Source organism: Periophthalmus magnuspinnatus, chromosome 6 (assembly GCF_009829125.3).
Source record: "Periophthalmus magnuspinnatus isolate fPerMag1 chromosome 6, fPerMag1.2.pri, whole genome shotgun sequence".
Taxonomy (NCBI): Eukaryota; Metazoa; Chordata; class Actinopteri; order Gobiiformes; family Gobiidae; genus Periophthalmus; species Periophthalmus magnuspinnatus.
Genome location: NC_047131.1, coordinates 272,699 through 404,368, shown reverse-complemented (window position 1 = coordinate 404,368; position 131,670 = coordinate 272,699). Strand labels below are relative to the sequence as shown.

At 42.7% G+C, this 131,670-nt stretch overlaps 2 protein-coding genes across 2 annotated transcripts; one reads left to right on the top strand and one right to left on the bottom strand.

The window, feature by feature from the left end:
- The first annotated feature begins 54,155 nt into the window (after positions 1 to 54,155).
- Positions 54,156 to 103,788, top strand: stra6 (signaling receptor and transporter of retinol STRA6). Its single transcript, XM_033968782.2, has 19 exons — positions 54,156 to 54,229; positions 55,292 to 55,346; positions 65,112 to 65,339; positions 67,000 to 67,066; positions 67,969 to 68,051; positions 69,261 to 69,394; positions 72,864 to 73,030; positions 74,481 to 74,606; positions 88,366 to 88,436; positions 88,597 to 88,673; positions 88,749 to 88,810; positions 89,181 to 89,343; positions 89,404 to 89,479; positions 97,536 to 97,669; positions 99,223 to 99,340; positions 101,774 to 101,875; positions 101,946 to 102,109; positions 102,553 to 102,687; positions 103,191 to 103,788. Exons 3-19 carry the CDS (start codon positions 65,269 to 65,271, stop codon positions 103,430 to 103,432), a joined length of 1,992 nt encoding a protein of 663 aa, XP_033824673.1. The 5' UTR covers positions 54,156 to 54,229; positions 55,292 to 55,346; positions 65,112 to 65,268; the 3' UTR covers positions 103,433 to 103,788.
- Positions 103,789 to 104,009: 221 nt separating this feature from the next.
- islr2 (immunoglobulin superfamily containing leucine-rich repeat 2) lies at positions 104,010 to 107,395 on the bottom strand. Its single transcript, XM_033968440.2, has 2 exons — positions 107,271 to 107,395; positions 104,010 to 107,035 (listed from the first exon to the last, which is right to left on the bottom strand). Exon 2 carries the CDS (start codon positions 107,033 to 107,035, stop codon positions 104,903 to 104,905), a length of 2,133 nt encoding a protein of 710 aa, XP_033824331.1. The 5' UTR covers positions 107,271 to 107,395; the 3' UTR covers positions 104,010 to 104,902.
- Positions 107,396 to 131,670: the final 24,275 nt, after the last annotated feature.

Here is a 131,670-nt window from a genome sequence, read left to right as displayed (position 1 = left end):
CAATGAAAAAAAAATCCAAACGTTGAAGCTGTTGTTGATTATTTCACCTAAACATTAATTACATCAAACATACATTACATTGCATCTGAAGGAGGGCTTTATGGAAGTCTTGCAATGATAATGATGCATCTAAGAATTCAGCCATATCGGAGGGTAATTGTGGTAGGTTTATGTTTTGGAAAAAATATTTTATTTCTGTTGGATTGGATTCTGTTTCTGATGAATATAAGTTCTTGTAGAACATACGGAATGTGTTATTAATTTCTTGTGGATCATGAGTGATTCGATTTTCAAAGGTCTGTATTGATGGAATTATTGATTTGTCTTTTTTCTTTGAAGTAAGTTTGCAAGATATTTACCAGATATATTATGTTTTTCAATAAGTTTTGAAAATATACAGTGAAAAAATGAGGGGTCGTCGGTGTTAGGTCCGTATATATTAACTATTGTAAATTTATTTTTGGACATGGTGCCATTGATGATGACGTACCGTCCCTCAGGGTCAGTTATTGTCGAGAGATGGTTAAACATAAGTAACAAACTTATGTTTATGTGTATTAAGATTGATACTCCTCATTGTCTGCTGTTGTATGTAGATGAATATATACTCTTAAATTCTTTAGATTGTAATTGATCAAGATCTGAATTTGATAAGTGAGTTTCTTGTAGAAAACATATGTCTGGTTTTAGTTTATGAAGTTCGTTGAATTTTTTTTTTTCTTTTTCGCCTGTGTGCGAATACCACGCACATTCCAAGTGACAAATGTTAATGTGTTTGGTGTCTGTATGCACATGTGTTTGTGTTAGGTGTGCAAAACCAAGACCGCAGACCGTAAATGCATCATTTGAATAAACTGATAACAGGAAAAAAAATGTTGAAACTTGAAAATAAGAGGTAGATATAAAATAAACAAAACTGGATAAGGGGTTGAGGAAAAGAAAGAAGAGGCATGGCAGTATATGTATGTCTGCAAGTGAGTGCAAATGTAGGAGAGAGAAAGAGAATGAATAAAGATAAAAGGGAGAGTCATAGTCCAGAGCCATTGGATAGAGTTATTAATTGGGGGTGGGGAGACTAGTGCAGTTCTGTAGGTCTGAAGTAGTTAGTTGAGACCTGGGTTATGTGAATCAGCTTTGTATATGAGAGAGAGAGAGTGAGAGAGCGAGCAAGAGAGAGGGAGAGTGCGCGTGTGCATGCGTGCCTGTGTATATGTGGGGGAAATATATGTGTGCAATATATTTCTGATGTCTCTGGACTGCATCACTTAAACTCTGCACGTGCGCGTCACAATGAGGGGAAAAAACCCCAAAAACTAACAACTTGAATTTACATTTTAAAAATATGATTAAAATAATGTTTGATTTTATATACAGTATTTACATTTTTAAAATATGCTTAAAATAATGTTTGATTTTATGTTTCTTTAGAACCAAAGAATGAAATAGTGTTTGTTTAAGCCACGCTTTGCAGCAAAGAAAGAAGAACAGAAAAAAAAGATAGATAGAAAATAGATATATTATAGATGTGAGAGAGAATCAATAGAGAATAAAGAGTCATCATGAATGTGAGTGATTATTGATCAGCCTCAGTCACATGACAAATCACTGACCAGAACACACATTACACATATAGTACACACACATTACACACATAGTACACACAGTATACACACAGCACACCCAGAGTACACACAATGTACACACAGTACACATAGTGCACACAGTACGCACACAGTACACACACAGTACACACAGTACACACGCAGTACATGCAATAGACGCAGTACATGTAGTGCACTCAGTACACACACACAGTACACACGGTACACACACGGTACACACAGTACACACACAGTACACACACAGTACACACAGGACTTCTGTCACTGCAGTACTCTGTAGTAATAATTATACAAACTACATTCATCTGTTTCATGTTCATGACCCACAGGAACAACAGAACAGTGGGTGAATGCTGGAATATGGGTCAAATGCAGATTAAAGAGGGGTTATTTGACTTCAGTGGGGTGTTAAAGAGGTAGTATTTGACTTCTATGGGGTTTTAAAGAGGGGGTATTTTACTTTTGTGGAGTATTAAAGAGGAGATGTTTACTTCTATGGGGTATTAAAGAGGGAGTATCTACTTCTATTGGGTATTGAAAAGGGGGAATTTCAATTCTATGGGGTATTAAAGAGGGGGTATTTACTTCTATTGGGTATTAAAGAGGGAGTATTTACTTCTGTGGGCTATTAAAGAGGGGGTATTTGAGTTCTATGGAGTATTAAAGATCGGGTATTTACTTCTGTGGGGTATTAAAGAGGAGCTATTTACTTCTGTGGGGTATTAAAGAGGGGGTATTTACTTCTGTGGGGTATTAAAGAGGGGGTATTTGAGTTCTATGGGGTATTAAAGATCGGGTATTTACTTCTGTGGGGTATTAAAGAGGGGATATTTACTTGTATAGTGTATGAAAGAGGAAGTATTTGACTTCTATGGGGTATGAAAGAGGGGGTATTCTATTGGGTATTAAAGAGGGGATATTTGACTTCTATGGGATATTAAAGAGGAGTATTTACTTCTATGGGGCATTAAAGACAGGGTATTTGACTTGGGTATTAAAGAAGGGGTATTTGACTTCTATGGGGTATTAAAGATGGCGTATTTACTTCTATGGGGTATTAAAGAGGGGGTATATGACTTCTATGGGATATTAAAGATGGGGTATTTACTTCTATGGGGTATTAAAGAGAGGGTATATGACTTCTATGGGGTATTAAAGAGGGGGTATTTGACTTCTAAGGGGGAATTAAAGATGGGGTATTTACTTCTATTGGGTATTCAAGAGGGGGTATTTACTTCTATTGGGTATTCAAGAGGGGGCATTTGACTTCTATGGTATTAAAGAGGGGGTGTTCACTTCTATAGGGTATTAAAGAGGGCTATTTACTTCTATGGGGTATTAAAGATGGAGTATTTACTTCTATGGGGTATTAAAGAGGGGTATTTACTACTATGGGGTATTAAAGAGGGGTATTTACTACTATGGGGTATTAAATGGGGTATTTGACTTCTATTGGGTATTAAATGGGGTATTTGACTTCTATGGCATTAAAGAAGGGGTGTTCACTTCTATAGGGTAATTGCAATGAGCAATTACCAACAACCAGTGTCGGTAATTGACCCTTCAAGCTACTGCCTACCTCATACAATGATGAGTGCAAATGAAACTTACGAGATGCCGGCTCAGACGTCGCCCAGCCAAACAAGGTCTGCGTCAGGTGCTGGGGAACCAGAGCACCAGAGCAAGGGGGAGCCAGGATGCCATGTCAGAGGGGAGTTAACATTAACTCCCCAGCCGGAGACTGGATACGAAGCCCCAATAAGTATTATGCTGACTGAGGCAGCGACTGACCTGAAAGATAAGATCATGGCCCGGATGAACACAAGGCAACCCCGACACCACCTGCAGAGACTAAGTGAAGTACCACCTGAAAGTCTCCTAGAAGATGTGAATAGAGCATTGAGAGTGACCCCTACCTCAACTATCAATGAGCTGATATACACTTCAGCAGCAGTGATCCTAGAGATGCTTCGCTATAGGAGCAACCATGGGAGCCCGGAGAAACAATACCCACCATGGAAACGGTTAGAGGCCAAAATCAAGGCATTGTGGAAAGAATTGAGCCAACTGTTAGAGGCCCAGAGAGGTGCAATGAAAAAACAAGTACCCAAGAGGGACAGCCAGATGCCCATAACTGAAGCACTGGAAACTGCCAAACAAAGGCTCCAAGCCTTGGCTAGCAGCCTAAAGAGGTACACAAGAGATAATGAAGCCAGACGAATAAACCGTCTGTTTGCAACACAACTGGCAAAAGTGTACGCTCAATGGCAGGGTTATAACACCAGAGCAGACCCACAAAGGCTGGAAACCGAACAGTACTGGAAAGGTATATGGGAGAAGGAGGCATCACATAACAGTGATGCACTTTGGCTGGTGGCTCTGAGGGAAGACCACAGCAACTTTCCCAAACAGAATCCAGTCACCATAAGTGGCAGACATCCAGGAAAGAGCCTACCGGCTAAAGAAGCTCACTGCTCTCCCTAAGCGCCTAGGAGCACAAATGAGCTGCTAATGGATGGGACTCACCCTGAATGGCTAACCGAAGGGTGTAAGATACTGATCCAGAAGGATCCCTCAAAGGGTACTGTCCCATCCAACTAATGGCCAATAACCTGTCTCTCCAGAACATGGAAGCTCATGTCAGGCATCATTGCGGCTAAGATAAGTGGGCACATGGATCAATACATGAGCACAGTGCAGAAGGGGATTGTCAAAGATACCAGGGGAACCAAACACCAGTTCCTGGTAGACCGGACAGTTGCCCGAGACTGCAGAACCCCTTTGACTCAATGCCACGCATATGGATCACTGAATGTCTGGAGCTGTACAACATCAACAGGACTCTAAGAGCCTTCATTGCAAACTCGATGAGGTTGTGGAAAACCACCCTTGAAGCCAAAGGCAAGCCACTTGCACAATTGACCATCAAATGCTGCATATACCAAGGAGACACACTTTCCCCACTGCTGTTCTGCATTGGTCTGAATCCCCTCAGCCAAATCATCACCAACACTGGCTATGGATATCGACTCAGGAATGGGGCTACCATCAGTCACCTCCTCTACATGGATGACATCAAGCTGTACGCTAAGAATGAGAGAGACATCGACTCACTGATCTACACCACCAGGATCTACAGCACAGACATTGGAATGTCATTCGGGCTTGAGAAGTGTAGCTGGATGGTGATAAAGAGAGGGAAGTTGGTCCACACAGAAGGGGTGGACTTCTGTGTGGACTACCCCTCCCAGAAGGGACAATAGCAGACATAGAGGACAGTTACAAGTACCTTGGTATCCCACAAGCAAATGGCAACCTTGAAGAGGAAACAAGGAAAGCAGCCAAATGGCCAAATACCTCAGACGAGTAAGGCAAATCCTAAGGAGTCAATGGCAAGAACAAGACCCAGGCAATAAACAGCTATGCCCTGCCAGTAAACAGATACCCAGCAGGAATCATAAGCTGGCCAAACGAGGAGATACAGATCACAGATTTTAAGACCCGAAAGCTCCTGACCATGCATGGCGGGTTCCATCCCAAATCCAGCACTCTGCGACTGTACGTGAGCCGTAAGGAAGGAGGCCAAGGACTAATGAGTGTGAGAGCCACAGTCCAGGATGAAACATCCAAGATCCATAAGTACATCAAGGACAAGGCCCCAACAGATGATGTGATCAACGAATGTCTCAGACAGTGGAACGCAGAGGAAGAGGTGCTGAAGGAACCATCATGGGAGGACAAGCCCCTGCACGGGATGTACCACTGGAACATAACTGAAGTCGCTGACATCAAGAAATCCTACCAATGGCTTGAGAGAGCTGGTCTGAAGGACAGCACAGAGGCACTCATCCTGGCTGCACAGGAGTAGGCCTTGAGCACCAGAGCAATAGAGGCCCAGACCTACCACATCAGAAAAGACCCAAGGTGTAGGGCAGGGGTCGGCAACTTCGCTTGGCTTCGGGCCAATTTTTTTCAGCGCCCACAGGTGGCGGGCCAGATGGTAAAGGTATTGGCTTACATATATTTATAAATACATAAATATGAATTACATGCATTTTAACTCACCTAAAACAGCCAATTAAAAAATCCTCGGGCAAAAGCTTTTGCTCCTTTTATTATGGTTTTGGTAAGAATTATGCCTTTGTTGAACATGGTAATATGGATACTAAAGGCGCACAGTATCAGGTAGAGCTATGAAAAACTTTTCACTTTAAGTTTTTACCTCATTTATTCAGGTCTTTGTCTCATCATATTAATTGAAACTAATACTTTTGTGGTTAAAATGTGCGGATTTAAACAAGGATAAAATCTTTCTAAGACGGTTACTTGAACCAGGAAGCTGCGTAATTATTGCTTATCGTCAAATCTCTCCATCAAAATTCTTTTCTCACGCTGTCTTCTTGTGACCATCACTGCGATTTAGCTCTGCCTCGAAGGTTAAACTACGACAGGCTTTTAGTCGTGCGTAATACCGCACTAACGGCTTCCTTACTCCGCATTTGGTGCCGTAATGACCTGCACCTTTACGCACGACTGTGGGAGAGCTGTAGGACTTGGATGATGCCAAGTGCAGCAAGGATCGTGATAAAATCACAACGTAAATGAAAAATGTTTAAAATTGACATGGCTAAGTGGATTTATGTTGTGTCAAACATGAGCAAAGGTCGGGAACAATAAAACCTGACATGCGGACAAAAAGCAAGTCCCCACCCCGGTTAAAAGAAATCTTCAAACTGAGTATTTTGACAGTTTTGTGATTAAGTGATTTATTTTAATAAAATAGGGAATTTTGAATAACTAACCACAGAAGTGCAAGAAGGCTATAGCGTAACGGGTACACATTCCTTGAGCTGCGCGCAGTCTGCACGCTTGCCTCATCCGATGTCCAAAAACAGTTAGCCACGATTTTGACTGGTGAAGGTGTATGTACACACCAGTTCATTGTTTGCTTTTAATGTTGTGTTACATGCACATCATGGGCAGTGGAATGCCCGTAGCAGTGCCCACATAACTTGGTATTTGTCGTAACGGTGGGTGTAGCGGACCAAAGGATGCAGACTCGGGGAATATTTACAGTATTTATTAAAGAAATGACAAATGGTGCAGTTCGAGGGTTGATCCGGCGGTGAGCAGGAGGTGAGGCACGGGCCAGGATCCAGGAGCGGAACGTGGAGCGCAGTGGAGATGACGATGCGGGCAGCACCAGGGCAGGACGCAGAGTGCTAACCAGGGTCCGGGGTCGCGGAATGCAGAGATAAAACAGACAGTACCAGGGCTGGGAAGCAGGGTGGAAGCAGGGTCGGAGCTGAGCCGGGAGCGCTGGAGCTGAGACGGTCCAGCAAGCTGGGTGGAGACGCACATACGATCCGGCACCGAACAGGATGAGGCTGAAACGAAGATGAACCGGCACTGAACAGGGTGTAGAAACGCAGATGATCTCGCCCTGAGTGTCTGGTCCTGCCTCCTCTTATACACAGCAGGTGGTGGTGATCGCGCTGATGAGCTGCAGGTGCGCGCAGGAGGAGCCAGGAGCTCAGCCCAGCTCGGCAGGTGAGGGAGGGAAGGAGCAGGACAGGAGGAAAAACGTGGAGCAGACGGAGCGGATCATGACAGTATTAAAGAATCAATGCCGGAAGAAAGTCCAAAATTCTCTGGCGGGCCAAAATAAATTGGCAAAGGGCCAACATTTTCCCGCGGGCCGGACGTTGCCGACCACTGGTGTAGGGTGTGCAAAGAGGCCCCTGAGATAATCCAGCACATAACTGGAGGGTGTAAGATGCTGGCAGGGAAAGCATACATGGAGCGGCATAACCAAGTGGTAGGCATAGTGTACAGAAACATCTGTGCAGAGTACGGACTGGAAACCCCAAGATCACGGTGGGAAACACCTCCAAAGGTAGTGGAGAATGATCGAGCCAAGATCCTGTGGGACTTCCAGATACAGACTGACAGAATGGTGATGGCGAACCAACCGGACATTGTGGTGGTGGATAAACAACAGAGCAAAGCCGTTGTGGTGGACATCTCAGTACCAAGTGATGGGAACATCGGGAAAAAGGAACATGAGAAACTAGAGAAATACCAGGGGCTCAAAGAAGAGCTGGAGAAGGCCCGGAAGGTGAATGTATCAGTGGTGCCCGTGGTCATCGGAACACTCGGGGCAGTGACCTCCAAACTGGAGGAGTGGCTACAACAGATCAGATCAGTGCAGAAAAGTGCAGTACTAGGAACACTAAAAATACTCTGCAGAACCCTCAAGCTCCCAGGTCTCTGGTAGAGGTCCTGAATGTGGCAAAGTGGGGGGTGAGACCACCCGCAGAGGGTGAGAAGATTTTTTTTATTATGTTCAAACTGACAACTTTATTCAGCTGTTGAAAAATAACATTCATGGAGTGTTTAATAATAAAATAAATAAAAAATTTTGTAGGTATATTTAGATAATAGAGAAAGAAATGTGGAATTGCTGGTTCTTGTTCTTTATTTATTTTTCCAAGTGTATTTTTTAAAATAATTTATTTAGGGGCAGAGAGGATGTTAACAGAGACGTTGATGTTATACACATTATGTTGTTGGTGCAATGTTATGAGGAAGCTGCTAATAAAGTTGCATACAAGTACACAGTGGATTCACATTTATTGGTATTGTCTGAGTCTGAATGAGTCTTTGTATCTTTGAGTCACTGAGCCTGAGTCTCTGAGTCCCTGTGCCTGAGTCCCTGAGTCTTTGAGTCTGAGTCTTGTAGTTTTTGAGTCTGACTCTCTGTATCTGAGTCTTTCAGGCTTTGAGTCTCTGAGTCTGAGTCTCGTAGTCTTTGAGTCTGACTCTTTGTATCTGAGTCTTTCAGGCTTTGAGTCCCTGAGTCTAAGCCTCTGAGTCCCTGAATATGAGTCTTTGAGTTTCTTAGTCTCTGAGTCCCTGGGTCTGAGTTTCTGAGTCTCTCGGTCCCTGAATTTGAGTCTCTGAGTCTCTTGGTCCCTGAATCTGAGTCTCTAAGTCTCTGAGTCTGAGTCTGAGTCTGAGTCCCCGAGTCCCCGAGTCCCCGAGTCCCCGAGTCTCTGATTCTCTGATTCTCTGAGTCTGAGTCTCGTAGTCTCTGATTCTCTGAGTCTGAGTCTCTTAGTCTCTGATTCTCTGAGTCTGAGTCTCTAAGTCTTGGAGTCTTAGTCTCTAAGTCTTGGAGTCTTAGTCTCTAAGTCTTGGAGTCTTAGTCTCTAAGTCTTGGAGTCTTAGTCTCTAAGTCTTTGAGTCTTAGTCTCTAAGTCTTTGAGTCTTAGTCTCTGAGTGTCGAAGTCTGAGTCCTTGAGTCTTAGTCTATGAGTCACTGAGTCTGAGTCTCTGACTCTTTGAGTCTCTGAGTCTGAGCCTCTGAGTCTCTGAGTCCCTGAGTGTGAGTCCCCAAGTCTGAGTCTCTGACTCGCTGAGTTTCTGAGTCTTAGCCTCTGACTCTCTGAGTCTCTGATTCTTTGAATCTCTAAGTCCCTGGCCCTGAATCTCTGAGTCTGATTCTCATAGTCTCTGATTCTCTGAGTCTTAGTCTCTGAGTCTCTGAGTGTCGAAGTCTGAGTCTCTGAGTCCCTGAATATGAGTCTTTGAGTTTCTGAGTCTTTCGGTCCCTGAATCTGAGTCTCTGAGTCTCTCAGTCCCTGAATCTGTATCGTCTCTGAGTTTCTCAGTCTCGAATCTGAGTCTCTGTGTCTCTGAGTCTCTGAGTCTTAGTCTCTGAATCTGAGTCTCTGAGTGTCTGAGTATGACTCTCTGAGTCTCTGAAACTTTGAGTCTTTGAGTCTGAGTCTTGTAGTTTTTGAGTGAGTCTCTGAGTCTTACTCTGAGTCCCTGAATATGAGTCTTTGAGTTTCTGCGTCTCTGAGTCTGAATCTCTGAGTCTTTGAATCTCTGAGTCCCTGAGTCTGAGTCTCTTATTCTCTGAATCTGGGTCTTTAAGCCTCTGAGATTTAGGCTCTGAGCCTGAGTCTCTGAGTCTTTGAGTCTGAGTCTCGTAGTTTTTGAGTGAGTCGCTGAGTCTTAGTCTCTGAGTCCCTGAATCCCTGAGTCTGAGTTTCTGAGTCTCTCGGTCCCTGAATCTGAGTCTCTGAGTCTCTCGGTCCTTGAATTTGAGTCTCTGAGTTTCTGAGTGTCTGAGTCTGAGTCTCTAAGTCTATGAGTCTGAGTCTCTGAGTTTCTGAGTGTCTGAGTCTCTGAGTCCCTGAGTCCCTGAGTCCCTGAGTCTGAGTTTCTGAGTCTCTTGGTCCCTGAATCTGAGTCTCTGAGTCTCTCGGTCCCTGAATCTGAGTCTCTGAGTTTCTGAGTGTCTGAGTCTGAGTCTCTAAGTCTCTGAGTCTGAGTCTCTGAGTCTGAGTCTCTAAGTGTCTGAGTCTGACTCTCTGAGTCTCTGAATCTTTGAGTCTTTGAGTCTGAGTCTCATAGTTTTTGAGTGAGTCCCTGAGTCTAAGTTTCTGAGTCTCTTGGTCCCTGAATCTGAGTCTCTGAGTCTCTTGGTCCCTGAATCTGAATCTCTGAGTCTCTCGGTCCCTGAATTTGAGTCTCTGAGTTTCTGAGTTTCTGAGTGTCTGAGTCTGAGTCTCTGAGTCCCTGAGTCCCTGAGTCTCTCAGTCCCTGAATCTGAGTCTCTGAGTTTCTCAGTGTCTGAGTGTGAGTCCCTGAGTCCCTGGGTCCCTGAGTCCCTGGGTCCCTGGGTCCCTGAGTCTGAGTCTCTGAGTCTGAGTCTCTGAGTCTGAGTCTCTGAGTCTGAGTCTCTGAGTCTTAGTCTCTGAGTCCCTGAATATGAGTCTTTGAGTTTCTGAGTCTGAGTTCCTGAGTCTGAGTTTCTGAGTCTCTTGGTCCCTGAATCTGAGTCTCTGAGTCTCTCGGTCCCTGAATTTGAGTCTCTGAGTTTCTGAGTTTCTGAGTGTCTGAGTCTCTGAGTCCTTGAGTCCCTGAGTCTGAGTCTCTGAGTTTCTGAGTTTCTGAGTGTCTGAGTGTGAGTCCCTGAGTCCCTGAGTCCCTGAGTCCCTGGGTCCCTGAGTCCCTGAGTCCCTGAGTCCCTGAGTCCCTGAGTCCCTGGGTCCCTGGGTCCCTGGGTCCCTGGGTCCCTGAGTCTGAGTCTCTGAGTCTGAGAGTCTGAGTCTCTGAGTCTGAGTGTCTGAGTCTGACTCTCTGAGTCTGACTCTCTGAGTCTGAGTCTCTGAGTCTGTGTCTCTGAGTCTGAGTCTCTGAGTCTGAGTCTGAGTCTCTGAGTCTGAGTCTCTGAGTCTGACTTTCTGAGTCTGACTCTCTGAGTCTGACTCTCTGAGTCTGAGTGTCTAAGTGTCTGAGTCTGAGTGTCTAAGTGTCTGAGTCTGACTCTCTGAGGCTATTCTCTGAGTCTCTGAGTCTGAGTCTCTGAGTCCCTGAGTCTGAGTCTCTGAGTCCCTGAATCTCTGAGTCCCTGAGTCTCTCGGTCCCTGAATCTGAGTCTCTGAGTCTCTCGGTCCCTGAATCTGAGTCTCTGAGTCTCTCGGTCCCTGAATCTGAATCTCTGAGTCTCTCGGTCCCTGAATTTGAGTCTCTGAGTTTCTGAGTTTCTGACTCTCTGAGTCTGACTCTCTGAATCTGACTCTGAGTCTGAGTTTCTGAGTCTGACTCTCTGATTCTCTGAGTCTGAGTTTCTGATTCTCTGAGTCTGAGTTTCTGATTCTCTGAGTCTGAGTTTCTGATTCTCTGAGTCTGAGTTTCTGAGTCTCTGTGTCTCTGAGTCCCTGAGTCCCTGAGTCTCTGAGTCTCTGAGTCTCTGAGTCTCTCTTTTCCTGAATATGAGTCTTTGAGTTTCTGAGTCTCTGAGTCTGAGTCTCTGAGTCTCTTGGTCCCTGAATCTGAGGCTCTGAGTCTCTTGGTCCCTGAATCTAAATCTCTGAGTCTCTCGGTCCCTGAATTTGAGTCTCTGAGTTTCTGAGTTTCAGAGTTTCTGAGTGTCTGAGTCTGAGTCTCTGAGTCCCTGAGTCCCTGAGTCTCTGAGTCTCTTGGTCCCTGAATCTGAGTCTCTGAGTCTCTCAGTCCCTAAATCTGAGTCTCTGAGTTTCTGAGTGTCTGAGTGTGAGTTCCTGAGTCCCTGAGTCCCTGAGTCCCTGAGTCTCTCTTTTCCTGAATCTGAGTCTTTGGTTTTTGAGTCTCTGAGTCCCTGAGTCTTTGAATCTCTGAGTCTGATTCTTTGAGTCTGAGTCTCTGATTCCTTGAGTCCTTGAGTCCTTGAGTCCTTGAGTCTCTGATTCTGTTTTATGGTGAGGATGAAACAACTTCAGCTCTAACAGTTTTACAGCTTTATATTAAAATTTCAAAGTGATGTAAATGTTGTAGTGTTGCCATGGTGATTAATAATTCTAAATATCATATTCAATACCAGTTAATACCTGAACCCAACTATTTACTAAACTTGAATATTAAACTTCCTCCTCAACATGACACCTAGGATAGGAAACTGAAAACAACAATAATGGCCTTACACTAACAACATGTGTACATCTGAAGAAAACAGATCAGAGTGAAAAGAACACTTTAATCGAATCCTTTTGTCTTACTACTCATAGTCAGGGACACTCTAATATGTGACTGTCTCTTTACTGTCCAGGAAGTGATGTCATGGTGTCACATTATGTTATAATCTAAAAAAAGAAAAAAATTCAATAACTGAGTTCAAACTGAAGGTGGCGCTGCACAAGAACAAAAACACCACATACATTAGTTTAAAAATAAGCAGACTATCTTGTGTGTGTGTCTGTGTGTGCTATGCTCATCCTTTGCACCTCTTCTTCTCCACTCTTCTCTTCTGCTCCTCCTCTTCTCCTCTTCTCCCCCTCTGCTCCTCCTCTGCACCTCTTCTTTTCCCCTTTTCTCCTCCTCTGCTCCTCCTCTTCTCTTCCTCTTCTCCTCCTCTGCTCCTTCTCTGCACCTCTTCTTCTCCCCTCTTCTCTTCCTCTTCTCCTCCTCTGCTCCTTCTCTGCTCCCACAGATGCCTTAATCACTCTCTTCTGGGTTTGAGCAGAGACCATAGACTGCCCTGTCTGTGGAGAAGGGAGGGACATAAAGAGCCGGATCTATAAAGAGCCAGATCTATGCACAGTCACATTCTTGTGTGTGCTTCATCTGGCCGTGTTTGTCCAGATGGAACAGAACACCTGAGCTCCACATGTGAAGGGCACAGGCTCTGGGTAGTTCCTTTGTTTAGTTTATTTGAGAACTGGACATGATGATATATATTATATTATATATTTTTCTATATTAATATCACACTCCTCAGCCTTCCCAGTAAGGTCTGTTCCAGGGTACTAGAGAGGAGAATCTGGCCGATAGTCGAACCCTGGATTCACGAGGAGCAGTGCGGTGTTTGTCCTGGTCATGGAACACTGGACCAGCTCTACACTCTCCATCGGGCTCGAGGGCTCATGGGAGATTGCTCAACCAGTCCACATGTGTTTTGTGGATCTGGAGCACTGGGGCAGTTTGCAACCGAGTATGAAGTGGCTGGGATGGGAATCAGCTGTGGGTGGGGAGTCTCTGCCTCAAGTGGAGGAGTTCAAGTATCTTAGGGTCACGAGTGAGGGACAGATGGAGCGTGAGATTGACAGGCGGATCAGTGCAGCGTCCACAGTGATGTGGTTGCTGTATCGGACCATTGTGGTAAAGAAGAAGCTGAGTTGAAAGGTGAAGCTCTCGATTTACCAGTCAATCTGTGTGATCTCTGGGTAATGACGGAAAAGACAAGTGGCCGAAATGAGTTGCCTCCACAGGGTGGTTGGGCGCTACCTTAGAGATAGGGTAAGGAGCTCAGTCACGGCAGGAACTTGGAGTAGAGCCGCTGCTCCTACAGTTGAGAGGAGCAGCTGAGGTGGCTTGGGCATCTGCTCAGGATGCCTCCTGGACGGCTCCCTAGGGAGGTGTTCCAGGCATGTCCCACCAGGAGGAGGCCCTGAGGAAGACCCAGGACATGCTGGAGGGACTATGCCTCTCGGCTGGCCTGGGAACGCCTTGGGGTCCCACCGGAGGAGCTGGAGGATGTGTCTGGTGTGATGGACGTTTGGAAGTCCCTGCTTATACTGCTGCCCCGTGACCCGGTTTTGGATAAGTGGAAGAAAGTGGATGGGTTTTAAAAATCCAGTGCAACAATGTCGCACTGATGAGGGGCGATAATATTCAAAAGACTCAAATATTAAACTATTGCTCAGTCTAAATCCCCATCTCTGTTAAACACAACAGAGATGGTGACGGTTCCTCTGTTAAACAGTGCAGAAACGTTGATGGTTCCTTTGTTAAACAGCAGACAGAGATGGTGACGGTTCCTCTGTTAAACACAGCAGAGACAGTGATGGGCCCTCTGTTACGCACTGCAGATGGTGATGGTTCCATTATATAAAGACAACATTCACTGACAGATTTCAACTGTTTCTCCATTACTTCAGAAGCATTATCCATATCTAAGTTTTCAGATCTGAAGTAAAGGTGTCAAAATATACTAATAACTAATACTAATACTAATAACAATTTTAATATCAATTTTCTCAGAAAAAAAATAAAAAAAAGAAATAAATTTAAAAAGTCCAGTCAGAAGGCTGAAAGAGCTCCTCTCTTTGGATTGCCAGATTCTGCAACTAAAACCAGTTACAATCAATCTGAAATGACTCTATGATGTGTCCTCAGCACATGACAGCTAATGGCATTCCATCAACGTTCTGTTGTGAATGTATTACCGTTTTAAATCAGTGGAGGTGCAATGTTACAGCTTTTACCTTTAAGTAAATGTAAATATACAAAATTATGTATACACAAGCAGAATATGACTGTTGTATTTGAAACAGGCTATTGCCGTTAGCTGCTCCTCTCGGTCTCTGCAGCAGTGGAGAGGCCTGTGGAGCTGTCCCTGGTGCTGAAGAGAACAAAAGCATCAAAGCTCCTGTCCCTCCTCCTCTCCCTCCTCCTCCTCTGAATCAGGGGGGGTTATGGGCCGGGTAGTGTTGAGGAGGGGCCCGGAGCACTTGATTCAATTAGAGGCCTGTCAGCGCTCCCCTGGGACAGTCTGAGGAGGAGTGGGGCCAGAATAACAGAGATGTTCAGGACAAAGGCTCAGCCCTGCTCATTAGAGCAGATACTGAATATTCACATCGAAATCACACTGAAATCACACTGAAATCACACTGAAATCACACTGTTGAATACTCACATTGAAATCACACTGTTGCATACTTCCAATACAAGTTTATTTGTAAAGCACATTGTACAGATAGTATTATAAACATTTATCTCTACATTTTAATGAAACATATAAAACAAATCAATAAACAAATAATCAATAAAATAAAAGACAATTTTAACAATGTATGAAAATTCTATATGTGTATCTAATATTTACAAAGCAATCATGATTATTTATTTATTTCTCTTTTGATTAAATTAGGAAGAAAACATAATTGTGTAAGTTGTGTGTAAATAATAAAACCTACACTGTTTTGACAGTTCTACTACTGAGCCACAGGGGTTTGAATGGTACAACGACCTCAGCTTGTTGGTTAATTTCCATCTCCAATCATTGTGTATTGTAGTTGTGTCCTTGTGCAAGACACTTAACCCACCTTTTCTATGTGTGAACATGGTGTTTGTCAAACCCAAAGCAGTGATCACAGCCTTTAGCACATTTGGAGAGTGAGTGACTCTGTAGAGTGACTCACTGAAACTGATGTGTTTTTTAATGAATGAATAATAAATCACACTGTTCTCTGATCTGTTCTAATGGTGTTTCCTCATCACAAACAGACCTCAAGTTGAGTTTTGTTGTCCACTTCCTCATTAAAGTTGAAAATAGTATTTCTTTGTTCATTATGAGTGTCTGATAATGAGCAAAGACATGCTGACAGACTCACCACAGTCAGTCTGGTGCCCCCTGCTGAGCCCAAAGACCGACCGTTGCAGCACTGGTCCTCTGAAGGAGCAGATCATCATCACATTCCAGTCCACAAGTCCTGAAGCCCACAGGTTCACAAGTCCACAGGTCCACAAGTCCACAGGTCCACAGGTCCACAAGTCCACAGATTCACTGGTTCACAGGTCCACAGGTCCACAAGTCCACAAGTCCACAAGTCCACAAGTGCACAAGTCCACAAGTCCACAAGTCCACAAGTCCACAAATCCACAAGTCCACAAGTCCACAGGTCCACAGATTCACTGGTTCACAAGTCCACAAGTCCACAGATTCACTGGTTCACAGGTCCACAGGTCCACAAGTCCACAAGTCCACAGGTCCACAAGTCCACAAGTCCACAGATTCACTGGTTCACAGGTTCACAGGTTCACAAGTCCACAGGTCTACAGGTCCACAGGTCCACAAGTCCACAAGTCCTCATGTCCACAGGTCCACAGGTCCACAGGTCCACAGGTCCACAAGTCCACAGATTCACAGGTTCACAAGTACATAGGCCCACAGATCCACAAGTCCACAGATTCACTGGTTCACAAGCCAACAGGTCCACAGGTCCACGGGGTCCACAGATCCACAGGTCCAGTTTCCACCATTATTCAGACTCTTTGCATCATTACAGTGACGAACTGTCACATTATAAACCCTGTCTGCTTCTGTTTGTGTGACTAAGTCCTTCACATTCACCTCCCTCCAATGGTGGATGCTCATTTCCAAATATGGAACACAGCTCCAAATTCACTGCTATAACTGCTAGCCTTAATGAATTTTGTTTGTAATAAAAATATGTCCTCATGTTTTATATTTTACATCAAACTGGTCCAGACCTGAAATCAGAGTAAAACAGTTTCTCTTGTTATGCCATTTCTTCTGTGTAAATACAGCCCTTGTCTAAAACGTGTGGGCGTTTCAGCCTGTTCTGAGTGAACAGTGAAATAAGAGCCAAAGTCAGCGGAGAGCCAAAGCCAGAGCCAGAGAGAAGAGCCAGAGCAGAACCAGAGCCTGAGCCGTAGCCAGAGCCGGAGCCAGAGCCGGAGCCAGAGCCGGAGCCACAGCCGGAGCCACAGCCGGAGCCACAGCCGGAGCCACAGCCGGAGCCACAGCCGGAGCCACAGCCGGAGCCACAGCTGGAGCCGGAGCTGGAGCCAGAGGAGAGCCAGAGGAGAGCCATAGAGCAGAGTCTGAGCCAGATGAGAGCCTGAGTACAGAGCCTGAGCATCACCTCTTCATCACCACATCACCTCTTCTCCTTTTCTCTTCTCCTCGTCTCCTCTTCCCCACACCTCCTCTTCTTCTCTTCTCCTCCTCACCTCCTCTTCCCCACACATCCTCCTCTCTTGTTCTCCTCTTCTCCTCACCTTCTCTTCCCCATACATCCTCCTCTCCTCCTCTCCTCTTCTCTTCTTCTCATCTTCTTACCTCCTCTCCTCCTCTACACAGACCTCTTTCACATTCACATTCAAGGTCACTGTGTCTTTGTTCACTGTGTCTTTGTTCACTTCACACCATTTTCCCTGCAACTGCCCCTCTTCCTCCTCCTCTTTTTCCTCCCCTAACACATCTGAAGCCTGTCACCCTCCTCGTCACCCATGGGAGGGGCTCTCATGTGTTCCATTATATTTATGCTAATCACAGCAAATCTACAAGGAAGTCAAGAGGCATTTCCCCGCTGTTCAGGAAAATGAACATGGAGATACTGTTATTGTTGCATTATGGTGAAGTCGTACACCGTTCTGATCAAGTGACCTAAGGGATGGTGTTTATAAATGTACTAACACACACATACTGTATAATAATTATTTTTTACTTATTCAAATGCATATAATTAATTTCATGTTTTCAATGTGATCTCAGCGTTTATATCAGTGATTTAATGAGAGAATGAGAAACCTATTTATCAGTGAAATTCATAGACTATATATAAATGGACATAGCTAAACTGTGTCCCTTCTCTCTGTACCTACTGCTGTCAGATTCGTCATTTTGGTCTTAAATGTTTGTATTAACCCGCTCTACATGATCCTGTTTTTTTTTTATTTCACTGTGGTCTGTAAATCCATCCATCCATTTTCTTCCGCTTATCCGGAGCCGGGTCGCGGGGGCAGCAGTCTAAGCAGGGACTCCCAAACTTCCCTCTGTAAATCCAGATATGAATATTAAATACAGACAAATCAGGCGCCTTCTTTCCCCGAGGTCGCTCCCACTAGCGTTAGCAACAGGTTTAATTGACAGCATTGCAAAGCAAAGCCTCACTCCTGATTGACTCTTTTGTTTACTATGATATTCGTGGTAGAAATTCCAAATATAGAACTGGGCTCTAAATTGGCCCTTATAACTGCAGCCTTGATGAGCTTCATTTGACTGGAGCCGAACGCTGTGGATGATTTAGAGCCTCAGCCTAGAGACTTATACAGACTGACAGGCTGACACATTTATATGAGTGGCGTTGGAGGGGATAGGTTGAGAGGCAAAGGTAAAGCAAACAATGACTGGCTAAAAGGTTTAGTTTAAAATTCATATTTCCTTATGGGTTTGTGAAACAGAAAACATTTAAATCCTCCAGTCTAAAACAATTCTCATTTAGTCTTATTCAAAATGTGAATCAAAGTTTTGAGACGTGTTCACCCTCAGGAAAATTTAGCAACTCCAGTTTTCCATATTTCAAACTAGATTCATTCTTCAAGTGCTGAAAGTAAACTTACCATTCATTTTTCCCACAGAAACAAATTTTAAGTTTGAACGATAAGCTCTGTGGAATTAATGACATAAGATCTGTAATTTTATTTCAAATCTGTTTCTGAAACTTTATAATCCGCAAAGTCAAATTCAAATATTTTGCAGAATCTTGTGTTTTAAATTAGCTTTTTGGACTTAAAACAGCCACGTTATGGATAATAGTTAGCAAGTAGCTGGTTAGCATGTAGCTAGTTAGCCTCCACAATGCCTTTGACCTCTTGGTATTTTTCTTTGGGGAAATGCACTTCTGGTGTTGGAAACACTGGCTCTCTGGAGACGCAGCTCTCGGCTCTTGTAACAATAATCTCCACAGAGGCACGAGTGCGATCCTTCAGAGCACGCTCATAAAACAAGATTATCCCGGGACCTCCTGACGCTCTCATAAAAACACATTACCCCGAGCCCACCTATCAAACCCAATTAGCTGTAGCAGCAGAAACAATCACAGACGCTAATGTACAAATGGTTTTAACAGTATGGCTCTGTTTTATGAGCCTGTAGCTCCATCGCTAATGACAATAACCGTTTGGTGATATGGATCTGACCATGTTTCCGCAGTTTACAAAGAACGTTTTATTGGATTTGAGCAATTCTTTTTATTGTTTCTAAAGAGTTTTTAATCCATCTCCTGTTGTTTTTTTATGTTGCAATTAAGAATGTAAAGTATGATATCTGAACGGGCGACAGTGGCTCTTGAAGGTGGAAAGCGCTACATAAAAATGTGACCATTTACTATTTAACCAAATTCCTCAAAATGGCATCCTAAAAAATGTAATCCCCATAATAACCTGAAACAGAACTGAAGTGTATTGCAGCTAGTTCTGGGTTCTTGATAATTTTTGGTGAATATCTCTGTACAGGGCCTGTTCACATCAAACTAAATAATACAAATTAGCTGAAATAAGGTGAATTTATATTTTTGCACTCATTTAAAAACTCAAAACGACAACCCCCCCCCCCCCCCCTATATATATATATATATATATATATATATATATATATATATATATATATATATATATATATATATAAGCAGGCCACTGCCTCCATTTGAAATCACATCATTAAATCCTCTGAATCTAAATATAGAGTAATTGACTGGGATGTAGGTGTGTCCACAGTGCACAGAGTGCTGGTCCTGGTGGGGATGATGCAATGGGAGCAGGTCTGTGTGGAGGAAAGGCAGATGGCGGGTGCATTGGAGTGTATAGTGTGTGTGTGCGTGTGTGTGTTTTAAAAATAAGCTCTAGTTGTGATATTTCTTGGCTGAGGACTCCACAGTTCAGGAGCAGAAATGATAATGTGAGCCAATCGCAGGACACGGCTGTGGAGCTGGAGTCAGGGTTGCTGCGGGCGACAGATGTTTCTCTGGGAGCTGCTTGCCATCAATCCCTGAATTATTAATAACTGCATCTTCCTGTAAACTGTCCAGAACTCCACAGTCTCCATGAGTGAGCTATTTGAATGCTTTTCAGTTTCAGTTTGTGGGATGTTTAAGCTCTGGCTGTGTACAGGCTTCTTCTAGTAGAACAGGTTTATGCAGAATCAAAGAGTGAAGCAGTAAACTGTGTTCATCTGAGGACAGGGAAATGTGACTCTGAATGATGAGTGATCAATGAGCTCCTTCGTTTAACATGTCACTGAAAACAAACAAATATGATTGGATGGTTATGTTTGGTTCTGGCTTGAGACTTAATGGAGGGAGAGGTGACCAGACTAATATCCCTCTATAGTATCTGATATCTGGACACCTGGCTGGAAAACATGTCCCCTGTCCTGGATGAGCCCCTCTTCCCCTGAGGCTAGAGTGGACTCTGGCCCTACAGTCCTAGACACATCAGTCTTGATTTAGTCCTGATTTAGTCCTGGTTCGTCCTGGTTCAGTCCTGGTCTAGTCCTGGTTGAGTTTTGGTTTAGTCTTAGTTCAGCCTCTGGTTCAGTCCTTGTTCAGTTCTGGTTCAGTTCTGGTTTAGTCCCGGTTTAGTCCATGAGAGTGGATCCCCCCTGAAGGAGGAAGTTCTAAGGACAGATGCTGCTCTGGGACAGTTCTCCATTTGCTTGATTTCTATGAATGTTGGTTAATCTGTCTGTATTTGACACAGACTGTATAAAGAAGTGGACGAAGTAAGTGTGATGTCACCTACAGCGGTCAGCTCCAAATTAAGCTTTTTGAGGCGAGCAGTTATAGAATCAGAATCAGAATCAGAATCAGAATCACTTTTATTGATCCCCGAAGGAAAATTCTCTTAGTTAACAGATGCCACAACCACAGGATAGAATTTAAGAATAAAAATAAAAAGTCATTTAAATAAGAATAAAATTTGTGCAATAAGAATAAAGTGTCATACAATAAGAATAAAGTGTCAGTGTTAAACAAAATAAATAAATAGATCGATTATAGGGGGCAATTTGGAGCAGAGTTCCATATTTCGAATTCTGACCATAAGTATCATAGTATCATTGGTATCTGAGCCAATCTAGAGCAAGGCTGTTGAAGGTAACAATCCTCCCTGCCTGCACTGCTGGTTTAGCAAGGAGCTGGTGCTTAGCAACACTGTCAGTCAAACCTGTTGCTAACGCTAGCAGGAGTGACCTAAGGGAAAGGCGCCTGATTTGTCTGTTATTAATGTTTATATCTTGATTTACAGACACCATAGTGAGATAAAAAAACGGGATCTTGTAAAAAAAAAACAACGGGTTCTTGTAAAAAAAAGCAGATTAATAGAAACATTTAAGGCCCAAATGACGAGTCTAACACCAGTAGTTACAGAGAGAAGGGGCACAGTTTTTACACAGAAAGTGAATTGGAGCCAGAGTTGATGGAGCTGGAAGTCCATGATCACTTCCTGTTTTGAACGCGGTTGCTAGCAGCTATGTCCATTTATATATACAGCCTATGGTTATTGACGAGTGTCTGTTTCACTGTTGGGTCTTGTTCAAACCTGAGGTGAGGGCTTCTTGGATTTTGGGCTTCACTAAAATACACTTAATTGAACTGAATAGCTCTGTGCATAAAAAATACCGAGATGTGTTTCTGATTTTGTCCGAACACTGAAATACTTGAAACACTTGACATTCACAGCACAAAGAGTCTGGTGTGTTCTGTATTTAAACGTGTCGATGTTTTGCCCAAAGTGGTGCTGGCGGAGTTCCGTTGGGGCGTGTGGTTCTGAAGTGTGATTGGTTGAGGCTCTTTAGCACACAGGTCACACTGACACTGGCTCCTGGGCTTTTATTGATTCCCAATCTGCTCCCATCAATCATCATAATCAGCCACAACTGAAACTCTAATGACCAAACGGGGATGTGTCCGGAATGTGTACCTGGACCTGGGGGGGGTAGGGTTAGGGTTATGGCTGAATAACATCACACTGCATTGAAATACAGACCTAATATTAATATTTCAAGCCTTATTTAAAGTTTGGGCATGTATGGTACATAGTGTATAATAGTGTGTAATAGTGTGTACATGAGCAGACTAAATAGTGTGTAACAGTGGGCACATGAGTAGAGTGCTGGTATGAAGAGGCCCGTCTCCCCCTGAGCACAGATGGCATAGAGAGGACATAGCACCGCCCTGTTCTACCCGACAAGAGAACTCAGAGCCACTTAAATGAGGCTCAAACGCGGCTAAAATCAGGCTCAAACGAGGGTCAAATGTGGCCCAAATGTGGCTCAAACGTGGCTCAAACGAGGTTCAAATGTGGCTTAAACATGGCTCAAACGTGGCTCAAACGAGGTTCAAATGAAACTCAAACACGGCTCCAAAATCAGCTCAAATGAGGCTCAAACATGGCTCAGATGTGGCTCTCAAATGCCTTTTAACATTGTTGGCTTGGCTTATAGTAAGAGCTGCTGCAGTAAACCAGTCGTGCAGCTAAATGTCAGTTTTTATAGTTTTGGATGCTAGATTGTGGCAGCCTTCTGTTTCTAGGTGGGTGAAATGAAATTGGTTACTGTTTAGCTGATGAGCCACACACACACAACTGTGCCACTGCAACCCCACTGCAAGAATCAAGTTAGTTCTATTATGTAAATTATGGTTGAATCCAAACAGCTCTCAACATGTTTGTTTTTTAATAATTCTTTTATTGTACGGGTCCACTGCGACGTACGCACCCACTGTGACGGACGCACTTCCTTTTCCAGTTTAATTTTCTCAATCGGTGATACTCGTAGGATTTGGCAGTGTTGCATCGTCATGTTGGTACAAATGAAAAACAAAAAGTTCTGCTCTAGTGTGATGTGCAGCTTTCCATAGAGGGCGCGGACAGCGTGTGGCGCTTTGTTGTGATGATGTTTACGGTGACGTCAGCTCCCACTGGACACCGTTTTCTAACACGGACGTTTTAGATGAATATTGTGATTTGAAATGTGTAAATTAAATATACATATTCCAAATATGGAACTCTGCTCCAAATTGACCCCTATAACTGCTAGCCTCGATGAGCTTTTTTTGACTGAAAGCTGTGGGTGATGTCACACTCACTTAGTCCACTTCTTTTCACAGTCTATGGTTCAAACCTGTTAGTCAGACTCTGTGAGACTCACAAGCCGAGTGGGGCCATTAGTGCTCTGAAGGATCGATATCTGTAGCAGGGGGTGGAACGAACACGAGTGTCTGAAGCCACAGGAAATAGCAGAGGGAGGCACAATCTGCAGGCTGCCTCCGCGTTTAGACTGCAGAAACGAGCCCAGAATACGAGTAAGAGCTCAGGATATGAAAAGAGAGAGGGGGAGAGAGGACACTGCAGAAACAATCCCAGAGCAGAGTAAGAGCTCAGGATATGAAGAGCGAGAGAGAGGGAGAGAGAGGGGGAGGGAGAGAGGGATGACTCATTATAAATATTTTAGACACTCGTATTGATCAGGGTTCAGGAGCAGACAGATATTGAGGCTTGAGCGATGGCACAGGAGACAATGGTGCAAAGACAGGAAGACATATAAGAAAATCAATGTAATAAATGCAGGAAGGAGCTGTGGTCAGAATGATCAAACGCTGACCAGTACCTCGCTCATCCATTATGTGTTAGAGCCATACGGAGGGGAAAGGTGCAGTAAGACATTTGATATAGACATTTTACTACAACGTTTTTCGTTAAACAGTGATGTGAAGTGGGGGTGAAGAATAGGGATAATAAATAAGACGAGCTGGAAATCAATCTCACAATCTCAGAAATCAACCCCACAACCTTTGAAATCCAATACAAAAACATGCAGAATTGGAATGCAACTGTTATTTCTGTCTTTGCTCTTTCTTTGTCAGGGGCTGTGTATAAAATTCCCCATCTCTGTCCCCGTGCCTCTCCTTCTCTCCCTGTCCCTCTCTCTGTCCCTGGTCACAGGGCGTACTTGAAAACATGATCTGATGTTGTTCTGTCACTCACAGATGGCTCCTGTTCAGTAGAAACCCATTTTTCCATCTGAATAGAAGAGCAGAGAGCAATCATGGTAATGGCTTTACATCTGTTACTGGAAGTCTCCTTCCTGATGGTGACGCACAGGAGGCGACAGTCAGGAGGAGATGCAGAGGTGATGGGAGAAGGTGACTTTTAATGAAAAAAGCCAAGCCAATGTCATGTAAAGAACATTAAAGGTCTGTTATACATTCACAATAAGAAATTATAAATATATGTGCACATTTGCAACAGGAAATAGTACACCATAAAAGAGTAAAAATGGAATATGCAAAGTCAGCCAGTTTAAAAAGTCTAACTCTCCACAGACAGAACTGTCTGTCTGTCTGTCTGTCTGTCTGCTGATCCTGCTTATCCCACATTATAATACACAATTGATACTTTGCAGTGACATCATGCTGGGGGCTGTTCTACAGGTATCTATGGTGGAATGTTCAGCAGCTACTATGGTGACACAGTGTACACATTTGCAAACAAACTTTTTTGTTTGTCTGAAAACTCAAGAAAACAAACAAAAGTCATTTACAGAGCACGAGTGCACATTTTCTGGAGCCTGTGATTCATGGTCCTGTTTAGCAGTTTGATTTTACACAAAAAGGTGAGAGTGACTCACTGAAAAACTGTTGGCTAATGCTAGTGCTAGCTAGCTTGTAACTGTAATGTTATTTGGGACAGACTTGTTTAACAGCACAAATCAGCTCACCTGTTGTAGCTCCAACTAAACAAACTCTTTGCCAGATTAAAATTTGATTTGAGTAACAGAGCTTCAGACAGAGCAGTGCCTCAGTTAGCTGTATGTTGCCAACATCAGTATAATAGCTGTGCATATATCCACACACCAGTTTCTTGGCTCAGTCGTCCATTTTGGCTCTAATGGCCAGTGTCCTGGTGTATCAGGAATAGATGCCCTCATCCTCCTTCTTTCTCACCCCCCTCGCCCCCCCTTGTCATCCTCCTTCCCCTCCTCCTCCGCTTCCCCCTCCTCCTCATCATTGATCTTACCCCACATGAGGAAGAACCATAAATGTAACAGACATAACTCTTGCCTGGTAAAAACACAATTCCTGTGCAGCAGTCTCGAAATATTATATGTGTAGTATGGGTAAATAAAGATGGCTGCCCGCGTCTCATGGGGGGTGTTTGAACACATCCCCCATAGGACCTCCGCTCTGCAGATCAGATTCATCCTTCATTATCTTACAGGGTTTTTCATCTGGCTGCTGTGGAAGTATTGGACTTTGTACGATTTTCTCTGAAATCAATAAATGAAATAAATGAATCATAAATGTTTAATTGTGTGATTATAATAGGGTCAGTCTTTGTTTGAAAAACTTCATGAACATGAACGGTTCATGAACATCCAAAGACTATTTCATGTTTGTCATTTTTGTATGATCCACGGGTGTCAAAAATTAAAGGTAAAGGTACATAACAGACACAATCACAATATGTCTGCTTTAAATAAATCAAATAAAGAAACGGCTGAAAGAGAGTTAATTTTAATCATGGACTGAAACGTTTTATCAAAAAGACACAGTAGAATTCTGATTATTTACTCAGAAATCAGAATCAGAAGAGGGTACAGATTGCGACTGACCCCCGAGTGACCTGTACTGGCCCTTAGGTGTTTGTCACTGCAGTAGGAGCCTCCTGCAATAACAGTAATTACACAGACTGCCCTCCTTTGGGCGCTCCATTAACAACACTCACAAATCAATGTTTATGACCGCCATAAAAACTGACTCGTGACTCCGGTGTGACACGAGGACAGATCCCGCTTTGTGAATGTCACTTAAACCAGCGAGCACTGTTAGCATCATATAAGGTGGCGTACCAAATCGCTAAATTACTTGTTTTAATTTGATATTTATTACATTTTAATGTATTATTTTGATATTTATTAAATTTTAATCTATTAATTTGATGTTTATTTTATTTTATTTTTTTATTTGATATTTAATTAAATTTTTACTATATTTTATTTTTTCAGTATCAAATGGTTCAATCAGTTGTTTCAACAATATGTATTTAATAATAATCGCGGACGTCATTTTGATCTTAAATGTTGGTATTAACCCGTGCTACATGATTCTGGGTTTTTATTTCACTATTGTGTCTGTAAATCAAGATATGAACATTAATAACCAACAAATCAGGCACCCTCGTTCCCCGAGGTTGCTCTCATTAGCGTTAGCAACAAGTTTGATTCAATTCAGTTCAATTCAACTTATTTTTGTAAAGCCCAAAACCACAACAGCAGTTGCTGTTAGGGCTGTACATGAGAACTGATTTAACCAACAGAAGGTTAGAAAATTAACAATGAAACAGAAACACACAAACAAATTAATTGACAGAAAACAAGCAACTGTCCCAGAACATCCTCTGTCCATAGGCCCTCCTTCTTGAAAGTGTTAAGTGCACACTGGGGCACACTCCGCCCCAGAGTCAATGAGAGCCACAATATATAAAGTAACAATTTTAAAACACAAAGTAGTTGTGGTGCTTATCTGGGACAGATTGCTGGCCCACGAGTACTCCCAGTCCCATGGCTGAACTGGGCAAGTTGCAAGAAAATGTCCTTGCCTCCCACAGTACAGGCATTCACCCGCCTGGCGGCATCGCTGATGTTCCTCTACAGCAGGGATCTTTTTAGCCGAGAGAGCCAAAAAAGTCACATATTTTAAAATGTATTTCCGTGAGAGCCATACAATATTTTTTTAACTCTGAATACAATTAAATGTGTGAATTTTTAAACAAGACCAACAATTTTAGAGTAGAAGAAGTCTCTGAATATATTGTTAATATTTTTTTAATAACATCTGTGGGAGCCAAGTTTTGGTTTACATTTGGTAATACATGGAAATTCAGAGTGTTAATATTTTAATGTTAATAAATTATGTTTTATGTTAATAATTGATTTATATGTATAAGCTACGCTTGTTTTATTGCATTAATGTTGATTTTGTAAAATATCTTAGGATTGTCATTATTGAAGTTTTACGTAAATATGTTACCGTCACTTTAAGAGCGATAGCGCGCACGAGGGAAAACAGCACGCGCTGTGAGAACGTGTTAGTTGAGGCAGCACATAAAGACGGAGCCAAATGGTTTTCTTACCGTAGTATTGTTTATTTTTGAGAATTACTTGATTTGATTACTTCTGTATTTATGTATAATTTATTCATTACTTATTGTGTTAACAAATGTCAGCTAAGATTTATCTGAGAGCCAGATGCAGTCATCAAAAGAGCCATGTCTGGCTCGCAAGCCATAGGTTCCTGAATCCTGCTCTACATTACGGTGTCCTTGGCCCAACTGCATCGGCTCCACAGGCTGGATAGAAGGCATGGATGAGACTGGAGAACAGGAGATGGGAGGAACCCTTTGTTTGAAGTTCCTTGCTCGGGGCTGATGGAGGCGGAGTCGCTCCCTTTTGGCCAGCCTTTTATCAATCTTGGAGGCCAGAGCAATCAAAGCCTCCAGTTCATAGGGTAAATCAAGGGGAGTTAGATGATCTTTAATAATCTCAGAAAGTCCAATGACGAAAGTGTCCACCAGGGCCAATTGATTCCACCCACTGTCAACTGACAAGGTGTGGAACTCCAGGGCATAATCTAGAACATTACGTCGCCCTTGGCATAGTGTGACCAAAGCAGCCTCACGACCAGGTGAAACAGTTTGGAAAAGCTGGTTGAAAGTCTTCAGGAACAGAGGGAGAGAACTGCAAACAGCAGAGCGCCGATCCCACTCCGCCGTTGCCCAGACTCTAGCACAACCAGTCAAACGGGAGATTATATATGTTATTTTAGCACAATCAGAAGGAAATGAATTCAAATGGAAATGGAATGGAATTCAAAAAGTAACTCACACTAAGTAACTCACAATGATGATGTTTTTTTTTTAGCAGAAATCTGAAAAAAACCTCCTGGTGGTTCTTATTTGCTCCTCAGCTCCTCTCTTAGGCAAAACACTTGCTCCTCTTGTTGATGAATTCTTTGTTTGTGTTGCCCAATCATGATTCCTTGGTGCGAAAATTCCCAGCGTAGCATTTGGTCTGGCCCTGAGCCTGATCGATCCATGTTGGCCAAATCGGGGTAAAAAGAAAGTGGGGTCGTAGGTTGACATCTTCGATCCGGTCATAGGTACCCCCTACCTATGACCGGAGGGTGCTGTGTTCATACCAGTCCAGGAGAGCTGGGTCGGAGGCTGAGGTGCAGGGTAGTTCCAAAGAGCGAGATCTGATGAAAAACAAGAGAAATTAGCTGAGTACTGAGATCATATGCACGAAAACTACACTGAGCCAAGCAAAACTGTACCATGGGGGATACATGTGTGTTGGATCCTCGATCCCTTCGTGCTCCACAGGTCCAGGCTTGATTGGTGTGTGTAGGTGTAGTGGGTGGTACCGGAGTCTCCACCCAGCTCTCGGGACAGATACAGAAGGGAGGGGAAAAGACAGCACAGAAACACAGGGACAGACTGGGATCTTAATAGAAACTCTTGAAAAACTGTAAAAGTGATTTAAAGAGCACATTCTCAGGAGTCTGTAATCAGTCTGTGTTAAAAAAAAAAACACAAACAAACAATGGCTAGCTAACTAGTTAGCTGTAGTTAACTGTAATGTTATTTGAGAGGGACTTGATTAACAACACAATAACAAAAATAACAAAATAAAACTCAGATTAAAGTCTAAATCTAGTCTAGATTAAAGTCTAGTCTAGTTACTAATTTGAGTAACAGAGCTTCAGACAGAGCAGTGCCTACAGTTAGCATTGCACCCCCAGGGAATGTTGATGACATTAGCTGTATGTGTGTTACTCATCTGGTCTAAAAAATCATCCTCCGCCCCATAGTCAATAAGAGCCAGAATAGGTAATGCAGAATACGGAATGCTGATGACATTATCTGCGAAGGATCAACAGGTGAATTTCCTGAGTTAATGCAGGACGGTAGGACTGAAATGTGCGTGAAAAGGTTTATTGTGACTGAAACAGAAAAAGCTTCATGTTATTTCAGAGTGTTGGTTTTACAGAAAGAACATGGATAATTCATGACTGTTTTCCTCAGACTTGGTTGGATCCAGCCAGAAGCACATCACTGTAGGAGAGAGGGGGGGATACAGAGGAGGAGGGTGGAGGGGATGCAGGGGCAAGAAGAGAGGAGGCAGGAGGGGCAGAGAGAGCAGGTGAGAGAGAGTGAGACAGTGGGACAGACAGAGCAGGAGAAGGGGTGGTAGGACGTAAAGGAGGAGGAGGGGCAGCGAAAGCAGGGGAGACAGAGATAGCAGGAGAAAAAATGAGAGGAGTGACTGAGGCAGGAGCAGAGATGGGAGCAGCAGCAGGAGGAGGAGGAGAGGCTGGAGAAAAGATGGGAGGGGTAGAGGCTGAGATGGGAGGATGGGGAGAGGTGGAGATGGGAGGAGAGGCGGAGATGGGAGCAGAGATGGGAGGAGGGGAAGGAGGAGGAGTTTGTGGGTAACTGAGTGCATTAGGCGGCATGAAACTGATACATGGGAATGACCTTAAGCCTGCAGTTGCGAGATGACATTAGCTAAAGTGAGCTAACGTCAACTAAAATGAGCTAGTGTAGCTAACATGAGCTAAGATGACTCTGCAGACTGTGACCTGAGGATGAACTGAAGGATACACACATCTCACAGTGTGTCTTTCAGTAACAGCGGCAGGGGCCTCAACCAGGGCCTCAGTCAAGGGTCTCAGCTCCTCGATCAGCAGAAAGACAGGAACAGAATGTAGAAACACCTTAGCAACAGTTCCAATCCTTCACAGTCCAATCACCTCGCTCGCACCGCCACAGATGGGAGGGGCCGTGCAGGCGAAAAGAGCTGATATGAAGAAATGCCCTGGCTTCAAACATGTGAAAATCAGTATTCCGCACACGCACACATCGGTCACTGCTCCAAACTGCTGTAATTATTCCGTCATGTGTCTGAGTCCAGAGGCGTGTCCTAATCCCACTCGGCCAGTGCTGCAACACAAAGCTTGTTCATTCAGAAACACGTTCAGAGAGTCTGACAAGGACAACGCGCCTCAAATATCACCCAGCCTGGTCTTAAACAGGCTCTTTACACATGTCAATCAATGCTCGGAATGGAATCATGTTCTGCTATGTTATAGGGACATATGTAATCAAAATATGAATTAAATATTAACTTGATAGTGATATAATAATGATAATATGTAAATAAAAAATATCTGTGTGATCCCTCAGTCGTCCAGGTCTGATCACAGTAAAAGAAAAATTCATATCATTCATATATTTTTTTTTACCTGGAATGTTTTGCAGTTTGGCTTTAAATCCTCCTTGTTCTGTTCAGATCTTTAACCATGTTCTAGTCTTTCTTCTCATTGAGCCTCTGAAGTTGTATTTGAAATTATTCATGTTTGAGTAATCTTTAATCTCTTATTTTCAAGACACCATTTTGCTGATCAACCCCTATTTAGCCTACCCACTCTGACACACCCACTGTGACCTACACGCCCACTGTGACCTACACGCCTGTTGTGATGTCAACGCCCACTGCGATGTACACTCCAACTGTGATGTACACACCCGCTGTGACGTACTCGCCCACTGTGACGTACACACTTCCTTCTCCATTTTTATTTTCTTAATCGGTGGTAATTGTAGGATTCGGCAGTGTTGTTTGATACAAATGAAAAAACATTTGCTGCTCACTAGTGTGATGCACAGCTATCCATAGGGGGTGCTCACGGCATACAGTACTTTGTTGTAATGATGTTTACAACTACGTCAGCTCCCACTGGGCACCTCAGTTTTCTAACACGGAAGTCAGCAGACTTGTTTCTTTTATGAAGTCATTTTAGATGAATATTGTGTGTAAAGTATAACATAATGAGCCATAGGGGTCAGAAATGAGAACCATAGAGACAGAGACACAGGCACATTGGACTAGTTTAAAACATGGCTGATATTCATATGAAACATATGTAGTCCTTATCTGAAGCAGCGCCCACACTACATTACCCAGGGCGCCGCGCGTGTTCACTGAAGGCGGATGTCGTCCCCTTGTGGGCTGGAGGTCAGCGGAGAGCAGCTCTTCTGGGAGCTGCAATGTGTGAGGCAGCCCCTGCTCCTCCAGTGTCAGACAAACTGTTAGCAGTGTGTTTGTTTCAGATCACAATATTACAGCCCTGTGTACATGAGAGGGACACTCAAATGTATCTGTCATCTTTAAGGTGTGTGTCTTAGTTCACTCATAAATGTTTAGTTTCAGAACTGCTTTTGAATAACATCAGAACAAGAATATTACATATTGAGTTACATATGAGCTTTTATAATGAAGAGGTAATTTTTCCAGATAAAAACCTGTGACTGATGCAACATAAACAGACCATGTCTCTATGTTGGTCTTTGAGTTTTATGTTTAAAACAGCAGGAATGTTACTGAGCCGTGTGTCCATAAGACCTGATCATGTGACCAACTCTGATCAGCCTGACCCATAATCCATCAGTGTGTGGGATCAGTAAAGGCGCTCTTATTATAGGTGAACAAAGACACACACAGGGCAATGCTGCAGTGATCATGATGTGTATGTGTATGTGTGTGAGTGTGCGTGTGTGTCTGCTGGCCTATATAATGCTACTATGTTCTAATGTTGTTTTCTCATGACAAACAGACCTGGAGTTGTCTTTTGCTTCATTGACCCATGTTTAACACACAAACCCTGCAGATTTAAACAGTTAGACAGTCTCAAACTGAAAACGCTCTGTTCCACCTTGTGATGTCATGTGGTAATACAGGAAGTGCTCCACTGTGTTTTTAAACTCCATACACCTTCGCTAGAATCATTTGGATCATTTCAGTCCTGGAATTGCCAATCTACTAAACTAAAGGTAAAATGAGCTGTTAACTACCACTTAATGACATCACAAGGTGGAACAGAGCATTTTGAGGTTTGGAGATGTAGACAGACTAATAATAAAGGGTTACTCAAACATGTGTGAATGAAACAAAACACAACTCCAGGTATGTTTTTGAGAAGGGAACAGCATTAGAACATGGCTTAAAGCTACAAGAGCCAGTTTGTGTGATATATTGAAAATGGAAAAAAAAGAAAACTGTATAATGAGCTGTAGTGCACTTGGCTCTACTTTCTCAGTGAACTGGTTTGGGTTGAACTCAGTCCAGCCAATACTCAAGCATCAGAACATGTGTCATTAAAATTTCAAAGCCCACTGTCTGTACGTGTAGTAGTGGATGGTTGTGTTAGTGCATGTGTGAGGAGTACAGCAGGTGGTGTGATGGGCAGACAGACAGAGGTGTGCCACAGACAGGGTTGGATTCATTTAGCCAGAATCACATGTTGTTTTTTTTCTTGTTTGTTTTTTTCCAGTGTATGACCTCGCAACAGCAGACGCCGCCATCTTGGATCGCGGTCTGCATTCAGCATTAAAACCAAACTAAAATTAGAGTTGGCACAGAAACCGCAAGCTAAAAATATGATGTTATAATGCCCAAGAGTACAACAGCAGAGGGAGGAGAGGGTCTGTCAGCAGAAAGGCACCACCTGAGCTTTAGGTTGCTATGGCAAATGTGAATCACAATGGCACATCAGGGCCACAGTGTTTGTTCACTGATCTGAATGAACGTTTGATTCTTGCTGTTGACATAAACATCACTGGTTGAACGGTCTGATGCACTGACCCACAGGTTGGTGGTGCAATTCCAGCTCCCACAGATGAATGCTGTCATGGTGTCCTTGGGCAAGACACTTAACCCCTCACTCCCCAGTGTCTGTGTACACTGGTGTATGAGTGTGTGTGTGTTTGAATACGTGAGTGGTTCCTTAATGTAAAGAGAAGTTTAAACTGATTTGAGCTTCATGATGGCTTAGTGGTTATGCCTCTGCCCCACAGAAATGAGATCTGAGATTTGATTCCTGCAGAGAGAGGGGAGGAGGAAAGGAACTGAACCCTCCATCCAAACTGGTTGATAATCTTTAGTCTGTAGTCCCAAACTCTCTAGGCCTGAGGGGACCGGTGCTGCTGAGAGATGCTTTTGTATATTTTAGGTCTGTGTCCCGTATTATTCTTCTGATCTTTGTTTGTCCATAGATCTTGTTTGTTTGTTGCTGTTCTCGGCCACTCCCCCCGTATTCTACTGTGCCTCAAAGCACAGTGCAGATCAAACATTGATGAGAGCATGCTTCCATCACGACTGCCACTGCCATTTCACATCAAGAGCTGCCCCTGCACTCCACCGCACTCTCCGCCCAGCAGGGGGCAGCGTGAGCGGCACAGGAGATGAGGGCGGGGTAAAGAGAAACAATTCACCACTAAAGATCTGTTCAATCTGAAAAACAGTTTAGGACTCTTCCCCCTGGCATTTAACACTAGACCCGTCTCTTCTCCCTGGCATTTAACACTAGACCCACCTCTTCTCCCTGGCATTTAACACTAGACCCATCTTTTCTCCCTGGCATTTAACATTAGACCCATCTCTTCTCCCTGACATTTTACACTAGACCTGTCTTTTCTCCCTGGCATTTAACACTAGACCCGCTTCTTCTCCCTGGCATTTAACACTAGACCTGCCTCTTCTCCCTGGCATTTAACACTAGTCCTGTCTTTTCTCCCTGGCATTTAACACTAGACCTGCCTCTTCTCCCTGGCATTTAACACTAGACCTGGTTATTCTCCCTGGTATTGAACACTAGACTCACCTCGTTTCCCTGGCATTTAACACTAAACCCGCCTCTTCTCCCTGGCATTTAACACAAGACCCGCCTCGTCTCCCTGGCATTTAACATTAGACCCACCTTTTCTCCCTGGCATTTAACACTAGACCTGCCTCTTCTCCCTGGCATTTAACACTAGACCCACCTCTCCTGCCTGGCATTTAACACTAGACTCCTTCTTCTCCCTAAAAATTAACTCTAGACCTGCCTCTTCTGGCTTTTAACACTAGACCCATCTCTCCTCCCTGACATTTAACACTACACCCATCTCTCCTCCCTGGCATTTAACAGTAGACCCACCTCTTTTCTCTGGCTTTTAACATTAGATCCGGCTCTTCTCCCTGGCATTTAACACTAGACTCACCTCTCCTGCCTGGCATTTAACTAGACCTGGCTCTTCTCCCTGGAATTTAAAACTAGACCCGCCTCTTCTGGCTTTTAAAACTAGACCCGCCTCTTCTGGCTTTTAACACTAGACCCGCCTCTTCTCCCTGGCATTTAACACTAGACCCACTTCTTCTCAATGCATTTAACACTAGACCCGCCTCTTCTCCTTGTTATTTAACACTAGACTCGCCTCTTCTCCCTGGCATTTAACATCACACAGGACATACAGGTGTTTTATTGTTCTGTTCCTATGTTTGGTGTTATCTGTATATTTGTTTTTGTTGACTTTTATGTGACTCACTTTGGTTCAGCTCAAGTTGTTTTAAAATATTTCCAGGCTCACCAGATGACCCTGGGTTCCTATAGCGTCACATTTAAGCCTGACAATAAAATGTGGATGTAAAACAAAGAGAACATGAAGGTCAAACAGAGAAACATGCCCATGTCCACATCAGCTCAGTATTCAGTCATTTAATTTGTGCTGGATCCATTTTGCTTCGGCCTTGGCGGCTCTCTTGTGTAAGGGGGCGGAGTCTGTGGTTCCTAAGCAACAGGTCATTTCACACATATGTTTTTTCATGTTTTCTGTGATTCTCTCTTTTCTCTCTGAATAATGACTTTAGTAGAAAGCACAGACCCCTGTGTAGCCCACCCCCACATTCTCCAGCAGCTGCTGCTGTCTCCAGCCCACCAGCATCAAACAGTATTAAACCAGCCTCAAATCAGCACCAGACCAGCACCAAACCAGCATCAACCATGCGTCAAACCAGCATCAAACAGTATTAAACCATCGTCAAACAAGCGTCAAACCGGCACCAAATCAACATCAAACAGCATCCAGATTTCACTTTTGGCTAGTATGTCAGACCAGCAAAAAATGTTTTTGGCTTTTTGGCTTGGTTTCTGTCAAACTGTATATTCATGAAAGATAGACAATTTGTGTACGCTCAGGTCCTTTATATATATATATAGTACATAATGAATGTATAATGCAATTTTTGCTGATGTCTTTTGATGGAGAAAATTTGCATTTACTGTATGGAAGGAATTCAAACCTGGATGAGATTATTTTCATTTTTATGTATTTATTATTATTATTATTATTATTATTATTATTATTATTATTATTATTATTATTATTATTATTATTACATTGTATTATTTCTATGTGTTTATTTTGTATTTATTTTGTTACTATTATTATTATTATTATTATTATTATTATTATTATTACATTGTATTATTTCTATGTGTTTATTTTGTATTTATTTTGTTACTATTATTATTATTATTATTATTATTATTATTATTATTATTATTATTATTATTATTAATTTTATTTATTAATTGGTCTTTTGTTTTTTGTCTATATACCCATCGGGGTGAAGGGTGGGGGTGAAAAAGGGGGGAAAATGTAATCAGATTGTAACCTGTATATTTGCACTTGAGATTGATACTTGAATAAAAATCATCAAACAGTATTAAACCAGCATCAAACAAGCATTAAACAAGCTCCAAACTAGCACCAAACCAGCGTCGAACAAGCATCAAACCAGCACCAAACCAGTACCAAACCAGCATCAAACAGTATTAAACCAGCATCAAAATAGCACCAAAACAGCATCAAACAGTATTAAACCAGCACTAGACCAGCATCAAACCAGCACCAAACAGTATTAAACCAGTGTCAAACCAGCTCAAACCAGCACCAAATAAGCAACAAACCAGCATGACACACTATCAAACCAGCACCAAACACCAAACCAGCACTAAACTAGCACCAAACCGGCATCAAGCAGTATTAAACCAGCATCAAACCAGCATCAAACCAGCATCAAACGGTATTAATCCAGCATCAAACAAGCATCAAAGAGTATTAAACCAGCATCAAACAGTATTAAACCAGCATCAAACAAGCATCAAACCAGTACCAAACCTGCATCAAACAGTATTCAACCAGCATAAAAATAGCACCAAACCAGCACCAAAGAAGCGTGAAGCCAGCACCAAAACCAGCACCAAACCATCATCGAACAGGATTATACCAGCACCAAACCAACATCAAAGCAGCATCAAACCAGCATCAAACAATGTTAAATCAGCATTAATCCAGCATCAAACAAGTGTAAAACCATAACCAAACCAGCATCAAAAAGTATTAAACCAGCATCAAAATATCATCAAACTAGCACCAAACAGTATTAAGCCAGCATTAAACAAGCGTCAAAACAGCACCAAACCAGCACCAAACAGCACCAAAGAAGCGTGAAGCCAGCACCAAACCAGTAACAAACCAGCATCAGAGCAGCATCAAACCAGCATCAAACAATATTAAATCAGCATCAATCCAGCATTAAAAAGCTCAAACCAGCAACAAAGCAGCATCAAACAGTATCAAACCAGAGCCCAACCAGAACTAAACCATCACCAAAGTAGCATCAAACATTATTGAACCAGCACCAGACCAGCATCAAACCAGCACCAAACAGTATTAAACCAGCGTCAAACAAGCTCAAACCAGCACCAAATAAGCAACAAACCAGCATGACACACTATCAAACCAGCACCAAACAAAAACCAAACCAGCACTAAACTAGCACCAAACCAGCATCAAGCAGTATTAAACCAACATCAAACCAGCACCAAACCAGCATCAAACAGTATTAATCCAGCATCAAACAAGCATCAAACCAGCATCAAACAGTATTAAACCAGCGTCAAACAAGCGTCAAACCAGTACCAAACCTGCATCAAACAGTATTCAACCAGCATAAAAATAGCACCAAACCAGCACCAAAGAAGCGTGAAGCCAGCACCAAAACCAGCACCAAACCAGCATCAAACAATATTAAATCAGCATCAATCCAGCATCAAACAAGTGTAAAACCAGAACCAAACCAGTATCAAAAAGTATTAAACCAGCATCAAAATAGAATCAAACCAGCACCAAACAGTATTAAGCCAGCGTCAAACAAGAGTCAAAACAGCACCAAAGCAGCATCAAAGAAGCGTGAAGCCAGCACCAAACCAGTAACAAACCAGCATCAGAGCAGCATCAAACAATATTAAATCAGCATCAATCCAGCATTAAACAAGCGTAAAACCAGCACCAAACCAGCATCAAACAGTATTAAACCAGCATCAAACCAGCACCAAACCAGCAACAAAACCAGCACCAAACTGGCATCAAACAGTATTAAACCAGTGTCAAACAAGTGTTAAACCAGTACCACACCAGTACCAAACCAGCATCAAACAGTAATAAACTAGCATCTAACAAGCATCAAGCGAGCACCAGACCAGCATCAAGCAGCAGTTAAGCAGCATCAAACCAGCACCAAACAAACACCAAACCAGCACTAAACTAGCACCAAACCAGCATCAAGCAGTATTAAACCAGCATCAAACCAGCACCAAAGAGTATTAAACCAGCATCAAAAAAGCACCAAACCAGCACCAAAGAAGCGTGAAGCCAGCACCAAAACCAGCACCAAACCAGCATCAAAGAAGCGTGAAGCCAGCACCAAACCAGCATTAAATACTACTCAACTTTTTATATATTAAATACAGAACAAAACAAACAAACCAAACACCTATGCAGGTTCATTTAAAACATTAAAAAAGGAGCAGTTGTGATTACAAATGTTTATGTCCACATTATTACAGTATAATGTCAAAAGACATTGGAAGTACTCATGCACAAAATGCAGAAACATGGGTTTTTCCAGGCATCGCCATGGCAACACCATGCAAAATCATGCAAAATATTAACTTGGCCCCCTAGACTTTTTTGACAGGGACGACCTGAAGAATAACTGTGCCAAATTTTATGATCGTCATTGAAGGTAATAAGTTGTTATAAGACTTTGAAATGTACAAAAATGTGGACATTTTCCCATTAGGATAACATGGGCTGTTTTGTGCATCGCCATGGCAACTCAGTAAAAAAAATATGACATGGTTCCAATTGACTTTTTTGATCAGGATGTCATTGTGCCAATTTTCACAATATTCCACTGCCATTTTTTATGCCCAATTATGAAACATAAATTTTTTTTTTTCGTCAGACCTGAATTTTGGCCAAAATTTGGTGAGTTTTTGAATATGTTCAGGGGGTCAAATTCCTGCTCAAAGAGCAGAACAAAGAAGAAAAAAAAAAAATTAAAGCCACAAGCGGCATTGAACGGCCTTTGCGGGCCATGCTTCGCACTCGGCTGACCCAGCACCCGGCTGACATGCTGCTTATGTCTGTTTTATTGGGGCTTTGGGCTGCACTTGTCAAACAAAGTCAAAAGACATTGGAAGCGCTGCTGCACATAATGCAAAAACATGGGTTAAATAAAATACAAACTTGGCCGCAGAACTTTTGCCAACTGTGCCAAATTTCACATTCTTCACTGAAGGTAATAAATCCTTATAAGACTTTGAAATGTACAAAAAATTACTAAATCTTCCCATTAGGATAACATGGGCTATTTTGTGCATTGCCATGGCAACCCAGTGAAAATATGACATGGTTCCAATTGACTTTTTTGATCAGGATGACATGAAGAGTCATTGTGCCAATTTTCACATTATTCCGTGAAACTAATATTTTTCACATGAATGGGAGAATTTGGGAGCATTCCCTTTACCATGTTGGCACCATGTTGCCATGGCTCATCACCATGACAACTCGGTGCCAAAAACCACATGGGTCTGATTGACTTTATTGATTGGGATGCCCTAATGGAATTTTGTGTCAAATCTTGTAACATTTGGGAAAACTAAATTTTCGGCCCTCCATACAAATATATTAAATATTCTGTAGGGGGCCCTATTGCACCAATTTAGTTTCTTTCACAATGAGTAGGTTTAGGCTCAAAAGTTCTGTGACAGATTCAAATTTGATCTCAATTGGACTTTGTATGTGGAAACGGGAGCAAATTTTTACTTTTGAAAATTGCCAAAATTCCGATTTTGCCCATTGGCATGTTGACGCTGACATGCTAGAAAGAACAAATATGCATATCCCATGCCTATGGCATGGGTTGCTAGGATACATGAGTATCCCATGAGTATCCTAGCAACTTCGTGAAGACAGACTGCAACAATGAGTGGTTTTGCCAATAGGCCCTATGCCCTGTATGGGCTCGGGCCTAATTAAGTACATTTAACAAATACATTAATAAATAAGATAAGATAAGATGAGATATGCCTTTATTAGTCCCGAAGGAAAATGGTACATGCAATAAAACAAGATAATAGATAAATAGTTTAAAATAATTAAAAATATATACTTAAAAATAAACTAAAAATAGACTCTAATATAACATCTTCGTAAAGTGACTTAAGTATTGCACATACGTATGGATGAATGACACATGTTCAGTGTTAACAGTGTTCATTGTACAGTCTGACAGCAGCAGAAAGGAAAGACCTGAAACCTCTCCTTCACACAGCGAGGGTGAATCAGTCTGTCACTGAAGCTGCTCTCCAGGACAGACAGAGCGTCCTGCAGGGGGTGAGACTCATGGCCCAGCACAGAAATGACCTTAGCCAGGACCCTCCTGTCCCCCACCTCCTGCACTGAGTCCAGAGGACAGCCCAGGACAGAGCTGGACTTCTTGTCCAGCTTCTTCCTCTCCCTCTCTGTGATGCTGCTGTTCCAACAGACCACACCGTACAGGATGGCTGATGCCACCACAGAGTCATAGAAGGTCTTCAGGAGTGGCCCTCTCACTCCAAAAGAGATAGAACCTGCTCTGGCCCTTCCTGTACAGTGCATAAATACATTTATAAATACATTTATACAGTGATGGGTTTAATCACACGAAGCTCTAGGCTGATAAAATAAATAAGTAAATTATTCATGTAAATATTTATGTAGAATGACATTATTATAGTTTCTATTTTCAGATTTTGTCAATTAATATATTTTTTATTTTTTTTATTTGATGATTTGACCCGTCATTAGCAAACAGCTACAGATGGAAATGATTGGCTATAAAACTATTTTAAAACTGACATATTCATCTTTTAAATCAGTGAATAAATCAGGTGAAAACAAATGCATGATTTGATATGAGGGAAATGTTTAGCAACAAAACTGTTGTGCTGGCTCAAATCCTCTGTATATAAAACAAAAAGTGCCTGTTTCTCCTGAGACTGAGCTGTCGATAATTCAGAAGTATAATATTATGAGAGAGAAGTCAGAGTGTGCGTGTTTGTGTGTGTGTCATGTCCGATCACTGAGTGCTGTGTGTTGTGTCTGCTGACATCACCACATTGTACAGGCCAATTACGTCTAACATAGATCAGGGAGATAAAATGCATTTTAAAAGTTCATGTCCCACCAAGAGGAGGCCCACTACACAACTTCCTTCGGGTTGGGGAACCAACACTCTCACCACTGAGCCACTGTCACCCTGTTATGCCTAGTTTGAGTCTATTAAGCTTACCTATCTAACAAGCTAACATATCTGACAAACCAACACATCTTACAAGCTAACATATTTTGTAAGATAAATTATCGAACAAGCTAGCATATCTGACAAGCTAACATATGTAATAAGCTAACAAATCTAAAAAGCTAACATATCTAACAAGCTAACATACTGACAAGCTAACATATCTGAAAAGCCTACATATCTGACAAGCTAACCTATTTGGCAAACTACCATATCTAACAAGCTAATATATATGACATGCTGTCAAATATAATAAGCTAACAAAACTAACAAGCTAACATAGCTGACAGGCTAATATATGTGGCAAGCCAACATATCTAACAAGCTAACATATCTGGCAAGTTAACATACCTAACAAGCTAACATACCAAACAAGCTAACATATCTGACAAGCTAACATACCTAACAAGCTAACATATTTGACAAGCAAACATATCTAACAAGCTAACATATCTAATAAGCTAAAGTCGCTGACAAGCTAACATATGTGACATGCTAATATAACTAACAAGGCAGCATATCTAACAAGATAATGTATCTGACAAGCTAACATATCTAGCACGCAAACATATCTAACAACCTAACATATCTCATAAGCTATCATATCTGACAAGCTAACATACCTGACAAGCTAACATACCTAACAAGCAAACATATCTAACAAGCTAACATATCTGACAAGCAAACATATCTGACAAGAAAACATATCTAAAGAACTAAAATAATGGACAAGCTAAGATATCTGACAAGCTAACATATTTGGCAAGCTACCACAAGTAACAAACTAATTGGTCTAAAAAGCTAAAATATCTGACAAGCTAACATATCAGACAAGGCTACATATCTGACAAGGTAAAATATCTGACAAGCTAACACACCTAACAAGTGTTAGGTGTGTTCTATCAAAATGATGACTGGATTCGGTCTGTTCAAATCTCAAAAGTTTATTACCCTGACAGTTACAATCTAATACAGCACCCAGGGTCAAATAATCTATCCCTCGAATGTGCAGCAGGCGGTCTGTCTGCCTTTACCTAGCCCCGAAACAGAAAAATGCAACATGCAACATGAATATGCAAATATTATGTTGAGCAGGTTGACACCTTGGTTCCTCCCTCCGGCCTTGTTCACCTCTCTCGAACATGCCCGACTGCACCGGTCTGTTTTTCGGCCTTGAGTCTCCTCCAGCGGTCCTATCGCTGTAAGGGAGTATCCTGCAGAGCTCCTCCTTTTTATTTCCCATAATTCAGAACACACAATGTTGCCTTTAAAGGAGGACTGTTATAATGAGTGAATAGTTTCAGTGTTAGAATATAGTGCTCGTTAGACTATCTTCAAAAGGATACCCATTCAAAGGATATGAATTCAGGGTAAAAATGATAAATATGTATATATAATGTACCTAAAAAGCTTTTTTTCAAACTATTATGCATTCAGTATTTTGATATATGTATATGTGATGTAACTAAGAGGCTTTATTGCTTAGCATACCCTTCACAAGCTAACATATCTGCTGAGCTAATATACCTAAAAAGCTAACATATCTAACAAGCTAACATATCTGACAAGCAAACATATATATTAAGCTAACATATCTAACAAACTAACACATCTGACAAGCTAACATATCTGGCAAGGTAACATATTTGGCAAGGTAACATATCTAATCAGCTAACATATCCAATAAGCTAACAAGTCTAAAAAGCTGACATATTTAACAAGCTAACATATCTGACAAGTTAACCTATCTAACAAACTGACATGTCTAATAAGCTAACAAGTCTAAAAAGCTAACATATCAAACAAGCTAACATATCTAACAAGTTAACAATTCCAACAAGCTAACATATCTAAAAAGGTAACAAGTCCACAAGCTAACATAGGTGACAAGCTAACATATCTGACAAGTTAACCTATCTAACAGGCTAACATATTGACAAGCTAAAATATCTAATAAGCTAACAAGTTTAAAAAGCTAACATATCTAACAAACTAACATATCTGACAAGCCTACATATCTGACAAGCTAACATATTTGGCAAGCTAACATATCTAACAAGGTAATATAGCTAAGAAGCTAACGTAGCTGATAGGCTAATTTATCTAACAAGCTAACATACCTAACAAGTTAACAAGTTAACATAGCTGATAAACTAACATATCTGACAAGCTAACACATCTGACAAGCTAACATATTTGGCAAGATAACATATCTAATCGGCTAACATATCCAATAAGCTAACAAGTCTAAAAAGCTAACATATTTAACAAGCTAACATATCTAACAAGCTAATATATCTGACAAACTGACATGTCTAATAAGCTAACAAGTCTAAAAAGCTAACATATCAAACAAGCTAACATTTCTACTAAGTTAACAAGTCTAACAAGCTAACATATCTGACAAACTAACACAACTGACAAACTAACATATCTATCAAGCTAGCATATCTAACAAGGTAACACATCTAAAGATTTCCTCTCGGCTCATGGCTCAGAGTGATTTTCCAGTGCGACCGCTGTTTAATCAAAGAGCGATGATGTGTTTGGGGAGTTCAGTTTATCAAAGTGAAAAATGACTCAAATTATTACAGAGCAAACACATCGGCCCGCGTTAGCACACATGAGCAGACATTAGTGCATGGGGCTAAAATAAATGAAAGAACACAGTTACAATAATCTGCTCATTAATCATTCAGCTGTCTTCTCCCTGTGGCCCACTTGTTTCCACATCATATCCATTACAAGCAAAAGTAACACATAAAGGACATTAAAGGGCCTATATTACACAAAAGTGACTCTTGTGAGCTTTAAGTCATGTTGTTTTTACCTTCTAAAAAACGTACCCGGAGTTTATGTTTTGTTTCATTCACACATGTCAGAGTAACCCTTTATTATTAGTCAGTCTAATCTAGTCTACATCTCCAAACCTCAAAATGCTCTGTTCTACCTTGTGATGTCTTGAAGTGGTAGTTTTCAAGTTAATAGCTCCTACTTTTAGTTCAGATTGGCAATTCCAAGACTGAAATGATCTAAATGATTCTAGTGAAGGTGTATGGAGTTTAAAAACACAGTGGAGCACTTACTGTATTACCCATGTGGTGGAACAGAGTGTTTTCTGTTTGAGAGAAGAACATAGCCTTAATTGTGGGTTAAACGTGTGAATGAAACAAAACTTAGGCCTGTTAAATATTAGCAATAGTCACTCAGGTCTAGGTCTGAATTAAAATGTACCTTACACTCTGAGATCTAAAAGTCTCAGAATTATTAATATATAAATATGGCAACAAATTAATTTTATAAAACAGTTCACAAAAAGTAAACATTGTTGCTGAAATTTGCTTTTTGCCTTGGGTTTCCAGATATATGACTGAAATCATCTTTAATCGGCCATTTTGCCAATTTCACCTCCATCCCCCACTGTGACGTACACGCCCACTTTGACATACATGCTGTGAACATATACAAATATATTACAGTGCTTACAAAAAGTTCTGTTTCCCACAAAACAGTGTCATTTCTTGTCATCACAGAAAACTCAGACATAACATTACATTTTGCCCAAGGTCACACTTCGCACTTCTTTCATACAGGGTGCGTAACACCCGCTGTGGGATGAGTTAAAACACTGGTGTAATCTCAAATTGTTGGACTCTGCATTTAATTCTGCTTTGAATTTTGCTGTACGCTGCCTTTAACCCAACTGTAAAATAAAAATCTACAGAACGATTCCCGAGCCTCTGCGCCTGTTCTTCAACAACAGAACAGAAACCGACAATGCCCACTGTTACGTACACGCCCAGTGTGATGTATACACGCCCACTGTGACGTACGCACTTCCTTCTCCAGTTTTATTTTCTTAATTGGTAAAACTCATAGGATTCGGCAGCATTGTGTAGTCATTTTGGTACAAATGAAAAAAAATGTACTGGATCCATAGGGGGTGCCGGAAGTAAGGGATGCTGTCAGGCTGAAGAAGGAGTCCCATCAAACCGTGATAGTTCATGGGACTCCTGAGACATCTGATGAGTACAGGCGGGCCAAGGGTGCCTTATGCTGTCGCGGTAGCAAAAACTCAGGGTTGGGAGGAGTTCGGGGAGGCCAAGGAGAAAGACAATCGGACGACCTCAAAGAAATTCTGGCAAAACGTTCGATGCCTCAGGAGGGGGAAGCTGTGCTTCACCAACACTGTTTACAGTGCAGGCTGAGAGCTGCTGACGTTGACTGGGGATGTTGTCGAACGGTGGAGGAAATACTTTGAGGATCTCCTCAATCCCATCGTCACTTCTTCCGAGGAGGAAGCAGAGACTGGGGACCCGGAGGCGGTCTCGCCCATCCCCCTAGCTGAAGTCACTGAGGTGATTGGCAAGCTCCTTGGTGACAAGGCTCTGGGGTGGACGAGATCTATCCGGAGTTCCTTAAGTCTTTGGATGTTGTGAGGCTGTCTTGGCTGACACGCCTCTACAACATCGAGTGGCGGTCAGGGACAGTACCTCTGGACTGGCAGACTGGGGTGGTGGTCCCTCTGTATAAGAAGGGGGACAGGAGGGTGTGTTCCAATTACAGGGAAATCAAACTCCTCAACCTTACGATATTTGAACCTCGGATTCAGGAGGACCAGTGCGGTTTTCATCCTGGTCACGGAACACTGGACAAGCTCTACCCTCTCCATCTAGTGCTCGAAGGTTTGTGGGAGTTTGCCCAACCAGTCCACATATGCTTTGTGGATCTGGAGAAGGCATTCAACCGTGTCCCTCATGGTGTCCTTTGGGGGGGTGCTCCGGGAGTATGGGATCCGGGGCTCTTTGCTTAGGGCTGTCCGGTCCCTGTATGACCGGAGCAGGAGCTCTATTCGCATTGCTGGCAGTAAGTCAAACCTGTTCCCGGTGCATGTTGGACTCCCCCAGGGCTGCCCTTTGTCAACGGTTCAGTTCATTTTATTTATAAACAGAATTTCTAGGTGTAGTCAGGGGCCAGAGGTGGTCCGGGTCAGGAACCACAGGATCTCATCTCTGCTGTTTGCACAATATGTTGTCCTGATGACTTCTTCAAGACAGGATCTGCAGCAGGCACTGGGGCAGTTTGCAGCCGAGTGTGAAGTGGCTGGGATGACAATCAGCTCCTCCAAACCCGAGGCCATGGTTCTCGACGATGGCCTCGGATTTAAGGGCTGACAGGTCAAAAGTAAAGTTCTACACTAGCAAAAGAATGGGGCTTATCGGAGTTAAAAGCTTCAATAAAAACCTTTGTACAATGGATGTACAACTTTATATTTCCAGCCTTTTAATCATTAACAATTATTGAATCATTTTCCCCAGGAGTGACCCCCATGACCCTCAGAGTGTTCTACTTTTGCATGGTGGACACCTGTGTTGTCACTTTGCTTTGTGAACAGCTGTCTGATTCCTTTGCTTTGTGGATACCTGTATTGTCCCATTGCTTTGTGGACAGCTGTGTCATCCTTTTGCTTTGTGGACAGCTGTGTCACCCTTTCTGGAAAGCTGTGTCACCCCTTTCCTTTGTGGACAGCTGCGTCGTCCCTTTTCTTTGTGTACACCTGTGTCATCCCTTTGCTTTGTGGACACCTGAGTTATCCTTTGCTTTGTGGACACCTGTGTCGCCCCTTTGCTTTGTGGAGAGCAGTGTTGTCCCTTTTGGACAGCTGGGTCATCCCTTTGCTTTGTGTACAGCTTTGTCATCCCTTTGTGGACAGCTCTGTCGTCCCTTTGCTTTGTTGACAGGGGCGTCGTCCCTTTGCTTTGTGGACAGCTGTGTTGACCCTTTCCTTTGTGGACAGCTGTGTCATCCCTTTGCTTTGTGGACAGCTCTGTCATCCCTTTGTGGACGGCTGCGTCGTCCCTTTGCTTTGTTGACAGGGATGTCGTCTCTTTGCTTTGTGGACAGCTGTGTTGACTCTTTGCTTTGTGGACAGATATGTCATCCCTTTGCTTTGTGGACAGCTCTTTTGTGCCTTTTTGGACAGCTGTGTCATCCCTTTGCTTTGTGGACATTTGCGTCTTCCCTTTGTGGACAGCTGTGTTATACCGTTGCATTGTAGACACCTCTGTCATCCTTTTGTAGACAGCTGCGTCATCCCTTTGCTTTGCTGATAGCTGCATTGTTTTGTGGACGCCTGCGTCGTCCCTTTGTTTGTCGACAGCTGTGTGGTCCCTTTGCTTTTTGTAAAGCTGTGTCGTCCCTTTTCTTTGTGGACAGCTATGATGTCCCTTAGTTTTGTGGACAGCACTGTCATCCCTTTATGGACAGCTGTGTTGTATCTTTGCTTTGTGAACAGCTGCCTCCTTCCTTTGCTTTGTGGACAGCTGTGTTTCCCCTTTGGTTTGTGGACAGCTGTGTCGTCCCTTTGTGGACAGCTGCATCGTCCCTTTGATTTGTGGATAGCTGCGCCATCCCTTTGCTTTGCGGACAGCTGCGTCATCTCTTTGTGGACAGCGGTGTCATCCCTTTGCTTTTTGGACACATGTGTCCTCCATTTGAGGACAGCTGTGTCTTCCCTTTCCTTTGTGGATAGCTGTGCCATCCCTTTTCTTCATGAACAGTTGTGTCATCCCTTTGTTTGTGGACAGCTGTGTTGTCCCTATGATTTATGGACAGGTGCATCAATCCCTTTGCTTTGTGTACAACTGTGTCATCCCATTGCTTTGTGGACTGCTGTTTCATCCCTTTATTTTGTGGACAACTGCATTGTCCCTTTGTGGACAGCTGTGTCATCTATTTGCTTTGTGGACAGCTCCAGCTCTGTCATCCCTTATTGGACATCTGTGTTGTCCCTTTGCTTTGTGGACAGCTGCATCATCCCTATATGGACAGGTGCTTGTCCCTTTTCTGTCTGGATAGCTGTGGTGTCCCTTTGTAGACAGCTGTATCATCCCATTGCTTTGTGGACAGCTCTGTCGTCCCTTTTGGACAGCTGTGTCGTCCCATTGTGAACAGCTCCAGCTTCCCTTTGTGGACAGCTGCGTCATCCCTTAGCTTTCGAGACAGCTCCATTGTCCCTTTGCTTTTTAGACAGCTGCGTCATCCCTTTGCTTTGTGGATATCTGTGTCATCCCTTTATTTACAGCCACATCTTCCCTTTTCTTTGTGGACAGCTGCATCATCCTTTTGCTTTGTTGACATATGTTTGCATTGTGGACAGCTCTGTCATCCCTTTGTGGACAGCTGTGTTGTTCCTTTGTTTTGTTGACAGTTGTGCTGTCCCTTTGCTTTGTGGACAGCTGTTTCATCCGTTTGGTTTGGTTGGTTGTGGTGTGTTTTGTCCCTTTGTGGACAGCTGCATTGTCCTTTTGCTTTGTGGACTGTGGTGTTGTCTTTTTGTGAACAGCAGTGTTGTCCCTTTGATTTGTGGACAACTTTGTTGGGCCTTTGTGGACAGCTGTGCCGTTCCTTTGCTTTGTGGACAGCTGTGTCATCTGTTTGGTTTTGTGGACAGCTGTGTCGTCTCTTTGTTTTGTGGACAGCCGTTTCATCCTTTTGTGGACAGCTGCATCGTCCCTTTGCTTTGTGGACAGCTGTATCATCCGTTTGCTTTTTGGACAGCTGCGTAGTCCCTTTTGTTATGTGGACAGCCTCATCGTCCCTTTGTGGACATCTGTGTTGTCCCTTTCTTTTGTGGACAGTTGCGTCATCCCTTTATGGGCAGCTGTGTTGTGCTTTTGTGGATAGCTGCGTCGTCCCTTTTCTTTGTGGACAGCTGCGTTGTCCCTTTGATTTCTGGACAGCTGAGTTGTCCCTTTGCTTTGTGGACAGCTGTGTCATCCCTTTGTGGACAGCTGCATCGTCCTTGTGTTTTGTGGACAGCTGCATTGTCCATTTGTTTTGTGGACAGCTCAAACCTCTGATCTTCTCTGGTGAAGTCCTTGAAATGCTCTTTGAAATTTTTCAATTACAGGAGTTTTTATTGTTCAAAATACCTTGAACAACAGTAGAATGCTGCCATACCCGTCCACGGATCTGACCTGTAACTTGGCTCGGAGAAAACAATTGCTTCTTCTCTATCTCCATGGAGATATGTTTAAACCCACAGTCTGGAATGTTTCAAAGAAGTGGCGGAGCTTCCACCTGAAAGATTGTGCAGCTGTGAAGAGACGACAAAACATCCGAAAAAGCAACAAATAAACAAACATCTAAATAAATTAATAAGCAAATATGCAGTGAGTTTGTAATTTTGACTTGAGGCTTAGACACAAACCAGGTCTGAACAGAGTCGCAGCGCTTAAAGATGACCTCCTCAAAGAATGTTTCATAAATTGCACTTTTATTTAACTTTAATCACCATCTCCTCCTCCTCCACCTCCTCCTCCTCAAGCTCCTCCCCTTCCCGTGTCACAAATGTCTTAATATCCAACACTAAATGGTGTTATTTTTCTCTAAAAAAACATCTCATTTGGTCTTCGTCACATTTGGCAAGCTGCAAGACTCATGACATAATTAAAAATCCATTCATGGAATTGTAATTATCCAGTGAGACAGAGACAGTGAAACGACTGATTTATATTCACACAAGCACGAGAGTCTGGGGCTGTTCACACCGTTATCTCCATGTAACAACAGAAACAGGACTCGAGGCATCTGCACACGGCATCTGCAAACGGCTCCAACACGGCTCCAACACAGCTCCAACACATTAGCATCTGCACACGGCTCCAACATGGCACCAACACATCAGTCTCCAACACGGCTCTAACACCGTTTCAACACGGCTTCAACAAGGCTCCAACACATCAGGCTCTCCCCCCGGTCCAACACATCAGCATCTGCACATGGCTCCCACACATCAGGATCTAATCACAGCTCCAACACATCTGGATCTGCACATGGCTCCCACACATCAGGATCTAATCACAGCTCCAACACATCTGGATCTGCACATGGCTCCAACACATCTGGATCTGCACAGGGCTCCAACACATCTGGATCTGCACAGGGCTCCAACACATCTGGATCTGCACACGGCTCCATCACATTAGGATCTAATCACGGCTCCAAGACATCAGGATCTGCACATGGCTCCAACACGGCTCCAACACATCAGGCTCCAACAAGGCTTCAATATGGCTCCAACACATCAGCATCAACACATCAGAGACTATTGGGCTATTGATCAGAAGATACTGCAGAGTTCAAACCTGTATCAGAAGAAGTGTTTACTTCCAACAGGGAGGCACTGATTTGGCTTTTTCAGTCCTGATTCTGATACTTTGGCTTTTAGTATCTGCTGATCCCCGATATCAACCGATACATAGCTGATCCGCTAGCCGCTGCTACATGGGTGCACTTTCAGCTCCATCAACATGGTCTTAAAATATTTGTATTAACCTGTTCTACATGATCCTGGAGTTTTTAGTTCACTATTCTGTCTGTAAATCAAAAATACCATGAACATTAATAACAGACAAATCAAGCGCCTGATACTTGCAGCCTGAATTCCAAATTGGCCCCTATAACTGCTGGCCTTGATGTGCTTCATTTGGAGCAAAATGCTGTGGGTGACGTCACACTTAGTCCACCACAGCCAATGGTTTGGATTCATATTTATTTCCATAATTCCCTCAGAATTCACAGCCAATGAAATCTCTAGAAAACAGGGGGTCCCTTTAGTGGAGGCTCCCCGCATTTGGTGGATGGGAGCGAGCCCTCTGGTAGTGGAAGGGGGGGCTCTCTGGTGGATGCAGGGCCCCTCTGATGGATGGGGGGCTCTTATGGTGGATAGGGACCCTCTGGTGAATGGGGGCCCCTCTGGTGGTGGATGGGGCCCCTCTGGTGGTGAATGAGGGCCTCTCTGGTGGATGGGTGCCCCCTGGTGGATGGGAGGGTCTCTGGTGGATAGGGGACTCTGGTGGTGGATGGGGCCCCTCTGAGGAATGGGGAACCTCTGGTGAATGGGGGCCCCTCGGGTGGTGGATGGGGACCCTCTGGTGGATATGGGGGGGTTTCTGGTGGATGGAGCGCTTTGGTGGTGGATAGGCCCCTCTGGTGAATGGGGAACCTCTGGTGGATGGGGCCTCTCTGGTGGATGAGGGGGTCTCTGGTGAATGGGGGCCCTATGCTGGTGGATAGCGACTCTCGTGGTGGATGGAGTCCCGCTGGTGGTGGATGGGGGCTCTCTGGTGGATGGTAACCCTCTGGTGGATGGGGCCCTCTGATGGTACATGGGGGGTGTCTGCTGGTGGATGGGGGCCTGGTGTTGAATGGCTCACACATTCACAACAGCACAGCTCATTATCTGATCTGACGATTTCATGGCCTTATCTGCCCAGAGAGTTTATCAAGGCAAATCAAAAAATCAAATATTCCACAAACAATAGAATAGCTTGGGTGTGTTCTGAATCTGATGCCATTAATATGAACCAGTCAACACACTGCCAGCCTCAGTTTTAGAATACAGATTTGTGCATTAAAATATACAAATACAGTGGTGTTAAATTAATGCCATACTGTGGGATATTAAAGCTAAAAGAACAACATCACCATGGAGACAAGCCTGAGGACAAACATCCATGTCTGTCAGTGCATTCAAAACAAAACAAACTACACAGCTTTTATTCATTTATTTAGTTAGTTAAAAACTTTTTAACACAGTGGGGGCTTTAAAGGACTGTATGACTATTCTCTAATCTCTGTTCTAATGTCTTGTCATCACAAACAGACCTCATTTGTGAATGAAACAAAGATTGTGTTTTGTTTCATTCACACATGTTTAACACACAAACCCATATTAACCTCCTGAGACCCGAGCTCTTGCATGACATGCTTTATTAATTTCTCTTTGTCATTTGAGCTGATTGGGACCTGATGAGTCTAAATACAAAGAATTATCTTTTTACATTATGTACCGTAGTTTCTGAGAAAAAAAAATGCAAATCAAATGTCCTCATATGTGGACATTTTACTCATTTTGATAAAACATTTAAATAATGATTTGCAAAAACTATTTATTAAGACCCTGAAAACAGCAACATTTGTCCTAAATCTAAAAACAAAATGAGAAACAACAATTGTGCCTCTTGGAACAATGTGTCTCATGTGAAGAGCTGCTGACAGGAGCAGGAAGAAAAACAAAAAAAATGTTTATAAAATATTCTAAAAATTCTAAACTGTTAAAAATGAATATATATAATATATTTACATTGTTGCTGTTATTGTATGCTGTTATTCTTCATCTAATAATTTGCACTGTGGCCTAGACAAACCAAAAACGTGTTGTCCACATATGAGGACGCCAGGTTAAGGCTGAGTTCTTCTCTCAAACTGAAAACACTCTGTTCCACCTTGTGATGTCATCTGATGATACAGGAAGTATTCCACTGTTGTTGTTTTTTAACTCGATACACCTTCATATTTAGGTAAACCCTCAGTTGTCCAGGTCTGATCCATAACAAAAGGCAAAGTTAAAATCTGTCAACTGGACAAATTGTTTTAAGAGTGAAGACGTTTCACTGCTCATCCAAGCCGCTTCTTCAGTTCTGGTCAGATTGCTGGTGGCCACTGCCTTATATCTATCTGAAGGGAGGGGCTAACTACACTGAAACTGTAAACATCTATTGTCTCCAGTTTCAGCTGGATGAGCAGCGAAACATCTTCACTCTTACAACAATTTGTCCAATTGACAGATTTTAACTTCTCCTTTTGCTATCCATACACCTTCAGGATCACTTGGATCATTTCAGCTCTGAAATTGCCAGTCTCTATTGAACTAAAGGTAAAAGAAGCTGTTAATTTGAAAACTACCATTTCATGACATCTTAAGGTGGAACGGAGCATTTGATCTTTGGAGATATAGACAGAATAATAATCAAAGGTTACTCAAACGTGTGAATGAAACAAAACACAACTCCAGGTCTGTTTTTGAAGCGGTAAAAGCATTAGAACATGGATTAAAGCTACAAGAGCCAGTTTTGTGTCATATAGGAGCTTTAACAAAACTCTGATGCCATTCCAATGTTATGTAAAACAGTGCACTTATAAAGAGCAGGAAATACATATTGACTATATAATTTCAATTTTGCATTCATGACCAAATAAACAAATAAAATAAAATACTTTTTTATGCCAACAATGAAAAATCGAGTTAAGCACAGGTATGAATGAGCCATAACACACACTCAGGCATGGCACCATCATCTGAGTTTTCCCAGATTATTTAAATGCATAGTCATCTTACTCTATTTAATAAACTTGTGACTTTGAACAAAGTTATGAAAAATCCTTCTCTCATTATTCTGGTATTTAGCATATAGAAATAATTTAGTTAATCCTAATTGGCCTTAAACAGTAAATGTTTAGTCTGATTTCATGTCAGACAGTGAGAAAAAAAAGCATATGTGTTTTCATATAGTGTGTGTCACCTTCTGGAAACAAAACCCCCTTTACTCTACACTCACACTGCCGCTATGGAAACACATCATTTGCATTTTAAGTTATAATATCAACTCTCAAAATAAACAGCTGATTCAAGAGAAAATTCTTTAGACTGGAACGTCTGCACTCCCACTGTACAGGATCATATTTAAGCTCATATGGGACAAAATGGCTGGCGGCAATTACTGTGTTTCAGATGACATGAGAAAATCATAATGAACACAAAATCAGCTAAAATTAATTTTGTTCAAACACAGATTTATGTTGTAAAACAGCAAGTTCTTGGGTCTAGTCAATGATAGAAATGATCAGATTCAACCACAGACTGTATAAAATGGACTTATTGTCACACCGGTAAACTGGACTAAAATGCAACACGAAGTGAACCGTCAAATGTCTCAAACTACAACAGAAAGTGTCCTTTAAGCAGGTAATTCAGAATATGCTAAATCAGGGACTAAACAACTGAGGAATAAAGTCTTATTTAATGTCAACGAAAAGCTCTTCCACACTGGGGATTCAAATGGGGAAACAGGCTGGACCAATAAACTCAGGAACAGGTAACTCCAACAGATATAAATGCAGGCACAGAATTGCAGAAATGCAAACAACAGAGTATATCAGAGGAGCCTGAAAGTTGCTCTTGTCTAGTCAATAATCTAGCAAGAACTAACTGAACAGAAGCAGTATATATAGGCTACCCTGAGCTGATTAGCACAATGAGAGGCAGCTGCTGGGAAACCAGGGAGGTAACAAAAGAAGGGCCGGAACAAGCTGAAAACCGGAGCCGGACTGAGGAAAGAAAACAAGCAAACAGGTAGAACTATGACACTTATATGGACTTTCATATTTGAAATTCCAACCGCAAGTGTCATAGCAACCAAAGAGCCAATCTGGAGCGAGGCTGTGCAAAGTAACGCTCCTTCCCGCCCGCACCGCTGTCAATCAAACCCATTCCTAACGCTAGCAGGAGTGACCTTGGGGAAAGAGGGCACCTGATTTGTCTGTTATTAATGTTCATATCTTGATTTACAGACACAACAGTGAAATAAATCCCCGCTAGTATTAGCTACGGGATTGATTAACAGCGTTGCTCTGCTAAAACAGCGGTGTGTGCGGGAAGGAGCGTTACCTTCAACAGCCTTGCTCCAGATTGGCTCTTTGGTTGCTATGATACTCGCAGTCGGAATTCCAAATATGGAACTTTGTTCCAGATTGACCCCTATAACTGCTAGCCTTGATGAGCTTCATTTGACTGGAGCCAAACGCTGTGGGTGACATCACACTTAGTCCACTTTATACAGTTTAAGTTGTGGTCAACTTAAACAAAGATATAACAAAAACATATTGACAGGTTGTACAGAGGTCAGTGTGGGTCGGCTCTGCTCCTTCACCTTGAGGTCGGACTTACGCAACGTCAGGATCCACTGGGTTTTCATGTTGCAGCAGTTTTATTACGTTTCGCTAGCGTCAGATAGAGAGGTCAAAGTCCCTAGAGACAACTTGGCCCTGTGTCCACAGCAAACTTGAGAATGAGCAGGTTCTGGCTCTGAAACCACACCACTCTGACACAGCTCACAAGGTAAGACCTGATTCATTGTATTTAAGTACAAATATTTGTTTAAAGGTCCTGTATTACACAAAACTGACTCCTGTGAGATTTAATCAATGTTCTAATGCTGTTACCTACTCAAAAACAGGCTTGGAGGTATGTTTTGTTTCATTCACACATGTTTGAGTAACACTTTATTATTAGTCTGTCTACATCTCCAAAGCTGAAAATGCTCTGTTCCACCTTGTGATGTCATGAAGTGGTAGTTTTCAAGTTAACAGCTGCTTTTACTTTAAGTTTAGAAGAGATTAGCAGTTCTAGGGCTGAATCCAAGTCCAAATGATTCTAGTGAAGGTGTATGGAGTTTAAAAACGCAGTGGAGCACTTCTTGTATTACCACATGACCTCACAAGGTGGAACAGTGTGTTTTCAGTTTGAGACAAGAACTCAGCCTAAATATGCAGGGTTTGTGTGTTAAACATGTGTGACTGAAACAAAATACAACTCCGGGTCTGTCTGCGATGAGGAAACAAAATTAGAACAGAGATCAGAGAATAGAGTCATATGGACCTTTAACGTTGGGTTGTATTTTAGCAAAAAGGTTTTTATTCTGCACTCTTCTCCTTTAATGGTAATTTTATGATGACAAAAGAAACATGGACTGATGGACTTTTATTAGACATAGTAAAGTGACAGGAAAGTATTTGAGAAGTGACAGGAAAGTTTTTTGTAAAGTAATGGGAAAGTTCTTAAACTGAGCAAGACAGTGTTTAAAAAGTGCGAGAGAGTTTTTAAAGGGTGCAAAGGAGTGGGTGAGAGAGTTGCAGATTGGGTGATTATTTATGTTTTGATTTGTGTGATTTTAATGTCTTTCTTATTCTGTAAAGCACTTTGAATTACCTTGTGTACGAATTGTGCTATACAAATAAACTTGCCTTGCCTTGCCAAAAGTCACACAGCGGAACTTTTTGGAAATGTTCTAAAATACAACATTAAACATATTTATATAACATTTGTTGTAGCTGTTTTTCACTGATCAAACATTTACTGAGAAAATATGCCTTCTTACTGACCTGTAACCTGTCTCCATAGAGATATATACCAGGCCAAGGTACAGGTCAGATCTGTGGAGAAACAAACCCACGCAGTAAGTATGTGCATTGTTCAAGGTTATTTTGAGAACCAAAAAACACACAAGGAAATAAATGCTAGAAATATTGTTTCCATGGAGACAAGCTGTACGTGTATCCCTGACCAGAAAAGTTACACAGTGCATCTTTCAAGCAAAGGGGGCATGGCCGGATGTCACAGTCTTTTTGTTGTCATTCGTCACCTCGTCTTCAAAGGCGTGAAACCAGATCCACACCACTGTGACCACTCGGCCCTATGGGAATCAGGATAACTGCACACAAGACAATTTGTGAGAGAGTTTACAAGAGAGACTCTGGATGAGGTGGATTTAAAAACAAACAAATAAACAAACAAAGATGATCTGTGACTCCTCTACTAATATGGAACCAATCATAATATATCACCATAATGAGACATCTCAAAGATGTATGTATATGTACTGATACTCTGCAGCTGATGTCATCATCATTCCCGAGGAGTCTGATACTAACTGTAGGCACTGCTCTGTCTGGACCTCTGTCAGACTTTAATCTGAGTTTTATTTTAACACAATTTGACCAAAAAAAGCTGACTTATCTGAATTACAACAGGTGAGCTGATTTGTGCTGTTAAACAAGTCCCTCTCAGAATCAGAATCAGAATCAGAAGACTTTTATTGCCATAGTCTGTGAACACAGTTCACAAACTAGGAACTTGATTCGGTGAAAAAGTGCAACATAAACACACTGAATAAATACAAATACAAATAAGGGCATGCACAAAGTTAAAAAGATATGCTTAAAAAAATCAAATGAAATACTTAAAGGGAGAAAATATGTACAACAGCAGCATCAAAACAACAGTGCAAAGTGGCTTATTAAAGTGACCGGTGTTATAAAGTGTCCAGTTTAGTGCAGATATTATAAAGTGTTCATGAGACAAACAGCAGAGGGGAAGAAACTGTTCTTATGGCGAGAGGTTCTGGTCCCAATGGACCGTAGCCTCCTGCCAGAGGGAAGTGGCTCAAATAGTCCATGTCCAGGGTGAGAAGTGTCAGCTGCTATATGGCCTGCTCGCCCCCGAGTCCTGGAGACGTGCAGGTCCTGTATAGATGGAAGGCTGCAGCCAATCACCTTCTCAGCAGAGCGCACAATGCGCTGCAGTCTCTGTCTGTCCCTGGCAGTGGCCCCAGCGAACCACACAGTGATGGAGGAGGTGAGGATGGACTCAATGATGGAAGTGTAAAACTGCACCATCATCTGGACTGGCAGCTTGAGTTTCCTCAGCTGCCGTAGGTGGAACATCCTGTGCTGGGCTTTCTTGATGAGGGAGCTGATGGTCGGCTCCCACTTGAGATCCTGGGTGATGCAGGTGCCCAGGAAGCGGAAAGAGTCCACAGTGGTGATGGGGGAGTTCGTCAGGGTGAGGGGAGGCAGGGGGGCTGTGACTTTCCTGAAGTCCACAATCATCTCCACTGTCTTCTGGGCATTGAGCTCCAGGTTATTGCTGCTGCACCAGGACACCAGCCGGTCCACCTCCCTCCTGACCAAAAAAAGCTGACTTATCTGAATTACAACAGGTGAGCTGATTTGTGCTGTTAAACAAGTCCCTCTCAAATAACATTACAGTCATGCTTGGGGCGACAGTGGCTCAGTGGTTAGAGTGTTGGTGAGGATCGGAGTCCGGCTCAGACCAAGTTCTGTTGTTGTGTCCTTAGGCAAGACACTTCACCCACATTGCCTAGTATGAAAGTGGTGTGTGCGCAAATGTTAGGTGGTGGTCGGAGGGGCCGATGGCGCAGTCCGTCAGTCTGCCCCAGGGCAGCTGTGGCTACAATAGTAGCTTACCATCACCAAGTGTGGAAATAAATGAATAATGACTATAGTGTAGTGCTTTGAGAGGCTTTGAAAAAGCGCATTACAAGTGTAAGCCATTATTTCATGCGTGAGCTAGCATTAGCATTAGCTAAGTGACAGGTTTTCAGTTAGTCACTCTCACTTTATTTGTGTAAAATCAAACTCCTAAACCATAAACCAGAACCATGAGCTTGAACTGATCACAGGCTCCTGAACATCCATCCATCCATCCATTTTCTTCCGCTTATCCGGAGCAGGGGCAGCAGTCTAAGCAGGGACTCCCAGACTTCCGGGCATCTGCTCGGGCATCTGCTCAGGATGCCTCCTGGACGCCTCCCTAGGGAGGTGTTCTGGGCATGTCCCACCGGGAGGAGGCCCCGGGGAAGACCCAGGACACGCTGGAGGGACTATGTCTCTCGGCTGGCCTGGGAACGCCTTGGGGTCCCACCGGAGGAGCTGGAGGACGTGTCCGGGGTGAGGGAAGTCTGGCTCCTGAACATGTGATCTTTAAATAATGTTTAGATTTTTTTCTTGAGTTTTCAGACGATCTTAAAACTTTTTTCTCAGTGTTTGCTAATGTTCCACCATAGAGACACATGTAGAACACCCCCAGTGTGATGCCACTGCAAAGTATCCATAGTGTGTCTGTATGTCTAAAATTTGATGAATTCATAATACATATATAAAGGCTGTAGGGCCTGTAAAACTCTATGGGAGATTCACATTATTTGATCCAAAAATATTTGAAATTGGCTCCACAGACTTTACGTATTAACTCAAGGCTTAAACTCCTTTCTGTTTACAGCACATTCTTTTGGTTGAATAATGGCTCCACTTTATGAAGCTATTGTGAAAAACTCTCATTTCTGCCTGAGAAGATTAGAATTAACCAACAAACCAGCTCAACAAATCTGTAGCTGGACAGTTCAAACTTAAACCCCTCCAAAGAATTCTGATCTGGGGAGTTCTGCATGTGTCTCTATGGTGGAATATTCTTCTGTTACCATGGTGACACAATGCATACATTAGCAAACATTAGGAAAGTTTTAAGATCATCTGAAAATCCAAGAAAAAAATCCAATAATGATTTAAAGATCGCACGTTCAGGAGCCTGTGATCAGTCCTAGAGTTCATGGTCCCGTTTAGGAGTGTGATTTTACACAAAAAGGTGAGTGTGACTTAAAACTGTTGGCTAATGCTAATGCTAGCTTGCTTGTGACCAGCGCTTGTGATGTTATTTGAGAGGGACTTGTTTAACAGCACAAATCAGTTCACCTGTTGGAGTTCAGATAAATCAGATCATTCTGGTCAGATTATGTTAAAACAAAACTCCACAGAGCCACAGAGCTTCAGACACCGTCATAACCCTCAGGGAATGTTGAGAACATCATCTGCAGAGTGTCAGTGAGGTAGAATTCTTTGAAGTCACGTGATCACATTTTATGTATTAATTCATTGATATATTAAGGCTTGCACAAAACCACAGCAGAAAGGAACAATGGGGAAGTCCCTTTATATGAACTGATAAGATAAAGACGTCTGTGAGCGGCAGTTACATCTGCAGAAATCAACAGGCTAAATACACATCTGATAAAAGCTTTAAGCCACATTCTAATGCTCTTCCCTTCTCAAAAATAGACCTGGAGTTGTGTTTTGTTTCATTCACACATGTTTGAGTAATACTTTATTATTAGTCTGTCTACATCACCAAAGCTCAAAATGCTCTGTTCCACCTTGTCTGTGTAGACCCTCAGTCGTCCAGGTCTGATCCATAGCAAACAATTACCAGAACTGAAGAAGCGGCTTGGATGAGTAGCGAAACGTCTTCACTTTTGTCCAGTTGACAGATTTAACTTCGTTGTTTGCTCTGTTCCACCTTGTAATGTCAGTGGTAGTTTTCAACAGCTCGTTTTACCTTTACTTTAGTAGAGACTGGTAATTTAGTAGAGACTGGTAATTTTAGGTGTGAAATGATCCAAATGATTGTATTCTGTTGTAACGACTAACTGGGGGACCAAAGATTCAGACTCGGGTGAAAAGTAGAAAACAAATTTTATTTACAGACAAGGGAATGCAAATGAAGTTAACAGAGCAGACATTTGAGAGCGGTGTCATATGCCATAGTCTTCGAGTGGGTTGTGGGTAGTGAGGTCAGAGGCTAGGAAATCCGTACCGGTCGAGATGAACTGGGTTGGAGGGTGAGATGTTCGTATCGATCGTGCAGAACTGGGTCGGAGGCAGAGTTGCTGCGTAGTTTCAGGGAGCGGGATCTCGTGAAGAGTAAAAGATAGCCAACTGTATTGAAGTCATAAATGCAAAAACAAGACTGAGCCAAGCAGAGCAGTACCACAGAGGATACGTGGGTGATCTGGCACTGAGTGTTAGGTCCTCGGTCCCTTTATCCTCCCCAGGGGCAGCCTGATTGTTGATGGCTTGCACGTGTGTATGGGAGGAGCCAAAATCTCCACCCAGCTCCAGGCTCCGACACAGAAGGGGTAAGACAGCACTAAAACACAGTACAGACTGGGATCTTAACTCTGGCCTTGTCTCAGTTCACCAAAATGCCCTTACGTGCACCATTTGGAGTAGAAGGGCAGTTACGTAACTTCCAGCATGACAAGGCCTGTCCCATTTCAATGCACCTGATGAATGAGCTGGCCAAAATGTGCCCTGCCTTTCCAACGTTTCCACGGAGCACACTTCACACACTGCTAGATCCCATTATGCACCATGCCTGCGTATAAAAGAGAAGAAAAAGGAGTGCGTTAAAATATTTGTACTGGTTTACCTCACCTAAAACAGTTTGACATGAAACTGTTAAATCTGAATAAAGATATGTACAGGCCGTGCGTTTGATGATTAAAAGGGTCTTTACATTAAGTAAAGGAATGTGCAGTTTTTCCTAAACAATAAGAAGAACATATTATTATCATTAGAAATTATTATTGCAATTATAAGAATAATGTAATCAGATGAGAATCAGAATCAGAATCAGAATCTGATTACATTATTAAGAATGTTCGTTTCAGGTGTAAGCGTCAAAGAGGACCAAGAAACTTAAACATAGAGTCACAAGGGTTTAATGAGTTCCATACAGGTAAAGTGAACAATGAAGCAACGGACTCTGCGCAAAGGATAGAGTCCTGAGATGTGCATGTTGACAGCTTTTATAGAATCCCCCAATGTGTGTGTGTGCGTGTGTGTGTGTGTGGGTAGGTGGGTGTGAGGAGGGTCCTTCTTCTAATCCGCACGACGTCTTCATAATGCCCACGCTGATCTTCATGAGTTCCCACGCATTCCATAGGTGTGCGCCCCCTGGTGGGCATGTGTCATTTACCTTTGCATTAGTAAATCAAGATACCAGTATGATGTTGTGCTGCACTGCTAGAAAATACCTTATAATAATAAGATAAAATGAACTGACACACGGCATAGAAAGTAAACAGCGCCCTCTACTGGTATTAAAGTGATTTACCCACAGATCAAATTAAACCTGGCCCAAATACCGAATCGTTAAACTGCAATATTTCACTTTATGTACAACTAATAAGTGTTCTCTGGTTTATAGACTATCATTGTAAAAATTATATTGGTTTCATCTGTCTCTGTTATTACGTTTTAACAAGGTATATTTTGTTAAAGTTATGAATTAGCTACAATTGGGAAAAAAATCACCTCGACAAATATATTTGCCTATTGATTTTCAAAGAGAAAGATTAATTCCTTACTTCATTCAATTTAAACAGAAATAAACGGCTGCGATGACGACTTCTATTAAATAATAAATCCATCCATCCATCCTTTTTCTTCCGCTTATCCGGGGCCGGGTCGCGGGGACAGCAGTCTAAGCAGGGACTCCCAGACTTCCCTCACTCCAGACACGTCCTCCAGCTCCTCCAGTGGGACCCCAAGGCGTTCCCAGGGCAGCCGAGAGACATAGTCCCTCCAGCGTGTCCTGGGTCTTCCCCGAGGCCTCCTCCCGGTGGGACATGCCCAGAACACCTCCCTAGGGAGGCGTCCAGGAGGCATCCTGAGCAGATGCCCAAGCCACCTCAACTGGTTCCTCTCGACGTGTAGGAGCAGTGGCTCTACTCCGAGCTCCTCCAGTGTGACCGAGCTCCTCACCCTATCCCGAAGGGTGAGCCCGGCCACCCTACGGAGGAAACCCATTTCAGCCGCTTGTATCCGCGATCTTGTCCTTTCGGTCATTACCCAGAGCTCATGACCATAGGTGAGGGTAGGAACGTAGATTGACCGGTAAATTGAGAGCTTTGTCTTTGGACTCAGCTCCTTCTTTACCACAACGGTGCGAAACAGTGACCGCATCACTGCAGACGCTGCACCGATCTGCCTGTCAATCTCACGTCCTCCATCCATCCGTCCCTCACTCGTGAACAAGACTCCGAGATACTCGTTTTAATTGTTCCATGTCTGTTTGTATTGAAGGGTGAGTTGTTTTTTTAATCTCGCTGTGCATGTGTATGGTGTTGTAGATATGTATAGTGACAATAAATGCATTCTATTCTATTCTATTCTATTCTATTGATCTCCTTCACTTGAGGCAGAGACTCACCACCCACCCAGAGAGGGCACACCACCTTTTTCTGGTCGAGAACCATGGCCTCGGATTTGGAGGAGCTGATTCTCATCCCAGCCGCTTCACACTCGGCTGCAAACCGCCCCAGTGCCTGCTGCAGGTCCTGGCTCGAAGAAGCCATCAGGACAACATCATCTGCAAACAGCAGAGATGAAATCCTGTGGTTCCCAAACCAGACCCCCTCCAGCCCCTGGCTGCGCCTAGAAATTCTGTCCATAAATATAATGAACAGAACCGGTGACAAAGGGCAGCCCTGGCGGAGTCCAACATGCACCAGGAACAGGTCTGACTTACTGCCGGCAATGCGAACACAGCTCCTGCTCCGGTCATACAGGGACCGGACAGCCCTTAGAATAGAGCCCGTGACCCCATACTCCCAGAGCACCCCCCAAAGGACACCACGAGGGACACGGTCGAATGCCTTCTCCAGATCCACAAAGCACATGTGGACTGGTTGGGCAAACTCCCATGACCCCTCAAGGACCCGATGAAGAGTATAGAGCTGGTCCAGTGTTCCGTGACAAGGACGAAAACCACACTGCTCCTCTTGAATCTGAGGTTCGACTATCGGTCGGATTCTCCTCTCCAGTACCCTGGAATAGACCTTACCAGGAAGGCTGAGGAGTGTGATTCCCCTGTAATTGGAACACACCCTCCGGTCCCCCTTCTTATACAGAGGGACCACCACCCCGGTCTGCCATTCCACAGGTACTGTCCCCGACCGCCACGCGATGTTGCAGAGACGTGTCAGCCAAGACAGCCCAACAACATCCAGAGACTTGAGGTACTCGTCCACCCCCGGAGCCTTGCCACCGAGGAGCTTGTCAACCACCTCGGTGACTTCAGCCAGGGTGATGGACGTGTCCGCCTCCAGGTCCCCAGTTTCTGCTTCCTCCTCGGAAGACGTGACAATGGGATTGAGGAGACCCCAAAGTATTCCTTCCACCGCCCGACAACATCCCCAGTCGAGGTCAGCAGCTCTCCACCCGCACTGTAAACAGTGTTGGTGAAGCACTGCTTTCCCCTCCTTAGGCGTCAGACGGTTTGCTAGAATCTCTTTGAGGCTGTCCGATAGTCCTCCTCTATGGCCTCCCCGAACTCCTCCCAACCCCGAGTTTTTGCCTCTGCGACTGCCCGAGCCACGGCACGCTTGGCCCGCCGGTACTCATCAGCTGCCTCAGGAGTCCCATGAGCCAACAAGGCTCGATAGGACTCCTTCTTCAGCCTGACGGCATCCCTTACTTCCAGTGTCCACCACCTGGTTCGGGGATTGCCGCCGCGACAAGCACCGCTGACCTTACGACCAAAACTAAAAGCAGCCGCATCGACAATAGAGGTGGGGAACATGGCCCACTCAGAGTCCATGTCCCCAGCCTCCCCCAGGATCAGGGAGCTCTCTCGGAGGTGTGAGTTAAAGACCCCTCTGACAGAGGGCTCCGCCAGCCGTTCCCAGCAGACCCTCACGATGCGCTTGGGCCTGCCAGGTCTGTCCGGCTTCATCCTCCGCCAGTGGATACAACTCACCACCAGGTGGTGATCAGTTGACAGCTCAGCCCCTCTCTTCACCCGAGTGTCCAAGACATGCGGCCGGAGGTCAGATGACACGACAACAAAGTTGATCATCGACCTCTGACCTAGAGTATGTGATGACATAGAGTGCCATGTGCACCGATGGACACCCTTGTGCTCGAACATGGTGTTCGTTATGGACAAACTCTGACTACCACAGAAGTCCAATAACAAAACACCACTCGGGTTCAGAGCGGGGAGGCCATTCCTCCCAATCACATCCCTCCAACTGTCACTGTCATTACCCACATGGGCATTGAAGTCCCCCAGGAGAACAACGGAGTCCCCGATTGGTGCACTGTCTAGTACCCCTCCCAGGGACTCCAAGAAGGCCGGGTACTCCGCACTGCTGTTTGGCCCGTAGGCCGACACAACAATGAGAGACCTGTCACCGACCCGAAGGCGCAGGGATGCGACCCTCTCGTTCACCGGGGTGAACTCCAACATGTGGCGGCTGAGCTGTGGGGCAATGAGCAAGCCCACACCAGCTCGCCGCCGCTCCCCGCGGGCAACGCCAGAGAAATGGAGAGTCCAACACCTCTCAAGGAGTTGGGCTCCAGAGCCCAAGCTGTGTGTGGAGGTGAGGCCGACTATATCTAGTCGGTAGCGCTCAACCTCCTGCACAAGCTCAGGCTCCTTCCCCCCCAGCGAGGTGACATTCCATGTCCGGAGATCCGGTCGTCGATGTCCCCGCCTTCGACTGCCACCCGGATCTTTCTGCACCCGCCCCTCATGGCTCCTCCCGCAGGTGGTGGGTCCACGGGAGGACGGCCCCACGTCGTTCCTTCGGGCTGGGCCCGGCCGGGCCCCGTGGGGTAAGGCCCGACCACCAGGCGCTCGCCACTGAGCACCCACCCCGGGCCTGGCTCCAGGGTGGGGCCCCCGGTAACGCCAGTCCGGGCGACGTAACTAGCCTTGTTGGATTTTTCTTCATGTTTGGCTTCTGAACCGCTCTTAGTCAGACCCGTCTCCCAGGACCTGTTTACCATGGGTGACCCTACCAGGGGCATGAAGCCCCCGACAACATAGCTCCCAGGATCATTCGGGTGCTCAAACCCCTCCACCACGTTAAGGTGGCGGTTCGGGGAGGGGTATTAAATAATAAATAATTAAAAATAACGTACGTAACATACGCAATGTACGTAACGTAAGCGCAAAGACACCGGTGGAAGTATTGTCCATGTGTAGGCCTGTCCCATTTCGGCAAGATGCACACTGAGGACTATCCATTTTCGGCCAAGTACTTCAAACGGTATTTCAATGGGTGCATCGAAGGGTACCTTCGAACAGTGCATTTGGCGAATTGAGATGACCATATTCTTAAAAATACAGTGGAGCACTTCCTGTATTACCACATGGCATCACAAGGTGGAACAGAGTGTTTTCAGTTTGAGAGAACTCAGCCTAAATATGCAGGGTTTGTGTGTTAAACCTGTGAATGAAACAAAACACAACTCCAGGTCTGTTTGTGACAAGGAAACAATATTAGAACAGAGACCCTTTAAAGGAGACAAGGTTAATTTCCTGTTGCTATGGCATTATCAGCTCATATTTATAGTAATAAGAGTTTTACAAGTGTAAAACTCTTATTATGCCTGCTCCTGCTCTCAGCCCCCAAAGTGCACATAATCCAGTAATCCACAGGTGGCTGGAAGATTGAGCGAGAGTTCCACATTTTTTTGCTTGGGTTCACTTCACACACACACGCACCCCCCCCCCCCCCCCCCACACACACACATCTGAGTTCACTTCACACACACTCATCTCTGGCTGTGTTCAGGCTGTGCTCTGAACCGGCCTGAGAGGGTGGAGGCTCCAGAGGGACAGACAGGGCACCTGGGCAAAGAGGAGGAACTCAGCCTGTAGACCAAATACGAGGAACAAAGACACCACCGGAACTCAGGCTCCCGCCACCGCAAACCACACAAAAGACAGCCATGGAACGAGATGCTCTGATGGACTACGAGTATCCAGACTTGGAGCCTCTGCCCACTGTCGCCCAGCAGGAGTAAGTACTTAGTTACTATTACTTCTACTTCAGTACTCAAAAGTTTACCTTGAAGTGCAGCCTTGGTTTTATCTGCGTTTCTGGAGCACAGTTCAAACAGAGTTTTAACAGGGCTCTGGGGGAGCGGGATTCTCGATATTAGTTGTCAACTTGGCAGACTTCCCCCAGAGCTTGGGGGATGAATGGGGTCATGTTTGGGTTTCAGGCTGCACCAGAACTGTGTCAAATGAGAGCGGCTGTTAAAAGGCACTATGTCACTTTTCTGGCGGGGGTTTTCAGACCTGCTTGTTGCAATGTAGATGTTATTACATTGCCCTGTAATGTCCCACAGTGTAGCATTAAAGGCATTTGTCTGAGATGTATTCAGTGATGAGTGTTTTTACTGCTCAGAAATACGCGCATACTTATCATGAGTGGACACACCGCTCCACAAATCTGAGCTGTAATGTGGCCTGGTGCCATGGCCTGCTTGTTTAATGCCATACGGTGGAACATTATAGGCAAAGCAATATTATCTCCATCAAGACAAGCAGGTGGTAGATCCTCAACAGAAAAGTTCCACATGTAACTTTAATAATATGAGATAAGAACCTGTGAGAAGTGAGGCATTATAAAGGCAAGTGTTTTACACTACATGTGCCAAACTCAAGGCCTGTGGGCCAAATGAGGTCCATCGAGTCATTTTATGTGGCCTGCGAGAAGGTGAATTAAAAGATATATTTGTAACTTGAATTAGTCATAAATATAGAAATAGTTAATTAACAAGTCAAAAAGTACTTACATTGATTTTAAATTACTTTGATTACATTTACATTGATTACATTTATTACATTGGCAGTATAATTCACAGTTACATCTTACAGTTAAATCTGGCCCCTTAAGGCTTGCTGATGTTGTCGTTTTGCAATAGAATATGAATGGAACTGTTATGATGGAGTTGTGTTTTGTTTCATTCACACATGTTTGAGTAACACTTTATTATTAGTCTGTCTACATCTCCAAAGCTCAAAATGCTTTGTTCCACCTTGTGATGTCATGAAGTGGTAGTTTTCAAGTTAACAGCGCCTTTTATCTTTAGTTGAATAGAGATTGGCAATTCCAGGACTGAAATGATCCAAATGATTCTAATGAAGATGTATGGAGTTTAAAAACACAGTGGAGCACTTGTATTACCGAGAGAAGAACTCAGCCTAAATGTGCAGGGTTTGTGCATTAAACATGTGTGAATGAAACAAAACACAACTCCACGTCTGTTTGTGATGAGAAAACAGCATTAGAACAGAGACCAGAACCTTGTCCAGTTAGTGGACTTATCCAGTTAGCATCCATTCCCTTGTTATAGTACATAAATGGTTATGATCAGGTGGTGTTTGAGAAAGCTCCTCTTTTCGCCATTATTTGCCATCTTGTGTTGTGAAAGCAGCGTTCTTGTGTTGAGCAGATCTGAGCCTCATGACCAGGCATTAGACTGACCACTCTCCATTGGGAGGAATGTGACCAATCCTGTGTTTTTCCTGTGTCACGCTGATCCAATCCGTTTAAATGCAAATCTCCACAGCAGGATTTTTCCAGCTCTGATGGTGGCTGACAGTGACGTGTGGAGTGGCAGAGTAAATCGGGTTACAAAGAATAACTGATCATGGGTCTTGTCTTGTTTCAGAATCATTCCGCCGTGCAATCCTACGGCAGATGACAAACTCTACCACATCTGCATCACCGCCATATCTGTAAGTTTACCAGCATCTCCCTGTTTATGCCACACAGCTATGGGCCTTAGGTGGGTCAAGTCTGAAGACAAGAGAACTAACAGGGATTTAAGCAGACAATCGTTTACATTCAAGACAAACCTATTTTTGTTAGAATTAAAGATCCTGTATCACACAAACTGACACTGTGAGCTTTAATCCATATTCTAATGCTGTTCCCTCCTCAAAAACAGACCTGGAGTTGTCTTTTGTTTCATTCACACATGTTTGAGTAACACTTTATTATTAGTCTGTCTACACCTCAAAAGCTCAAAATGTTTTGTTCCACCTTGTGATGTCATGAAGTGGTACTTTTCAAGTTAACAGCTCCTTCAACCTTTAGCGCAGTAGAGATGGCAATATAAGGGGTGAAATCACTTCCTGTTTTACCACATAGCATCATCATCAAGGTGGAACGGAGTGTTTTCTGTTTGAGAGAAGAACTCAGCCTAAATATGTAGGATTTTGCAAAACACAACTCCAGGTCTGTTTGTGAAGAGGAAACAACATTAGAACAGAGATCAGAGAGTAGTGTAACATGAGAGTAAACAACTGCTTAATAAAATAAAAATAACTGAACACATATCCCTCACATTTGGTTAGAGTTCAGGTACAAACATCATGTTACAGCATCATGTAGGCAAACTTCTTGTTATTGATTCCACACAAAACAATAATACTACTTCCACCAGAAAAAGTACCGCACTGCACCTTTAAGTCACCATACGTGTGATTTCAAAGGTCAAAGGTGAAGTCTTCTGCATTCTGGAGGCATGTGTGTGGGCAGATAACCACTGCTATCATGTCCTTTCATTGTTAGTGCAAGGTGAACCCATATGCTAACACATGCTAATACATGCTAACAGTTATCCTTGTGATTCCAGGTGGTGATTATGTTAATACTTGCCATTTTAGCTCGAAAAAACAGATCTGCCAACAAACAGAAAGGCCTGGTGGGGTTACTCAGGTGAGTGGACTACCGCAAAAGTGTAATCTGAAATGTGCTCATATCCAAACCAACACAGGCAATGTGACAATATCCCATGGGCTTCTGAATGTTGAAAATGTAGGCTCATTGCCATAGCAAAATTTTTAAAGTAATATTTATTTTGAACAATAAAAGGTCTGTAAAAGGTTGCCTATAACAGTAAGAAAAAAACATGAATATGATTATATCACACTAAACTGACTCTTGTGAGCTTTAAGCCATGTTGCTATTACCTCCCCAAAAACAGAGCTGGAGTTGTGTTTTGTTTCATTCACACATGTTTGAGTAACACTTTGTTATTAGTTTATCTACATCTCCAAAGCTCAGAATGCTCTGTTCCACCTTGTGATGTCATAAAGTGGTATTTTTCATGTTAACAGCTCCTTTTTTTAAATATGCAATGCTTCCATCTGTTCAGTGTTCCACGATTTAATAAGGTTAGGCTGAAGCATTCTTTTGTTTATCAGTCAATCCTTAAAATAAACAAGGAGCTTAATCCATAGCCATCAAAGTGCTAGAAAGTGAGTAAATGTATGTCACTTGAATTAATGTTTGTATAGTGTCTGTGTTGCATGTGTTGTGATGTTAATGTGTAGCAACGGAGCCACTGTTTTATGTGCAAGACAAATTTCAGATCTCTGATCTGACAATAAAGTATTATCTATCTATCTATCTATCTATCTATCTATCTATCTATCTATCTATCTATCTATCTATCTATCTATCTATCTATCTATCTATCTATATCTATATCTATATCTATATCTATATATATATATATATATATATATATATATATATATATATATATATATATTATTTTACCTTTAATTCAGTAGAGATTGGCAATTCCAGGGCTCCAGATGATTCTAGTGAAGGTGTGTGGAGTTTAAAAACACAGTGGAGCACTTCCTGCATTACCACATGATGACATCACAAGGGTGTTTTCTGTTTGAGAGAAGAACTCAACCTAAATGCAGGGCTTGTGTGTTAAACATATGTGAATGAAACAAAACACAATTCCAGGTCTATTTGAGATGAGAAAACAACATTATAACACAGATTGGAGAATAGTGTGACATGGGCCCTTTAAATGATCAAATTCCTGTGATGAAATGCTTAAACAGATGAAGAGTTGCTCTGTTTGTTCTCATGGAGGCTCTAAATGCCTGTGTCTTGATTCTTCAGCCCGGTGAACTTCCTGGACCATACACAGCACAAGGGGCTGGCAGTCGCTGTGTTTGGAGTCCTTCTGTGTCGTCTGTTTGGGCTGCTCCTTTCTGACGACCCTCTGCCCTTCACCTCTCAAACGGCGCATAAACGTGAGACCCCTGGGACTCACTAAAAGCTCTGCATTTTGTCCAGGGATGGGGTTAAATGTTCTATTGTAATCATGACAACTCACTTTTATAGAGTGCTTTCATTTTCAACCGAGCTTCCAGGTCTAAAAATAGACTTTTAACAAGACAAAGTGAATTTAGAGTTAACATTATAACAAAAACACATCCAGGTTTTGCTGCAAATGTTGATTTTTGACAATATATTTTTCACACCAGAGTCAGGACAAGAGTCAGGACCAGGGTCAGGACCAGAGTCAGCACCAGAGTCAGGACCAGAGTCAAGACCAGGGTCAGCATCAGGGACTAGGGATGGCATGATATTAAAATTTAGACTCATGATTATTGTGACCAAAATAATCGTGATTAACGATATTTATAATTATAAAACCAAGGCAGTATAATCTCCTCATATGTGGACACCGGGATCTTGTAGAGAAAAAAAAATGTATTGTGGCCTAGACAACCCAAAATGTGTTGTCCACATATGTGGACGCCAGGTCCTAAGAGGTTATAGGTATTCAGATTAATTCATGATTGTTGTAAAACCATGCATTGCTGCTAGCAAGCTGTGCAATTGGATGTGCAAAATGCTGTTCAGCTAGCGCTAACCTATCAATAGCAAAGTCGACACAAACACGGATTCATACAAATCCAAACTAACACAAACTACATGCAATAGTTCACATGGTATGTTACTTATGATGGATATTTTTGGCTCAAATTTGTCAAACAATGCAGGATGGTTGTCTTGCAAATGTGCATATAAGTTGCTGGTGTTTGCCCTTGGAGCTATATCTTTTTTTTTTGGCAGGCTCTGCACATTGGTGGCTCATCTTGTTGGTCTTGTTTTTCAAATTCATAATTCCACACATCAGACTTCACCTTCTTGAGTGGAGGATATGTCATCGGGATCCAGATCTACTGCCTGCCAACTAGCTATGATGGTGACTGACGGTGATGAAGAACCATCCCCAATTCAGAATAGGCACAGAAGCTAACAAGTTTCATTGCTATGACAGAGGGCCCCCTTGTAGACAAGCACTTGAACTAACAAGTGTGCTGTAAAAGCAAATATAATCGTGTGATCACAATTAAAAAATTAAATTAAATATAAAAAAATGCCACGAACAATTAACTTTCAGACCTTTTTTATCATGATTAACAATATTATCATATATCCCTACCAGGGACAGGACCAGCGTCAAGACCAGGGTCAGGACCAGGGTCAGGACCAGGGTCAGGACCAGCATTAAGACCAGGGTCAAGACCAGGGTCAGGACCAGGATCAGGACCAGGAGTGCTGTTTTACATCTGCTGATTATGAAATAAGCTCAATCCCCCATGCCCCCGGATGAAACACTGAACTTTTAGGGATACCCAAGACCCCCCCCTCACACACACATCCTCCAGTCCAGTGGCACAGTGGCTCTTATGTAACAGGATCCTTGGGATTAGAATCGGAAATAATCTCAAAAGAAATCTATTTATTGCACAACAAATAAGAAATCAGCCTTTTGTCACGGCTTTGAACACAGCTCCCACTGTGAATGCTTTGAACAGAGCGCCCTCAGGGGACGCTCTGAACACAGTTCCCTCTGTGGATGTTCTGAACACAGCTCCCTCTGTGAATGCTCTAAACACAGCTCCCTCTGAGAACGCTCTGAACAGAGCACCTTCAGTGGACGCTCTGAACACAGCTCCCTCTGTGGACATTCTGTACACAGCACCCTCAGTGGACACTCTGAACACAGTGCCCTCAGTGGATTCTCTGAACACAGCTCCCTCTGTGAACGCTCTAAACACAGCTCCCTCTGAGAATGCTCTGAACACAGCGCCCTCAGTGGATGCTCTGAACACAGCGCCCTCAGTGGACACTGAACACAGCTCCCTCTGTGAACACTCTGAACACAGCTGCCTCAGTGGACACTCTGAGCACAGCTTCCTCTGTGAACGCTCTGAACACAGCACCCTCTTTAGACGGTCTGAACTCAGCACCCTCTGTATATGGTCTGAACACAGCTCCCTTTTTAGACGGTCTGAACACAGCTCCCTCTGTGGATGCTCTGAACACAGCTCCCTCAGTGGACGCTCTGATCACAGCTTCCTCTGTGAACGCTCTGAGCACAGCTCCCTCAGTGGATGCTCTGAGCACAGCATCCTCAGTGGACACTGAACACAGCTCCCTCAGTGGATGCACTGAACACAACTCCCTCTGTGAACGCTCTGAACACAGCTGCCTCAGTGGACGCTCTGAGCACAGCTTCCTCTGTCAACGCTCTGAACACAGCACCCTCTTTAGATGGTCTGAACACAGCTCCCTCTGTGGACGCTCTGAACACAGTTTCCTCAGTGGACGCTCTGAACACAACTCCCTCTGTGGATGCTCTGAACACAGCTACCTCTGTGAACACTCTGAACACAGCGCCCTCTGTGAACGCAGCGCCCTCAGAACACAGGTTGCTCAGTGGATACTCTGAACACAACTCCCTCTGTAGACGATCTGAACACAGGTCCCTGTGTAGATGGTCTGAACACAACTCTCTGTAGACAGTCTGAACACAACTCCCTCTGTAGACGATCTGAACACAGCTCCCTCTGTGGATGGTCTGAACACAGCTCCCTTTGTGGACGGTCCGAACACAGCTCCCTCAATGGATGCTCTGAACACAGCTCCCTCTGTGAACACTCTGAACACAGCTCCCTCTGTGAACGCTATGAACACAGCTCCCTCTGTGAACACAGCTCCCTCTGTGAACACTCTGAACACAGCTACCTCTGTGAACACTCGAGGTTTACTGAGGGTGAACCAGGTATGTTTTTGAGGAACACAGCTCCCTCAGTGGACGCTCTGAACACAGCTCCCTCTGTAGACAGTCTGAACATAGTGCCCTCTGTGGATGCTGCAGGATGTAATTTTTCTAATAGTAATAGTTTTAATATAAGCAGTTGTTTAGTCTCAAACAGGATTACTTTGGGCATTTTTTACTATTACAGTATACCTGTATATGCACGTTTGGGAGGCAGCTTTGTGGATCAAGTGTTTCCGTGTTGAGTCTAACTAAACTAGCACTTTCATGGTCAGAAATACAGACTTTTTGTTCTTATTATGATCAAATACAAATGGCTTTTAATATGAATTCATGTACATATGACAAACAGATATTTAAGCTGTGGTATTTAACATAAAATACCATATAAACAGGATATCACTGATGCTCAGAAATCCCAAATCATTCAATAAAAAAGAAATAAAATTACAGCGCATACAAATGTTGTATTTACGACGCTCATATTTGAATGTAAATTAGTTTGTTCAGTTTGTTAATCTTTGCTCAAGGGTTTATAGGTTATGGTGTTATCACTATCCATGGGCTGTACATTGTTTGTGTTAATGACTCAAATCTTTTGCCAAAGTCCCAAACGCATCTCAGCAGTTGGAATTGTTTTGCAGAGAACTGGGTGATCCTGGGCGTGTTCTACTACCCCGGCCTGTACTACCCGCTGCTGACATGTGGCACTTTACACAATAAAGTGGGCTATGTTCTGGGCAGTCTGCTGTCGTGGACCCACTTTGGAGTCCTGGTGTGGCAGAAGATAGACTGCCCCAAAACCCCCCAGGTGACAGATGTCTTTATGAAAACACTCTGGGTCTTATTTGAATGGGAAAGCAACAGTAGAACAGACACAAGCTCTCAGTCCATAGAAGTGTAATCAAGCTCGTTGGTTCCAGCATCTGCTGGTCTTAATCAGCAATGGTCAGTGAGTGTGACATCATGATGTTATAGCAGCCAATTTGGAGACAAGTTAAATTTTTGGAATTCTGACAGCAAATATCACAGCAACCAAAGAGACAATCTGGAGTGAAGCTGTTAAAGGTAACGCTCCTTCCCGCCCGCACGGTTGGTTTAGCAAGGAGTGGGCGCTTAGCAATGCTGTCAATCAAGCCTGCTGCTAACACTAGTGGGAGCGACCTCGGGGAAAGAAGGCACTTGATTTGTCTGTTATTAATGTTCATTTATTGATTTACAGACACAATAGTGAAATAAAAACACGTTAGCGGGTTAATACAAACATTTTAAGACAGCAGCAGTTACAGAGAGAGGTGACACAGTGGCGGCTAGTACGGAGGCTCTGTCCATTTACTTATACTATGCATGTATACAGTTGTCCCTCACTATATTACGATTCACCTTTCGTGGCTTCGCTGTTTTGTGGATTTTTTGTGTGCAATTTTGTATGCTTTTTTTACAGCCTATGAACACTGATTGGCTAAGGGACTGTAGAGCATTGTCAATCAATCTCCTCCGTGCCGTGTCTCCTGTACAGTACAGAATGCGTTCAGCTTGCCAAATTTACATAAATGTTCGCTAGCAGTTTGTTAGTTTGACATATTTCAGAAACATTTTAGACTCAAAAGTGTTCCTCTGCACGGAGAGACAGCCTCTGGGGATACCGCTGGAGCAGACGCATACATGAACAAGAAATTTAAAGCAATCATCGAGGAAGGGGGTTATAAGCCTGAACAAATTTTTTATATGGATGAATTTTGAGTGAAAATGAATGTGAAAAAATTTTAATGCCTGTCTGAGAAACTTGTATAAAGTGTGGGTTAGGGGGTTTACAGCCTTAAAACATATATAATAATTGTAAAATATAAAGCTGACTATTTCACAGATTTTGCCTATTGTGGGTTATTTTTATAATGTAACCCCTGCGATAAACGACAGACCACTGTACACAAAAATGATCCAAAATAAATCATATCTGAAGGAGCTGCAAGAAACACAAATGTTCATTTCATATTGTCGACGTTCATTATTGTCAAAGCTCAAGTCACTTTAAATTTAAGGAGTCATCTAAATTTTACTTGAGTAATAGTACTGTTACTTCAAATTCAATTACTTAAGTACGAGAGATGCAGTTCCAAAAAAATCTATGTATGTGGGTACTCCCCTCTGCCAGTTTAAACAGCGAAATAACTTCGAGTCTCCTTGAGTTTGAGTCCTCTTGAAAGTGCTTCCTGTGGCCTGTGGATGAACCTGTCTCATGTGTCTCTTTCTTTCTGCAGATCCACAAATACTTCTCTCTTTTCTCCAGTTTTCCTCAAATCGCCTGTTTGGCATTCCTCAGTTTCCAGTATCCACTGTTGCTGTTCAAGGGGCTCCAGGGCATAGACCAGGACAATGCGACCGAGGTAAGTTCAGCTGCTTCTGTTTACCCAGATGCAAGTATTTCAACAAGTCCGGAACAGTCCTGAAGCCACAGGGCCAGAAATAGCTCAGCTTAGAGTGACCACTGCTCTGAAGGTTGGCAGTTTGAATTCTGCTCTTGACATAAACATCATCATCAACCAATGATGTTTATGTCAAGAGCAGAAATAGGTCAGCTTAGAGCGACCACTGCTCTGAAGGTTGGCAGTTTGAATTCTGCTCTTGACATAAACATCATTGTTTGAGTGGTCAGATGCACAGATCCACAAGTTGGTGGTGCCATTTCAGCTCCCACAGATAAATGCTGTTGTGTCCTTGGGCAAGACACTTAACCCACCTTGTTTCTAGTGCCGGTGTACACTGGTGTATGAATGAGTGTGTGAATGGGTGAGTGGTTCTTTTATGTAAAGCTCTTTGAGCCTTGAAGATGGAAATGTGCTGTATAAAAGACCCTACCATTTGCAGGTTGACCGGTATTACAAGCTAAAGCCCAGCGGTTTGATCCCAACTCTGATACTATTGGTTTATCCTTTGGCAAGACACTTGATCTATGTGTTATTGATGGTGGGGGTTGGAAAGCTGTTGGCAGGAAGTGACATCCACTTAATTGTCAGTTGGCCCCAGGGCGGCCATGGCTATAAAGCTCATTTCTAGTGTAGAGCATGAATGAACAGTCCTTTAGCAAAACTATAGTCATTTGTTTAAAACATCTATATCATTTGTTTAAAACATCTATATCGTCCTTTGGATTTGAATTTTACACTGTTTAGCTCAGTGGTGGAGATGTAGAAAACTTAAACCAATGTCCCCCCCAACAAAAGCTTCTGAAGGGTTTGACCGTAAATATCTTTGCAGATCTTTTCTTGGGTCTTTTGGGCCTCGACTTGAAAGATTCATTTTGGCCCACTGAGGACACAGTTTGTTTGGAGACAGACTTCTTTGGTTGAAGAATCTAAGAAGGTGCTAAGGTTTTCAATGTGGGTGCTCACATAACCTGTTAATACAGAGTCTTTTAACAATGGAAGACTCCCCCCAACCCCATGTCTGAGTCACTGTTTTGAACCAGTTTAAATGTAGTGAGTCTCTGTTCTGAACACTAATATGGATTTTTACATTTTTATTCTAGTTTCATTTTGAACTCAACATTTGCCATTTGAACATTTTGAGTCGAGATTTGATGTGTTGAATTTGAAAATGGGGAAAAAATCTTTAAAGGAGCTATGGGGGGCATTGGCCCCTCAAGCCCCCCCTCCTGGCAATGATCCTGGCACCTTTGATAGATGAACACTGCAGTAAACAGCTGCATATATCACACATATCTGGTAGTGCTCTGGTTAATCCTATAGTTTCATAAACCCATCCATGTTGATCAGGCCTGGTGTGGACTCGCGCACGTGGGTGCGTGTATATGGACTTGTGTGTGCATGTGTTCTTGTGTGGTTATAATCATATTTAAGCAGATTTGAGGTAACTGGTTTATGTCGTGGTCTTGATCAGATTAAGAAAAGGTCATTTTCACAGACCAACAATCTGCAGTTCATTTAATGCTAATCCATCATTGGTGCTGAAGCTGGAGCTGTTGGTGTCTCACACCACCACAATTAAATTTTGTGTGATTAGCATCTTGATTTTACACCAGATGCTATTCCTGGACCTAGAATAGTAATTTATTAAAGGTCCATATGACACTATTCTCTGATATCTGTTCTAATTTTGTTTCCTCATCACAAACAGACCTGGAGTTGTGTTTTATTGTATTCACTAATGTTTAATTCACAGACAATGCATATTTAGACTGAGTTCTTCTCTCAAATAGAAAACACTTGTTCCACCTTGTGGTAATACAGGACGCATTTTTAAACTCCATACATCTTGACTAGAATAATTTGGATCATTTTAGCCCTGGAATTAACAGTCTGTACTGAACTAAAGGTTCAGTACAGAACTTCCACTTCATGACATCACAAGATGGAACAGAGCATTTTGAGCTTTGGAGATGTAGACAGACTAATAACAAAATGCTACTCAAACAAATATAAATGTAACAAAACACAACCTCAGGTATATTTTTGAGGCGATAACTACATTAGAACACATGAGTCCATTGTAATGTAGGACTTTTATCTGTTACTCTATACAAATATAACTCCCCACCTGAAATATATAGTTTGTGTCTTCTAACTATATGTTTCCATGGACAGTGTATTTATTTATTTATATATTTATTTGACAGGGACAATGCAATCTGACATAGTTACAACATGAACATTGCAGCTGATGTGATGCATATAGAGTTTATAGCAAAAGCTAATTCTCAACTCCCGTCCCTGGTATAGTGTTGTGGAGTGTGTAGGAACTGTAGACTCTGTAGAGACTGTCAAGAGTATAGAGACTGTGGAGACTGTAGTGACTGTAGAGACGATAGAGACTGTAGAGACTGTAATGACTCTAAAGAGTGTAGCTAATGTAGAGACTTAGAGCCTGAAGAGACTGTAGTAACTGCAGAACCTGGAGAGACTTAAAGCCTGTAGAGACTATAGAGACTGTACAGTCTGTAGAGAATGTAAGGACTGTAGAGACTGTAAAGTGTAGAGACTGTAAAACCTGTAGACTGTAGAGACTTAGAGTCTGTACACAGATTGTAGAGTCTGTAGAGGCTGTAAAGACTGTAGAGTCTGTAGAGACTATAGAGTCTATAGAGACTGGAGAGTCTGTAGAGACTGTAAAGACTGTAGAGACTATAGAACCTATAGAGACTGTAGAGACTGTAGAGACTGTAGAGTCTGTAGAGACTGTAGTGACTGCAGAGCCTGGGGTGACTTCAGAGACTGTAGAGACTATAGAGACAGTACAGTCTGTAGAGAATGTAAGGCCTGTAGAGACTGTACAGTGTAGAGACTGTAAAACCTGTAGACTGTAGAGACTTAGAGCCTGTAGAAACTGTAGAGACTGCAGAGACTGTAGAGTCTGTAGAGACTGCAGAGACTGTAGAGACTGTAGAGACTGTAGAGACTATAGAACCTGTAGACATTGTAGAGTCTGTAGAGACTGTATTGACTGTAGAGCCTATAGAGACTGTAGAGTCAGTAGAGAGTGTAGATATTGTTGAGACTGTAGAGACTGTAAAACCTACAGAAACTGTAGAGTCTATAGAGACTGTAGATACTGTAGAGTCTGTAGAAACAGTAGTGACTGTAGAGACTGTAGAGACTTAGAGCCTGTAGAGACTGTAGAGTCTGTAGACTGTAGAGACTGTTGTGACTGTAAAGAGTGTGAAGACTGTAGAGACTGTAGAGACTGTAAAGACTTAGAGTCTGTAGAGACTGTAGAGTGTGTAGAAACTACAGAGACTGTAATGCCTGTAGAGACTGTAGAGACTTGAGTATGTAGAAACTGTAGTCTGTATAGACTGTAGTGATTGTAGAGACTGTAGAGACTTAAGAGCCAGTAGATACTGTAGAGACTGTAGAGCCTGTAGAAACTGTAGAGATTGTAGAGTCTGCAGAGACATTAGAGTCTGTAGAGACTTTAAATACTGTAGAGACAGTAGAGACTGTAGAGTCTATAGAGTCTGTAGAGACTGTAGAGACATACAGCCAGAAGAGACTATAGAGACTTAGAACCTCTAGACTGTAGAGGCTCTAAGTCTCTTCAGTATCTACAGTCTCTAGAGTCTAGAGCAGGGGTCACCAACCCTGTGCCCGCGGGCCCTATGTTGCCCCCAAGCCCCACATGAGTCGCCCGCAGACCGGTTCTAAAAATAGCACAACTCACTAATGAGCTGCATCTAAAATTTTATTTTATTCTGTTGCTATTTTTTTTTTTTATCACCCTTGCATTTATATAGATTTAAAAATGACAATATCTTAAACATATGTTCATTATACGTGAAGTTTAGATAAGTTAAGGTGAACTTTGACCTACTCACTTCAAAGGTCAGTATTGTGCGCGTGACAAAACCAGTGCTCTGCTCGCGAGCGCTGTGAGGATGTGCTGAAAGCAGTTCCTTACTCCAAAACATGGTAGAAAATAAAGAGATCACTTTCACAACGATTTAAGACTGTAAAAGAAACCTGCGCGTATCTCATCTGCGGAGCGACTGTGGTGACGGCAAAGCGGCACAATGTGGAGGGACACTTCACTACCTTGCACAAAAGTCCACACTAACTCCCCACGGGGACGCGCACTATGGGCAGAACAAGCCCAGAGCTAAACGCAGCTTTGGGTAAACAACAGGCTTTTTTCACAACACCGGTGAAAAAGTCACACAACGCAACCGAGATTTATTTAAAAACATGTAGCTTATTTTTCTTTAACATTACATAATTGATAACTTTATGAATCATGGTGCAATGAATATTATTTATGCTTTGTTAAAAAGGTTTGTCAATGGATAGTGAAAATGGGACACTTTTCCTATGAGATGTAGTGATGTGTCATCTGGAAATTTTACAATTACTAAGATTATTAAAGTTAAAGTGCTGAATACTGATATCTGTTTTCCTCCTTGCTCATTGTTGATAATTATTTTGAGAAATCATTAATGTGATCAGTGTCTTGCAACATGATCAGTGTGTTCACATAGATGATTATCATTTATCATTATTAATAATGTATAACTAAAGGCAAACTGAGAAAATGTGTTATTTCAGAAGAGCGTCTCAAACTGGTAGCCCTTCGTATGACTCAGTGCCCATAAAGTAGCTCTCAGGTTAAAAAAGGTTGGTGACCCCTGGTCTAGAGACTGTAGATACTGAAGAGACTTAAAGCCTGTAGAGAATGTAGAGACTGTAGAGACTTAGAGGATGTAGAAACTGTAGTCTATGGAGATTGTAGTGATTGTAGAGCCTGTACACTGTGTAGAGACTGTAGAGACTTAGAGTCTGTAGAGACTGTAGAGACTTAGAGCCTGTAGAAACTGTAGAGTGAGTAGAGACTGTAGATACTGAAGTGACTGCAGAGAGTGTAGAGACTGTAAAGACTGTAGACTGTAGAGACTTAGAACCTCTAGAGACAGTAGGGTCGGGAGTAACTTAGAGCCTGTAGAGACTGTAGCATGTGTAGAGACTACAGAGACAGAGAATGTGGAGACCTAGAGCCTGTACAGACTATAGAGATTGTAGAATCTGTGGAAACTGTAGAGTTTGTAGAGACTGTACAGTCTGTAGAGTCAGTAGATACTGTAGAGACTATAGTGACTGTAGAGTGTGTAAAGACTGTGGAGACTGTGGAGAGTGTAGAACCGGTAGAGACAGTAGAGACTTAGATCCCGTAGAGACTGTAGAGTTTGTAGAGACTGTAGTGACTGTAGAGTATGTAGAGACTGTAGTGACTGTAGAGTATGTAGAGACTGTAAAGTCTGTGAAGACTGTAGGGACTGTCATGACTTACAGCCTATAGAGACTGTAGAGACTGTAGAGTTGGTAGAGACTCTCGAGACTGTAGAGACTTAGGGCCTGTAGAGACAGGAGGGTCAGGAGAGACATAGAGCCTGTAGAGAGTTTAGAGTGTATAGAGACTATGAAGACTGTTGACACTATAATGACTGGAGAGACTGTACAGACTTAGAGCATGTAGAGAGTGTAGAGTCTATAGAAACTGTAGAGTCTGTAGAGACTGTTCAGTCCATAGAACCTCTAGAGACTGTAGAGTCTATAGAGACTGTAGAGTGTGTAGAGACTGTAGAATGTGTAGAGACTATAATGACTGTAGACTTCAGAGTCTGTAGAAACTGTACAATTAGTAAAACCTTTAAACTGTAGAGTCTATAGAGGCTGTAGTGACTGTAGAGACTTAGAGCCTGTAGAGACTGTAGAGACATTAGAGACTGTAGTCACTGTAGAGACAAGAGAGACTGTAGAGACTTAGAGCCTGTAGACAGAGTAGAGACTGCAGAGACTGAGGAGTCTGTAGAGACTGTAGTGACTGTAGAGACTGTAAAGACTGTAGAGATTGTCGAGTCTGTAGAGACTTTAGAAACTGTCGAGACTGAAGAGACAGTAGTGACTGCAGAGACTGTAGAGAATGTAGAGTCTGTACAAACTGTCTGTAGAGACTGTATAGACTGTAGTGATTATAGAGCCTGTAGGAACTGTAGAGACTATACAGACTTAGAGCCTGTAGAGACTGTAGCAAATATAGAGACTTAGAGGCTGTAGAGAGTGTAGAGCCTGTAGAGACTGTAGAGACTTAAACCCTGAATAAACTGTAGAGTCTGTATAGACTGTAGAGTGTGTAGAGACTACAGAGACTGTAGAGACTGCAAAAACTGTAGACTGTAGAGTCTGTAGAGACTGTACAGTCTGTAGAGTCTGTAGATACTGTAGAGCAGGGGTGTCCAAACTTTTTACGAAGGGGGCCGGATTTGATGTGGTCAAATGTGGGGGGGCCGACCTCGGCTGACGTTCATTACATAGAGCAACAATATATTTAAACACATTTTAGCAAGCCATTCTGTGTTTCACATTTGCTTTTTTTATTTTAATTTCAACAACCAAACATGCATTTTGGTTCATTTGAAACATGAATATCACATGCAATTGAATATTCACTTAACGTTTTTTTCTTAAACAGAAGTAATTATACTCTTGAGTGCAAATTACATTTGAACATGAATTATATCATCATGGGAGTTCAATGTTCACAGAATTTTTGAATAACAGAAATGAGTAAGCAATAGTCATTAACCACAAGTGCAAGGTTCATTTGATATATGACATATCATCAAATATAAATGTTGATTGAACAGTTTATTCTGAAGTGAAAACTGACAACTTGTCTGAATTTGTGACTGAACAAAACAAAGCAAAGTCAGAGAGTTATTTAAATGACAAATGACTTGCCTGCATTAATGTGACGGGTGATACTGAGATCTGGACTGCAGCACAAAGGCCAGGTCTGGCTCAAAGGTAGTGGTATTGATGCGCAAGATGTCTCGTAGGTGAGAGTCTGTGAGCCGTGTCCTCAAACGGTTCTTATTTAAGTTCATAACCGAGAATGTCTTCTCACACAAATACGTCGACCCAAACAAGCTCAGCATTTTCTTAGCAAACTCTCGAATCTCTCTAAACCTGCCTTTATCCAGCTGTCGGTAAAAGCTGGCGAGAGAAAGTTGCTGGTGCCGACTGCGGCTCTCGGCGTCACACTGCAGCTCAATGAGCTCCAGCTGTAAATGGTCTGGAACATCATCTGTGTCCACAGAGAAAGGTGAGGGAAAAAAAGCGATGTCCTTCTCAATAGCTGCAAAATCCCGAAAGCGTCGTGTGAACTCTTCAGCCAAAGATAAAATATCTGATGCGTACCTCCTCGTTTGCGCACTGACATTGCTCTCTGGGAATCTGGCCATGATTTCTTGCAGCGCTGAAAAATTTGCAGTATTGGGCTGGGTCTGCGACAGGTGTCTTTCAAACAGTCTGAGCTTGGTTCCAAAGGCTTTGATTTGTGAATATAGTTGGCTTATGACTGCGTCTGGTCCCTGGAGATTGGTGTTGAGGACATTAAGGTGCTTTGTAATATCAACTAGAAAACCCAAATCAGCTAGCCACATGGGGTCACTTAGTTCTTGCATAGGTTGTCCCTTTTCAGCCAAAAACTCACCGATTTGCTGCCTAAGAGAGTAGAAGCGCGACAGTGCAGAACCCCGACTGAGCCATCGCACGTCAGTGAAATAGACAACATCTCCATATTCTGCATGAATCTCACTTAGAAACTGTTGAAACTGACGGTGGCATAGCGCTCTGGAGCGGATATAGTTAATAGCCTTTATCACCGGTTTCATAACATGTTCGTATTGGAGATGTTTGGCACACAGAACTTGCTGATGAATGATGCAGTGGATTTTTACGGCTCTACCCCCTTCTTCACTTACTTTGTTACATATTAGTGTCGCTAATCCACTTCGTTCGCCACTCATGGATGGTGCGCCATCCGTAATAATCCCAGAAATTTTATTCCACGGGAGTTTCATGTCATCCACGGCAGCGCAAACAGAAGAGAATAAGTCTGTTCCTCTCGTTTGGGTTTTCAGGCTCTGGAGGTCAAGTAGTTCTTCAGTAATGTTCATTTCATGATCCACTCCCCTCAAAAAAATAAGCAATTGAGCAGTGTCCGAGGCGTCTGTGCTTTCGTCGCAAGCCAGCGAAAAAAATTCAAACTCCTTTCCTCTAACTCCCAATTGTCTTTTGATGTCTGACGACACTTCTTCAATCCTGCGTGCCACGGTGTTACGTGCCAGGCAGACTTTAGCAAACTCTTGCTGCTTCTCAGGACATATTTTCTTCACCATAGTCATGACGCAGCCTTTGATAAATTCACCCTCGGTGAAAGGTTTGTAATGCTTTGCGATCAGTGCTGCTACCTCGTAACTAGCCTTTGTGGCATTCTCATTTGACTCTCGGGCTCTTGCAAAATACTGCTGCTGTGAGATTAAACTAGCTTCAAGTTGCGTCAATTTCTTGCTGCGTTCCTCCCCTGTCACATTGTCGTACATGTCAGCGTGTCTCGTTTGGTAATGACGCTTGACGTTGAACTCTTTAAAAACAGCCACTGTCTCTTTGCAAATGAGACAGACACAGTTGTTACGTATTTCTGTGAAGAAATAGTCCAATTTCCACCCATCTTTGAAGCGTCGACCCTCGCAGTCAACTTTCCTTTTTTTGTTTATTGTCGCCATTTTAGAAAATTGGGGGTAAAAGGTCACACGGGGTGATGTCGCGTAGAGTGCTCCTGCCCTCTAGTGGGTAAATTAGGAACAGCACCCCAATTTTAGGGACTCTCGGTAGTAAGTATTTGTTCGGGCCAGAAGTTATTGATTTTATGACAGAGGCTGCGGGCCAGATGAAGTTTGACCAAGGGCCGCATTTGGCCCCCGGGCCGGACTTTGGACATGTCTGCTGTAGAGACTATAGTGACTGTAGAGTGTGTAAAGACTGTGGAGACTGTAGAGTCTGTAGAAATTGTACTGTCTAGAACCGTAGAGTCTATAGAGACTGTAGTGAGTGTAGAGACTGTACAGAGTGTAGACTGTAGAGCAGAGGTGTCCAAACTAAGGCCCGGGGGCCAAATGCGGCCCTCAGACCAATTTTTATCAGCCCTCAAGCCTCCTGCTGAACTGGCCCAATTGATCATAAGCAGTACTTTTAACAGCAAATTAAACTATTTCTACCACTATAACCTCAAACATCACATTGCATTGTGATAGAGACCTAAAATGAATGTGTTTCAAGCCCTATTAATATACAGTGGCTCCGTCAAAGCTGCGTTTAAAGCACCGTGCTGCATTGATCACTGGTCTGTGGCCCTCCGCTTCAAATATGTTTTGAGATGTGGCCCTCGATAAAAAAAGTTTGGGCACCTCTGCTGTAGAGACTTAGAGCCTGCAGAGACTGTACAGTCTGTAGAGACTGTAGAGACTATAGCTACTGTAGAATCTATTGAGACTGTACAGTCTGTAGTGACTGTAGAGACAGTAGAAACTGTAGACTGTAGAGACTTAGAGCCTGTAGACACTGTAAAAACTTAGAACCTGTAGAGACTGAAGAGAGTCTAGAGACTGTAGAGACTGTAGAGACTTACAGCCTATAAAGACTGTAGAGTCTGAAGAATCTATAGAGTGTATAGTAACTGTGGAGAGTGTAGAGGTTGTAGAGACTGTAAAGACTCTAGAGATTATCGAGTCTGTAGAGACTGTGCAAACTGCTGAGGCTGTAGAGACTGTAGTGACTGTAGAGACTGTAGTGACTGTAGAGCCTGTGTAGACTGTAGACACTGAGAGCCAGGAGAGATTGTAGGAGAGATTGTAAAGACTTAGAGCCGGTAGAGACTGTAGAGACTGTAGAGACTGCAATAACTGTAGAGACTGTAGAGACTGTACAGCCTGTAGAGACTGTATTGACTGTAGAGACTGTAGAGACGTAGAGCCTCTACAGACTGTAGGTACTGTAGTGACTGTAGAGTCTGTACAGACTGTACAGTCTGTAGAGACTGTAGAGACTGTAGAGACTTAGAGCCCTATAGACTGTAGAGTCTATAGAAACTATATTGACTGTAGAAACTGTAGTGTGAAGACTCTAGAGACTATAGTGACTGTAGAGTCTGTACAGTCTGTAGAACCTGTAGAGACTGTAGAGACTTAGAGACTGTAGTGACTGTAGAGAGTCTAGAGACTGTAGAGATTGTAGAGACTTACAGCCTGTAAAAACTGTAGTTTGTAAATTATATAGCAACTGTGGAGAGTGTAGAGACTGTAGACACTGTAAAGACTGTAGAGATTGTCGAGTCTGTAGAGACTGTAGAAAGTGCTGAAACTGTGGTGACTGTAGTGACGGTAGAGACTGTAGAGTCTGTAGAAACTCTCTGTTGAGACTGTACAGTCTGTAGAACCTGTAGAGACTGTACAGTCTGTAAAAAAACTGTAGTGACTGTAGAGACTGTGGAGACTTAGAGCCAGGAGAGATTGTAGAGACTTTGAGCCCTAAGAGACTGTAGAGAATGCAATAACTGTAGAGACTGTAGAGACTGTAGTGATACTAGAGCCTGTAAAAACTGTATAGACTTTAGAGACTGTAGAGACTTAGAGGTTGTAGAGATTGTAGAGACTGAAAGCCTGTATAGACTGTAGACTCTAGTGACTGTGGAGGTAGTATAGACTTTAGAGACTTAGAGCCTACATAAACTCTGGAGTCTTTAGATACTGCAGAGTCTGTAGAGACTGTAGAGCCTTAGAGCTTGTAGAGACTGTAGAGACTTGTAGCCTGCAGAGACTGTAGAGTTTGTAGAAACTGTGGAGACTGTAGAGTCTGTAGAGACTGTAGTGACTATACAGACTGTAGAGAATGTAGACACTGTAGAGACTGTAGAGTCTGTAGAGACTGTAGAGACTATAGAGTTTTAGATGCCTGTAGAGACTGTAAACACAGTAGAGATTGTGAAGACTGTAGAGAGTTTATAGACTGTAGAGCCTCTAGAGATGGTAAAGACTGTAGAGATTTTAAAGTCTGTAATGGCTGTAGAGACTGCAGAGACTGTAGATTCTGTAGAGACTGTAGTAACTGTAGAGTCTGTAGAGACTGTAGAGACTATAGTTACTGTAGAATCTATTGAGGCTGTACAGTCTGTAGAACCAATAGAGACTGTACAGTCTGTAGTGACTGTAGAAACAGTAGAAACTGTAGACTGTAGAGACTTAGAGCCTGTAGACACTGTAATGACTTAGAACCTGTAGAGACTGTAGAGACTGCAGTGACTGTAGAGAGTCTAGAGACTGTAGAGAATGAAGAGACTTACAGCCTATAAAGACTGTAGAGTCTGAAGAGTCTATAGAGTATATAGTAACTGTGGAGAGTGTAGAGATTATCGAGTCTGTAGAGACTGTAGAAACTGCTGAGGCTGTAGACACTGTAGTGACTGTAGGGACTGTAGAAACTCTCTGTTAAGACTGTACAGTCTGTAGAACCTGTAGAGACTGTAGAGTGTGTAGAGAGTGCAGAGTCTGTAGAGACTGTAGTGACTGTAGAGCCTGTGTAGACTGTAGACACTGAGAGCCAGGAGAGATTGTAGGAGAGATTGTAGAGACTTAGAGCCTGTAGGGACTGTAGAGACTGTAAAGACTGCAATAACTGTATAGACTGTAGAGACTGTACAGCCTGTAGAGACTGTAGAGACTGCAATAACTGTAGAGACTGTAGAGACTCTATTGACTGTAGAGACTGTAGAGACGTAGAGCCTCTACAGACTGTAGAGTCTGTACAGACTGTAGAGTCTGTACAGACTGTAGAGTCTATAGAAACTGTAGTGACTGTAGAGACTTAGAGACCGTATAGACTGTAGAGTCTATAGAAACTATATTCACTGTAGAAACTGTAGAGTGTGTAGACAGTAGAGACTATAGTGACTTTAGAGTCTGTACAGACTGTACATTCTGTAGAACTTCTAGAGACTGTAGAGACTGTAGTGACTGTAGAGACAGTAGAAACTGAAGACTGTAGAAACTTAGAGCCCGTAGACACTGTAAAGACTTAGAACCTGTAGAGCCTGTAGAGACTGTAGAGACTGTAGAGACTGTAGTGACTGTAGAGAGTCTAGAGACTGTAGAGACTGTAAAGTCTTACAGCCTGTAAAAACTGTAGAGTCTGTAGATTATATAGTAACTGTGGAGAGTGTAGAGACTGTAGACATTGTAAAGACTGTAGAGATTGTCAAGTCTGTAGAGACTGTAAAAAGTGCTGAAACTGTAGTGACTGTAGTTACTGTAGAGACTGTAGAGTCTGTAGAAACTCTCTGTTGAGACTGTAGAGTCTGTAGAACTTGTAGAGACTGTAGAGTCTGTATAAACTGTAGTGACTGTAGAGACTGTAGAGACTGTAGAGACTTAAAGCCAGGAGAGATTGTACAGACTTTGAGCCCTAAGAGACTGTAGAGAATGCAATAACTGTAGAGACTGTAGAGACTGTAGTGATTCGAAGAGCCTGTAAAAACTGTATAGACTTTAGAGACTGTAGAGACTTGGAGGTTGTAAAGACTGTAGAGACTGAAAGCTTGTATAGACTGTAGAGTCTAGTGACTGTGGAGATTGTATAGACTGTAGAGATTTAGAGCCTCTAGAGCACATGTGTCAAACTCAAGGTCCGGGGGCCAAATGTGGCCCTCGACATCATTTTATGTGGCCCTCAACATGGTAAATTAAAAGGTATGATGGTCTTAAAATGTAATTTTATTAAGAGATATGTCATTACACAGCCATATTTTTACATCTATGCAAATTAATATGCAATATTTGAAACATTAATAAGTAATAAATACAGAAACGGTGAATTAACAAGTTTAAAAAGTAGATACATGTATTTTACATCTGGCCCTTTGAGGGCAGCCATTTTGCTCATGTGGCCCTCTGTGAAAATGTGTTTGACACCCCTGCTCTAGAGTCTTCAGATACTGCAGAGACTGTAGAGTCTGTAGAGACTGTGGAGACTGTAGAAACTGCAGTCTCTACAAGCTCTAAGGCTCTACAGAGACTTAGAGCCTGCAGAAACTGTAGAGTTTGTAGAAACTGTGGAGACTGTAGAGTCTGTAGAGACTGTAGTGACTATACAGACTGTAGAGAACATAGACACTTAGAGCCTGTAGAGTATGTAGACACTGTAGAGATTAGAAACTGTAGAGAATGTAGAGACTTAGAGTGTGTAGACACTGTAGAGACTGTAGATTCTGTAGAGACTGTAGAGATTGTAGAGTTTTAGGTACCTGTAGAGACTGTAGAGTCTGTAGAGACTGTAGAGACTGTAGACACTGTAGAGATTGTGGAGACTCTAGAGACTTTATAGACTATAGAGCCTCTAGAGATGGTAAAGGCTGTAGAGATTTTAAAGTCTATAATGGCTGTAGAGACTGCAGAGACTGCAGAGACTGTAGATTCTGTAGAGACTGTAGTAACTGTAGAGTCTGTAGAGACTGTAGAGACTATAGAGCATTAGAGCCTGCAGAGACTGTAGAATCTGTAGAGACTGTTGAGTCTGTAGTGACTATGGAGACTGTAGAATCTGTTGAGACTGCAGAGACTGTAGAGTCTGTAGAGACTGTAGAGACTGTAGAGACTGTAAAGCCTGTAGACATTGTTGAGTCTATAGAGACTGTAGAGACTCCAGAGGCTGTAGAGTCTGTACAGACTGTAGAGACAGTAGAGACTTAGAGCCTGAGACAAGTACAGTTTCCTGTAACTCAGTTCATTTCCCCCCCCTGCTCAATCAGGACCTGAACAGCAGCTACTATAAGGACTACGTCAAGGACCTGTTGAAGAAGAAAAGGCCCAATAAAATCAGGTGCATCCTTCCTCCACTTTGGCTCTGGATTTACACTTAAACATTCCCAGATATAGATTGATGCTACAACTAGTCCTGAAACTGGATTTTTGTTTAGGTGAATAATATAAAATTGAAAAATAATGTTTATTTTTTTTTATACATATTTCTTTCATATCAGCACATCCGGTGACTCCCCGAGACTGTCCCAGAGGCTTGTAGACGCAGTGAGGTCATACATTTACACTCCAGAGGACGGTGAGTCCGATGCTGAAGCTACAGTCAAATCACGAAAAACATTTAAACTGAAATAACATCAATCTTGTCTAACAGCATTCCGTTTCCCTTTGAAATTGGCCATCTCCTGCGTTGTGGCCTTTATAACTCTGTACCAGGTATGTCCCAGGTATTTACTTATATATTGATACTTTGCAGTTGATGTCATCAACATTCCCTGAGGGTGGAAGCTTGCTGGAGGCACTGATCTGTCTGAAGCACAAGGAGATACATTGTGTATCTGAATATACATGTATATGCGAACACACACATTTGCACATGTGATATGCACATACATATGCATGTGCATATCACACATGCATATGTATGCATTTAACCCCACCCCATCCACTTATGTTGTTGATGTCTGTGTTAATCTATGTGCCTTTGTGTCTCTGTAAATTGGTATAAATAAAATTTTAAAAACTAGAAAAGTTCAGTGGTGCACTTTAAGCTTGTCCAGTCTAATCCTGTGTTTTTCTGTTGGAGATGTGTCTGCTCCTGATTCTCTCTGTGGTCCCGACGCTGCAGATCGCTCGTATGGGAGTGGATCTAGATATTGCCAAAGTTTTATCTGGTTTCAAAATCGAACTGGCTCAAGACAAACACGAGGTGATGCGGCTGGTCATCTTCTACATGTGGTGTGTTGAAGGTGAGTCTGTGGTTTTAAATAGAGAAGATCATAGAGGATCTGACTGAGGCTCTGTTGCAGTGTGCTACATTTCGGCTCTCACGCTGTCTGCTCTGGTGAACCTGGCCATGCTCATGCGTTCTATGGTTCTACACAGGTAGAGTATATGTGGAAGTACAGGTCACTGGAGTCACCATATTATTATTATTAGGCCCAAGCCTGGGACAACATCCCGGCGAGGGACTAATTAAAACCGTGTCCGGAGCCCAGAAAATAGCAAAAATCAAGTAGTCAACACGCCCCGACATGACAATGAGTGGTATCAAAAATTAGAACTCAGCTCTAATTGTCATGGAAGACCACGGAAAAAAAAATAACGAAAGACAACTTGGTAGCGCCCCCTCAAACTTTGATTTTCACTGGGCCAATGGGAGCCCGACCCGGAAAAAAGTCAACCTAAAAATCTGACACTCACGTCAAACAATAGAACATGTCAGGACATGACAAAAATGATATTATGACCCCAACCTAAACGCACAGAAAGTTGGCCATATTGGATCAAACCTGGGAATGACAAAACCGCACACCCTCACATTTAGGACATCTCCTCGCACAGTTTTCATCACAAACACATCAAATTTGGCCAAATCCCACTAAGCCCATGTGTAAATAAAGATTATCAATTACATTGTGAATATTACTTTGGGTGTTGTCATGGTGAATTTTCAACAAAATCGCAAATTTTGGAATATTTCCGAAAAATATTTCTCTTCCGCACATTTTTTGTTGGGAAAAAGCTAACGCAGCATTTATGCACATTTGTGACTTGAACACAGTGATATGCAAATCAAGGCACTCTCTCACAAAAGGGCTCTCTAGTGCCCTCTTCAAATTTCATTTTCAAAAATTCATAGGAGACAATCGATTTGTCTTGGACTTGTGAAAAAAATCACAGGCTTACTTGTGATGGGGCACAATGTGAGAAAGTCACATGACTGTAGCTGTTATGGTTTAGGAGAAAAATAATGGGTGGGGAAAAAAAATTCCATTATTATTATTATTATACTTACCGCTTTGAGGCCATTTTTGACCCCAAAACAAAAAATCTATTTTATTGGACCCAAAATTCAAGTGCCACCTCAAAGTTCAAAATACATTACGGCAATGAGAGATCTTTTTTAGACAAATGACATTTGGTACAAACATAGAAAACATCAACACAAGTAAAAAAATATGTTATGACCCCCCCTAAACCCTACAGGAAGTCGGTCATTGTGGGCGGAACCCCATTTTTTCAAAATTTTTACTCTCACATTTGAATTTTTTGCGCCATGGATTTTCATTCAAGAAACTTGCAAATTGCTCTAAATGAACTAGACCCATGTGGGATTATCGGCTATTCTGTTTGATTTTTCTAATCTCATAAAATGTGGGTGTGGCAAGCCTGCAAAGAAAAAAGACGTTTTTTGAAGTTTTAAATGGCACGTAACTCAAACATGCAGTGTCCAATTTCCCGGCATTAATATACATTTTGTTAAAACTGTTGATCTGAATGAAATCATATGCAATTTACACATGTCAAACATTAAATTGCTCCACAGCACCCCCTTAAACTTTTGAATGGTACTCAAAAAAAATAACTTTGTCACAAACATTTGAAATTTGGCATGGACATTCCTATTGCCACACAAACAAAAAAAGCCAAAGAGAATACACCTCTATTTGCAAAGGTGTTGCCATGGGAACATCTGACATTTCTCATTGAAATAAATGGGTTTTGGTTAACTTGGATGAAAAATAATTACTTTGTCATAGACCATTGAAATTTGGTACACATACTCCCCACATCATACTGAACAAAAAAGCCAATGAAGACATACCTCTATTTCCAACCATGCAGGCGTGAAAATGTCTCAAATGCTCTCATTGGAATGAATGGAGTAGTATTACTGAGACGCTGATTTTGGGGGGAAGGGTGATGTAAACAGGAACGAAACGCAGGATCTTCATGGGAGCATTTTGTCCGCGGTCGCAAGGGGTGGCGAGGGACTTTATCACTGATTGCAGTTTTATTTATTAGGCCCGAGCCTGGGACTCCGTCCCGGCGAGGGACTCATTAAAACCGCGTCCGAAACCCGGAAAATGGCAAAAATCAAGTAGTAAACACGCCCCGACATGGCAGTGAGTGGTGTCAAAAATTAGAACTCGACAAGCTCTAATTGGAACAAAAGACCCTGAGAAAAAATAACGAAAGACGACTTGGTAGCGCCACCTCAAACTTTGATTTTCATGGGGCCAATGGGAGCCCGACTCGGAAAAAAGTCAACATAAAAATCTGAAACTCCCATCAAAAAATAGAACATGTCAGGACATGACAAAAATGATATTATGGCCCCGCCCTAAAATGTACAGGAAGTCGGCCATATTGGATCAAACCCGTGAACGACAAAAGTGCACACCCTCGCATTCAGGACATTTTCTCGCACGGTTTTCATCAGAAACACGTCAAATTTGGCCAAATCCCACTAAACCCATGTGTGATTAAAGATTATCAATTACATTTTGATTATGACTTTGGGTGTGGTCAGGGTGAATTTTCAACAAAATCACAATTTTTGGAAAATTTCAATAAAATATTTCTCTTTCACACATTTTTTGTTGGGAAAACGCTAATACAGCGTTTATGCACATTTGTGAGCTGAACACAATGATATGCAAATCAAGGCACTCTCTCACAAAATGGCTCTCTAGCGCCCTCTTCAAATTTCATTTTCAAAAATTCATAAAAGACAATTGATTTGTTGTGGACGTGTGAAAAAATTCACAGGGGCCTTATTTGTGATGGGGCACAATGTGAGAAAGTCACATGACTGTAGATGTTATGGTTTAGGAGAAAAATAATGGGTGGAAAAAAAATTTCCATTATTAGGCCCGAGCCTGGGACTCCGTCCCGGCGAGGGACTCATTAAAACCGCGTCCGGAGCACGGAAAATGGCAAAAATCAAGTAGTAAACACGCCCCGACATGGCAGTGAGTGGTGTCAAAAATTAGAACTCGACGAGCTCTAATTGTCACAAAAGACCCCGAGAAAAAATAACGAAAGACGACTCGATAGCGCCACCTCAAACTTTGATTTTCATGGGGCCAATGGGAGCCCGACTCGGAAAAAAGTCAACGTAAAAATCTGAAACTCACATCAAAAAATAGAACGTGTCAGGACATGACAAAAATGATATTATGGCCCCACCCTAAAATGTACAGGAAGTTGGCCATATTGGATCAAACCCGGGAACGACAAAAGTGCACGCCTTCGCGTTCATGACATCTCCTCGCAAAGTTTTCATCAAAAACACTTCAAATTTGGCCAAATCCCATTAAACCCATGTGTGATTAAAGATTATTAATTACATTTTGATTATGACTTTGGGTGTGGTCAGGGTGAATTTTCAACAAAATCGCAAATTTATGAATATTTAAAAAAAAAAATTCTCTTTCACACATTTTTTGTTGGGAAAATGCTAATACATCGTTTATGCACATTTGTGAGCTGAACGCAATGATATGCAAATAAAGACACTCTCTCACAAAATGACTCTCTAGCGCCCTCTTAAAACAATTGATTTGTCGTGGACTTGTGAAAAAAATTCCATTATTATTATTATTATACGTGCCGGATTAAAGTCATTTTTGACCCCCTGAACGTCAACGAAAACTCAATTTTATTGGATCCAAAATTCAAGATTGGCGAAAAATTTAGTTTTTTGAAATTGCTACTGAAAAATATTGAAAAATTACTTGGTAGCGCCCCCTAACAACTCCAATTCATTTTATTTTACAAAGTTTCTCATAGACAATTGAAATTTGGTACATATATCCTTCTTCTCATGTTGATCAAAAAAGTCAAATGTAAAGTAAATGTAAAGTAAATGTGTCATTGAAATGAATGGGGTTCAGAGTACTGGACTTTGTTGTAGACTAAATAGATGCTCTACACTCATCAAACTATGGCCTAAAATTCAAGATTGCCAAAAAATGTTGTATTTTCATGTGCAAAAAAATTAATGTTGTTGTTAAAATGACTCAATAGCACCACCTCAAAAATCAAAATACATTACGGCAATGAGAGACATTTTTCATTGTAGACAAATGAAATTTGGTACAAACATAGAACATGTCAAGACAAGTAAAAAATTATATTATGACCCCACCCTAAACCCTACAGGAAGTCGTCCATTGTGGGCGGAACCCCATTTTTTCAAAATTTTAACTCTAACATTTGGATTTTTTATGCCGTGGATTTTCATTTAAGAAACTTGCAAAATGGTCACAATTTACTAGACCCATGTGGAATTATAGGGAACTCTTTTGGAATTTTCTAAGTTATAAAATGTGGGTGTGGCCAGCCTGCAAAGAAAAAAATTGTTTTTTAAAGTTTTAAATGGCCCGTAACTCAAACATGCAGTTTCCTATTTTCCGGCATTAATATATGTTTTGTTTAAAATCTTATTTTGAGTGCATAGATATGCAATTTATGTCAAATATTACATTGCTCCACAGCGCCCCCTTGAAATTTTAAATGGTATGCAAAAAAAATTACTTTGTCCCAAAATTTGAAATTTGGCATGGACATCCCTATCCCAATACTGAACAAAAAAGTCAAAGACACCATACCACTATTTTTAAAGGTGTTGCCATGGCAACGTCTGACATTTCTCATTGAAATACATGGGTTTTGATCAAATAGGATAAAAAATAATTATTGTGTCATAGAGCATTGAAATTTGGTACACATATTCCTCTCATTATACTGAAAAAAAAAGCCAATGAAGACATACCTCTATTTCCAACCGTGAAGGCGTGACATTGTCATAAATGGTCCCATTGGAATGAAGGGTGTAGTATTACTCAGTCGCTGATTTTGGGGGGAGGGGCGATGTAAGCGGGAACGAAAGGCAGGATCTTCACTGTGGCCTGTACCCCGCGGTCGCAAGGGGTGGCGAGGGCCTTTATCACTGCTTGCAGTTTTAATTATTATTATTATTGTTGCCGGATTTAAGTCATTTTTGATCCCCTGAATGTTAACAAAAAGTCAATTTTATTGGACCCAAAATTCAAGGTTGGTGAAAAATGTATTATTTTGATGTTCAAAAAAATTTACGTATCAAGTACGTATAGTTTCATTAGTGCAGAGCATCTATTTAGTCTACAACAAAGTCCAGTACTCTGAACCCCATGTATTTCAATGACACATTTATTATGTTACCACGGTAACATGGTTGCAAATAGAGGTATGTTCTCATTGGCTTTTTTGTTCAGTTTGTCAAGGCAGATGTCCGTGCCGAATTTCGAATGATTTTGACAAAGTAATTTTTGAACAAAACGTATATTAATGGAAACAGGACACTGCATGTTTGAGCTACGGGTCATTTAAAACTTAAAAAAACATATTTTTCTGGCCACACCCACATTTTATAACTTAAAAAAATCCAGGAGAGTAGCTTATATTCCCACATGGATCTAGTTCATTTGGACCAATTTTCAGGTTTCTTACAGGAAAATCTGAGGTGCAAAAAAATTCAAATGATAGAGGTAAAATTTTGAAAAAATGGGGTTCCGCTCACAAAGGCTGACTTCTTGTAGGGTTTAGGGTGGGGTCATAACATAATTTTTTACTTGTCTTGACATGTTCTATCTTTGTACCAAATTTAATTTGTCTCCGATGAAAAAGGTCTCTCATTGCCATAATGAATTTTGATTTTTGTCGTGGCGCTATTGAGTCATTTTGATACGTAAATTTTTTTGAACATCAAAATAATACATTTTTCACCAACCTTGAATTTTGGGTCCAATAAAATTGACTTTTTGTTAACATTCAGGGGATCAAAAATGACTTAAATCCGGCAACAATAATAATAATAATTAAAACTGCAAGCAGTGATAAAGGCCCTCGCCACCCCTTGCGACCGCGGGGTACAGGCCACAGTGAAGATCCTGCCTTTCGTTCCCGCTTACATCGCCCCTTCCCCCCAAAATCAGCGACTGAGTAATACTACACCCTTCATTCCAATGGGACCATTTATGACAATGTCACGCCTTCACGGTTGGAAATAGAGGTATGTCTTCATTGGCTTTTTTTTTCAGTATGATGAGAGGAATATGTGTACCAAATTTCAATGCTCTATGACACAGTAATTATTTTTTATCCTATTTGATCAAAACCAATGTATTTCAATGAGAAATGTCAGGCCTGAATTTTTTTTTAATTTAACTATCACTTTTAAATTTTTTACACCATGGATGTTCATTCGAGAAACTTGCAAATTGATCAAAATAAACTAGATCCATGTGGGATTATAGGCTACTCTTTTGGATTTTGCTAAGTCATAAAATGTGGGTGTGGCCAACACGCAAACAAAAATTGTGTTTTTTTAAAGTATTTACTCGCACTTAACTCAAAAATACAGTGTCTTGTAAACCGGCATTAATATACATTTTGGTCACACTGATGATCTGAACCTAATGATAGACAATTTGCATAACAAAGACAATCCATTGCTACACAGTGCCCCCTTGAAATTTTGAATGGGATCCAAAAATTTTACTTTGTCAAAAACATTTAAAATTTGGGATGGATATCTGTATTCCCATACTGAACAAAAAAGCCAATGAGAACATATCTCTTTTTGCAAAGTATGTTGCCATGGCAATGCGTGACATTTCTCATTGAAATACATGGGGTTTATTTGTCAATTGGGATGAAAAAAAAGACTTTGTCATAGACCATTCAAATTTGGTACACATACTCCCCACATCATACTGAACAAAAAAAGCCAAAGAAGACATACCTCTATTTCCAACCGTGCAAGCATGAAAATGTCTGAAATGCTCTCATTGGAATGAATGGAGTAGTATTACTTCAGTCACTGATTTTGGGGGGAGGGGGGATGTAAGCAGGAACAAGAGGCAGGAACTCCATGGTGGCATGTATCCTGTGGTCACAAGGGGTCACTGCTTGCAGTTTATTATTATTATTATTATTATTATTATTATTATTATTATTATTATTATTATTATTATTATTATATCATTTGCTTTGGTTTGTATTACACTGTTAAAGGCCCATATAAGTCTATTCTCTGATCTCTGTTATATTGTTGTTTTCTCATCACAGACCTGGAGTTGTGTTTTGTTTCATTCACACATGTTTAAGAAACAAACTCTGCAGATTTAGGCTGACTTCTTCTCTCAAACTGAAAACACTCTGATCCACCTTGTGATGTCATATGGCAATACAGAAAATGTTCCAGTGTGTTTATAAACTTCATACACCTTCAGAATCATTTCGATCATTTCAGATCTGGATTGCCAATCTCTACTGAACTGAAGGTAAAAGGAATTGTTAACTTGAAAACCATGACTTCATGACATCACAAGGTGGAACAGAGCATTCTGAGCATTGGAGATGTAGACAGACAATAGTCTGTATATATAAATGGACATAGATAACCTGCTAGCCACCACGTTCCAAACAGGAAATGATCATGGTCATGATCCACTGACTTTGGCTGCAATTCACTTTCTATGTAAAAACTGTGTCTCCTCTCTGTAACTGCTGCTGTCAGACTCATTATTTTGGTCTTTAAATGTTTGTATTAACCTGCTCTACATTATCCTGTTTTTTTATTATTTTTATTTTACTATTGTGTCTGTAAATGAAGATATGAACATTAGGCACCTTCTTTCCTCGAGGTCGCTCCTGCTAACGTTGGCAACAGGTTTGCATTGCTAAGCCAGCAGTGCAGGTGGGAAGGGACATTACCTTGAACAGCCTTGCTCCAGATTGGCTCTGAATGGGGCTCCAAATTGGCCCCTGTAACTACTAGTCTCTATGAGCTTCATTCAAGTGGAGCCGAACGCTGTGGGTGACATCACACTCACTTAGTCCACTTCTGTATCTATGAGACAGATTAATAATAAAGGGTCACTCAAACATGTGTGAATGAAACACAAGTCCATTTTGCATAATATAGGACATTTAAAGATGCACTCTGTAACTTTTCTGCTTGTCTTCATGATGTTATTACTTTACCTGGAATGTTAAAATTATTCATGTTGCATTTGCTAAAAACATATTGTAAATCTGGCATCTTATTATGAGTTGGGTGGCCTCTCCACAGATCTAACCTGTAATTTCCCCTGACTGTTGGCTATAGGTCTAACTTGAAGGCACTGTACAGAGGAGACGTGTATAGTGTGTATAACTGTCAGAGGAGGATCCGCCCCTCGAGGCCTGCTCTTGTCTGCTGGATGGGCTACACCAGCTTCACAGCAGCTCACACTGTGGTCGGTATGTGGGGCAAACAGTATTATCATAGACTGTTTATATAAATGGATGTAGCTTACCTGCTAGCTGTCGCATTTCAAACAGGAAGTGATCAAGGGTGCACTTCCAGCTCCATCGACTTTGGCTCCATTTCACTTTACATTAAATAACAGACAAATCAGGCGCCTTCTTTCCCTGAGGTCGACCCGCCAGTATTAGCAACATGTTTGATTGACAGTGCCCACTCACTGCCAAACAACTGGTGCAGGTGGAAGAGACGTGACCTTCAGTAGCTTCGCTCAGGATTGGCTCTTTGGTTGCTATGATACTTGTGATAGAAATTCCAAATATGGAATTCGGCTCCAATTTGGCCCCTGCAACTGCTAGCCTTGATGAGCTTCATTTGGAACTAACCCTAACACTGTGGGTGACGTCACACTTACTTAGTCGACTTCGTTATATAGTCTATGAATAACACATTTGGATCATACTGTGGCTGGGACCCACATAACGCTACTCTTTGATCTCTATTATAATGTTGTTTCCTCATCACAAACAGACCTGGAGTTGTGTTTTGTTTAATTCACACATGTTTAACACACAAAATCTGTGGATTTAGGCTGAGTTCTTCTCAAACTGAAAACACTCTGTTCCACCTTGTGATGTCATGTGGTAATACAGGAAGTGCTCCACTGTGTTTTTAAACTCCATACACCTTCACTAGAATCATTTGGATTTGGAATCAGCTCTGGAATTGCCAATCTCTACTGAACTAAAGGTAAAAGGAGTTGTGAACTTGAAAACTATGACTTTATGACATCACAAGGTGGAACAGAGCATTTTGAGCTTTGGAAATGTAGACAGACTAATAATAAAGGGTTACTCAAACATCTGTGAATGAAACAAAACACAACTCCAGGTAATACAGGACCTTTAATTTACTTATCTGAATTTAGTTGGTTGAGACAATAATCCAGACTAATGTGTATTTGCATAAAGTAGGGAAATAGTTGGCTGAACAGATTTACAAATCAGGCTTTGGGCACAAGTAATAGTCCTGAACATCTTATCTCTTATTTTCAAGACGCATTTTGTTGATCTACCCCTGTTTTAAGCTCTACAGGTACACACCCACTTTGATGCACGCGCTCACTGTGACATACACGCCCACTGTGATGTACGCACTTCCTTCTCCAGTTTTATTTTCTTAATCGGTGATGCTCATAGGATTCAAATGAAAAAAATGTGCTGCTCGCTAGTGTGATGTGCAGCTATCCATAGGGGGTGCTAACAGCATGCAACGCTTTGTTGTGATGACACGTCAGCTCCCATTGGGCCCCGCAGTTTTCTAATGCGGAAGTTAGCAGATTTGTTTCTTTTATTAAGTCGTTTTAGATGAATATTGTGATTTAAAATGTGAAAATTATAACATAATGATCCACAGGTGGCAGAGATGAGAACTATAGAGACAAGATCAATAGGACTGATTTACTGTGTGTGTGTGTGTGTGGGGGTGTGTGTGTGTGTTTGTGTGTGGGGTGTGTGGGGGTGTGTGTGTGTGTGTGTGTGTGTCGTAGCCGTTCTCATCCAGACTCTAGTGTTCTTCCTCTCTCTGCTGGTGGCCGTCTTCCTCGTCATCATCCCCATCCTGCACGGTCAGAACCTGTTCCTGTTCCAGGCCCTGTGGGGCATGTGGTCAGTACACTCACAGCTCAGCTTCTACTTTGCTCACATATTGAGACTTTTGCAGTAATGTCACACTGGGGGGTACATGTATGTGTATGGTGGAATGTACATCAGTTACCATGGAGACACGATGCACACATTACTAAACATTGCCAAAAAAAGTTGTGAGATTTAAAGAGCACATGTTCAGGAGCCTGTGATCAATCAGCGCTTTCATGTTCTCCTGTTTAGAAGTTGTTGTAGACTAATGCTATAAAACCTGTTGGCTAATGCTAGCTAGCTTGTGACGATAATGTTATTTGAGAGTAACTTGTTTAACAGCACAAACCAGCTCACCTGTTGGAGTTCAGATAAGTCAGTTCTTTATGGTCAAATTGTGTTGAAAGTCTAACTTTAGCTTCAGACAGAGACAAGATGGCAGATACAAGTGACCAAAGCAACTGTAGATTGACTGCAGCCTCCAGTTAGCTTTACATCCGTGGGGAATGCTGATGATGTCAGCTGTAAAGTATCAGTACCACACATGTTAGATTTTAAAGTGCAGAACATCCATCCATCCATTTCCTTACAGTTATGCATGGCCAGGTCATGGGAGCAGCAGTCTAAACAGGGACTCCCAGACTTTCTCACCCTAGACACGTCTTCCAGCTCCTCCGGTGGGACCCCAAGGCCTTCCAAGGCCAGCCGCATGTTCTGGGTCTTCCGCTGGACCTCCTAACTGTGGGACATGCCCGGAACAGCTGCTCTACTCCGAGCTTCTTCCATGTGATCGAGCTCCTCACCCTGGGGAACACTCAGCCATCCTGCGAAGGAAACCCATTTCGGTCGGTTCTGTCATTACCCAAACCTCATGACCATAGGGTAGGAAAGTAGATTTACTGGTAAATCGAGAGCTTTGCTTTTCGACTCAGCTTCTTCTTTACCATGATAGTCCGATACAGTGGACGCTACATCGATCTACCTGTCAATCTCGCGCTCCATCCTTCTCTCACTCGTGAACAAGACCCCGAGATACTTGAGACAAGGACTTTCCACCCACCCGGAGAGGGCAGACCACCTTTTTCCGGTCAAGAACCATGGCCTCGGATTTGGAGGAGCTGAGTCTCATCCCAGCCGCTTCACACTCAGCTGCAAATTGCCCCAGTGCCTGCTGCAGGTCCTGGCTTGAAGAAGCCATCAGGACAACATTGTCTGCAAACAGCACGGATGAGATCCCGAACCAAACCCACTCCGGCCCCGGGCTGCACCGAGAAATTATGTCCATAAATACAATAAAGAGAACTGGGAACATAGAGCAGCCCTGGTGGAGGTCTACATGCACTGGGAACAGGTCTGACTTACTGCCGGCAATGAGAACACAGCTCCTGCTCCGCTTATACAGGGACCGGACAGCCCTTAGCACGATGGACACAATCAAATGCCTTCTCTATATCCGCAAAACACATGGACTGGTTGAACAAACTCCCATGAAACCACGAGGACCCGATGAAGAGTATCCAGTGTTCCGCAACTGGGACGACCTGAATCCGAAGTTTGACTATCGGACGGGTTCTCCTCTCCAGTACCCTGGAATAGACCTTACTGGGAAGGCTGAGGAGTGTAATTGGAACACACCCTCCGGTCCTCCTTCTTATACAGAGGGACCACCATCCTACTCTTCTAGTACTGTCCCCGACCACCACGCGATGTTGCATTCACGTGCCAGCCAAGACGCACACCTCAACATCCAGAGATTTAAGGTACTTGGGACGGATCTTGTCCACTCCCGGAGCCTTGCCACTGAGGAGCTTTCTAACCACCTCAGTGACTTCAGCCAGAGGGATGGACAAGTCCGTCTCCAGGTCCACAGTCACTGGTTTCTCTTCGGAAGACGGTGGGATTGAGGAGAACAACAGAGTCCCCAGTTGGTGTACTGTCTAGTGCCCCTCCCAGAGACTCCAAGAAGGCCAGGTACTCTGTACTGCTGTTTGGCCTGTAGGCTGACACGACAGTGAGAGACCTGTCCCTGACCTGAAGGTGCAGGGACGCGATCCTCTCGTCCACCGGAGTGAACTCCAACACGAGGCAGCTGAGCTGTGAGGCAATAAGCCCACACCAGCTCACCGTCTTTCCCTGCGGGAAATGCCAAAGAAATGGAGAGTCCAGCCCATTTCAAGGAGTTGGTTTCCAGAGCCTAATCTGTGTGTGGAGATGAGATCAACTATATCTAGTTGGCAAGGCGACATTCCGTGTCCCCAGAGCCAGTCTCCATTTCCAGAGATCCGGTTGTCAAGGCCCCTGCCTTCGACTGCTGCCCAGATCTCTTTGCACCAGCCCAGTCCAGGTCACATGTTAGATTTTTTTTTATATGTAGGTCAAGTGTTAGATTTTAAAGTGCAGGTCACATGTTTGATTTTAAAGTGTAGGTCACATGTTAGATTTTAATGTGCAGACTGGTTTCAGGCCCTTCTGGCTCATGATCGTTCTGGTGCTGCTGCTTCAACACATCAGTGCCAGGTTTTGTTTCATAAAGAAAACATCTGGAACACGAGACCTAGACCACAGGTGAGACCGGACCTGCCACCATCACCTTGAGCTCACATCCCACACTCACCGCCTCCTTCTCCTCCTCCAGGCCTAATCTTTTCCTAATGACATACCTGCTGTTTCCGGTCAGCGTCCTGGTGGGGGCGCTCCTGGCTGCCTGGCGCGTGCTCATCACTGCCGTCTTCAACATAGTCCACATGGGACGCATGGACATTAGTCTGCTGAACCGCAGTGTGGAGGCATTTGATCCAGGTACACAGCATCTATATTCACCCTGAGATCTCCTCCATATGTAGATACGTCTGGTCCATAGACTCATATATAAAGTCTCCTTTATACAGTCTATGGTCTGGTCTCATCTTTATGTTGGTCACTAATATTTTTATCTGTAAACTTGAAGTGAAACTGTGACTAAAATTATCTGTGTCTGGAGTGATCCAGGCCCCTGAGGCTTTAGACAAACAGGAGAGCCTTTTCTCTAGAGTAAACACTTTCCCTCCGTTTAATCTCCTGATTGCGCAGAGTCCGGGTCACACTGTGAACGCCTCTGCAAGCCTGAATAAAAGGCCTATCCTGTTCTCCATTTAAAAACAGTAATTGCGAAGTGGTTTGAGGCGCTCCCAGAAGCAGGTGGTGACAGAATGGTCCATTACGTGTCTGCTCTGTCTGAGTTTTGCCCCGCCCTCTGTCCGCAGCCTACCGCTGCTACGCTCATTATCTGAAGCTTGAGGTGAGCCAGTCTCACCCGGTGGTGAAGGCCTTCTGCGGGCTGTTGCTACAGAGCGGGGGCCTGGACAGCGCCGCCCAGAGGCCCAGGGACGCAGAGGAAGGTCAGTATGTCTCATCCATACACACAGAGACACCCGCGAGCGCGCACACATACACACTATAGCGCACAGAGGGTATACGTAATCAGGTCGGAGCGCAGACTGGCACGCACGAGGATAATGAACGCGTGACTATTGTGAGTGTCAGGAACAAAAAGCACAGTCTGACTCTCCCTCAGTGGGACAACAGTACATCTGAATATGAAACATGAAAACATGAATAAAAAGCAGCGAACACGTCCAACTGGTGTCTCCACAGCCGAGGCGTATGCGCAGCTGAGACGTGCCGTTTACGCAGATAAAAAACATTATCAGAGCCAAAAGCCCTCTGGCAGAAACAGACTTTGTACTAATGATGTGGTTCTCGTTCATGTGGCTCACGGGCACAGAGAGCGTGCCAGGACGCGCCCTTACGTCTATAAATTCCTCTGTTAGGTCTGATCTGCTGTAAATAAATGGGTTGTGCTCGTTACACTCAGCTCACACTCGTGTCTGTGTCCACGCAGGAATCCAGCTGGTACAAAAGGACAAGAAAGTGCACAAAGTGTCCAGTGCCAAGCGCGCGCGCGGACGCTGGCAGCTTCTCTACACTCTGGTGAACAACCCCGCACTAGTGGGCACGAGGAAACACTTTCAGCGCCATAGCGCGGGCCGCTTTATCAACGGCAGCCTCAGCAAGAACATCAAGGAGGGGAGCAAGAAGGAGGCATCGAGCAAGGAGGCATCGAACAAGGAGGCAGAGGCCTGAACCTAAGACCGCGAACACCGCTGCGCGCGCGGCTGATGGAAACACAAACTGGAACACACTAAAACAACACCGAGCACTGCTTTTGTTTTCTAGGCCTAAGTAAAACGATGCTTCAGTCCTTTCTTCCTTAGCCTCTGAAGGTTTCATCTGGACTTTTAGGCTCATTGTTTTCTCCAGTGTTACTGTGATAATAAGGCGTTTGACTGACACACTGTGATTTTCAGGTTTTAGGCCTTTGGGTTTTTTGAATAAACCTGTGGAACAGACTCGATTCTTAATTGTCTGCCTCATGTTGGAATAACACGTTTAGACAAGCTCCTTCCAAATGAAGAGTGTTTCTTTTCACTGAACAAATAAAGATCATGACAAACAGCAGCGGTTTGTGCGCGTGTAGAACAAAGAGCTGTGCGCGCGCCGCAGGATCGAGACACAAATATGTAGATGTTAAAAAAACAAAACAAAACACTGGAGCCTGTGTGATTTATCTTTTATTAATGTCACATAAAATAATATCAAAACCTTTTTTTTTTTTTTTTTTTTTTGTTACATTTCACAAAAGTCACATGTAAATACAAGACGAGGAGCCTAAAGTGGCTCTGGATGCGCTTGTCTTAAAAGCTCTGTAGAAACTCATCGTCCGTAAAAAAAAAAAAAAAAAAAAAAAAGTAATAAGAAATAATATAAAAGATAAAAAATAAATAAAATGACAAAAATACATATCCCAATTCACGTGGCAACACATCACAGGTGAACAGTTCTACGGCTGCAGACTACACTAAACACAACGCACGCGACATGCCGTGGACACGCTCAAAGAAAAAGCACCTGTCAATAATGTTCGTAGTATAAAGCCCGCACGCGACACTACATCAGCTGGTAAATGACGAATAGTATTTTATTTAAAGCACATCACGTTTTTAGAGCAAATATTCCAGAGAAGCAGTGCCAAATACAGAGGAGCGCGCGCGTCCACACCCCGGAGCAGGAGGAGGGGGAGGAGGAGGAGAAGAGGAGAGGAGCATGAGGATGAGGAGGAAAGGAGGAGCAGGAGTAGAGGAGAAGAGGAGAAGAAGAGGGGGGATGGCCAGGAGGAGGAGGAAGACAGGAGGAGGAAGGCGGTTTGGTGTTTTTCAGACGCAGATTAGGCAGTGCGTAAAGATCCCTGTTATTGTGTTTATAAAATATGGCACTTTTGTCTTGTGCTCGGGGATAAGTGCTTTTCTTCTTTACGCACAGCTCAGTTCTTTTGTTTTACGCACGTGTGCTTGTTTTGTAAACGTTAACTTTAAACATGTCACGGAAATATTCACAATCTCTGACGCAGCGCTTTGAGGTAAAAATGAAAGAGTTGCCATTGATCAAAGTCTTTACAACGTCCGGGTTTGTGAGTCACCTGCTGGATGTGAGCGACTTAAAACTGAAAAGATGTATACAGGCTCCGTGGCTCCGGAGGCTCAGCGGCTCCGCATCTTAACGGCTCGGCTCCTTGTAGTTGCCGTTAATCTCCTCGGAGATGGTGACCGCCTCTGCACCCAAAGGCAGGCGGTCACTGTACTCCGAGCCCACCTCAAACTCCTCTGGGTTGGTTTTGGATGAGGATCCCGGGATGGACTCTGTGACCACGCTGCCCTCCGCCTCTCCCTCCCGGTCCGCATCCTCCTCCGCGTCCTCCCCCTCCTCTCCCAATTCACTTGGATTAAAATTCTTTTCTGAGCCCACAAAAGCAGCCCGGGGGTCAAAGTCCACGGCCATTTGCTTCTCCATCTGATCCGGGTTCTGCGCCTTCATGACGAGCTTGTATGTTTTTCCCTGGTATTTGTACAAGAGGTGGCAGCAGACAGCCCACAGCAGAGGAACAGTGGCCAGAGCCAGAAGGAAAATACTGACCAATACAATAATGAGCAGGGAGGGGATCTTCCTCCTGGTGGTGAAGACCACTTGTACCTTGCAGTCCTGCCCTCCATAGGTCAGACACAAGGTGTAGTTGGTGCCAGGCTGAAGATGGTGGAAGCGGTAGGAGTTAACCCCTTCCTCTATTTTGGACCACTGCACCATGGAGTGTCCGTTCCCTGTGTCCACGCAGAGGTAGAGCATGTCCAGCATGGACTTTGAGCTCGACGATTCGAACACTCTAATTGGCTCTTTGTTGACGGTGTCCAGGTGGTCGCTTGGGCTCAGGTGGAGGTTGGTTTTGCTGTTGGAGAGCTGAAGTGGGTTCAGCTGAACTTTGGCTTCAGTCTCAGACACCTCCAGAGCAATGACCCCAAAGTCAAAGTTATACTGCTTTAGGTCATCCAGGCTCATGTTGAAGGCGTGGTTGGAGATATACTCACTGCCGTCTTTCACTCCACATTTACTGACAAGTGTCGGTTCTTTGAGCTTACCTCCAGCCCGCTCCATCTCGTGTTTGTCAGGGAATGCAGAGCTCTTTGTCTTCTCTTCACTCTTGGACAGGTTGATCACATTGTTCTTGGAGACCTTGGGAGCTGTGGGCTTGCTCACTGAAGGGGGTTTGTCTGTAGAATCAGGTTCTGGTTTTGTGGTGTACTTCTGAGAGGCCAGAGCCACTCGGACACTGCTCTGAGCCCTGCCCACATCGTTGGTGGCAGAGCAGCTGTAGTTTCCCTCCACTCTTTTGCTCACATGGGGGATGGAGAGGGTGCCATTCTGAAAGATGTGGAACTGGCTGTTTGTTGTTTTATCATTGATGGGTTTGTCAGCATTGAGTCCATTGAACGGCAGAGGAAACAGGTAGTTCTGGCTGGCGGTGGTCAGCTCCCACACACGCTGAGGCAGTGGAATTCCCTGAGCCTCACAGATTAAGACGACAGTAGCCCCTTCAGTCAGGTCAGTGCTCTCCAGGTCAGGCTGATATGTGATGGTCACGATGGGGGCTTTGCAGCTGAGTTTGGGCATGTTGGTGACCATAGTGCCTTTCAAGTGCGTGGGGCTGTCACACACTATGATGTTGGGCTCGGCCACTGAGATCTTTGTGGTAGTGATCCAATCTCTGAGCCACTCCAGGCCACAGGAGCAGAAGAAAGGGTTGTTGAAGATCTGCAGGTGGGACAGGGAGGACAGAGCACTGAAGGTGCCCTGGACAATAGTGGTGAACTTGTTATTGTTGATGCGCAGAGACTTGAGTTCAACCAGAGTGGAGAAGGCATCCTTCGGTACACTGACCATTTCATTATTGTTCATCTTGAGAAGCTGCAGTGCGGTCAGGTTATGCAGGTCCTCCCAGGGGAAGTTGATGATTTTGTTGTAGCTGATGTCCAGATTTCTCAGCTGCACTAGAGGAGCCAGCGTGTCCTTCTGGATGGTTACGATCTCGTTATGGGCAAGCCACAGGGAGTTGACCTGGGTTACATTCACAAAGCTCTTGCTTTTTAGCAGTTGAATTTTGTTGGCAGAGAGACTCAGGGTAGTGATGTTGGAGGGCAGACCCGTGGGCACCTCCAGCAGCTCTTTGTACGCACAGTTGGCCAGATTCTGTACACCTTTATCCACGCACGTGCAGGGCTGAGGGCAGCACTGCGCCATTGCAGCCGCCAGTGCCCACACAGCCAACAAGCGCAGCAGGCGCGCGGACATGTTCTCCATCTGGAAACATCAGAGATATCTGATCAGGACAAAGTAAAAAAACAAAACAAGAACTCAGTATAACTGTCAGCCGAAAATAAATTTTCAGGTTTAAAAATAAAACCCGTTCTGCGCACACAGAGGGCGTTTTACACATCACAGTTAAAGGGAATGTTATTTTACGGCGTCACATTTGCCTCTATTTGCCCTCGTGCGCTCGGCTCTGGCGCGGTCTCAGATTACAGGCGCGTCCTACCTGTGGCAGCAATTTAAGATGATCCGTCTCCACAGGTTCCGGTGACAAACTCACTGCTTACACCAGACTCCGCTCACTGCAGACTCGGCTTTGGTCAGCGCGCGGTGAAGCCAACATTTTCCCGCGGAGATGCTCCTGCTCCGTGTTATGCTCGCGCTCTGAGTGCCGGACCAAGTGCGCGTTCACGGCGCAGCGAGCGAGTGCGCGGCCCCTCCCATCCGTCTCCTTCAGACCATTAAAGACACAGAGGCTCGGGCCCCTTGGAGAAAATCTATAATTTACGAGAAAATGTTTATAATTCATGAGGCGAGCTCCTCTGTGACCTGGTTCAGTTTCTTGAGGCTTCAATAAACACTTCAGTTTGTAACAATGCAACATAAATATTATTTACTTGTATCTCAAATGTAACTCAAAACGTTAAGTGTCCAAACTGCCCTGGTCTGTGCCTAAACCTGGAGTCTGCGTCTTTTGTGTCGTACAAGTTCAATTATTAGTGTAGCGTCTGCAAAATGGTCGATCTGTCAGTGGATCCTTTCTGTCTGCAGACACACACTCGCCGTTATACCGCCGCCTAACGGTCTGTTTAGGCCACTGTTTGTTTTATGAAGGAGCCTATTGTTATAGTACAGCGCCATCTGCAGACGATTTGACTCTTTGCGACTCTTTATTAAACTGGAAGAAGGAACTATTTTTAAGGCTAAACTAAAGACTCCTATGGTGTAATTTGGCTGTCTTTAAGTTGGAGCGCGTACACAGAAATCGAAGGGCGCAGTATCTAAAAGTGAGCGGTGAAAATGTGAAAGTGTGAAATGTGTCTGACCGCGCGCTGTTTACCCTCCAGCGCCCTCTCTCTTTCTGCCTGTGCCCGCTACGGTTTTTATTTTCTTCAGCGAGCGCCCGCTTTGGTTATTTTTTTCTTCAACAGAAATACGTCATCAGAATAAGACTTGAACAGACGATCACATATTTATCGTCAGCGTCAGACTCAGAAGCGAGACGTTGAGTTGACTTCGAGAAATCATGGACAACCCAAGCGTAAGTTTATTCTTTATCGCAGAGTTTGTAATTTTACAGTCTGTACAATTTAATATCAGCGTACAACTGCCAAATCTGAGCTAAAAAAAACCCCAAAAAAACCCCCAAACATCACTTTAGACATGATACTATCTCAAAATCACATGATGGTTTCACGAAATTGCGTGATAGTTTGTAAAAAAAAAAATAATAATAAAAAATAATAATAATAATAATAATTATTATTATTTTATATATATATATATATATATATATATATATATATATATATATATATATATATATATATATATATATAAATGTATACATGTCCTATGTGTATTTGTGAAATACACATACGTCGAAGGTGTAGACACATACGCCTACGCATGTGTGTTAATAGTAATATATGTGCACCACTTCACCAGTAAAGATAGAGTACATTGAATGCATCCTAATCTACTGATTTTTATCAATTTAATAATCAAACTTTATTGATAAAGCACTTTTCATACATAGAATGTCTTCATGGACAATTAAAAGTATTCACAACTCACAACCACCTACGGACACCCACCTACACACACACAACCACCTACACACAAGCACTTACACACACCCACCTTCACACAATCACTTAACTTCACTTTATTTAGTGACATAAATACTGTAAGCTGCAGTTACTATTTTTAACAGGTATTTTTATATCTGCCTCAGAGCAGCTGTGATACATAAGTATGATTTTTACACCAAAGTCGTGTGTTTTTTAATATGATATTTTCCACATTTATACAATTTTATACTTTATGTTTAGTGACATTTATTATGTACTTTTTAGATACAATATTGTGATATTTGGAAATGTGGATGGCTACTCCAGAAAGGTGAATTTGGTGATGCAATCAAACTATTGTGTTTTTTAATGTAAATTAATCTAGCCATTGTTAGGTTCTGTACCTGCATGCAGCAAACAATAACAAGTCAAGTACAGCTCTTGGTCTTTTTCTGGAGCAGTTTGGATGGCCATCAAGGTAAAACAAGTATTACAATTATTTATTTACAGTAATTTAATTGAATGTTCTGATAATAATCAGGGATGGGACAGGATCTTGTGCCACAAGATCTCACAAAAACAAATTTACTAAGTCTGTGCACAACTTGTATTTACATGTGTTTATATTTGGATTGGAGAAAAAGGTGATAAGTGCTGGATACATTTCTAAAAAAGCTTTAGCTCCAAAAATCAGTGCTAGACAGTGAAGATATTTCATGTAATCTAATTAAATATAAAATGGTGACACCAGAATTGTGAACATAACAGCACAATAATTTATTTTAAAAATCTCGTCTTTTCTTGTTCTCATCAACCCAACCTTGTGTCTTGTTCCATCCCTTATAAGTATTTCACCCAAGTATATCATTATTCTACTACAGAGCAAGAGGAGTTGAAGGGGTTGAAAAGCTTGGAATAGCACGGTGCATGTTCTCAGTGCGAGAGACAGGACGAGCCAGCTTTGTCTCTGGGAAAAGCATACATGAGGTTTTGCATGGACTTGAAGAAGAGGACCTCCTTGACCTTGCCAACCCTTACCACATGTATTGAATTCATTGATGGGTGGAACAACCATCCACTGCGCACAGAACAAAACCTCTCCCCCAAACAGCTTTGGGCCATGGGCCATATTCAGAGTCCAGTTATGGACCCAGAACTCCCACAGGAGGTAAATCAAAACAGCCCTAAAATTGTAAATGTGTTTCTCAAAAACTGTCAAAACTATTTCCTTTGTCTTACAGCTTGATGGGGTTGATTCTGTTCACTGGGAGGATGCAGGCATTTCCCAATCAATTTTTGGGAAACTGAAAATGTATTCAGCTACACAAAATCAAAAGTGGTACAAATGCTTAAAGAGAGGGTATTTTAATTCTCTGTGGTATAAACTGCTAACACATAACATATTTAGAAAGTAACCATGTTACCCTCTATTGTTCTGAAAATACTATATTCACCGAAAACAACGTATTAACATATTCTGTAAGTTTCACTTTCGTAGCACTATCACTACAAAATCGGCAAACATCCCAAAACTACCTGAAACTACTGCACATCACATCAGGTTTTGCATCCTATTATTTAGGCTGTCAGAAGTATCAAAAATCAAATCTGTATAAGAACCCATTGTAAAGAAATTACTGGTACTCAGATAAAAACTGTATAAATAAATTGCAGTATATTGTTTTTAAAAAAAATGAAATTGGAATCAATTCTATTCTGTAGTATCTAGAATCTAGAGTGAAGATGTTTGTACAATGACAAAATTAATTACTCTACTAGTCACTTTAAATGTTTAACTAAGTTATAGAAAAGGACAACATCAGTGGCTATAGGTGCAAATATGTAGAATATTGCTAAACTGTTAATATTGTGTGTGTCTGTTAAACTCTGTTAAATGCGTTTCCAAAACGCACAGCAAGTGATAGCACATGTTTGAATTCACTGTATGTGAGCACATGTGCAACTGGGAATGTTATGGTATTAGTGCAAGCACTAACTACAGGAAAGCATATTTCATGATCTTGGCAGAAATGGTTAAACTTTGACATGAATCTCAAACCATCGTTTCTTTCACTAGGCTTGTGTGCTTGGTCTGTCATCCATTGGAGCAAGGCTGGCACTGTGAGTGGTTTGGCGTTTATCTCTTCAGTGTCTTCGTCGTTTTGCTCAGTGTGTCCAAGGGACCTCATCTAATAGTAAATAAAATGTTTTTTTATTGTTTACATAACAATATGACAACCACAAATGCACCGGTCTCTTACCACCATCTTCCAGTTCTTGAAGATGATCCTGGAAGTGGTTAATAATGTCTTGCTCAAGTGTCCGTTTTGTTGTGCCTTCCTCACAGAACTTGGGTTTGCAGCTTTCAATAATAAAGTTAGCATCAGGCTAGACATGAAGAATAGCAAAATATATAAGTAAGTAATATATTGAGAAACGTATTACAATTTTTAAAAGTTAACCTTGTTATCCTCAAAAGGAACAAAAGGGGGCAACATAAATTCACATATATATATATATATATATATATATATATATATATATATATATATACACACATACACACTTGCAAGAAAAAGTATTTGAACCCTTTGGGATTATGGTCATAAAATGTGCTCTGGACAAGTCACAACAATAGAAAAACACAGTCTGCTTAAAATAATACAACACAAACATGATATGTTTTTATGTATTTATTGAACATAACATGTAAACATTCACAGTGCAGTAATAACCTTAACCAAATGTTTCCTGTAGTTGCAGATCAGACCTGCACAATGATCTGGTGTAATTTTGGACCACTCCTCTTCACAAAACTGTTTCAGTGCAGGAATATTCTTGGGATGTCTGGTGTGAATCGCTCTCTTAAGGTCATCCCACAACACTTCAATCAGGTTGAGGTCAGGACTCTGACTGGGCCACTCCAGAATGCATATTTTGTTGTGTTGAAGCCATTCTTTTGTGGAATTACTTGTATGCTTTGGGTCGTTGTTCTGTTGCATCACCCATTCTCTGCGGGGCTTTAGTTGGCAAACAGATGGTCTTAAGTTTTCCTCTGGAATTCATTTTTCCATCAATGACAATAATCCATCCAGGCCCTGAGGCAGCAAAGCAGCCCCAAACCATGATGCTCTCTCTGCCATGTTTTACAGTGGGGATGAGGCAACAATACAGCCCTTGATGTACTTATGGATCTTGGATGTTTCATCCTAGGCTGTGGCTCTCACACTCACTAGTCCTCGGCCTACTTTCTTACAGTCTCAGGGTGCTGGATTTGGGATAGAACCCGCCATGCATGGTCAGGAGTTTTCGGATCTTAACATCTGTGGTCTGTATCTCCTCCTTTGGCCAGCTTATGATTCCTGCTATGTATCTAATTACTGGCTCTTTATTGCCTGGGTCTTGTTCTAGCCATTGAGCTGACTCCTTAGGACACCTATGTGTATACATGTAAATAGTGGAAAATAGGAACTGTCTTAATGTTGTTGTTTTGTCTTGTCTTTGCCTGTCAATTCAATTCAATTCATTTATTTTTGTAATGCCCAAAATCACAACAACAGTTGTCTCGAAGGGCGTTCATGTTTTGGTTGATGGGGGAAACCGGAGTACCCGGAGGAAACCCATCCAGACACGGGGAGAAACATGAAAAACTCCACACAGAAAGGCCTGGCGACCCGGGGATCCAACCAAACCCTCTTGCTGTGAGGCATGAGTGTTGCCACTCAGCCACCGTGCCACCTACACACAAAAACAAAACAACAGGAAAGGCCTGTATGGATGTTATTCTGTTGTATTTCTGCCTCTTGACCAGATCGCCGTTGAAAATGAGAATTGGTTCTCAACCGACCTACCTGGTAAAATAAAGGTTAAATAAAATAAATAAATAAACTTGCCTTACTTGTCTAAGGTATTTGGCCGTGGCTGCTTTCCTTGTTTCCTCTTCAAAGTTGCCATTTGCTTGTGGGATACCAAGGTACTTGTAACTGTCCTCAATGTCTGCTATTGTCCCTTCTGGAAGTGAGAACCCTTCTGTGTGGACTACCTTCCCTCTCTTTGTCACCATTCGGCCACACTTCTCAAGCCCGAATGACATTCCAATGTCTGTGCTGTAGATCCTGGTGGTGTAGATCAGTGAGTCGATGTCTCGCTCATTCTTAGCGTACAGCTTGATGTCATCCATGTAGAGGAGGTGACTGATGGTATCCCCATACCTGAGACGGTATCCATAGCCAGTGTTGCTGATGATTTGGCTGAGGGGATTCAGACCTATGCAGAACAGCAGTGGGCACAGTGCGTCTCCTTGGTATATGCCACCTTTAATGGTCACTTGTGCAAGTGGCTTGCCATTGGCCTCAAAGGTGGTTTTCCACAACCTCATCGAGTTTGCAATGAAGGCTCTTAGAGTCCTGTTGATGTTGTACAGCTCCAGGCATTCAGTGATCCATGTGTGTGGCATTGAGTCGTAGGCTTTCTTGTAATCAATCCAGGCAGTGCACAGGTTGGTCTTACAGGTTCTGCAGTCTTGGGCGACTGTCTGGTCTACCAGGAGCTGGTGTTTGGCTCCCCTGGTATCTTTGCCAATGCCCTTCTGCGCTGTGCTCATGTATTGGTCCATGTGCCCAGTTATCTTAGCGATGATACCTGACATGAGCTTCCATGTTGTGGAGAGACAGGTTATTGGCCAATAGTTGATGGGGCTGTATCCTTTGAGGGATCCTTCTGGATCAGGATCGTACGCCCTTCAGTTAGCCATTCAGGGTGAGTCCCATCCATTAGCAGCTGGTTCATTTGTGCTGCCAGGCCCTCATGGAGAGCAGTGAGCTTCTTTAGCCAGTAGGTGTGGATCATGTCAGGGCCTGGTGCGGTCCAGTTTTGCATGCCTGAGACTGTTTCCTGGATGTCTGCCACTGTGATGGTGACTGGATTCTGTTCAGGAAGGTTGCTGTCCACCGCTCCCAAGGGCGCAATGAGCAATTACCAACAACCAGTGTGGGTAATTGGACAAGACCCTTCAAGCTACTGCCTACCTCATACAATGATGAGTGCAAATGAAACTTACGAGATGCCAGCTCAGACGTCGCCCAGCCAAACAAGGTCTGTCAGGTGTTGGGGAACCAGAGCACCATGATGAGAAATGGGTTACTGGAAGAAGACGGAAATTGGCGAGATGCGAGAACAAGGCTCTGTTGGAATGCCACTACTCCAGTGACCCGAGCCAGAGGGGTTACATGAACAGGATGTGGGAAAAATGGTTACTTCAGAACCCGCAGTCCAAGCTTACGGCTAAGCAACTAGTAGCCCAGTGTTCCAACATCCACATTGCTATCACAACTTGAGATTGAGGAGGTACAACACAAAATATACTATGGCAAGGGGTGCCTTGCCGTATGTGTGTGTATGTGTGATAGATAGATAGATAGATAGATAGATTATGGCACAAAAATACAAATAATTGAAAAGACCTTTTCAATTAAATCCTTTGCCTCTGAAATAGTGACATCATCTGTGGTTATTGTCACACTCCAAATTCCAGTTGCAAGGTAGGTGTAGCACCAGTTGCACATGAAAGCAGGAGCTGGACCGCCTTGTGCCAGGCTCACGGCCACGATTTCCCCAAAGCTCCTATATAGAAACACAAATGCTCTGTTGCAATGGTGTGCATGAATTTAAAAAAACAAGCAAACAAACAAAAAAAAACCCATAAACTTTAAGTTTCTTTGTATCTGGAAAAGGACACAAAACATGCTTTACTGAAGGAATTTGTCAACATGACCTTACTGTGTCCACAGATATGAGGTAAAATTCAAATCAAATGTAACTTTCACGGATAATAATTGTAATGCTGATTTATTCTTAATTACAAAAACATCAGACATTTGTTTATGTTATAATTTGGTGTGATAATCCAATCAGAAAGCAGAATGAGCCTCACGAGTCTCTCGCTTTTGTTGCTCATTTCCACTAATACTTCTAATGCGGTTTTTAAAACTGTAGTGCACAGGCTACATATAATTCATTTAATATCTGTTATGTAATGTTGATTTGCTCACAAACCGTGCACAATAGCTCAGATCCCCACAGCTAGTTCTGACTAAGCCCAGCTCAAGATTTGGAGAGGGGTCTCTGAACACTGCACTAGGACGTAATGCTTTTTAGATAGAGAGTATCGTGTATAGAGTCTTACTTAATATTGTATAGAAAAAATTTGAATTGAGCATACAAAAAAAAGCATAGAGTAGATTGGGTTCTTCCCCTGGTTGTTGGAGCCAGCTTCGAAGTAGCGCAACTTGATTCCACTTGTCATGTCTGCAATTCTCAAAAAACACAAAGATGAAAAAGCACAAAAATGTGGTCATGTTGAAGTATGTACTCTTCTTTTGCCTTTTCCACTGCTGAACACCGTGCTGAAAAAAGTTGGCTCAAGTGACATGAACACAGAATTGCTCTGATGTGTCTACTTGTTGTGAAAGGTTTTCTAAAATGTTATCAAGGCTGAAGAAAAACAAAACATGATATGATGCTTTACTATTTCACAAATCCTGTAGGAAGGTCGTTCTTACAAGGTCCACCTCTAATAGTCTCCACTTGCTCCACCAGCAACTGCATCGTTTCCTGCAGGTCTAAAAACATGTTAAAACCCTGACCTTGAAACACAAGCTAGTATATAAAGTTGTAAATAACATACTGCTACAAAGAATAGACTTTGATGACGTAGGAATTGAACTGAGCCTCCTCTGCAGGGTCCTGGTATCAGGCCACAGCAGTAATGATGCAGTTCACATGAATGCCACAAAAACAACATAAGGAGGGGTGAAGTACTGAATAATGATTACCTTTGTTTCATTCATCCTTTGGGCTGGTATACATATATTCATCTCACTAGTTTCATCAAGCTATATTGCACCTACCTTCCACCACATACACTTGCATGTGCTTCTACAACTTCAGGAGAAAATTCCCTTTGGCAAATGGGGCAGGAGACATTTGCTTGCTAGAAAAATTAAAACAAATGTTATGGACCTTTGGTTTCAAATTTGAACAAGTGTTAGTTTACCTGCTGTGCATGTGTACTTTCTTTTGACTTTGCCTTTTTGACAAAGTAGCTAAACATGTAAAGCAGGTAAACAAGCACTCTTGTCTGACAAAAAAGAAACTTGTAAAACTTGAAAAAGTCCCTTTATGTCATAAATTAATGGTGACCTTTTCATGAGGCAAAACATCCACATCTGGTGGGACATATGCCAAATCACTGCCATCCTTGGATTCCTAGTGTTAAAAAACAAAACAAAAATTATATTGAATGAAAAAATGTATCAGCTGCAGCGTTGCTGAAGTAAATTACATTAAGTTCCTGATTGGGCTCCCTGTCTTCACTGGGAGTTTCACCACACATTGCAACATGCTCAGCCAAAAATGTCAGAGGCATCTGTAAATTGCACTTGCTGCAATTTGCTTTAGGCATGTTCTGAAACTCCTTGGAGGTTAGAGGCAATGGTGTCAAAACCAGATCTTTTTGGAGTAGCACTATAAAGAAGGGTAGATTCGCCAGTTACTTGCCAGTTGCACAAGGGCCCCAGTGAACCCCTCGGCCTCTGGTGTTTTTTTAGGTATTCCAGGCAGAGCATCTCAGATAACTATAAAAATAATTACTATATATATATATATATATATATATATATATGTGTGTGTGTGTGTGTGTGTGTGTGTGTGTGTACACACACACTGGTACAACTGTTTGCTGTAAATATTGTGTTGGACGAGTGGTGGTTTTAATTGTGGTGTATTTTTTAAGGTCCTATAAATCACATAAAATGAATTCTTGTGAGCTTTCAGTCATGTTATAATGTTTGTACTTCATCAAAAACATACCTGGAGTTGTGTTTTATTTCATTCACACATGTTTGAGTAACACTCAGTGTTGGGAATAACGGAGTTAAACTATAACAGCGTTACTAACTGAGTTACTTTTTCAGTAACGGAGTAATCTAACAAATTACTTTTCCCAGCGTCCCAACGCCGTTACCATTACTGACAATAAAATTTGGCGCGTTACTTGTAATTCAGTTCACTCTGCTCTTCATCAGAGTCTCTCAGCCAAGGAGCTGCAACGCTGTTGTGTTTCTTTGGTGAAAGAGGAGGCTGGGGTGAGATACAAGTCTCGTTTGAGATGAGGCGGGCGCAGATACGATCGCCATCGATCGGTGCGCGGTGCATGCCGGTTAGGTTTGTGCTTGCTCTGACGTAACCTGTGCGCCGGTAACGGGAAGTTTGTGAGCAAGGCGAGCGCAGCAGCTCTCCACTGACTGCGGCCGCCTGCATGGACTACAAACGCGTAATGCATGATGGGAAATGATGTCCTGTCCACACGTGCATCGACAGCTGATTGGGTCTGAGTTGTGTTTTGATCAGTAACGTGTGTTCTCTCCAAAGAGGAACAGACTCAGATCAGAGGTTTGAAAGATTCTGCTTCTAAGATACAACCACTGGTCCAATCATTAGGATGGATAGATAGATAAATAAAGGAATAGATAAGTGTTAGTAGGGATTGTGTGAATATTTTAATGAATGTACAAGAGTTGGATAAAGTTCAGTTTATGTTGAAATAAGAGTGATTACAATAACCATCTCCAGCCAGCAGCCCCCACCCCCCTCCCTCGCCCATCTCCATGGGAAGACACTGTTCACACCTATGACAGCTCCACCCCTCCCCCTCCTGACACCTCCACACCGACTGTCACTGAAGAGCAGGTGAAGAGACAGCTGCTGAGACTCAGGACTGGCATAGCTCCAGGGCCTGATGGAGTGAGTCCCAGGGTCATAAAGATCTGTGCCCCTCAGCTAAGTGGTGTCCTGCACCAGATCTTCAACCTGAGCCTGAGTCTGCAGAGAGTCCCCCTGCTGTGGAAGACATCATGCCTCGTACCTGTCCCGAAGACGCCGCACCCCAGGGACCCCAAGGACTTACAGGCCTGTGGCACTGACCTCCCACATCATGAAGACTCTGGAACGACTCGTTTTGGAGCAGCTGCGGCCCAGGGTCTAACATCTGCAGGACCCCCTCCAGTCGCCTACCAGCCCCACCTTGGAGTAGACGACGCCATCCTGACCCTACTCCACAGAGTCTACCCCCACCTGGACAAGCCGGCTACCACTGTGAGGGTCATGTTTTTTGACTTCTCCAGTGCCTTTGACACCATCAGGCCGGCTCTGCTGGCTGAGAAGCTGGCTGTGATGCAGGTAGATGACTCCTTGGTGTCCTGGATCGTGGACTATCTTACTGGAAGACCACAGTATGTACGCTTACAGGGCTGTGTGTCGGACAGAGTGGTCAGCAATACCGGGGCTCCACAAGGGACAGTCCTCTCTCCCTTCCTCTTCACTCTCTACACTACGGACTTCAGCTACTGCAGTGAGACTTGCCACCTTCAGAAGTTTTCTGATGACTCTGCAGTGGTGGAATGCATCAGCGTGGTGACGAGAGGGAGTACAGGACTGTAGTGGACAACTTTGTCACCTGGAGTGAAAAGAACCACCTTCAACTCAATGTGACCAAGACAAAAGAACTGGTGGTGGACCTGAGGAGGACCAAAGCTGCTGTGACTCCCATCTCCATCCATGGGGTTAGTGTGGACGTGGTGAAGGAGTACAAGTACCTGGGAACGTACTTGGATAATAAACTGGACTGGAGCAGAAACGTGGACGGTGTCTACAAGAAGGGTCAGAGCCGCCTCTATTTCCTGAGGAGGCTGAGGTCCTTTAACATCTGCAGGACAATGCTCAGGATGTTCTATGAGTCTATGGTGGCCAGTGCCATCATGTACGCTGTGGTTTGCTGGGGCAGCAGTCTGCGCGTGAGGGACACTAATAGACTCAATAAGATCATCAGGAAGGCTGGCCATGTTGTGGGGGAGGAGCTGGACTCTCTGACTGTTGTGTCGGACAGGAGGATGTTGGCCAAAATCAGGACTATTCTATTCCACCCCCTCCACAAGGTGCTAGCCAATCAGAAGAGCTTGTTCAGCCACAGACTGTTATTGCCATGCTGCTTCACTGAGAGACACAGGAAATCTTTCCTGCCTGTCGCCATCAAACTGTTCAATTCTTCACTGTAACTGATCACATACAAGTACTGCAATATCCCATCTACTGTCTGTACATTGATGCAAATATGTTGTTGTAAACTATTTATAGACTCTATTTTAATTATTTATTGACTCTATTTCATTCTTATTGTTTTTAACACTGTGAACTACTATGACGCTACTTATTTTTAATTTTTCTATTTTGTGGTCGGTGGCATCTGTAACGAAGAGAGTTTCCCCTCGGGGATCAATAAAAGTGATTCTGATTCTGAAGAGTGATTCTGAAGATATTTGAATACTGGACAGAGAATTACAGTGTGTGGCCAGAGAAGCTTAAAGGTTTTGTATTATTTTATTACAGGTTTATATTTGAATGCCTTAGTTTTGCAATACATTGCAATGAATTTTTTCAGTATTATACTGAAAACACTTTATTGTTATTGTTTATTTTAATGAAGAAAATACTTGAAGTTCAGTTGTCTGAAATTGTGTGACGTTGATATATTTGCACTTCAAATGACATTTTATATATATTTTTTATTTGATACATTCTGTAATTTACTTGTAAACAAATGCAATATAATTGCAATCTGTTAAAGTGAAATAAATATTAAAGGTTCACATCTGTTGTGTTTTTATTGTTTTAACATAATAAGTAACGGCATAGTTACTTTGCCTAGTAACTAGTTACTTCTCCCAAAAAATAACTGAGTTACTAACTCAGTAACTAATAACTAATACTTTTTGGGAGAAGTAACTTGTAGCTATAACTAATTACATTTTTGAAGTAAGATGCCCAACACTGGTAACACTCCATTATTAGTCTACATCTCCAAAGCTCAAAATACTCTGTTCCCCCTTGTGATGTCATGTAGTGCTAGTTTTCAAGTTAACAGCTCCTTTTTTCAACATTTTTCTTGTTTTGTCTGATTTTTTCTGTTGTATTGTTTTTGTGTGTAGGCAGCACGGTGGCTGAGTGGCAACACTCATGCCTCACAGCAAGAAGGTTTCGTTTGATCCCGGGTCGCCCAGGCCTTTCTGTGTGGAGTTTTGCATGTTTCTCCCCGTGTCTGGATGGGTTTCCTCCGGGTACTCTAGTTTCCCCCATCAACCAAAACATGAACGCCCTTCAAGACAACTGTTGTTGTGATTTTGGGCGTTACAAAAATCAAATGAATTGAATTGAATTTTTTGGTTCTAGTGAAGGTGTGTGGAAGTTAGAAACACAGCGGAGCACTTCCTGTATTATCAGATGACATCACAAGGTGAAACAGAGTGTTTTCTGTTTAAGAGAAGTGTTAAACATGTGTGAATGAAACAAAACACAACTCCAGGTCTGTTTGTGACGAGGAAACATTATAACATAGATGAGAAAATAGAGTAATATGAGCCCTTGTGGATTACTAGTCTGTAATAAAGTTTGCTATTGCTGTTTACTATTATTTCTATTATTCTATTATCTTGAAAAATAAAAAATATATATATATTATTTATTATATATTATATTAAATCTATAAACAGATTAGAACACAGCATTACAACAAACTTACCTATGCATGACTGTGGCCATCTGTCACCTCCAAACTCCTTTTCCCAGCCCCGCACGAATGAGTTTCAACTCATCCTTTGGTTGTGAGGTTTTAGTTGTATTTTTTGGGAGGAGGTAAAAACGAACAATCACCTCCTTGACAGTTTTTCTTTTTGCTACAAACCCGGATTTGCCACGGGATTTTGCAAATCCACCATGAAAAGATCTAAAACAGTACACATAATATTTTACATTGTTCTATTTGTATTGTGTATGTGTGTATATGTGTACGGTGACCTTGAGAGCCTTGAAAGGCGCCTAACAAATAAAATGTATTATTATTATTATTATTATATGCATATTTGATTATTTCAGAAGGCATCGTGCAACATTTCCTTGGCAATGGCAACTCTTAGAGCTTACTGGGGGCACTGTAATGGCTCGATTTTGCACATTTTTTTGTAATTGCATAGATAACAATACATAAACTGGGCAATTCAAATGCTACAGCAGACAAACCTTGTCATTTCCCGCAGCACAGATGGTCATGGCTGGTTGCTTTGGAATGACAGCCTTGAAGATGTAGCCTGGGTCTGAGGAGATGGAGTCTGTAGGGTACTGTTTATCACAGTGATCAAATTTTGAGCGGTGCTCACTATTTCTCTCACAGATGTCTAGGAAAAACGAATTAAATAAATTTTCAATCATCAATCAATCAAATTGATCAAACACAATGATGTTGTTTGTAGGCCTGTATAGTATGCTTGATTCTACTCGTTTTACTCATTCGTATTTTTTGTATAGATTTTTTAGCTGTTTCTGTATATTCCTCTATTATTCTTCAAGTTCCTCTTATTCCCTAACTACTCTCCACTGTGATTTAAATTGCATAAGTCTTATTTTTCTCATGTAACTCTGCATACTGTAACGTGAAGTGGTAGTTAAAGCTACAAGTTCCACATTCCATATTTAGTTAGCACATGATACACAGGCATGCACATGCACAGTATTAATCCGTATTACCTGTCGTTATCACGGATGTGGTTACTGAGAAGAACTGCACTAAAGAAGAGATACATTACAGTCCGTGCACTATTACCTAAGATCCATGACTCTTAAAAAGTAATTAGCCTATGGCAGGGTTGTCAATCATGTGGTCCGGGGGCCGGATCCGGCCTGCCTACAGACTTGATCCGGCCCTCAGCTGATTTGTAATAAAAATACACTCAGCAAAAATTGAATTTTTTAGGCTCGAGCCCATACAGGGCGTAGGGCCTATTGCTTCCGCAACGATGAGTGCATGGTTGCCATGACGGCAACATGTTATTTTTTGGAAAAAGTCAAATCATCTATGGATAAAGGGGGCACTGTGGGAGCAGTTTTTCTAGACTTGCGGAAAGCATTTGACACGGTCAACCATTCAATATTATTGCAAAAACTTAAAAATTTTAATTTCTCAAATGAATTTATTAATCTAATTCAGTCATATCTGTCAACCCGTACACAAACTGTTCAAATTGAAACTTGTCACTCTCTTCCTCTACAACTATCCACTGGCGTTCCGCAAGGCTCGATTATTGGTCCAGTTTTATTCAGCATGTACATTAATGATCTACCATCGGTGTGTGAGAACTGTACCACCATAATGTATGCTGACGATACGGTCATCTTCTGTCATGGAAAAACTGCTGAGGACGTAGCAGTAAAACTAACAACAGCCATGTCACAGATTATAATCTGGTTTGAAAATTCGTGTCTTCAACTTAATCTCTCTAAAACAGTTTGTATGTATTTCTCCAAAAGTAACCTACAAACAATGCCAGCCATTTCAATAGCAGGCCAAACGATACAGGTAGTTACAGAATTCAAGTATCTCGGATTATACCTTGATTCAAATTTTAATTTCAAAAGTCACATTCAAAAATTATGCAAGAGAGTAAAATTCTGTTTGTCAAATTTTAAATACATCAGAGATAGTCTGTCAGTTGAAGCTGCCAAATTGTATTTCTTTACCATGATTATTTCTCATCTTACATATTGCATAGTCAGTTGGTCCAATATTTCATTCACAACAATAAAACAATTAATTCAATTCAATTCAAGTTTATTTATATAGCACATTTAAAAACAACCTCAGCTGACCAAAGTGCTTCACATAAAACAACTACTACTAATTAGAATCACTTTATAAACAAGCTCTAAAAACATTGGATAAAAAACATTACAGATATCATCACTGTCACATTCTACAAAAATACAATTTGCTAAATTGGAATAATTTGGTTAAATTTAAAAACATCTGTTTGGTCTATAAAATCAAACATGGCACTGCCCCGCCGTCACTGGGTGATTTCGTAAAGTTTAGATCTAGTGAGGGCCGAGTGACCAGAGGAGCAGCGAGGGCAGACTGTGTTATTCCTCACAGAAGATCAGCCTTTAGTCAGGCGGTTTTCTCAGTCAAAGCCTCCCAGCAGTGGAACACAGTGCCTGAAGCCATTAGAGAGGCTCCATCATTCTTCTCATTTAAAAAGAATGCCAAAAAATGGCTTGTGGAAACTCAGTCCTGTGAGCATTAATTGTAAATAGGTATTTGTAATTGTATATATTTTTAATTTGTCCACATTATATTGTCTTTCATTATGTTTAATTCTTATCTTTGAATGTTGAAATGTTTTCTTAATTGTAGGTTGCCTTGATACATCTGGCCTGGGGACAACCGCTGAAAATTAGCTCTAGTCAGCTAACTCGGGCACATTTACATTATTTTTTTTTTGTAATGTTTATTAATGTGCATTGTCCCCTTTTTAAATAAATAAATAAATAAATTTAAAAAAAATAAATAAATGGGTGAAACGCCGTGCACAGACTCCTGTATCCTAGCAACCCGTGCCGTAGGCATGGGACATGCATATTTGCTCTTGCTAGCATGTCAGCATCAACATTGAGTCATGAGCGCTTCGCCCATTGACTCAATGTTGAATGCATGGGCATTTTTTGAAAGCTCTCGACTTTCCCTACGTCACCGTAGGGTCAATGGCGAATGACAGGCGATGACACGCCCGTCATTCGCCATGCCGTCGGGGTCCGCCATTGACCTCCCATTGACTTCCATTCATTTTAGCAGTAACAAATATGGCCCATGCCTGCGGCATGGGGGCTTGGATAGGGCTCGATGTCAGGAGTGTTTTTGGGGACATGAGCAATTCACGCTGCGTGCATCAACATTGAGTCAATGGGCTTCGCGCGCAACTTCGTGAAAACAGCTTCGCCCATGCACTCATCGTAGCGGAAGCAATAGGCCCTACGCCCTGTATGGGCTCGGGCCTAACAAGTACTTAAGAGGGACAGCCAGATGCCCAAACATCTATGCAGAGTATGGAATGGAAACCCCAAAGTCAAGGTGGGAAACACCTCCAAAGGTTGTGGAGAATGATCGAGTCAAGATCCTGTGGGACTTCCAGATACAGACTTACAGAATGGTGATGGCGAACCAACTGAACATTGCGGTGGTGGATAAACAACAGAGCAAAGCTGTTGTGGTGGTCATCACAGTACCAAGTGATGGGAACATCAGGAAAAAGGAACATGAGAAACTGGAGAAATGCCACATTCACACACAGCCTTTCACACACAGACATTCACACACCAGTGTATACAGATACTGGGGAGAACATCAACATGTCCAGAATGAGCAGAACATCAACATGTCCAGAATGAGCAGAACATCAACATGTCCAGAATGAGCAGAACACCAACATTTCCAGAATGTCAATTCAATTCAATTCATTTATTTTTGTAACGCCCAAAATCACAACAACAGTTATCTCGAAGGGCGTTCATGTTTTGGTTGATGGGGGAAACCGGAGTACCCGGAGGAAACCCATCCAGACACGGGGAGAAACATGAAAAACTCCACACAGAAAGGCCTGGTGACCCGGGGATCGAAACCAAACCTTCTTGCTGTGAGACATGAGTGTTGCCACTCAGCCACCGTGCCGCCTACACACAAAAAACAAAACAACAGGAAAAATCAGACACAACAGGAAAAATCAGACACAACAGGAAAAATCAGACAAAACAAGAAAAATCGGCCAGGCGAGGAGGAGGAAGACCATACGAGGAGGAGGAGAGCTGGGCGAGGAGGAGGAGAGCCAGGCGAGGAGGAGGAGGTGAGCCAGGCAAGGAGGAGGGCCAGGCGGGGAGGAGGAGAGGGTCCAGCTGTCATCGGGGCATCTGAAAGAGATACACTCCACAGGGGGAGTGGGACAGGGGACAACATGTGAATAGCATTGCTGATGAGAAAATAGGACAAAGTAGAGGATAGTGCTCAGGTTGCCATACTTCCCCCAGCTAGTTATCTCCTACTGCAGCTTATCTTATCCCAAATTTTAATGTCCCTAACTCCCTCACTAAGTAACCTGGTCATACGCTATACCGAAGAGGAAGGTTTTAAGCCTGGTCTTAAATACAGAGACTGTGGGGGCCTGTTTAACATCAGCAGGGAGTTGATTCCATAGCACAGGAGCTTAGTAACTGAATGCTCTCCCTCCCACTGTACTTTTGGACACTCTAGGAACCACTAATAGTCCTGCATTCTGAGAGCGGAGTGCTCTGTTTGGCTGGTACGGGACAATAGCATCTTGCAGATAGGATGGGGCCATACCGTTTAGGGCTTTGTATGTCAGGAGGATGACTTTGAATTTGATTCTAAGCACGACAGGAAGCCAGTGCAGATATTTTAGTACAGGACTGATGTGGTCTCTTCTTTTAGTTCCTGTTAGGACTCTGGCCGCTGCATTTTGGACCAACTGGAGGCTTATAGTACTTTTGGGGCAGGCGGCGAGCAGGGAAGGCGAGCAGGGAATTACAGTAATCAAGTCTGGAAGTAACAAATGCATGGATGAGTTTTTCAGCATCCTTTTTAGGTAAAATATTTCTAATTTTAGTTATATTTCGCAGGTGAAAGTATGCAGTTTTACAAGCTAGGTTTACATGGGCTGTGAATGAGAGATTTTGATCCAATAGGACTCCAAGATTTTTTACAGTAGGGCTAGAAGCTATACTCACATTGTCGAGTGAGATTATCTGGTCCGACAGAGAATCTCTTCAGTAGAATGTTGTGATCAATGGTGTCAAACTCTGCACTGAGGTCCAATAGGACCAGGACTGAAGCCAGCCCGTTATCAGCAGCTAGTAGTAAATCATTTGTTACTTTAAGCAGTGCAGTCTCTGTGCTGTGGTGAGCTCTGAATCCAGATTGAAATTGTTCAAAAATATTATTGTCCTTCAGGTGGCGGCAGAGCTGTTTCACCACCACTCGTTCTAGAATTTTTGAGAGGAAGGGAAGATTAGAGATAGGTCTATAGTTGACTAGTTCATCAGGATTTAGGTTAGGTTTTTTCAAAAGAGGTTTAATCACAGCATACTTAAAGGACTGAGGAACATAGCCATTTTCTAACGACATATTTATTATGTTATGGATGGAATCTATTATTAGGGGGAGGGCTTCTTTGAGGAGTCTGATTGGAATAGGGTTGAGCATACAGGTGGATGGTTTGGATGACATGATGGCTGAGGTAATCTCCACCTCATCAACAGGAGTAAATTTATCTAATATTATTAGAGGATCCATGTGGGATATTGGCATTACAGACTGGATTTGCTCAGAGCTGATTATTGGAGTAGCTTTGTTGATTTTGTCTCTAATGGTTGTAATTTTGTAATCAAAGAAGTGAAGAAAGTCATCACAACTAATGTTCGAGGGGATAAGAGACTCATTAGCAGTGTGGGAGTTTGAGCAGGCAGAGCTTCCATGCCTTCAGAGACTGTTCAGAGCACGAGCGGCGCCAAAGCTTCTCTGTGCGTCTTACATGTTGTTTGAGTGTCCTGAGCTGTAACGTGTACCATGGAGCCGGAGGTCTTGGTTTAATGCTTTTCTGTTTTAGCGGAGCTACAACATCGAGGGCAGATTTTAAGGTGAGCATTGTTCTGTCAACCAATTGATCAGTGACAATTGGATTAAAATTATTGTCATTGTCACATGACATATCTTTCAGTAATGGCTCAATAATTTCTTTAAACTCTGTAACCGATTTATCTGATAATGTTCTTTTCATTATAGTTTTTTTCTGTGGGGCTGGATAGTCTTTTAGTATAAATTGAAAGGTAATTAAGAAATGGTCAGAGAGTATAGGGTTTTGAGGAAGGACAATTAGATCATTAATCTCAATACCGTAGGTTAGAACGAGATCTAGAGTGTGATTGTGACAGTGAGTCGGCTTATTCACACTCTGGGTGAAACCGATCCCATCCAGGAGCGCGCCAAAAGTCTTACTGAGGCAATCACTGCCATTATCTACATGAATGTTGAAATCTCCAACTATAACAATCCTTTCCCAGTTCAAGACTAAACTTGAAATGAAATCAGAAAACTCTGTCAGGAAGTCGGCATATGGACCAGGAGGTCGATAAATTATTATAAATATAACAGCTTTTTGGTTTTTCCAATTGGGGCACGTAATGGAGAGTGCGAGGCTTTCAAAGGAGAGGTATGTATAGTTGGGTTTGGGGCTGAGAATTAGACTGGAATGAGAGATGATGGCCACACCACCACCTCGACCTGTGCTCCGGGCACTCTGAAAGTTCATGTGACTTGATGGTGTAGATTCATTTAGTCTAACATAGTCATTTTCCCAAAGCCATGTTTCAGTTAGGGCTAACAGATCAATATTAAGGTCGCCAATTAGTTCATTTATTAAAAGAGATATGGAGGAAAGAGACCTGATGTTTAGTAGTCCACATTTTACACACTTATCATTTTGTTTATTTGCGGCACATTTATTTATTTTTGTTAAGTTATGAGATCTGACAGCTTCCTTGTCAGAGTTTAGAGATGTTTTTTTGTGCTTTTTGTACGTGGGGCACGTGGGGCACACACAGTCTCTGTCTGTTTGGAGCTGTTCCCTCTGACTAAGCTGTGCTTCACTGGTCTAAACTGCTCCCTAACGTCACTATCACTGTGCTTCCCTGAGCTATTCTGCATGCTAGTCTTACCTGGTCAATCTAGACTAGCGATCATATTCTGAGCTAACAGGGCGGAGCCAGCCTGCGTGGGATGGATGCCGTCTCTACGTATAAGCCTAGGCTTCCCCTCAAATGCCCTCCAATTATCTATGAAGACGACACCATTCTGCAGGCACCAATTGGTCAACCACTGGTTGACTGCTGAAAAGCGGCTGTACATTTCACAATTGGTGTAGGTTGGGAGGGGCCAGAGAAGTACACGGACTCCGACATCGACTTAGCCAATTGACAGACTGCAGCTATCTGTAACTTAACCACCTCTGACTGACCGCGCCGAGTATCGTTACCCCCCGCGTGTATAACGATCCGGCGGTACCTATTCTTACTTTTCTTTAAAAGCCTAAGATTCCCCTCGATGTCACCCAGTCTGGCTCCAGGGTAACACCGCGTGGAAGCTGCAGGCAGTTCCACGTCCCTGACTATGGAGCTCCCTATGACTAAAGTGTCCCGGGTCCAGCTCAGGGGAGCAAACCTGTTCTGGACGGGGAGCTCTCTACTCTCAACCCTGTGTCCCTGGTCTGCTACAGTCCTATTCTCAGCCCTGTGTCCCTGGCCTGTCCTACGCTTTCTTCTAACTGTCACAAACCTGTCCTGGTCTGATCCCGGCTGCACGGGTTGCGCTGGGGGGCTAGTCTCGCTAGTTACGCTAAAGCTACTGCGGTCCGTGGTCCCTACTGCTGCTACCTGACTGTAACTCGGGGTCAGAGCCTCCAATGAGCGGATCCGCGTTTCTAACTCTGAGACCCTGGCCTGCAGGACTGCCACTACACTATACTTAACGCAACTGTCCCTATCATCGTCAAATAAGCCAGGGTCATCACTCCACATATGGCAACCAGGGCAGGGAAAAGCGAGAGAAGAGGAGGAAGGTTTACCCATGATGCTAGTCGGCTAGGCTAGTTCAGGCTGAACCGAGAGATAGAGGGGCTATATATATAGGACGCTATAGGGTTAATCCACGAAGTGCGGAGCAATAGATGCTGAATGAAACTTCGGTGGTTTAGCGAAGTATTCAGGCACTAGTGTAGATGTTAGAAACTGCTTTTTAAAATTGTAAAGATTCGTGGATTAACAATTTCAGGAGAGATACGCTAGATATACAACTCGCAAAACAGAATGCACTCACCCGGAAATGACGTCAGTCACAGCCAGTGTCCGTCAACCAGAACATCAACAGAACATCAACATTTCCAGATTGAGCAGAACATTCCTCAATTCTTTACATTTCAAAGTTTTCAAAATGGCTGAAGATGGCTACAAATTTTCTGATTGTTTCCATGGATATCCTATTTCTTTGTCTGGATGTTCCATAGTATGGCATTCAAGTTATGCATGTAAGCTTTCAAATACAGTATTTGAGGTGGAAATGGTACTTTGTCTTTAACATTAAAAATGCAGTATCTGTTTATGTTTTATTTGATTTACTCTTTGGTATTTTGTGGCTTATTAAGACAAGTTTATCTGTACAACATACATCATACAAAAAGTAATTCAAAGTGCTTTACAGAATAAGAAAGACATTAAAATCACAAACAAATCAAAGCATAAATAATCATCATAAAATTAACAGTAAAAAAGAATAGGGAAAATCAAACCCTTTCAGTCATATGCACAGGATTTAAACATTGTCAAAGGAGAAGCCTATATCACATCTTCAGAAAGACTGTTTCAGGTTTTGACTGCATAAAACTCACTGATTTTGTCCTGGTTTAGTACAGGTTTGGTCCTGTTTAGTCCGGGTTTAGACCTGGTTTAGCCCTGGTTTAGCCATGGTTTAGTCCTGGTTTAGCGCTGGTTTTGTTCTGGTTTAGCCCTGGTTAAGTCCTGGTTTAGACCTGGTTTAACTCTGGTGTAATCTTGGTTTAATCCTGCTTTACCCTGGTTTAGACCTGGTTTAGTGCTGATTTAGTCCTGGTTAGTCCTGCTTTAGTCCTGGTTTAGCCATGGTTTATTCCCGGTTTAGTCCTGGTTTAATTGTGGCTTAGCACTGGTTAAGTCCTGGTTTATTCCTGGTTTAGCCATGGTTTAGTCCTGGTTTATTCCTGGTTTAATCATGATTTAATCCTGGTTTAGTCCCGGTTTAGCTTTGGTTTAACCCTGGTTTAGTACTGGTTTAGTCCTGTTATAGTCCTGGTTAAGCCCTGGTTTAGTACTGGTTTAGAACTGGTTTATTACTGGTTTAGTCCTGGTTCAGTCCAGGTTTAGGCCTGGTTTAGTCCTGAATTAGTCCTGGATTAGTGCTGGTGTAATCGTGGTTTAATCCTGGTTTAGTCCTTGTTTAATCCTGGTTCAGTCCTGGTTTAGACATGGTTTAGTCCTGATTTAGTGCTGGTTTATTCCTGGTTTATCCCTGGTTAAATTCTGACTTTGTCCTGGTTTTGTCATGCTTTAATCCTAATTTAGCCTTGGTTTAGTCCTGGTTGATCCCTGGTTTAGTCCTGGTTTAGCTCTGGTTTAGTCCTGGTTTAATTGTGGCTTAGTCCTGGTTTAGTCCTGGTTTATTCCTGGTTTAATTATGGTTAAATCCTGGTTTTGTCCTGGGTTAGCTTTGGTTTAGTACTGCTTTAGTACTGGTTTATTACTGGTTCAGTCCTGGTTTAGTCTTGATTCAGTCCTGGTTCAGTCCGGGTTTCTATTCAATTCAATTCAATTCATTTTATTTTTGTAACGCCCAAAATCACAACAACAGTTGTCTCGAAGGGCGTTCATGTTTTGGTTGATGGGGGAAACTGGAGTACCCGGAGAAAACCCATCCAGACATGGAAACATGCAAAACTCCACACAGAAAGGCCTGGGCGACCCGGGGATCGAACCAATCCTTCTTGCTGTGAGGCATGAGTGTTGCTACTCAGCCACTATGCTGCCTACACACAAAAACAAACAGGAGGAGGGCCAGGCGAGGAGGAGGAGAGCTGGGTGAGGAGGATGAGAGCCTGGCGAGGAGGAGAGGGAGGAGGATGGAGGAGGGCCAGGCGGGGAGGAGGGGAGGGTCCAGCTGTCATCGGGGCATCTGAAAGAGTTACACTCCACAGGGGGACTGGGACAGGGGACAACATGTGAATAGCATTGCTGATGAGAAAATAGGAGGAAGCAGAGGATAGTGCTCAGGTTGCCATACTTCCCCCAGCTAGTAATCTCCTACTGCAGCCTGTCTTATCCCGGGTTTTAATGTCACTCCCAGCCAATCTGATCATAGCTAGTTTGGAGTAACATTAAACTAAGTAACCTGGTCATAAGCTATACTGAAGAGGAAGGTTTTAAGCCTGGTCTTAAATACAGAGACTGTGGGGGCCTGTGTTTAGCATCAGCAGGGAGTTGATTCCATAGCACAGGAGCTTGATAACTGAATGCTCTTCCTCCCACTGTACTTTTGGACACTCTAGGAACCACTAATAGTCCTGCATTCTGAGAGCGGAGTGCTCTGTTTGGCTGGTACGGGACAATAGCATCTTGCAGATAGGATGGGGCCATACCGTTTTGGGTTTTGTATGTCAGGAGGAGGACTTTGAATTTGATTCTAAGCTCGACAGGAAGCCAGTGCAGATATTTTAGTACAGGACTGATGTGGTCTCTTCTTTTAGTTCCTGTTAGGACTCTGGCCGCTGCATTTTGGACCAACTGGAGGCTCCTTATAGTACTTTTGGGGCAGGCGGCGAGCAGGGAATTACAGTAATCAAGTCTGGAAGTAACAAATGCATGGATGAGTTTTTCACCATCGTTTTTAGGTAAAATATTTCTAATTTTAGTTATATTTCGCAGGTGAAAGTATTATTTGAGAGTTAAGTTTTAATTAAGTTTATATGAGATGTGAATGAGAGATTTTGATCAAATAGGACTCCAAGATTTTTTACAGTAGGGCTAGAAGCTATACTCACATTGTCAAGTGAGATTATCTGGTCCGACAGAGAATCTCTTTGACCTTTGGGACCAATGACAATGACCTCTGATTTTTCAGGATTTAAGAGGAGGTAATTCAAGGTCATCCAGGTTTTGATGTCCTTCACACAGGCACTGAGTTTATCTATTTGATCAGTCTGATTTGGTTTCATTGATAAGTACAGCTGAGTGTCATCAGCATAGCAGTGAAAATTAATGCCATGTTTTCTGATAATGTTACCCAATGGCAACATATACAGAGTA

What these genes read in the sequence shown, in the direction of transcription:
- stra6 (XM_033968782.2), top strand. Translation starts at nt 65,269, where the DNA reads ATGGAACGAGATGCTCTGATGGACTACGAGTATCCAGACTTGGAGCCT. An exon ending in AAAAGGCCCAATAAAATCAG is followed by an intron (nt 88,437 to 88,596) that starts GTGCATCCTTCC and finishes CTTTCATATCAG; the next exon opens with CACATCCGGTGACTCCCCGA. An exon ending in CGTTCTATGGTTCTACACAG is followed by an intron (nt 89,480 to 97,535) that starts GTAGAGTATATG and finishes TGTTGGCTATAG; the next exon opens with GTCTAACTTGAAGGCACTGT.
- islr2 (XM_033968440.2), bottom strand. Translation starts at nt 107,035, where the DNA reads ATGGAGAACATGTCCGCGCGCCTGCTGCGCTTGTTGGCTGTGTGGGCA.